Source organism: Ovis aries, unplaced genomic scaffold (assembly GCF_016772045.2).
Source record: "Ovis aries strain OAR_USU_Benz2616 breed Rambouillet unplaced genomic scaffold, ARS-UI_Ramb_v3.0 scaffold_85, whole genome shotgun sequence".
NCBI classification, from domain to species: Eukaryota; Metazoa; Chordata; class Mammalia; order Artiodactyla; family Bovidae; genus Ovis; species Ovis aries.
In genome coordinates this window covers 1,605,575-1,749,753 of record NW_024599827.1, presented here as the reverse complement: position 1 = coordinate 1,749,753, position 144,179 = coordinate 1,605,575, and the positions used below count along the sequence as shown (strand labels likewise).

Here is a 144,179-nt window from a genome sequence, read left to right as displayed (position 1 = left end):
GTTTGCCTATGGAAGCACTGTGTGCTCAGTCCCTTCAGTCGTGTCCCACTCTCTGTGACCCCACGGACGGTAGCCCGCCAGACTCCTCTGTCCATGGGATTCTCCAGGCAAGAATACTTGAGTGGGTTGCTGGGCCCTCCTCCAGGGGGATCTTCCCGACCCAGGGATTGAACCTATGTCTCCTGCATCCCAGATGGACCACTTGGGAAGTCTGGAAGGAAGCATTACTATGAACAAAGCTAGAGGAGGTGATTGTAATCCAGCCGAGCTATTTCAAATCCTAAAAGATGATTCTGTTAAAATGCTGCACTCTCAATATGACAACAAATTTGGAAAACTCAGCAGTGGCCACAGGACTGGAAAAGGTCAGTTTACATTCCAATCCCAAAGAAGGACAATGCCGAAGAATGTTCAAACTACTGTGCAATTGAACTCATTTCCCATGCCAGCAAGGTAATACCCAAAATCATTCAAGCTAAGCTTCAACAGTACATGAGCAAGAAATTATAGATGTACAAGCTGGATTTAGAAAAGGCAGAGGAACCAAAGATCAAATTGCCAATATCCATTGGATCATAGCGTTCTCCAAATTTGCTGTCATATTGAGTGTAGCACTTTAACAGAATTAACTTTGAGGATTTGAAACAGCTCAGCCGGATTTCAATCACCTCCACTAGCTTTGTTCAGTCGCTCAGTCATTCCAACTCTTTGCAACCCCATGGACTGCAGTACACCCGACTTCCCTGTCCTTCACCATCTCCTAGAGGTTGTTCAAACTCCTGTCTATTGAGTCAGTGATGCCATCCAACCATCTTGTCCTCTGTCATCCCTTTTCCTCCTGCCTTCAATCTTATTCTTCAGGGTTGATTTCCTTTAAGATTGACTGGTTTGATTTCCAAGGGACTCTCAAGAGTCTTCTCCAACACCACTGTGGTGTTGCATCAGATCTTTGGTGCTCATCCTTCTTTATGATCCAACGCTCACATCCATACATGACTGCTGGAAAAACCATAGCTTTGACTATATCAGTCAGTCCAGTCGCTCAGTCATGTCTGACTCTATGCGACCCCATGAATCACAGCACACTAGGCCTCCCAGTCCATCACCAACTCTCGGAGTTTACCCAAACTCAGGTCCATCGAGTTGGTGATACCATCCAGCCATCTCATCTTCTGTCGTCCTCTCCTCCTGCCCTCAATCCCTCCCCAGCATCAGGGTCTTTTCCAAAGAGTCAACTCTTCACATGTGCCGGCCAAAGTATTGGAGTTTCAGCTTCAGCATCAGTCCTTCCAATGCACACCCAGGACTGATCTCCTTTATGACGGACTGGTTGGATCTCCTTGCAGTCCAGGAACTCTCAAGAGTCTTCTCCGGCACCATAGTTCGAAAGCATGAATTCTTCAGTGCTCAGCATTCTTCACAGTCCAACTCTCGCATCCATACATGACCACTGGAAAAACCACAGCCTTGACTAGATGGACATTTGTTGGCAAAGTAATGTCTCTGATTTTCAATATGCTATCTAGGTTGGTCATAACTTTCCTTCTAAGGAGTAAGCGTCTTTAATTCCTGCTATTGCAGTCACTATCTGCAGTGATTTTGGAGCCCCAAAATAAAGTCTGACACTGTTTCCACCATTTCCCATCTATTTCCCAAGAAGTGATGGGACCGGATGCCATGATCTTAGCTTCTGAATGTTGAGCTTTAAGCCAACTTTTTCACTCTCTTTTTTCACTTCCATCAAGAGGCTTTTTAGCTCCTCTTCACTTTCTGCCTTAAGGGTGATGTCATCTGCATATCGGAGGTTATTGATATTTCTCCCGGCAATCTTGATTCCAGCTTGTGCTTCTTCCAGCCCAGCGTTTCTCATGATGTACTCTGCATAGAAGTTAATGAAGCAAGGTGACAATATACAGCCTTGACATACTCCTTTTCCTATTTGGAACCAGTCTGTTGTTCCATGTCCAGTTCTAACTGTTGCTTCCAGACCTGCATAGAGGTTTCTCAAGAGGCAGGTCAAGTGGTCTGGTATTCCCATCTCTTTCAGAATTTTCCACAGTTTATTGTGATCCACACAGTCAAAGGCTGTGGTATAGTCAATAAAGCAGAAATAGATGTTTTTTTCTGGAACTCTCTTCTCTTCTTTTTCCATGATCCAGCGGATGTTGGCAATTTGATCTCTGGTTCCTCTGCCTTTTCTAAAACCAGCTGGAGCATCTGGAAGTTCACGGTTCACGTACTGCTGCCTGGCTTGGAGAATTTTGAGCATTACTTTACTAGCATGTGAGATGAGTGCAACTGTGCGGTAGTTTGAGCATTCTTTGGCATTGCCTTTCTTTGGAATTGGAATGAAAACTGGCCTTTTCCAGTCCTGCGGCCACTGCTGAGTTTTCCAAATTTGCTGGCATATTGAGTGCAGCACTTTCACAGCATCATCTTTTAGGATTTGAAATAACTCAACTGGAATTCCATCACCTCCACTAGTTTTGTTTGTAGTGATGCTTCCTAAGGCCCACTTGACTTCACATTCCAGGATGTCTTGGCTCTAGGTGAGTGATCACACGATCATGATTATCTGGATCATGAAGCTCTTTTTGTACAGTTCTGTGTATTTTGCCACGTCTTCCTAATATCTTCTGCTTCTGTTAGGTCCGTACCATTTCTGTCCTTTATTGAGCCCATCTTTGCATGAAATGTTCCCTTGGTATCTCTAACTTTCTTGAAGAGATCTCTAGTCTTCCCATCCTATTGTTCTCTACTAGTTCTTTGCATTGATCGCTGAGGAAGGCTTTCTTATGTCTCTTTGCTATTCTTTGGAACCTTGCATTCAAATAGGAATATCTTTCCTTTTCTCCTTTGCTTTTGCTTCTCTTCTTTTCACAGCTATTGTAAGGCCTCCTCAGGCAGCCATTTTGCTTTTTTGCATTTCTTTTCCTTGGGATGGTCTTGATCCCTGTCCTGTACAATGTCATGAACCTCCATCCATAGTTCATCACGCACTCTGTCTATCAGATCTAGTCCCTTAAATCTATTTCTCATTTCCACTGTATAATCATAAAGGATTTGATTTAGGTCATACCTGAATGGTCTAGTGTTTTTCTACACTTTCTTCAATTTCAGTCTGAATTTGGTAATAAGGAAGAGTTCATGATCTGAGCCACAGTCAGCTCCCAGTCTTGTTTTTGCTGACTATAGAGCTTCTCCATCTTTGGCTGCAAAGAATATAATCAATCTGATTTCAGTGTTGGCCATCTGGTGATGTCCATGTGTAGAGTCTGCTCTGTGTTGTTGGAAGAGGGTGTTTGCTATGACCAGTGTGTTCTCTTGACAGTACTCTATTAGCCTTTGCCCTGCTTCATTCTGTACTCCAAGGCCAAATTTGCCTGTTATTCCAGTTGTTTCTTGACTTCGTACTTTTGCATTCCAGTCCCCTGTAATGAAAAGGACATCTTTGGGTGTTAGTTCTAAAAGGTCTTTGACTTATATGGACCTTATCTATTAGAGACAGAAAGTTCTGTGTATGTTAGAGATACAGGTTTCTGTGTATATGTGGAAGAAAGGAGGGAAAGACAGAGGGAGGGAGATAATCCTTGGGTTTATCTATTGCAGATTCACATTTCTATATTTATGTTACTACAAAATATAGAGGCTGCACTCTCAGGAAGGAGGCTTCAGCTTGGGAGTCTACCCTGTATCCTTGGGGCCGGAGGGTCAGGCCACCATCATTGGGGTGCACTAGGGATTCTGGTCCCAGCCAGAAAAAAACAGATAGTACAGGTTTAAAAGACCCTAACACTATGTAGGGTCTCTGCGAGGGCACCCTGCTGGGCCATCTCACCCTCTGCAGGCCAGCCCCTGGGACTCCAGGGCCTCCTCAGGTCCAGGGATGGGGTAAGAGCCCATGTCTTAGAGGTCAGAGGGAATAAAGTAGGCATTACTTTTCTTTCCTTTCCTTAGTCTCATTCTGATGCTCTGTTGAAGTTTAGTCGATCTGAAGTTTTGTGCTTGTCCTCAGTATACAATGAACTGATTCAGTTATGACAGATACATTCAGCATATGTGTGGTTTTTGTTTTGATTTTTTCCCATGGAGTTTACTGAACAAGGTCCAGTAAAGTTCTCTATTCTGATCATCAGGTCCCTGTGGACTGATATTAGAGATGCAGATTTTTTGTACATGTGCAAGGAATCAAGGAAGGAAACAGTCCTTGTAGATGATCTATTTCAGCAACAGATTTCTACATCTATGTTAGAGATAAATACCGTGTATATGGAAAGGGAAGAAAGAAATCAAGAAAGGAAGGCCCAAGATAAGCCTTGTGGGTTAGCTCATACAGATACAGATTTCTGGATATAGGTTGGATATACAGATTTCAGTGCCTATATGAAAGGAAGGAAGGACGGGAGGAAAGAAGGAAGGGAGGAGGAGATAATCCTTGTGAATTACCTATTACAGACACAGAGTTCTGTGTATACATTAGTACTGACCTCCTAATTCTTCCCTGACTCTTTCCCTTTTATTCCCCCCCTCCCTGCCCCCTTTGGAATTCTGGTTCGTGTTTGCATCTCAGAGTCACTTTTTATGTTGGAAATGACTTCCTCTGTCTCCCCTTTTTGCAGTTTTGCCCTCCAGGGATTTCATCTGCTATTTTCTTCCTCTGTTGCTCATTTCTCTTAATGTATAATCACCCAAGGTCCATCATTGTGGGGACCATTGGCCTAATTTCATAATTTCAGTGACAGTTCTTAAGTCCAAGTAACAGCCCATTGTATATACGCAGCACATTTGTTGAAGATTTAATCTGTCATTGGCACTTGTCTTGGGTTTGTGTCTTGGCAATTGGAGATACCACTGCGGTGAACGTTGCATGTGTCATTTTGGATGACAGTTTTTCGTAATATAGGCCCAGGTGTGGGTATTAGAATCCTAGGTTTAGCTGTCTTGAAATTTTTTCTTCTGGCCTGTGGAGGCTGTCCCTTCAAGGGATTGTTGCCCATGTCTAGTCATTATCTCCTGGCTCTGTTTGCAGACACTTAGGATGCCCATGCTGTCAGATGGGATTTGATTGCTTGTTGTCATTTTGATTGGCATCATTCCTATAATAATTAGCGATGCTGAACATCTTGTCCTGTGGCCATGTGGGTTCTTTGTTTCTTTCTTTCGTTAAAGGATGTGAGGAAAATTGACCTTTGAAACTGGGTTTTTGAAAGTCAGTTGTGTTTGGAATTCATTTCTGCAATACCTTCCCCAGGACCTTTCCTGAGGGCAGCTGTCATTAACTGCCTTTTGAATTGGAGGTGCCAGTCAGCACTGGTGGGCAAGTTGCTATTACAGGATGTTTCCACAAGGTGGCAGCACTTCTTCATGCCCAACTCTGGTTCCACCTGCAACCAGAGCCTTAGGGAAAGTCCAGTGCTGTGCTGTGATTTAGAGTGGAATGTGCAGGAGCAAACGCCCAGGGGCTTATATCTCACTACTTCCTACCCCCTGAAGCTTCACCCCTCCCTCCTCTAGCCTCATGCCTACCTGGGGCACTGCTCCCTGCTAAAGTGCCTAGGAGGCTGCTCTCTCAGGAAGGAGTCTTGAGTTGGGGATCCCAGGAGACCTGGGATCGGAGTGATTTTCTGTGTTCTTCCAAGTAATAGGGTCGGGCCGTTAGGATTTGAATTCACTAGGATTCTGGACTGAGCCAGGGTAAACCAGACAGTACAGATTTAAGAGGGGTATCTATGATGGGCACCCTGCTTGGCTGTCTTGACCCCACCCTGGTCCAGCCCTGGAACTCAAACCTACTAGGTTCCAGAATTCAGATAGCATCCCAAATCCAACAGGTGCAGGGAATAAACTAGGCATGATTTCCTTTCCCTTTTTAAAAAAATCATTTCATGCCCATGCTTTGTTGAAGTCAATTTACGGTTTTGTCCATGTGCACAGTGTCCAGTGGACTGATTCAGCTGTGACACACACACAGGCTTCACTACTTTTTATTGATTCTTATGCCATAGAGGTTGTTGAGCAAGGTCACGTAAGTTCTCTGTGCTGGACGTCAGATGCTTTTAGGGCATTATTAGAGGTGCAGCTTTTTGGTACATGTGCAAGCAATGAAGGAAGGATGTAGGCCTTGTGGATTACATACTACAGCTACTGATTTAATTATGTTTGAGATAAATATTTCTCTGTATATGTGCCTGAGGGAGAGGAAGCAGGCAGGCAGGCAGAGGAGAATCCTCGTGGATTAGCTAATAGAGATGCCTATTCCTGTGGACATATTAGAGATACCGGAGAAGAAAATGGCAACCCACTCCAGTATTCTTTCCTGGGAATCCCATGGGCAGAGAAGCCTGGTGGGCTAGAGTCCATGGGGTTGCAAAGTGTCAGAAAACTTAGCGGCCACAGAACAACAAGCATGTTAGAGATACGGATTGCAGTGCACGTGTGGAAGGAAGGAAGGAGCTAATCCTTGTGGTTTACCTATTACAGGTATAGATTTCTGGGTGCTTAGTAGCAACTTCCTAACTCATCCCTGGCAGTTTCCCTTTTATTTATTTTTGGGGGAATCCTATGTGTTAGAATGTCAGACTCTCTTTTGTGTTGTACATGACTTCCCCTGTACCTCGGTTATTTTTGCCCAGAAGGGACATCATCTGCCTATTTCTTTGTCCGTTGGTGGCTTCACTTAGTGTATGATGCTCCAAAGTCCATTCTGTGGAGACAATTGGCCTGATCTCATAATTTCAGTGGCAGTTCTTCGAGTCTGAGAAATAGCCCATTGTATATATACCACATTTCTTTAAGATTTCATCTGTGGATGGACCTCTTCTCATGTCTGTCTCTTCGCATCTGGAGGTCCCATTGCAAGTGAACGTTGGGGTGCATGAATCATTCTCAGTGATGGTTTTTTGTAACAGAGGCCCAAGAGTGGATATTAAATTCCTAGGCTTAGCTCTCTTGAATTTTTCTTTCTAGGGGCTGTTGTCAATGTCCATTCCCAGGGCACTTGTTGGGGTTCTGTCATTTCCTGCCGTCTCCACCATTTACTGTTTGCAGATAGTCAAGATGGTTGTTCTGTCAGATGGGATTTAACGTCTTGTTGTCACCTTTTTTTTTTTTTTGAGAATAAAACTTTTTTAATTTGGCCTTCACTCAGCTATTGGGAAATTTTGAAATTTCCAGACTTGCCTTTAAAAGGACCCCCGTGGGAAAGACTCAATGTTTCAGTAAGACTTCTGTTTTCCTAACAGAAATTATAAAAGCAGGAGAGAAAATACAGAAATTCTCTTTCACATGGTTTTTAGGCAGTGCTTCTGAGGCAGAAGGCAGATGGGCCTCCAGGGTGAGCAATTTGAGTTCATTCCTGTGGACAGAAACTCCAGGACAATGGAGAGAGGAGGCCAGGCTCTACCCTGATAAAAGATAAAAGACCACATATTTCTCATTCTCGAAGTTAGGGAGACCTTCCTGACTAAGCTTCTTGGAGGTCAAAAGAGGGATGATGTCAAGTCTACCCATAGTCCTTTTTACTGGAATCCATCTTGGCTGTAAATGATTCAACTACCAGAGGGCCTAACTCTGAATCTGCCGTGTGTCTATCCACATGCGCGGTACTTTTCTCCTAATAAATATTTTACGTGTTTCCCTGCTTTCAATGTTTATAGTGGTGGTGGTTTAGTCGCCAAGTCGTGTCCAACTCTTGGGACCCAGTGGACTGCAGCCTGCCAGGCTCCTCTATCCATGGGATTTTCCAGGCGAGAGTACTGGAGTGGGTGCCATGCCTTCTCCAGGTCTTGCTGTCATTTTGACTGCCATTCCTCCTATCATAGTTAGGGTTGCTGAGCATCTTAGTTCTGGCTGATTGGATTTGGGTTTGTTTTTTTTTTTTTCATTAATGGGTGTGAGCAAAATTTACCTGTTCCTATTGGCTTTTTGAAAGTTGGCTGTTTTTGGAATTTATTTCTGCAAAACCTGCTGGGGAGGTGCCTAGGAGGCTACACTCTCAGGAACAAGGCTTCAGCTGGCATTCCCAACCAGGGCCCTGGACACTTGGTGACTTTACTCTGTATCCTTGATACCAGAGGGTCAGGCCACCATCGTTGGGGTGCACTAAGGATTCTGGTCTCAGCCAGAAAAAAAACAGACAGTACAGGTTTAAGAGGCAACTCTATGAAAGGCACCCTGTGGGCCTTCTTGACCCCACCACAGGCTAGCCATGGTACTCAAGTTTCCTCATAGTTCAGGGATGGGATAAGAGCCCAAGTCTCGGAGGTCAGAGGGAATAAAGTAGGCATTACTTTTTTTTTCCTTTTCCTTAGTCTCATCCCTATGCTCTGTTGAAGTCTAGCCGATCTGAAGTTTTGTGCTTGTCCTCAGTATACAACGAACTGACTCAGTTATGACAGATATATTCAGCATATGTGTAGTTGTTTTGATTTTTTTTTCCATGGAGTTTTTTGGACAAGGTCCAGTAAGTTCTCTATTCTGACCATCAGGTCCCTGTGGACTGTTTATTAGAGACAGAGTTTTTGTACATGTGCAAGGAACCAAGGAAGGAAATGGTCCTTGTACATGATCTGTTCCAGCGACAGAGTTTTATGTATATGTTAGAGATAAATACTTCTGTGTCTAGGAAGGAAGGAAGGGCGGAGATAAGCCTTGTGGATTAGCTCATACAGATACAGATTTCTGGATATAGGTTGGATATACAGATTTCAGTGCCTATGTGAAAGGAAGGAAGGAGGAGATAATCTGTGGATTACCTATTTCAGACACAGATTTCCATGGATACATTAGTACTGACATCCTAATTCATCCCTGGCTCTTTCCCTCCCCCCTGCCCACTTCGGAATTCTGGGTTTGTGTTCTCATCTCAGAGTCTCTATGTCGTAAATGACTTTATCTAGTTTTCAGTTTCGCCCTCCAGGACATCTGCTATTTTTTCCTCTGTTGCCGATTTCTCTTAGCATCTTTTCCTCCAAGGTCCATCATTTTGGGGACCATTGGCCTAATTTCATAATATCAGTGTTCATTTTTCAAGTCTGAGTAATAGACTATTTTATATTAGTACCACATTTGTTTAAGATTTCATCTGTCATTGGACCTTATCTTGGGTCTATGTCTTGGCAATTGGAGGTACCACTGCAGTGAACATTGGAGTACATTTTCCTTTTGAATGATGGTTTTTTGTACTATAGGCCCAGATGTGAGTATTAGAATCCTAGGTTTAACTGTCTTGAAATTTTTTCTTCTGGCCTGTGGAGGCTGTCCCTTCAAGGGGTTGTTGCCCATGTCTGTTCCTAGGGAACTTGAAAGGGGTTCCTGCATCTTGGTGCATCAGTTCAGTTCAGTTGCTCAGTTGTGTCTGACTCTTTGCAACCCCATGGACTGCAGCACGCCAGGCCTCCCTGTCCATCACCAACTCCCAGAGTTTACTCAGACTCATGTCCATTGAGTTGATGATGCCATCCAACCATCTCATCCTCTGTCATCCCCTTCTCCTCCCACCTTCAATCTTTCCCAGCATCAGGGTCTTTCAAATGAGTCAGTTCTTCACATGAGGTGGCCAGAGTATTAGAGTTTCAGCTTCAAAATCGGTCCTTCCAGTGATTATTCAGGTCTGATCTCCTTTAGGATGGTTTGGTTGGATCTCCTTGCAGTCCAAGGGACTCTCAAGAGTCTTCTCCAACACCACAGTTCAAAAGCTACAATTCTTCGGCACTCAGCTTTCTTTATAGTCCAACTCTCATATCCATACGTGACTACTGGAAAAAACATAGCCTTGACTAGACGGACCTTTGTTGGCAAAGTCATATCTCTGTTTTTCAATATGCTGTCCAGGTTGGTCATAACTTTTCTTCCAAGGAATAAGTGTCTTTTAATTTCATGGCTGCAGTCAGCATCCTGTTGCATGGAGAAACCAATTCTGACTCCATGTTGAAAACTGTTTTTTTGACTGCTTTTCATCTTTAATTATTATATTTGCACTCAATGACTTGCCTGGAGGTCCCTATCTGCCCCCCACCCCAGCTTGACTGTCAACTAAAGTGCCTTTGTTCAGCTCAGGGAGAGATCATTTGTCCTTGCCTACCTGTAAATAGAAGAGATTAACACACCCTTTCAGAAGGCTTTTCATTCCCTTGGAAATGTTTTGCAAGACTGAGACCCTCAATTTACTTCCCCACTGCATCTCCCTCTCCTTCTGCCTTCTGATTTCAGTTCCTCATTGTTTCTTTCTCTCTGGTCTATAAAACAACCTGGCATCCAGACCCCAATAAGATGGTTAATTTGAGGCGCTAGTCTGCCATCTTCTCAGTCTGCTGGCTCCCCGATTAAAGTCCCTTCCTTGCCTCAACACCTCATCTCTCAGATTCATTGGCCTATTGTGCAGTGAGCAGAGTGAGCTTGGACTCGGGAACAATTTGGCTTAGCCAGCCAGGAGTCTTGCTGCTTGTGGCTAGCCGGCCCCAATCAGAAAATATTAGGGCAAGACCCTAGCAGCTGCTGGGACCATTTGTTGTCCTGAAGTTCTTCCCTTCAGGATTCCCTGAAGTGACACTGGCTACCCCCAGCACTTGGCAGGTGAGCCAAGTAACCGACAACCGACTCTATTCTAGAGTAGAGAGACTCTATTTCATTGTAGGGTGAGTATATGCAATTTGATAGCGGTTCAGCCAGTATGATGTTTTTTGTGTCCTTTTGTGTTAAAGGCTGATTGGTTAGATTTTGTAGGGCAAGTTGTTCCAGTGTGCACATGGAAATTTTAGGTAGTTAGAATAGGAAACAGGAGTCCAAAATGGCGGTGGCTAAAAGACAAGCCACCTTATTGCCAAATTCAGACTTAAACTGAACAAAGTGGGGAAAACCACTAGACCATTCAGGTATGATCTAAATCAAATCCCTTATATTATACAGTGGAAGTGAGAAGTAGATTTAAGGGACTAGATCTGATAGAGTGCCTGATGAACTATGGATGGAGGTTCGTGACATTGTACAGGAGACAGGGATCAAGACCATCCCCATGGAAAAGAAATGCAAGAAAGCAAAATGCCTGCCTGACGAGGCCTTACAATAGCTGTGAAAAGAAGAGAAGCAAAAGCAAAGGAGAAAAGGACAGTCAGTCCAATTTGAATGCAGAGTTCCAAAGAATAGCAAAGAGACCTAAGAAAGCCTTCCTAAGCAATCAGTGCAAAGAAATAGAGGAAAACAATAGGACAGGAAAGACTAGAGATTGCTTCAAGAAAATTAGAGATACCAAGGTAGCATTTCATGCAAAGATGGGCTTGATAAAGGACAGAAATGGTATGGACCTAACAGAAGCAGAAGATATTAAGAAGAGGTGGCAAGAATACACAGAAGAACTGTACAAAAAAGAGCTTCACGACCCAGATAATCATGATGGTATGATCACTCACCTAGAGCCAGACATCCTGGAATGTGAAGTGAAGTGAGCCTTAGAAAGCATCACTACGAACAACGCTAGTGGATGTGACGGAATTCCAGTTGAGTTATTTCAAATCCTAAAAGATGATGCTGTGAAAGTGCTGCACTCAATATGCCAGAAAATTTGAAAACTCAGCAGTGGCCACAGGACTGAGAAAGCAGTTTTCATTCCAATCCCAAAGAAAAGCAATGCAGAAGAATGCTCCAACTACTGCACTATTGCACTCATCTCACACGCTAGCAAAGTATGTGAATATGTGAACCATGAACTTCCTGATGTTCAAGCTGGTTTTAGAAAAGGCAGAGGAACCAGAGGTCAAATTGCCAACATCTGTTGCATCATGGAAAAAGCAAGAGAGTTCCAGAAAAACATCTATTTCTCCTTTATTGACTATGTCAAAGCCTTTGACTGTGTGGATCACAATAAACTGTGGAAAATTCTGAAAGAGATGAGAATACCAGACCACCTTACCTGCCTCTTGAGAAACCTATATGCAGGTCAAGAAGCAACAGTTAGAACTGGACATGGAACAACAGACTGGTTCCAAATAGGAAAAGGAATACGTCAAGGCTGTATATTATCACCCTGCTTATTTACCTTATATGCAGAGTACATCATGAGAAACGCTGGGCTGGAAGAAGCACAAGCTGGAATCAAGATTGCCGGAGAAATATCAATAACCTCAGATATGCAGATGACACCACCCTTAAGGCAGAAAGAGAAGAGGAGCTAAAGAGCCTCTTGATAAAGGTGAAAGAGGAGAGTGTAAAAGTTGGCTTAAAGCTCAACACTCAGAAAACTAAGATCATGGCATCCGGTCCCATCAATTCATGGGAAGTAGACGGGGAAACAGTGGAAACAGTGCCAGACTTTGTTTGGGCTCCAGAGTCACTGCAGATGGTGATTGCAGCCATGAAATTAAAAGACACTTACTCCTTGAAAGTTATGAGCAACCTAGATAGCATATTCAAAAGCAGAGATATTACTTTGCCACCAATGGTCTGTCTAGTCAGGCTATGGTTTTTCCAGTGGTCATGTGTGGATGTGAAAGTTGGACTATGAAGAAAGCTGACTTCCAAAGAATTGATGCGTTTGAACTGTGGTATTGAGAAGACTCTGAGAGTCCCTTGGACTGCAAGGAGATCCAACCAGTTCATCCTAAAGGAGATCAGTCCTGGGTGTTCATTGGAAGGACTGATGCTGAGGATGAAACTCCAATACTTTGGCCACCTCATGCAAAGAGTTGACTCATTTGAAAAGAACCTGATGCTGGGAAAGATTAAAGGCAGGAGGAGAAGGGGAAGGCAGAGGATGTGATGACTGGATGGCATCACCGAGTTGCTGGACATGAGTTTGAGTGAACTCTGGGAGTTGGTGATGGACAGGGAGGCCTGGCATGCTGTGATTCATGGGGTCACAAAGAGTCGGACACGACTGAGCGACTGAGCTGAACTGAAAAGACAAGGAAGGGAAAAGCCTTCAAAAATAGAACAAAGGAAGGTCAAAGGAAGGTGTGAGGACCTCAGGTAGACCACACAGCACTCCTGGCTAGCCCAGTTTACACAGGACAGGCCCGGGGCAAGGAAGAAACACAAAAAGAGGAGCCATAGGGCTGGGGCACCCTCTCTTCTCTTCGTGTCTTTGGGTTGACATGCCCTCATGCCTCGAGGATGTATTTTCCTGCTATTTTCTAAATAAAACTGAGCTGTAACACGGAGCTGTAACGCTGATCTAATAGCTATAACACGGTCTGTTCAGGAACCGAGAGCTATAACACGGTATGTCCAAGAGCTGTGATGTGCCGAGGATTTTAATGTCCATTGCTTCAAATTTTTGGTGAGATGAGACAGAACCAAGATTCCACTTGTCTGACAGAAACATATTTTCCCCTCAATCTGGGCTTTTCGTTGACAGGATAAGCAAATTTGGTTGGGTACCATTTGTTGGGTACCCCTCGCCCAGAGGGGAGGTGGTGTTGGACTCTACCTTGAACATTTTCACTGGGAACTAGTCCTCGTGGGGCATGCCCACCATAGTTGCAAGTAACTCAATTGTAGGGTAAATGTATTTACCTGATTTGGGAGCTGGTCCAGTTGGAACCGGTTCATTTGGGAGGTAAATCTTGTGGGAGTGGGTAACCTAGTTGGAATTACTTCATTTTATAAGGTAAATTTATTACCTGATCTGGGAATAAGTTCATCTGGATGCACTGATGCTAGAATCTGTGCCGGTTTTGTTGGAATCTGTGTCTTCTGTGTTTGGCATTATACAGCTGATGAAAGTGGGAAAACTCTCATCTATCCCAAAGGTAAGATCTATGGGGTGCACATTAGATATGTTAAGATCAGGAGAACAAAGCCCCTGAATGGCTCAAAATTAAATAATCTGGCCTCATAGACACAGACCAGTTTAGCGTCTGCCTGGAGGCCTCATAGCCACCTACAAGCTGAGTGTCAGCATACAGACCTCTAGTTGGACACAAGCTGAGCATCTGCCCAGGTGCCTCATAGACAACATGAGCTGAGCATCAGACTAGAGGCCTCAAACACATGCACGAGATGAGAGTCAGTCTTCAGGTTTGTAGTTAGACAGGAGCTGAGTGTCTGCCTACAGATCTCATAGACATACACGAGATGACAGTCTGCCTGGAGGCCTCAAAGATAAACACAAGCTGAGCATCTGACAAAAGGCCTGTATATAGACAAAGTCTAAGCATCTGCCTAGAGGCTGCATAGACTCACACGAGCTGACCACGTGCCTAGAGAACTCATAGACACACACGAGCTGAGCGTCTGAATAGAGGCCTCATAGAAACACAGGAGGTTTAGCATCTGACTAGAGGCCTCACAGACACACTTGTGCTCAGAGTCTGACCAGAGGCCTCATAGACAAACAACAGGTGAGTGTCAGCATAGAAGTCTCAGAGATACACACGGGTTAAGCATTATTTTCAGATCTCTAGATAAACACGAGCTAAGTGTCAGCCTACAGACTTCATAGACACACACAACCTGAGCATCAGCCTAGAGGCCTCTGTGTAGACACAGGCTGAGCATTAGTTTAGAGATCTAATAGTCATAGTGAAGTTGAGTGTCAGTGAGAGGCCACTGTAGAGACACAGGCTGAGAATCTGCCTAGAGGTTTATAGACACACATGAGCTCAGCATCTGCCTAGAGGCCTGTAGACACCTAAGACCTGAGGGTCTGCTTAGAGGTGTCATAGACACACAAGAGCTGAGCATCTGCCTCTGGGCCTTAAAGACACACACAACTTGAGTGTCTGCCTAGCTACACTGAGTGAGTGTGTGGCCAGAGGCCTCATAGACATGAGCTGAGCATCTGCCTAGACCTCATAGACACATAGGAGTTGAGCATCTGCCTAGAGGCCTCATAGACACACATGAGCTGAGCATCTGCCTAAAGGCCTCACAGGCATCCAGGACATGAGTGTCTGCCTAGAAGACTTCATAGATACACTGAGCTGAGTGCATGGCCAAAGGCCTTATAGATAAGAACTGAGCATCTGCCTGGAGGCTTCATAGAAACACAGGAATTGAGCATCTGACTAGAGGCCTCAGAGACACACAAGCTGAGCACCTGCCTAGACCTCACAGACACACAGGAGCTGAGCATCTGCTGAGAGGCTTCTTAGAGAGGAGCTGAGCATCTGCCCAGAACCCTCACAGACACACAGGAGCTGAGATCTGCCTCGAGGCCTCGGGGACACGCTGAGCTGGACGTAGGGCCAGAGGCCTCAGCAGACACCTGCCCTCAGGAAAGGTCCTGCAGCAGGTATTGCAGAAATTCCAAACACAACCAACTTTTAAGAAGCCAATTTCAAAGGTCAGTTTTCCTCACACCCTTTAAGGAAAGCAAAAAAAAAAACAAAAAACAAAAAACCAGGAAAGAACCCAAATGGCCACAGGACAAGATGCTCAGCATCCTGAATTATTACAGGAGCAGTGCCGATCAAAATGACAACAAGAAATCCAATCCTGTCTGACAGGATGGCCATCCTAACTGTGTGCAAACAGTGCATGGAGGAGAGAGCCGGGAGATGATGGGACCCCTTCATGTTCCCTGTGAACACACACTGGCAACAGCCCCAAGGACAGCCACAGGCCAGAGTGAAACATCTCAGGAGAGCTAAACCTGGGATTCTCATACCCACGCCTCGGCCTATGTCACAAAAAACCGCCATTGAAAGTGACACACGCACCCAACGTTCACTGCGGTGGTTCCTCCCATTGCCGAGACATAGACCCAAGAACAGGCCCTCTGACAGATGAAATCTTATATACATATATGATATATATGGTGTGTATATATATATGGTACATATATATAAAGGGCTATTACTCAGACTTGAAACGCCACTTCTGAAATTATGAAATTAGGCCAACAGTCCCAACAAGGATGGGCCTTGGAGGAAAATACACTTAAGTTAGCAACAGAGAAAGAAAATACCAGATGATGTCCCTTGAGGGCAAAACTGAAAGAATGAGATACGGAGGAAGTAATTTAAAACATAAGAAGAAACTCTCAGTTGCAAACACAAACTAAGAGTTCAAAAAAATAAAAGCAAAACACAGGAAAGGGCCAGGCATGAATTGGGAGGTTGGTATTAACGCATACAAAGAAATCTGCGTCTGTAGTAGATAATCCGCAAGGATTATTGCCTCTTTCCTTCCACCCTTCCTTCCTTTCACATAGGCGCTGAAATCTGTATACCTAACCTCCAGAAATCTGTATGAGCTAATCCACAAGGCTTATCTCCTGCCTTCTTTCCTTGCTTGCTTTCTTCCTGCTGAGAGGGTTACAGGCAGGAAGGCTAGGGTCCCCAAACTGAGGAAATGGGCTGCAAGTGTCTGACATTTTTTTCTCTCTCTTAAGAGGCAGGAGGAAACAAACCACAAGTGTCAGGCTTTGTTTCCCCCTCGGCGCTACAAAATTAAGAGGTTTATTTTAAAATTCTGTGTTGCCATGACGACACCTGGTTCCACCCGAACTTTTCTCAAACCTGGAGCTAACCAATGCCTTTTTCTTATGGAAATGCTTTTCTTAAGCTACGTTAATATACTATGTATTTACGTCAGACTCTGTCTTTCTTCAAGTCAGTTCTGCCTGAGACTCAGAACCAATAATGGCTCAGCAAACCAGGATGTTTTACTCATGGAAATGTTCTCTTAACCTATGTTAACGAAACTAGGTATTTGCTCAGAAAACTGCCTTTCATCAAGATTCACATCAGCTGTTTTATAGCCCTGGATGACTCACCTTGTGCCAATGTTATCTCAGAATGCATGTTGTGGGTGAGGGGCCTGGTGCCACTTTCTGAGTTTTGAGACATTTCCTTTCTTTAATTAGCAGCTAGCTAATAGGTATATAACTTCTTGCTGAAAACTAGCAAGGGGGCGCTCTTTCTGCCCCCTTCTGATGTCTATGTCAGATGCTTTCTATCTCTTTTATACTTTAATAAAACTTGATCACACGAAGGCTCTGCGTGATCAAGCCTCGTCTCTGGCCCTGGATTGCATTCCTCTCCTCCGGAGGCCAAGAATCCTGACGTCGTTCCTGGCTCATAGTGGCAACTTTTCACGTCTGTGCACAGAAGCATCTGTCTCTAACACAGACACAGAAATGTGTCGCTGGAATAGATAGTCTACAAGGACTACTTCCTTGGCTCCTTGCACATGTGCAAAAATCTGTATCTCTAATAAATACGCCACAGGGACCTGAAGATCAGAATAGAGAATTTTACCGAACCTTGTTCAATAAACTCTATGGCAAAAAAAAAAAAAAAACACTACACATATGCTGAATATACCTGTCATAACTGAATCAGCTCACTGTACACCGAGGACAAGCACAAAACTGAAAATGGACTAGACATCAACAGAGCATCAGCATGAGACTAAAGAGCGAAGGAAAGTAATGCCTACTTTATTCCCTGCCTCCTCCAAGACTTGGGCTGTTATCCCATCCCTGGACCCGGAGCAGGCTTGAGTCCTAGGGCGGGGCTGGGGATGGGTAGAGCCAGCACAGCAGGGTGCCCATCATAGACACTCCTTTCTGTTTGGTTTGTCCTGTCTTGGACCAGAATCCCTAGTGAACCCAAATCCTACTGGCCCAACCCTCTGACTTTGAGAAACACGGAAAGTCACCCAGACTCCAGTCTCCTGGTGCTTGGGTCCCCAGCTCAGGACTCCTTCCTGAGAGTGCAGCCTCCTAGGCACTTCAGCAGGGGGCGGTGCCCCAGGTAGGCATGAGGCCAGAGGGGAGGGGTGAAGCTTCAGGGGGAAGAAGTGAGATAGAAGGGCTTGGGCGTTTGCTCAGGCACATTCTACTCTAATTCACAGCCCAGGAAGTCGACTTTCCCTAAGGCTCCGGTTGCAGGTAGAACCAGAGTTGGACGTGAAGAAGTGCTGCCCCCTTGTGGAAGTATCGTGTAACAACAACTTGCCCACCAGTACTGACTGTGGCACCTCCAATTCAAAAGGCCTGTGAGGTTGCTAATGACAGTTACCCTCAGGAAAGGTCCTGGGGCAGGTATTGCAGAAATGAATTCCAAACACAACTGACTTTCAAGAAGCTAATTTCCAACGTCAACTTTCCTTGCACCCTTTTAGGAAAGGAAAAAAAAGAAAAACCCAAATGCCTACACAAGATGAGGACATGAGCTGAGAGCCTTTCTAGATGCCTCATAGTCACAGATGAGGTGAGTGTCTGCCTTGAGGCCTCATAGAGACACAAATTGAGCAAGAGCATTGAGGTCTCTAGATAAACGTGAGCTGAGCATCTGCCTAGAAGCCTTATAGTCAAACATGCGGTCAGCATTTGCTGAGAGGTCCCATAACAAGAGAGATGCTGTTTGTGTATGTCATAATTGAATCAGGTGGCTGTACACTAACCTGAAGCAAAACACTAGAGGTTAAAGAAAAGAGAAAGAAAAGGAATGCCTGTTTTCTTCCCTCCGAACTCCCAACTTGGCCTACCAACCCATCCCTGGAGCCCGAGTAGGCTTGAGTCCCATGGCTGGACTAGATGGGGATGAGACAGCTGGGCAGGGTGTCCTTAACTGACCTCCCTTTTGAACCCATACTATCTGAATTGGTTGGCTGGGAGCACCCAAAAGATGGTGGCTCAGTCCTCTGACCTCCAGGACCGTGGAAAATTCACCTCACTTCTTGGTCTCTTCATGGTGGGGTCCCCAATTCTAGCCTTCTTCCTGAGTTGCAGCCTCCTAGGCACCTCAGCAGGGTGCTGTGGCCCAGGGGGGGAGGTGTCTGGAGGGGAGGGTGGAGCTTTAGGGGGAAGAAGTAGTGAGACACAAGCCCTTGAGTGTTTGCTCACACTTTCCACTATAATCCACAGCCCAGGAGGCCAGTCTTTCCTAAGGATCTCTGTGCTCCAGGAACAACAGTTGGGCATGAAGAAATGCTGCTGTCTTGTGGACATTTCCTGTAAATACAACTTGACCGGCAGTGCTTAACTGCAAGCCCAGTTCACAAGATTGAGGGGCTTTTAATGAGAGCCGCCCTCAGGAAATGTCCTATGGTGGGTACTGCAGAAAAATTTCCAAACACATTCAACTCTCAAGAAGTCAATTGAGACATGTAAATTTCTTCAAATCCTTTATGGAAAAGAAAGAAAAAAAAACAAATAGCCACAGAACAAGATGTTCAGCATCGTAATTATTACAGGAGGAATGACAATCAAAACAATATCAAGAAATCAAATCCCACCAGTCAGAATGGATATCCTCAAAGGTCTACAGACAGCAAAAGCAGGAGAGAGCCAGGACATCATTGAACCCCACTACACAGTTAGTGGGGATGGACATTGCCACCACCCCTAGAGAAGACAGCCTCAGCATGCCAGAAGATAAACCACTGAAGAGAGCAAAGCCTCGTATCTGACATCCACGCCTGGGCCTATATCCCTGAGAAAACCATCGTTCAAAAAGACACGTGCACCCCAACATTCACTGTTGTATTCCTTACAGAAGCCAAGACGCAGAACCACAAGATGTCCTCTGACAGAATAAAGCTTATTGCAGATGTGGTACATAAATGCATTCGCATTAGTCAGACACACACAAGCAGCACTAAGATTATGAAATTATGCACCGCAAGCATGGACCTTGGAGGGTCATACACTAACTGTATTCAGCCAGGCAGGAAGAGAATAGCATATGATGTTCCTTCTAGGCAAATAAAGTGATATATACAAACTAATTTACAACACAAAAGAGACTCTAAAAATTTAAAGAGAAATAAGGAATTACCGAAAAAAAAAGAATAAATAGCCAGGGATGAATTATGAATTAAGGACTAATGTATATACAGAAATCCGTATCTGTAAGACGTATTTTACAAGGATTATCTCCTTCCTTCCCTTCCCTCCTTCCTTCCACATATACACTTAAATCTGTATCTCTAACATATATACCCCAAACCGTATCTGTAATAGATGATTCACAATGAATATCTCCTTCCTTCCTTCCACATATACACAAATCTGTGCCTGATGAGATGGTTGGATGGCATCACCAGTTTAATGGGCATGAGACTGAGCAAGCTCTGGGAGATGGTGAAGGACAGGGAAGCCTGGCATGCTGCGGTCCCTGGTGTCACAGAGTCAGACATGAACTGAGTGACTGAACAACACAACAGATAATTCAAAGGGTTATCTTCTTCCTCCTTTCTTCTACATATACAAAAAAATCTGTATCTCTAATAGATACGAGGGGTTCCTTGGTGGCTCAAAGGTAAATAATATGACGGCAATGTGGGAGCCTGCATTCAACTCCTGGATCCAAAAGCTCTCCAGAAGGGAATGGCTACCCACTCCAGTTTCCAAGCCTGGAGAATCCATGGAAAGAGGATCTCAGAGGGTTACAGTCCTTGGTGTCACATACAGTCAGAATGGATACTTCAGAAGGACATAATTTTCAGCACAGGGAGCTTGCTCAACTTTATTCAATAATCTTTCTGGCAAAAAATTTGAAAAAGAACAGATATTCTGTATGTATATGTCATAACTGAATCAGGAGCCTGTATACTAACAATAAGCACAAAACTGAAAAACAAATATAGGTCAATATTGTATCACCATGAGATTTTAAAAAAGAGAAGACTATTGACTACTTTATCCCCTCTGATCTCCCTGACCTGGGCTGCTTTCCAATCCCTGGAATGCGACCAGGCTTGGGTCCCCAGGATTGGACTGGAGAGGGTTGAGACAGTCAGGGTGGGTGCCCTTAATTGAGCCCCTCTTAACCTGACCATCTGGTTGGCTCTGGCTGGGACCATAGACCCTAATGCACCCAAAGGATGGTGGCCTGATGCTCTGGCCACAAGGATCTTGGAAAGGTCACCTAGCCTCCAGGTCTGCTGGTTCTGGGGTCCCCAGCTGAAATCTCTTTCCAGAGTGCAGCCTCCTAGGCATGTAAGCAGCAAGCAGTGTCTCAGGTCGGGATGAGTCTGAAAGGAAGGGTGAAGCCTTAAGGGGAAGAAGCAGTGAGACTCAAGGCCTTGGTGTTTTTCAGGCACATTCCACTCTTATTCACAGCCCAGGAAGCCGACTTTCCTGAAGTCTCAGTTTGCCTGAAGAACCAGAGTTGGACTGGGGGCTTCCCTGGTAGCTCAGCTGGTAAAGAATCTGCCTGCAATGCAGGAGACCCCTGTTTGATTCCTGGGTCAGGAAGGTCCCCTGGAGAAGGGAAAGGCTACCCACTCCAGTATTCTTGGGCTTCCCTGGTGGCTCGGCTGGTAGATTCCTCCTGCAATGCGAGAGGCCTGGGTTCAGTCCCTGGGTTGAGCTAATCCCCTGGAGGAGGGCATGGCAACCCACTCCAGTATTCTTGCCTGAAGAATCCCCATGGAAAGGGCAGCCGGCGGGCTACAGTCCATGACGTTGCAAAGTGTGGGACAAGACTGAGGGACTAAGCGTCAGGTTGGACATGGAATAGTGCTGCCCCCTCGTGGACATTTCCTGTAACTACAGCTTAAACACCTTGCTTACTGGTACCTTCTTTCACAAGGACTGTGGGGTTGCTAATGACAACTGCCCTCAGGAAAGGTCCTTGGGCAGTTATTGCAGAAATAAAGTCCAAACACAACTGACTTTCAAGAAGCCAACTGCAACAGGTACATTTTCTTCTCACACTTTAAGGAAAAATGAAGAAGATAAACAATCCCCAAAAGGACACAGGATGAGATGCTCAGCATCCCTAATTATTACATGAAGAATACCAATCAAAATAACAACAAGAAATCTAATCACACTAGTCAGAATGGTCATACTAAGAAGGCTACAAATACATGCAGTAGTGGGCTGGCAAGAGATGTAACACCCCTGCTCCCCGCCCTGACTCCTGTTGGTGGGATTGACATTGGCAACAGCCACTGAAAGGATAGCATCCCCATGCGAGGGAAAAACTTGCAAAGGAGTCAAGCCTAGGATCTGACATACCCACACCTGGTCATATATCCCATGAAAAACATGAATCCAAAAGACACATGCTCCCCAACGTTCACTGCAGCACTGCTTACAGCAGCTGAGACCAGACATGAGAAAACGTCCACCGACAGATTAAAGATTAAAGAAAATGTGGCAACATATATAGTGGGCTATTCCTCATCCATGAGAAGCTACCACTGAAACTATGAGATTACGCCATCAGGCACTGAAAGAATGGACCTTGGGGCATCATACACTAAGTGAAGTCAGCTAGAGACAGAGGAAGACAAAATAACATGGTATCTCTTACAGGCAAAATTTTTAAAATATACAAAGGAACTCATTTAAAACACAAAATACTGAGGATTCAGTCATAATCAATCAGTCTCAAAAAAGTAACAATAAATGGGCAGGGATAAAATCAGAGGTCCCGAATAACATACACACAGGAGTCCGTATCTGTAATGATAATCCCCCTTCAAGGATCACTGCCTTGTCGTGGCAAAGGGACTTGCAGAATCACTGAAGCTGTGAGCCGCGCCACCCAACGTGAACGGGTCACACCGGAGAGCTCTGCCAACACGCGATCCACTGGAGGAGAGAACTGCAAACCAGTCCGGTACACTTGCCGTGAGAAACTCAGTACCTGCTGTTAAAACATCTAGAGGATGCAATGGAATTCCAGTAGAGCTATTCAAAACCATAAAGGATGATGCAACAAGGTGTTGCATTCAATATGTCAGCAAATCTGGAAGACCCATCAGTGGCCACGGGACTGGAAAAGGTCAATCCGCATCCCGATTCCCAAGAAGGGTAGTGTTAAAGATGTGCTAACTATCAGACAGTTAGGTTAGGGTCAGGGTAGGAAAAGAAGAGGAACTAGAGATCAAATTGCAACGTTCGTTGGATCACAGAGAAAGCAAGAGAATTCCAGAAAAACATCTACTTCTGGTTCATCAACTTCACTGACTGTGTGGACCATAACAAACTGTGGAAAGCTCTTAAAGAGATACCAGACCACCTTACTTGTCTCCTGAGAAACCTGGATGCAAACCAAGAAACAACAGTTAGAACCCTGTTTGGAACACCTGATGGGTTCAAGATTGAGAAAGGAGGATGACAGGGCTGTCTGCTGTCACCCTGCTTGTTTAACCTATATGCTGAGCACATCATGAGAAAGGCCGGGCTGCTGAGTTACAAGCTGGAATCAAGATAAGCGGGAGAAACATCAACAGTCCCAGATATGCAGATGATACCACTATAATGGCAGAAAGTGAAGAGGAACTAAAGAGCCTCTTGATGAGGGTGAAGGAGCAGAGTGAAAGAGCCAGCTTAAAACTCTGTATTCAAAATACTCAGATCATGGCATCCGGCCCCATTACTTGATGGCAAATAGAAGGGGGAAAGGTGGAAGTAGTGACAGATTTCCTCTCCTTGGGCTCCACAATCACTGTGCGTGGTGACTGCAGTCATGAAGTGAGAAGATGACTGTTTCTTGGCAGGAAAGCTATGACACACCTAGAGAGTGTGTTGAAAAGCAGAGACGTTACTGTTACCGTGCTGACAAAGTTGCAAATAGTCAAGGCTGTGGTCTTCCCAGTGGTCATGTGTGGTTGTAAGAGCTGGACCATGAAGAAGGCAGAATGCCAATGAATTGATACCTTCAAACTATGCTCCTGGAGAATACTCCTGAAAGTCCCTTGGACAGCAAGGAGATCATACCAGTTGGTCTTAAGAGAAATCAACCCTGAATACTTATTGGAAGGAGTGATGCTGAAGCTCCCAAATTTTGGTCATCTTACACAAACAGCTGACTCACTGGAAAAGTCCCTGATGCTGGGAAAGATTGAGAGCAGAAGAGGGTTTCAGAGGATGAGATGGTTGGATGGAATCACCAGTGAAATGGACATGAACTTGGGCAAATCTGGGGAGATGGTCAGGGCCAAGGATGCCTGGTGTGCTGAGGTCCATGGGGTTGCAAAGAGTCTGCCATGAAAGAACTAAAAAGCCATTTCTCCAAAGAAGACATACAGATGGCTAACAAACCCATGAAAAGATGCTCAACATCACTCATTATCAGAGAAATGCAAATCAAAACCACAATGAGGTACCATCTCACACCAGTCAGAATGGCTGCCATCCAGAAGTCTACAAACAGTAAATGCTGGAGAGGGTGTGGGGAAAAGGGAACCCTCTTACACTGTTGATGGGAATGCAAACTAGTACAGCCACTATGGAGAACAGTGTGGAGATTCCTTAAAAAACTGGAAATAGAACTGCCTTATGACCCAGCAATCCCACTGCTGGGCATACACACTAAGGAAACTAGAGTTCAAAGAGACACATGTATCCCAATGTTCATCGTAGCACTGTTTACAATAGCCAGGACATGGAGGCAACCTAGATGCCCACTGGCAGATGAATGGATAAGAAAGCTGTGGTACATACACACAATGGAGTATTACTCAGCCATTAAAAAGGATACATTTGAATCAGTTCTAATGAGGTGGATGAAACTGGAGCTGATTATACAGAGTGAATTAAGCCAGAAAGAAAAACACCAATACAGTATACTAACATATATATACGGAATTTAGAAAGATGGCAATGATGATGCTATATGAGACAGCAAAGGAGACACAGATGTATAGAACAGTCTTCTGGACTCTGTGGGAGAAGGCGAGGGTGGGATGATTTGGGAGAATAGCATTGAAACATGTATATTATCATATGTGAAAGAGATCGTCATTCCAGGTTTGATGCATGAGACAGGGCGCTCAGGGCTGGTACACTGGGACGACCCTGAGGGGTGGGATGGGGAGGGAGGTGGGAGGAGGGTTCAGGATGGGGGATACATGTACACTCATGGCTGATTCATGTGAATATATGGCAAAACCCACCACAATATTGTAAAGTAATTAGCCTCCAATTAAAATAAACACATTTACAAAATAAAAAATAAAAGAATTGTCATCTTCACACACACACACACACAGTTGGCCATGACTGGGCAACTGAACAACAATGATACCACAAGGATTATCCTCTCCTTACTCTCTTTCTTTCAAATATACACAGACATCTGTATCTCTAACATATACAAAGAAATCTATCTCTGTCAGTATTATAACTATCTGCTATAGATAATTCACAAGGATTATCTCTTCCCTTCCTTTGTTCCACAAACACAAAATATCTGTGTTTGCTATGACTGGTGCCAGACCACCTGACCTGCCTCTTGAGAAACCTATATGCAGGTCAGGAAGCAACAGTTAGAACTGGACATGGAACAACAGACTAGTTCCAAATAGGAAAAGGAGTACATCAAGGCTGGATATTGTCACCCTGCTTCTATGCAGAGTACATCATGAGAAACACTGGGCTGGATGAAGCACAGGCTGGAATCAAGATTGTCGGGAGAAATACAAAAAATCTCAGATATGCAGATGACATCACCCTCATGGCAGAAAGTGAAGAAGAACTAAAGAGCCTCTTGATGAAAGTGAAAGAGGAGAGTGAAAAAGTTAACTTAAAACTCAACATTCATAAAACTAAGATCATGGCATCTGGTCCTGTCACTTCATGGCAGATAGATGGGGAAACAGTGGAAACAGTGGCTGACTTTATTTTTCTGGGCTCCAAAATGACAGCAGATGGTGATTGCAGCCATGAAATTAAAAGATGCTTGCTCCTTGGGAGAAAAGTTATGACCAACCTAGATAGCATATTAAAAAGCAGAGGCATTACTTTGCCAACAAAGGTCTGTCTAGTCAAGGCTATGGTTTTTCCAGTGGTCACGTATGGATGTGAGAGTTGGACTGTGAAGAAAGCTGAGCGCCGAAAAATGGATGGTTTTGAACTGTGGTGTTGGGGAAGACTGTTGAGAGTCCCTTGGACTGCAAGGAGATCCAACCAGTCCATCCTAAAGGAGATGAGTCCTGAATATTCATTGGAGGAACTGATGCTGAAGCTGAAACTCCAATACTTTGGCCACCTGATGTGAAGAACTGACTCATTTGAAAAGACACTGATGCTGGGAAAGATTGAAGGCAGGAGGAGAAGGGGACAACAGAGGATGAGATGGTTGGATGGCATCACCGACTCAATGGACATGAGTTTGAGTAAACTCCAGGAGTTGGTGAAGGACAGGGAAGCCTGGCATGCTGCAGTCCCTGGGGTCACAAAGAGTTGGACACGACTGAGTGACTGAACTGAAAAGAAGGAAAAGAAATGTCCATTTGCTCCCTCCAGCCTCCCTGACTTGGGCTCTATCCCATCCCTGGGCCCTGAGCAGGCATGGGTGCCCACACTGGACTGGATGGGGTACAGACAGCAGGCAGGGTGCTGGTAATAGAGCCCCCCCCCAAACCTGTACTGTCTGGTTTGCTTGGCGGGGAACAGAGTCCCAGGCACGTAAAGGATGGTGGCCCAACCCTCTGACCTCCAGGACCTTGGAAAGTCACCTAGACTCTAGGTCTCCTGGTGCTCTGGTGCCCAATTCAAGCCTCCTTCCTGACAGCGGAGCCTCCTTGGCCCCTCGGCAGGATGCTGTGGCTCAGATTGGGAGAAGTCTAGAGGGGAGGGGTGAAGATTTAGGGGGAGAAGTACTGAGGCCAAGCCCTTGGGGGCTTCCTCAGGCACTTTCCACTGTAATTCACAGCCCAGGAGGCTGATTTCCCCTAAGGACCTCCTTGCAAGGGGAGCAAGAGCTGGGCAGGCAGAACTGCTATTGCCTGTGGACATTTCCTGTAACTACAACTTGACCAGCAGCGCACACTTGCACCTCCAATTCACAATTCTTGCGGGGCTGTTAATGACAAGTTGCCCTCAGGAAAGATCTTGGGCAGGTGTTGCAGAAATTTATTCCAAACAGGATCGACATTCAATCAGCCACTATGACAGGTAAAGACCCTAAATTCTTTATGGAAAAAACCCCGAACAACCACAGGACATGATGGTCAGTGAGGGGAATGACAATCACAACAGCAAGAAATCAAATCCCATCAGTCAGGATGGGCATCGTCACATGTCTACAAACAGTAAATGCAGGAGAGAGCCAGGAGATGGTTGAACCCCACTACACGGTTGGTGAGAATGGACATTGCCAGCAGCCCTTAGAACAGACAGTCTTCACATGCCAAAGGAAGAAAAACCTTTCGGACAAGCTAAACCTAGTATTGTCATTCCTCCTGTAATAATTAGATGCTGAAGGGCTTGTCCTGTGGCCATTTTTTTTTCTTTTTTTCCTTTAAGGATTTGAGGAAAGTTACCTGCCGCACTTGGCTTCTTGAGTCAGTTATGTTTGGAATTTATTTCTGCAATACCCACCCAGGACCTTTCCTGAGGGCAGCTGTCATTAGCAGCCCCATAATTAAAAGCCACTTACGCCTTGGAAGGAAAGTTATCACCAACCTGGATAGCATATATCAAAAGCAGAGACATTACCTTGCCAACAAAGGTCTGTCTAGTCAAGGCTATGGTTTTCCAGTGGTCATGTATGGATGTGAGAGTTGGACTGTGAAGAAAGTTGAGCGCTGAAGAATTGATGCTTTTGAACTGTGGTGTTGGGGAAGACTGTTGAGAGTCCCTTGGACTGCAAGGAGATCAAACCAGTCCATTCTAAAGGAGATTAGTCCTGGGTGTTCATTGGAAGGACTGATGCTAAAGGTTAAATTCCAATACTCTGGCCACCTGTGTGAAGAGTTGACTCATTGGAAAAGACTGATGCTGAGAGGGATTGGGGGCAGGAGGAGAAGGGGACCACAGAGGATGAGATGGCTGGATGGTATCACTGACTTGATGGACATGAGTTTGAGTGAACTCCGGGAGATGGTGATGGACAAGGAGGCCTGGTGTGCTGCGATTCATGGGGTCGCAAAGAGTCAGACACGACTGAGCGACTCAACTGAACTGAACTGAACTGAACTGAACTGACTGATGCCTTGTGAATGGAGGTACCAGTAAGCACAGGTGTACAAGTTGTAGTTACAGGAAATGTCCACAAGGTGGCAGAACTTCTTCATGCCCAACTCGTCCTCAAGCAACCAGAGACAAGGAGAGCAGGTCTCCTGGCCTGTGATTTAGAGTGGAATGTGCCTGAGCAACGGCACCCCACTCCAGTACTCTTGCCTGGAAAATCCCATGGACGGAGGAGCCTGTAGGCTGCAGTCCATGGGGTATGAAGAGTCGGACATGACTGCGCGACTTCACTTTCACTTTTCACTTTCATGCACTGGAGAAGGAAATGGCAACCCACTCCAGTATTCTTGCCTGGAGAATCCCAGGGAAGGCAGAGCCTGGTGGGCTGCTGTCTATGGGGTCGCACAGAGTTGGACACGACTGAAGTGACTTAGCAGCAGCAGCAATGCCTGAGCAAACACTCAAAGGCTTGTGTCTCACTACTGCTAAGGTTCTCCCCTCTTCTGCAGACTCTTCCCAAGTTTGGCCACAGCCCCTTGTGAGGGGCCTACAAGGCTGCACTCCCTTCAGAGAACCTTGAATTGGGGACCGCAGCAACTTTGTTCAATAACCTCTTTGGCAAAGAATTGAAAAAAGAACAGATGTGCTGTATGCATATGTCATAACAGAATCAGGAGCCCTTACGCTGACAAGCACAAAACTGCAAATCAAACACAGGTCAGCACTGTGTAGGCATGAGGTTAAAGAAAAGAAAAAAGTAATGTCGATGTTATTCCCTCTAATCTCCCTGACCCGGGCCGCTTGCCATATCTGGAACCTGACCAGATGGCTTGAGTCCATGACTGGGCAGGAGAGGGGTTGAGACAGTCAGACTGGGTGCCCTTAATTGAGCCTGCTCTTAAGTAACTACATCTACAACTACAAGTTGTAGTTACAGGTTTTGCCTTGGCTGGGACCACAGACCCTCATGTACCCAAAGGATGGTGGCTTGAGCCTCTGGCCACAAAGACCTTGGTAAAGTCACCTATCCACCAGGTCCCCTGGTACTGGGGTCCCTAGTTGAAGCCTCCTTCCTGAGAGTGCAGCCCAGGTTGGGATGCATCTGAAAGGCATGGGTGAAGCCTTAAGGGGAAGAAGTAGTGAGACAAGTTCTTGGGTGTTTGCTCAGGCACATTCCACTCTTATTCACAGCCCTGGAAACCACTTTCCCAAAGGCTCAGTTTGCCTGAAGAACCAGAGTTGGACAGGAAACAGTGCTGCCTCCTCGTGGCCATTTCCCATAATAACACCATGAAGAGCTGTGCTGCTGGACATTTAATATTCACGAGGATCTAGGGGCTCTAAAAAATTAAACACATGCCCTCAAGAAATGTCTTATAGGTGGTCAAGAAAAAAGAATTCAAAACAAGGTAGGCATTAAAGAAGCCAATGTCAAGGTGTAAGTTTAACTCATACCCTTCTCAAAAATCACATGAAATGATGTCAGCACCACTGAGCAGTAGAGAGGTGCAAATCTAAACCGCAGCAAGGCATCACAGCACACCAGCCAGAACGGCCATTGCCAGACACGCTGCAAGCAGCAAGTGCTAGGGAGGGTGTGCAGACAAGGGAACCCTCCTCTGCTGAGGAGTGGGATGTAAATTGTAACAGCCACAATGGAGGCCACAGTGAGGGTTCCTTCAGACACGAAAATGAGAATGAAACTAGAAAACTTCCTAAGACCATACACAAAACCAGCTCCAACTAGTATAAATGTCTAAAGGTAATGACGGACACTATGAAATTCCTGAGAAAAATGTAAACAGGACATGATCTGAGATAAAATGCAGCCAGTCTGCTGTGGCTCTTCCTCTCAGAACAATGAAAGTGAACCACAGATCAGAAGATGGGGCCTCATTAACCTGAAGACCATTTGCCTACCAAACGAAACCCTAAATGAGAGACAAGCACAACCCTCAGGACAGGAAGAAACATTTGCAAACAAAGACACCCACAAGGAATTCATCTCCAAAACATACAAACAGCTCATGCAACTCAATATCAAAAATAAATACAACCCAAGAACAAAATGGGCCAAAGATTGAAATGGATATTTCTCCAAGGAAGGCCTACAAATTACAGTTAGGCACATGAAAGATGCTCAGCATCACTAATTATTCTCTCTCTTTAGTCGCTAAATCATGTCCGACTCTTGCGACCACATGGACTGTAGCATGCCAGGCCTCTCTGTCCATGGGATTCTCCAGGCAAGAATACTGGGGTGGGTTGCCGTTTCCTTCCCCAGGGGATCGTCCCCACCCAGGGATCGAACCCAGGTCTCCTGCACCACAGGCAGACCCTTTACCGACTGAGCTACAAGGGAGGCCCTAAAGTGAAAGTCGCTCAGTCGTGTCGCATGGACTACACATCCCATGGAATTCTCCAGGCCAGAACACCCCAACCCAGGGATCAAATCCAGGTCTCCTGCATTGCAGGCGGATTCTTTACCAGCTGAGCCATAAGGGAGGTGCGAGAATGCTGGAGTGGGTAGTCTATCCTTTCTCCAGGGGATCTTCCTGACCCAGGAATCGAACCAGGGTCTCCCGCATTGCAGCTGGATTCTTTACCAACTGAGCTATTATTAGAGAGACGCAAATCAAAAGCCCAATGAGCTAAGCACTCACACTGGTCAGAATGGCCATTTCAAAACATCTTAAAGAATAAATGCTAGGACTTCCCTGGTGGTGTAGTGATTAAGAATCAGCCTGCAAATGCAGGAGACACCGGTTCGATCCCTGGTCTGAGAAGATTCCACATATGTGGGACAACTAAGCCCACGGACCAAAACTGCTGAGCCTGTGCTCTAGGGCCCTGGAACCACAACTGCTGAGCCCTTGCAATGCAGCTCCTGAAGCCCGGCGCTCTAGAGCCCACATTCTGCAACCAGAAGCCACCACAACGAGAAGCTGCACAGTGAAACTAGAGAGTACCCCCCGCTTGCTGCAGATAGAGAAAGTCTACGCTCAGCAGCCAAGACTCAGTGCAACCAAAGGTAAATGAATAAATAAAATTATTTTTAAAAGAATAAATGCTAGAGAGAGTGTGGAGACAAGGGAACCCTCCTGCACCATTGATTGCAATGTACATAGGTTCATCCAGTAGGGAGAACACATGGAGGTTCATTTTAAAAATAACATAGAAGTACTTCAGGACCCAGCAATCCTATGTCTGGGCATAAATCTGGAGAAAATAAAAAAAAATTTAAGTTTTTTAAACTTTTTAAAGTTTTTTAAACAGGAACCCCTGCAATCTTGGCCCCACAAGGTACAACAGCCAAGTCTGGGAAGCAAGCTAATTGATGAAATTCCAGATGAATGGATACACAACGGGGTACATACACACAATGCAATATTTCTCAACCATAAAGAAGTAGGAAATAATTCTAAGTCCAGCCACAGAAAAGAAGGTCAAGGCGATCATTTCAAGTGAAGTAAGGGAGACAGGGACAGACAAGTACCATATAGCACTCCTAGCTGTAATCTAAAAATGGATGCAAATGAACTTCTTTACAAAAGAGAGACAGGTTCACAGACTTAGAATCTAAGAGACTTACGGTTACTAAGAAAGAAATGTGGAGGGGCAGGGAGTAATTACCTGGTTCAGATCGATAGACACACATTAGGACGCGAGCTGCTGTTGTTTAATCACTCAGTCATGTCTGGCTCTGTGTGACCCCGTGGACTGTAGCCCAGCAGGCTCCTCTGTCCATGGGGTTTCCCAGGCAAGAATACTGCAGTGGGTTGCCATTTCCTCCACCAGGGAGCTTTCTGACCCAGGGATTGAACCCATGTCTCCTGCACTGCAGGTGGATTCTTTATCACTGAGCCAGCAGGGAAGCTGTAACACAGGTGCTGAAGGGCTCTTAATAGTCACAAGTCCAGCAGGGCTTTAAATGACTCTTGCCCTCAAGAAATGTCCTGGGAAAATCATTGCAAAAGAATTCCAAACAGGGCCAAGTTTGAAGAAGCCACTTTCAAGAGGTAAACTGTATTCACAAGGTGTAAAATAATAAAAGCACATGGGAAGATGCTCCACTTCAAAATTATTAAATCAATGGCAACCAAAACTTCAATAAGCTATCACCTTACTCTAGTCCCAACGGCCATCATCGACAAGATCTACAGAGAATAAATGCAGTAGAGAACGTACAGAAAATGGAATCTTCCTACGGTCTTGGCGGGAATGTAACTGCTGAGGCCATGATGGAAAACAGCATGGAGGTTCCTTGAAACATTAAACATAGAGGTCTCATAGGACCCTGCAATCCCATTCCTGGGCTTCGATCCAAGGAAAATCATCATTCACAATGACACGTGCACCTCGATTTTCAGGGCAGCACTATTTACAATGGCCCAAACATAAAACCCACCAAAATGTCCACTGACACAAATATGGGGACTACATCGTGCATCTGTACACTAAAATACTACTCGGCCTTAAAACAGAACGAAATAATCCTATTGGCAGCAGCGTGGATGAACCAAGAAATTATAATTCTATGTGAGGCAAGTCAGAGAGAAAAAGAAAACATCCTAAGTTACCCTGTACAGGTGGGATCTATAAATTCATACCATTGAACTAATGAACAAAACAGAAACAGCCTGAGAAAACCAAATTCTGATTATCCAAAGAAAGTTAGGAGGGAGGGATAGATTAAGAGTTCGGGATGAAAGTATACACATGAATATATGTCAAGTTGATAATGAAAAAGGACCTACCGACTAGAACATGGAACTCTCCTGAACATACTGTAATAACCTATGCGAGGAAAAAACAGAAAAAGAATATATATAGATCCACGTATAACATATTGAAAAGCAGAGACATTACTTTGCCAGCAAAGGTCCGTCTAGTCAAGCCTATGGTTTTCCTGTGGTCATGTATGGATGTGAGAGTTGGACTGTGAAGAAGGCTGAGCACCGAAGAATTGATGCTTTTGAACTGTGGTGTTGGAGAAGACTCTTGAGAGTCCCTTGGACTGCAAGGAGGTCCAACCAGTCCATTCTAAAGGAGATTAGTCCTGGGTGTTCTTTGGAAAGAATGATGCTAAAGCTGAAACTCCAGTACTTTGGCCACCTCATGCAAAGAGTTGACTCATTGGAAAAGACTCTGATGCTGGGAGGGATTGGGGGGAGGAGGAGAAGGGGACGATGGAGGATGAGATGGTTGGATGGCATCACCGACTCGATGGACATGAGTCTGAGTGAACTCCGGGAGTTGGTGAGGGACAGGGAGGCCTGGCGTGCTGCAATTCATGGGGTCGCAAAGAGTCGGACATGACTGAGCGACTGAACTGAACTGATGTATAACTGAATCAAGTTCATGTACACCTAAAACTAAACATTGGAAATCAACTCGACTCCAATATAAAATAACAATTCAATTACAAACTAAATTACCCACAGGGATGATCCAGAGAGATGATATGGGGTGGGAGGGGGTTCAGGATTGGGAACTCATGTACACCCGTGGCGGATTCATGTCAATGTATGGCAAAACCAGTACAGTATTGTAAAGTAAAATAAAGTAAAAATAAAAATTAAAAAAAAACAAACAAAATTATCTGAGCTCGGTCTAGGGGAAACCAGACAGTTGTGACCCCATGAATTAGCATGTGATATGCTATGATATTAATATGACACCTCCAAAGGTTTTCACTCAGCAGAACACAGAGCAGCAGCCCACCCAAAGTGCCTGACCTCATGTGAATGCGACAAGATGACAAGAAGAAAAAGGACCGCAGGTTAATCAGGCAGCACCCGCAATTCACACGTTGGGAATCTCTGAGGAGACAGGACACACTGCAGGTGAAGAGCAGACATGTGGTCTCCGTGTGCACAGGATCCTGACCCACGTGGATGGGGTGAGACCCACACAGTCCCCAGAGCCTGCACCTGGGGACACACTTCCACAGTCTCCAAGGTGGCACCACCTCCCCAGACCCTGCACATGGGGTTGCATGACCCTTGGTTAGGACACCAGGTCTCTGCTGGTTAGACCCCTAAAGTGGAAATGAATGGGTTCCTGTAAACTCCTGGTATGGTAGGAAGAAGAGTAGGGTCTGTCTCCTCCCCCTCAATTGTTTTAGAGAAGTCCTCCTCTTTTCCTTTTGGTTCTGTGATTTTTTTTTTTTTTTGCTGGTTTGAAAGCTCACACTAGAGGTGAACACACTACCTTGGTTCTTGCAGGCTCTGTCTTTCTTGACCCGCTGATATGTTGAGAAACAACCGGAGAGCTGGACTGAAAGACGAGAGGCCGCTCTGTTCTCTTCCAAGGAGAGAGTCGACTGGAAGGAGAGCACAGCAGCAACCTCATCTGCTGCCCACTGACTTTATACCCGATCCCTGTGCCCTGGAATCAGTTCACCAGGTGAACCTGCCTCCCTACTCAGCCTGAATGTGCTGGAACATTGGAATGATTACCAGGTAGCCCACCTAATGGAGAAGGAAATGGCAACCCACTCCAGTATTCTTGCCTGGAGAATCCCAGGAACAGGGGAGCCTGGTGGGCTGCCGTCTATGGGTCACACAGAGTTGAACACAACTGAAGCAACTTCGCAGCAGCAGCAGCAGCTGCCCACCTGACGGGTCTCCAGGAGCCCCAGGGAGAGTGAACCCGGCAGGGGAGAGACTAGGAGCCTGACCGCAGCACTGACCCCCTGGAGGGCCAGGGAGGCCCACTCAGAGGAGAGCACGGCTCCCAGAGAAGCCCACCCAGCCCGAGCCCAGACATCTGAGCACTGACGCTCAGACGCAGGCACGGAGTTTCCAGACAGAGGCCAGGCCTGCACCCGAGTCCCCATGTCCCAGTGCCAAGAGTACAAGGTCAGGCCTAAGTGTTCTCACTGCAGAGAGCACACAGTTTCATCCAATCATAAACAGTAGAGACCAGACTTTGTTCAGTTGCTCTATTTTCATATATGAAGTAAAGGAAATCTTACCTCTTTCATATATGAAATATGCACTTCCTTGCTCATATATGAAATACAGAAAATTCTACCACTTTCATAGAAGAAATATGCAGCTCTCCTTTCATATATAAAATATAGAAAGTTCTACTTTTCAATGTGCCTGTTTTCATATATGAAATATAGAAAATTCAACCACTTTCATATATGATATATGGACCTCTATTTTCACATATGAAATATAGAAAATTCCCTTTTCGGAGATAAAATGTGCACACAATTTCATGTATGAAATATAGAAAGTAGTAATATAATGCCATTTTCAGCAACAGGGACCTGTTCTACTAGCAACATGGATTATTCTACTAAGTGAAATCAGAAAGACAATGACAAATACCATGTGATTTCACTAATATGTGGAACCTAATATATGATGTAAATGAATTTATCTATGAAACAGAAACCAGCTCACTGATGTAGAGAACTAACGGTTAGCAGTGCAGAGAGGGAGGTGGGAGGGGCAGGACGGGGCAGGGGAATGAGAGACGCGCTCTGCTGTCTGTGAGGTGAATAAGCTGCCGTGATGCAGCACACAGCAGAGGGAGACGGAGCTGTTACTTTCCGATGCCTTTAAATACGTTCCATAAAAATATTGGATCACTATGCTGTACACCCAAAACAAATATAGGGATGTAAATCAGCTATGCTGCAGTTTAAAAACATTGTTAATGGCCACCTACTAACACAAAAAGTAATCAACAAAAAAGTTAGCAAAATAAAACTGGGGTATTTTTAAAAATAGAAGATTCCATCCATCAGGAAATTAATTTTTATGAGATTTAAAATAACCTATAAAGTAGTTTAGTCTCTTAAAATTTGCTTCACAACAAACTAGTCAAGCCAATTAATCTAACTACAGAATAAATATGGTTTTTTGAAAGTTGCTTTTTTCAGTGTTCTCTAACAAACACTTTGTTTAATGTTATTTTTGATGCCTACATATTGATTTCAGTTCACAATGCCATATAAATAAAAGTCACTTAGCAATCTTCTGGTTTCAAATTAAGACTTTCATATGTATTAAGATGTAAGACAGTATACTTGATGTAGAGCAGTACTCAAAAGGCACAATGATTTTCATTCTGATCCCTGGACTGGTATTTGCAAATCTACTAAATCAAAAGCTCTGGAACTGCCGTCTGACAATTTGAGTTCATAAGCCCTCCAGGTGATTCTGAAGCACTGAAGCACACTGAAGTTTGAGAACTATCGCCCCAGAAATCCAGGCAAAATTCACATTTTACCAAGCCCAAGTTGTCAGACTTAATATCCTTATCAGTTCAGTTCAGTCACTCAGTCGTGTCCGACTCTTTGTGACCCCATGAATTGCAGCGTGCCAGGCCTCCCTGTCCATCCCCATCTCCCGGAGTTCATTCAGACTCACGTCCATCGAGTCGGTGATGCCATCCAGCCATCTCATCCTCTGTCATCCCCTTTTCTTTCTGCCCCCAATCCCTCCCAGCATCAGAGTCTTTTCCAATGAGTCAACTCTTCACATGAGGTGGCCAAAGTACTGGAGTTTCAGCTTTAGCATCATTCCTTCCAACGAACACCCAGGGCTGATTTCCTTTAGAATGGACTGGTTGGATCTCCTTGCAGTCCAAGGGACTCTCAAGAGTCTTCTCCAACATCACAGTTCAAAACCATCAATTATTCGGTGCTCAGCTTTCTTCACAGTCCAACTCTCACATGTATACATGACCACTGGGAAAACCATAGCCTTGACTAGACGGACCTTTGTTGGCAAAAGTAATGTCTCTGCTTTTGAATATGCTGTCCAGGTTGGTCATAACTTTCCTTCCAAGGAGTAAGCGTCTTTTAATTTCATGGCTGCAATCACCATCTGCAGTGATTTTGGAGCCTCAAAAAATAAAGTCTGACACTGTTTCCGCTATTTCCCCATCTATTTGCCATGAAGTGATGGGACCAGATGCCATGATCTTCATTTTCTGAATGTTGAGCTTGAAGCCAACTTTTCACTTTTTTTTTTCACTTCCATCAAGAGGCTTTTTAGTTCCTCTTCACTTTCTGCCATAAAGGTGGTGTCACCTGCATATCTGAGGTTATTGATATTTCTCCTGGCAATCTTGATTCCAGCTTGTGCTTCTTCCAGCCCAGCATTTCTCATGATATACTCTGCATATAAGTTAAATAAGCAGGGTGACAATATACAGCCTTGACCTACTCCTTTCCTATTTGAAACCAGTCTGTTGTTCCACGTCCAGTTCCAACTGTTGCTTCCTGACGTGCATATAGGTTTCTCTAAGAGGCAGGTTGGGTGGTCTGGCACTGGTCATAGCAAACACCGTCTTCCAACAACACAAGAGAAGACTCTACACATGGACATCACCAGATGGTCAACACCGAAATCAAATTGATTATATTATTTGTAGCCAAATATGGAGAAGCTCTATACAGTCAGCAAAAACAAGACTGGGAGCTGACTGTGGCTCAGATCATGTACTGCTCCTTATTGTCAAATTCAGACCGAAATTGAGGACAGTGGAGAAAACCACTAGACCATTCAGGTATGCCCTAAATCAAATCCCTTATGATTATACAGTGGAAGTGAGAAATAGATTTAAGGGACTAGATCTGATAGAGTGCCTGATGAACTATGACATCAGGCTTGTGACATTGTACAGGAGACGGGGAACAAGACCATTCCCGTGGAAAAGAAATGCAAAAGAGCAAAATGGCGGTCTGGGGAGGTCTTACAAACAGCTGGGAAAAGAAGAGAAGCAAAAAGTAAAGGAGGAAAGGAAAGACATAATATCATTATAAATTACTGTATGTTTTTGATCCTTTTGGTTAAAGAATGATAGCAAATGTGTTCACTCTACAAATGTAAATACCTATATTTTCATACATAAAATATAGAAAATTCTATTTTCGTATGTGAAATATGCCATGGTATTTTCATATATGAAATATAGAAAATTCCATTTTCACATGTGAAATATGCACCTATATTTTCTGTATGAAATATAGAAAACTCAATTTTCATACTGAAATACACATTTTCATGTGACATACAGAAAATTCTATTTTCATACATGAAATATGCACCTATATATTCGTATATAAAATACAGAAAATTCTTTCATATGTGAAATATACACCTGTATGTTCATATATGAAATACAGAAATATAGACCTGGGTTTAATCTCTGGGTCAGAAAGTTCTCCTGGAGAAGGGAATGTCTACCCACTCCAGTATTTTTGCCTGGAGAATTTGTTGGACAGAGGAGCCTGGCGGACTACACTTGCTCCTTGTGAGGAGTGCTATGACCAACCTAGACAGTGTTTTCAAAAGCAGAGACATCGCTTTGCCGACAAAGGTCTTCGTAGTCAACGCTGACAGCCAAGACAGGGAAGCGGGCTAATTACAGGAGCAACCTGAATGGAGACGGGGTGGGGTACACGCACACAACGCAGCGACCTCAACCACAGGAAGCAGGACATGATGCACAGTCCAGCCGCAGGGAAGGAAGGGGACGTGGTCACTCCAGGAGAAGGGAGGGAGGCAGGGAGATGCCAGTGTCACATGACGTCACTTCTGGTGTGATCTGAAAATGCATACAAATGAAGGCCTTTCAAAAAGAGACACAGCCTCAGAGACTTAGAAGGGAAACTTCCAGTCACCGAGAACGTAAGATGTGGGGCAGGGAGAAATGAGCTGCTTCAGACTAACATACGCACACAACCATATCTAAAGTAAGACTCCAGGACCCAGTGTGTAACACAAGGAATCTTACACAACACTATGTAATCACCTCTATGGAAAAAGAACCCCCCCCCACCCCCCCCCAAAACAAGTATACATCTATGCGGAAGTGAACCAGGTGCAGCACGTTGAAAAGGAAAAGAAAAAAACAAAATCCCCAAACCAACAAAATTTTAATTCACCTATATATTCTAGTTCAAATAATAGATTAAAAACAGAATAAACGGGGGGAAATGCTGACTCTATTCCCTGCAGGCAGTGGTGACCTGGGCTGGAGTCATATCCCCGGAGCCAGATCGCCTTGCGTCCGGAGGCTGGAGAATCCAGGAGCCGAGGGAAGTGGGAACACGTGGCAGGCACCTCCAAAATGGACCTGGAGTATCTCTTCCTCTCTGCAGAGCCCCCAACCTCCAGATACAGGCAGGAGAAGTTGAGAGCTTGGAGTTAACATATACACATTAATATGTGTCGGATAGATGATCCAGAAGTAACTACCGAAAAGCAGAGGGAAGTTTGTTGAACACATTGTAATCACCTAAATGCGAAAAAGGACCTGAAAGAGAATGGATAAACAGCTATGTATAACTGAATCGAGTTCCTGTACACCTGAAACAAAGACATCAGAAATCAACTATATTCCGACAAAAAATTACAAGGAAATTACAGAATTTTTTTTTTTAAAGGGAAACATTGTAGCTTGGAGAAGTGCTGCCACCCTGTGGTCATTTTCTGTAACAACACCATGCAGAGCTGTGCGGCTGGGTATTTAATATTCATAAGGATCTAGGGGCTGTAAGCGAGAAACACCTGCCCCTGAGAAAGGTCCTAAAAGCGGTCATTGAAAAAGAATTTAAAAGAGGACGGCGTTCAAGAACCCAACTTCAAGAACTACTTCACATCTTTTGAAAAAAAAAATCACGTGAAAAGATGGAAACATGGCTAAATAAAAGAGGGAGGCAAATCCAAGCTGCAGCGAGGTATCACATCACACCGGAAAGAACGGCCCTCGTCAAACACTCTACAATCAACAAGTGCTGGAGGGGGTGTGGAGACAAAGGGAACCCTTCACTGATGCTTGGGATGTAAATTGGTAACAGCCACTATGAAGGACACTCTGAAGATTTCTTCAGCCATGAAAATGAGAATAAGGTTGGAATACACCCTGACACCATACTCAAAAATAAACTCCAAATAGTATATCTAAGTATAAGGACGGATACTATGAAATTCTTGAGAAAAATATAAACAGGACATGATCTGACATGCATTACAGCAAATTCTTTGTGAATCCATCTCTTAGGATAATGAACAATAAGCTACAAACCAGAAAAAGGGGCTGCTGCTGCTGCTAAGTCGCTTCAGTCGAGTCCGACCCTGTGTGACCCCAGAGACGGCAGCCCACCAGGCTCCCCCGTCCCTGGGATTCTCCAGGCAAGAACACTGGAGTGGGTTGCCATTTCCTTCTCCAATGCAGGAAAGTGAAAAGTGAAAGTGAAGTCGCTCAGTCATGTCCAACTCTTAGCAGCCCCATGGACTGCAGCCCACAAGGCTCCTCCGTCCATGTGATTTTCCAAGCAAGAGTACTGGAGTGGGGTGCCATTGCCTTCTCCGAGAAAAGGGGACTGATTAGCTTTAAAAGCACTTGAATACAAAAGGAAATAAAAAAATGAAACATGAACACAAGGAATTCACCTCCAAAATATACAAACAGCCCCTGCCACTCAGTATCAAAAAATTCATACACCGCTAGAAAAGAATGGGACAAAGTTTGAATGAAAACGGAGTGTTCAAATGACAGGATAAAAACAGAATAAACAACAAAAGATGCTGACTCTATTCCATTCCGGCCATAGTGATCTGGGCTGTTATCACAGCCCTGAAGCCTGGGCAGGCTTGTTTCCCAAGGATGGACTGTGATGGGGTTGACGGAGCTGGGAAGGATTTGCCAGCCAATGAGCCCCGCCTCGTGGACCTGGCAAGCCTACTCCCCTCTGCCCGGGCCCACAACTCCAGATCCAGGCGGGTTCTCCTGCAGTGAAACTACGCGTGCTGCGCCCAAAGGATGTGGAGCCTCTGGGCTGAAAGAGCTTTGAAAAGCCCCGTGGGCTCCATGTCTCCTGGTGGTGGGGTTCCAGCCTCCTTCCTTTGGGTCGTCCCACCTGTGGATGAAAGCACCGTCCCCAGAGTGGTGTTGCAGGAACTGGGATTTGGCCAGGGAACAGGAGTAAGGAAGGAAGAAGGAATGGGACACAAGCCTTAAGTGCTAATCGTCAATCCAGGAACAGGACTTTCCCCAAGGCACTGGTTCCTCCAGTAAACGGAGTTCGGCATAAAGACATGCTGCCACCTTGTGGCCATTTCCCAAAACAACAACTTATGAAACCGTTGCGCGCGGGCACTTAATACTCCCAAGGCCTGCAGGGCTGTGAGTGAAAAACACCAGCCCTCAAGAAATGTCCTCCGGGAGGTCATCAGAAAAATATTCAAAACAGGGAAGATGTTTTGAATATTTATTCAAGAAGCCAACTTGAATAAGTAAGTTTAACTCATACTGTTTAAAAAAACACACATGAAAAGATGTCAACATCACTAAATATGAGAGAAAGGCCAATCAAACCTTCAATGAGGTATCACCTCACTGATCAGAATGGCCACAGGCAGAAATTCTATAAGCAGTAAATGCTGGCGCGTGTAGAGCACAGGGACCCTCCTACACTGGTGCTGGGAATGGAAACTGGGAGCAGGCCTGTGGAGAACGCGGGGCAGGCTCCTTAGCGTGAGAATGAGAACGAAGTTAGACTACTCCCTGACACCATGCACAAAATAGACTGCAAATAGATTAAAGATCTCAATGAAAGGACAGATACTATGAAACTAAAGACAAAATCAGAACACACTTTGACATAAAATGCAGCATTTGTGATCCATCTCTCAGAATCATGAAAAATAAAACAATAATAAACAAATGGGACCTAATAAATGTTAAAAATTGCACAGCAAAGGAAATCACAAGTGAAGGAAAAAAGACAACCCTCAGAATGGAAAAAAATTCTTGCAAACAAAGATACCCACAAGGAGTTTATATCCAACACATACAAACAGCATGTACAGTGCAGTATCAAAAACCAAACAATCCAATTAAAAAAATCAACCAAAGGTCCAAATGCACATTTCTCCAAAGAAGGCGTAGAGATGGCTATAAAGCACATAAAAAGATGCTCAGCCTCACGAGTTCTTAGAGAAAAACAAATCAAATGTACAATGAGGTATCACCTCACATTGATCAAAATGGCCTCATCAAAAATCCTACAACAGTAAATTCTGCAGAGGCTGTGGAGAGAAGGGAGCCCTCCTGCACTGTTGGTGGGAGTGTAAATCAGTACACCCACTAGGGAGAGCATTATGGTTCTTAGGAAGGTAAGCATAGAAGTACCAAGTGATCCAGCAACACCACACCTAGGCGTAGATCCAGAGGAAACCAAAACTGAAAGACACCTGCATCCCAAAGATCATGGCAGCACTAGGTACAGTAGCAAAGAAGCAGGAGCGACTGAAGTGCACGAAGACAGAGGAGTGGACACAGAAGGCGGGGCACATACACCCAGTGCAGTATAACTCGGAAATAAAGGAGGAAACAACGGCGTTTCCAGTTACAGGGAAAACCAGAGGTGAGCATACTAAGTGAAGTGAGACAGGGAAAGACAAGAGTCATAGGACATCACTGCTGGCAGAACCTAGAAACGGATACAAATGGACTTCATTACAAAAGAGAAGCAGGTTCACAGACCAGGAAAAGAAATTGATGTTTACCAAAAAAGACATGTGGTCAGGGGCAGGGAGTAATTAGCTGGTTCAGATCACTACAGACACATTAAAACAGGTGCTGCTGTTTAGTCACTCAACTGTGACTCTACAACTCCATGGACTGTGGCCTGCCAGGCTCCTCTGTTCATGGGATTTTCCAGGCAGGAATACTGGAGTCTGTTGCCATTTCCTCCTCCAGGGGATCTTCCCCACCCAGGGATCAAACCCACGTCTCCTGCAAGCGTCCTGCATTGTAGGCGGATCCCTTACCGCTGAGCCAACAGGGAAGCCGTAAAGCAGGTGGCGCAGGCTCTTAAAGGCTCCACAGGGCTTCAAATGACACCTGCCCTCAAGAGATGTCCTGGGGTAAGTCATCGCAAAAGAATTCCAAACAGGGTCAGGTTTCTAGAGGCCAGTTTCAGGAGGTAAACTGTACTCACAATGCGTAAAATAATAAAAACACATGGAAAAATACTCATCAATAATTATTAAATCAATGCCAATCAAAACTTCAATAAGGCACCACCTTACACTAGTCACAATGGCCATCATTGAGAAGATTTACAAAGAATAACTACCGTCGAGAACGTACGGAAAAAGGAATCCTCCTACCATCTTGGTGGGAATGTAAATGGCGAAGCTACTGTGAAAAACGGCATGGAGGTTCCTTGAAACACTAAACCTGGAGGTATCATATGATCCTGCAATCTCATTCCTGGACTTGGGTTCAGAAAAAAGTCTTCATTCAGAATGACACGTGCGCCTTGATATTCAGGGCAGCACTATTTACAATAGCCAGGACAGAATCCACCAGTGTCCACTGACAGAAGCATGAAGACCACGTGGTACGTTACACACTGGAATGCTGCTCAGCCATAGAGCAAAATGAAATAATGGTATTGGCAGCGGCATGGATGAACCAAGAAATTACAATTCTACGTGAGGAAAGTCAGAGAGACAAATATGTGATATGTGCAGGTGGGATATATAAATTCATACCAGTGAACTAATGTACCGAACAGACTCACAGCCTGAGAAAACCAAATTCCAATTATCAAAAGAAAGTTAGAAGAGAGTTTGGGATGAAAATATACACACTAATATAATTCAAGTTGATAATGTATTAGAACAAGAAACTGTACTGAAAAAATTGTAATAATATATATGAGGGGGAGAAAAGTAAAAGAATAGCTATATGTCTAACTGATTCAAGTTCATGTATATCCAATACAAACAAAAACATCAGAAAGCAACTCGCTACACAGCATAACAATTACATTACCTGAGCCTGGTGTAGGGGGAACCAGACAGTGGTGACCCTATGAATTGGATATGCTATAATATTAATATGATGCCTCCAAAGGTTTTCACTCAGCAGAACACAGAGCAGCAAGCCACTCACAGGTGCCTGATCTCTTATGAATGCGACAAGATGAAGAAAAAGGACCACCGGTTAATCAATGCAACACCCACAATTCAGATGTTGAGAATCTCAGAGGGGACAAGACACACTGCAGGCAAAGAGCAGATATGTGGTCTCCGTGTACACAGGATCCTGTCCCACGTGGATGGGGTGAGACCCACACAATCCCCAGACCATGCACCTGGGCCCACAACCCTTGGTTAGGACCCCAGGTCTCTACTGGTTGGGCCCCTAAGGTGGAAATGAGTGGGCTCCTGTAACCCCCTGGGATGGCAGAAAGAGGGAGGGTCGGTCTCCTCTCCCCGCACTGTCCCAGAGAAGTCCTCCTCTTTTCCCTTTGGTTCTGTGTGATATTAACTGTTTTTACAGCTGTCATGATAATGTCGAACACATTACCTTGGTTCTGGCAGGCTCGGTCCTTTCTTGTTCCACTGAAGTGTTGAGAAAACACACCAGGTGCAGGGCTGGGAGACGAGGGGCAGGTCTGGTCTCTGCTGAGGAGGGACTGTCGACTGGAAGGAGATCCCAGCAGCAACGTCACCTGCTGCCCATTGGCTTTTTGCCTGATCCGTGTGCCCTGCAATCAATTCACCAGGTGAAACTGCCTCCCTCCCGCCACGCTCATGCTGGAAAATTGAAATAATTACCAGGTAGACACCCACCTGAGGAGTCTCCAGGAGCACCAGGAAGGGTGGACCTCGCGGGGGTAAAGAGGCAGACAGGCACAGGCCTGTATAAAGTGAATACCGGGAAGCATTAATTCCTAAACACAAGTGAAGCGCTCATGTATTCTTCCCTTTTTCTCAACTTTGTTTGTGGTCTCCCCGTACATGTGATCCTGACCCGTGCAGACGGGGTGAGATTCACACAGTGCTCAGACCCCCTACCTGGGGTCACATGTCCCCTCGGTCAGGACACCATGGCTGTGGTCAGCCGGCCCCCAATGTGTGAACAAGCCAGGACACTGGGACCCTAGAAAGAAGTGCATGGACCATCTCCTCTCCCCTCAGTCGTCCCTGAGAAGTCAGGCCCCTCCTGTTTTCACTTTGGATCTGTGTGATTTTTGCGGCTTTGAAAGCTCATGCTAGAGGTGAACACACTACCTTGGTTCTGGCAGGCTCTGTCTTTCTTGTCCTGCTGAGGTGCTGAGAAAACAGGAGAGCTGGGCTGAGAGACGAGGGGCAGCTCTGTTCTCTTCAGAGGAGAGAGTCGACGGGAAGGAGAGCACAGCAGCAGCCTCACCTGCTGCCCATTGACTTTTTGCCCGATCCCTGTGCCCTGGAACCAATTAGCCAGGTGAACCTGCCTCCCTACTCAACCTGAATGTGCTGGAACATTGGAATGATTACCACGTAGCCCACCTGAGGGGTCTCCAGGAGCCCCAGGAAGATGAATCTGGCAGGGGAGAGACTAGGAGCCCGACCGCAACACTGACCCCCGGGAGGGCCAGGGAAGCCCACTCAGAGGAGAGCACGGTTCCCAGAGAAGCCCACCCACTCCAGAGCCCAGACATCTGAGCGCTGACGCTCAGACGCAGGTGCGGAGTTTTCCATGCCCAGCGCACACAGAACAGTCAGGTTATGTCCTCACTGCAGAAAGCACATGGTCTCGTCTAAACATCATCGGTGTAGATAGGACTTGGAGAAGTCTAAATCTACCATGTAGACAGAACTTGGTCAGGTTCAAACTTCCAGCAGGCGCACGTCACTCGTATGCAGGGTCTGTTATCATTGGACAGGGGGCTCACCCTCCTGTGGGAGTTAGGATGTACATTTCTTGAAGAAATCATCGCTGGGCTCCACACTTCACCCACATCAGGAAACTGAAAGGATCTATGTCATTAAACATCTCAACAGGCAAAACAACAATGTTAGCAATTTCTCTGGTCACATGATGGTCAGGATCCATGGGAGAGCCAGGAACTCCTGAGTGCAGCCCAGTGTCCTATAAAGACAGACAGGAAGTGGCCAGATTCCAGCATCCCAGGCTCCCAGCAGGAGGTGACCACACTGGAAGTCTTTTGGAAAATACTTTATCAGTATAAAAATATATTGTTGAATTTTCAAGCATACTACTTATTACTTGCAAACCTAAAATATTCTTCAAATCTTGGCACCCTCATCTTTGCGATTTCCTTTGTTTCCTTTGTTTCAGATTTTCTAGGTAGCAGCAGGCCATCATTTCAAACTACTTTCATCTAATTCTGTTATTTGTTATATTATGAATGAAGAGTCACACTTAAAAAGAAAGTCCCTGCCAACAGTTAGCGATTCAAGGAGCACATGAGCTGCAGGTACTTTTTCTTCTAACAGTTTCATTTTTCTCCATGAAGAAAACAGAAAACATAGGCCCTCTGATTTTTTGCTTCTCTGTTCAAAGTGAGCTAGAATGAAATTGATTTTCATATCAACAGGTAACATTTTTGAGGGTTGAAATGTCATACCAAGGAAACAGGGCCTGGAGAAGAGGGAATGCTCCTATGCTGTTAGAGGGAAAGCACATCCTAAAAATAAAGCTAAAATTCAAATAGATTTAATCATGACAGTATGTGATTACATAGAGTACGAACCAAGGGTCTACATATAGCAGGCAACATGTGAAGACAAATTTGACATTTCAGATGTGAGAGTAAAGGTTCAATTCAGTTCAGTCATTCAGTTGTGTCCAACTCTCTGCAACCCCATGAATTGCAGCACGCCAGGCCTCCCTGTCCATCACCAACTCCCGGAGTTCACTCAGACTCACGTCCATTGAGTCGGTGATGCCATCCAGCCATCTCATCCTCTGTTGTCCCCTTTTCCTCCTGCCCCCAATCCCTCCCAGCATCAGAGTCTTTTCCAATGAGTCAACTCCTCACACGAGGTGGCCAAAGTATTGGAGTTTCAGCTTTAGCATCATTCCTTCCAAAGGACACCCAGGGCTGATCTCCTTTAGAATGGACTAGTTGGATCTCCTTGCAGTCCAAGGGACTCTCAAGAGTCTTCTCCAACACCACAGTTCAAAAGCATCAATTCTTTGGCGCTCAGCTTTCTTCATAGTCCAACTCTCACATCCATACATGACTACTGGAAAAACCATAGTCTTGACTAGATGGACCTTTGTTGGCAAAGTAATGTCTCTGCTTTTCAATATACTATCCAGGTTGGTCATAACTTTCCTTCCAAGGAGTAAGCGTCTTTTAATTTCATGGCTACGGTCACCATCTGCAGTGATTTTGGAGCCCAACCTGTCAGATATGCAGCTGGTATGCACACATTCTTTTAGAATATTGCATGTATCTCTTCAAATCATAGCTTTGCCTGTATGTATGGCTAGGAGTGAGATTGCTGGATCATATGGTGACTGCAGCCAAGAAATTAAGAGATGCTTGATCCTTGGAAGAAAAGCTATGACCAACTTAGCATATTCAAAAGCAGAGACATTACTTTGCCGACAAAGGTCCATCTAGTCAGAGCTATGGTTTTTCCGGTAGTCATGTATGGATGTGAGAGTTGGACTATAAAGAAAGCTGAGTGCTGAAGAATGGATGCTTTTCAACTGTGGTACTAGAGAAGACCCTTGGACTGCAAGGAGATCCAACCAGTCAATCCTAAAGGAAATCAGTCCTTAATGTTCATTGGAAGGACTAAAGCTGAAACTAATAGTTTGGCCACCTGATGTGAAGAACTGACTTGTTAGAAAAGACCCTGATGCTGGAAAAGATTGAGAGCAGGAGGAGAAGGGGACAACAGAGGATGAGATGGTTGGATGGCATCACTGACTCAGTGGACATGAGTTTAAGTAAGCTCTAGGAGTTGGTGATGGACTGGGAAGCCTGGTGTGCTGCAGTCCATGGGGTTGCAAACAGTCGGACATGACTAAGCGACTGAACTGAACTGATCCTGTAATTAGATTCATTGGCTACACTTGACTGATAAATTCTTTGTAAAGAAAACATTAAGAGGAAAACTACTTTATGTGATTTTTAAAAATTCTCATAAAAATTAGTTTCCTAATGGAATCTTCTATTTTAAAAAATCTTCTTTTATTTTGCTATTTTGCTGGGTAATCTATATATATATTTCAAAAATGGCAATATAGATATGTATATCATATGAAAGTGTTGGTATATATTTTATGACAATATATGCAAATATATCATACATGAAATAGAAGTATATATTTTTATATAATAAAATATAAAACTTTCATAAAATTTAAAACTTTCATAAGTTAAACATTTTCAAACAATTAAAGCCTTTCATTGTGTGACTCACAAGAAACTGTGGAAAATTCTTAAAGAGATGGTAATACTAGACCGCCTTTCCTGTCTCCTGAGAAACCTGGGTACAAGTCAAGAAGCAACAGTTAGAATGGGACATGGAACAATGGACTGGTTCCAACAGGGACAGGAGTACGTCAAGGCTGTATATTGTTACCCTGCTCATTTAACTTACATGCAGTATTGTTGTTCAGCTGCCCAGTCGTGTCTGACTCTGTGACCCCATGGACTGCAGCACGCCAGGCCTCCCTGTCCCTCACCATCTCCCAGAGTTTGCCCAAGTTCATGTTCTTTGCATCAGTGATGCCATCCAGCAACCTCATCCTCTGACACCCTCTTCTCTTTCTACCCTCAATCTTTCCCAGCATCAGGGACTTTTCCATTGAGTTATCTGTATCAAATAATCAAAATCCTGGAGCTTCAGCATCAGTCCTTCCAGTGAATATTCAGGGTTGATCTCCTTTAAAATTGACTGGTTTGATCTCCTTGCCATCCAAGGGACTTTCAAGAGTCTTCTCAAAGACCACAGTTTGAAGGCATCAATTCTTTGGCATTTTGCCTTCTTTACAGTCTAGCTGTTGCAACCGCACGCGACCACTGGGAAGACCATAGCCTTGACTATATGGACCTTTGTCGGCAGAGTTAATGTGTCTGCTTTCCAACACACTGTCTAGGTTAGTCATTGCTCTCCTGCCAAAACAATCGTCTTCTGATTTCATGGCTGCAGTCACCGACTGCAGATTTTGGAGCCCAAGAAGGGGAAATCAGTCACGACTTCCACATTTTCCCTTCTATTTGCCATGCAGTTATGAGGCTGGAAGCCATGATCTTAGTTTTTTAAATATTTAGTCTTAAGCTGGCTCATTCACTCTCGTCCTTCACTCTCAGCAAGAAGCTCTCTAGTTCCTCTTCACATTCTGCCGTTAGAGTGCTATCATCCACATATCTGAGGCTGTTGATGTTTCTCCCGCCTATCTTGATTCCGGCTTGTAACTCATCCAGCCCGGCCTTTCTCATGATGTGCTCAGAGTATAGGTTAAACAAACAGGGTGACAACAGAGAGCTCTGTCGTATTCCTTTCTTGATCTTGAACCAATCAGTTGTTCCATACAGGGTTCTAACTGTTGCCTCTTGACCTGCACACAGGTTTCTCAGGAGACAGATAAGATGGTCTGGTATTCCCATCTCTTTAAGAACTTTCCACAGTTTGTCACGATCCAAGTCAAAGGCTTTAGTGTTGTCAGTGAGATAGAGATAGATGTTTTCCTAAAATTCCCTTGCTTTCTCTATAATCCAGCGAATGTTGGCAATTTGATTTCTAGTTTCTCTTCCATTTCTAAACCCAGCTTGGGCATCTGGAAGTTCTTGATTCACTTAATACTGAAGCCTAGCATGCAAGATTTTAAGCATGACCTTACTAGCGTGGGAGATGAGTTATCTGATGGTTAGCACGTTCTTTGGTACTACCCTCCTTGGGAACTGGGATGAGGACTGACCTTTTCCAGTCCTGTGGCCGCTGCTGGGTTTCCAGAGTTGCTGACATAATGAATGCAAAATCTTGATGGCGTCATCCTTTAGGGGTTTGAATGATTCTGCTGGAATTTCATTGCATCCACTTGCTTCCTTAACAGCAGTGCTTCTTAAGGCCCACTTGACTTCACACTCCCAAATGTCTGGCTCTGGGTGACTGACCACACCATCGTAGTAATGCGGCTCATCAAGGCCTTTCTTACGCAGTGCTTCCACGTGTTCATCCTTCTTGACCTCTTCACTGTCTGCTAGGTCTCTACCATGTTTACCCTTTATTATGCCATCTTTGGGTGGAATGCTCCCTCGATGTTTCCAGTTTTCCTGAAGAGATCTCTAGTCTCCCCCCTTCTGTTGTTTTCTTCTAGCTTTATGCACTGTTCATTAAAGAAGGCCTTTTCTCTTCTAGCTGCTCTTTGGAACTCTGCATTTAGTTGGATGTACCTTTCCGTCTCTCCCTTGCTTTTCGATTCTCTTCATTCTTCCACTATTTGTAGAGCCTCATCAGATAACCACTTTGCCTTCTTGCTTTTCTTTTTCTTCGGGATGGTTTTGTTTGTCACCTCCTGTACAATATTACAGACCTTTGTTCATAGTTTTTCACGAACACTCTTAACTAGATCCAGTCCCTTGAATCTATTCATTACTTCTACTGTGAATCCATATGGCATTTGATTTCAGTCATACCTGGCTGGCCTAGTGTTTTTCCCAGGTTTTCTTTAGTTTAAGGCTGAATTTTTCTGTGATAATCTGATGATATGAGCCACAGTCACCTCCAGGTCTTGTTTTTGCTGACTGATTATAGTTCCTCCATCTTCAGCTACAAAGAATGTAACAATTTGATTTCAGTAATGACCATTTGGTGAGGTCCATGTGTAAAGTCATCCCTTGTGTTGTTGGAAAGGGTCAACAACATGAAGGATCCCCTTCATGGATCACTGCCTTGTCACGACGAAGGGGCTTGCATAACTCAATGAAGCTATGAGCCATGCCATGCAGGGCCACCCAAGATGGATGGGCCATAGCAGAGAGTTCTGACAAAACGTGATCCACTAGAGGAGGGAGTGGCAAACCACCCCAGTACACTTGCCTTGAGAACCTCATGAACTGTATAAAGGCCATATGCAGAGTACATCATGCTAAATGCCTGGGTGGGTGAATCACAAGCTGGAATCAAGACAGCTGGGAGAAATATTAACAGCCTCAGATATGCAGATGATACCACCCTAATGGCAGAAAACTAAGACGAAGTAAAGAGCCCCTTGATGAGGGTGGAAGAGGAGAGTGAAAAACTGGCTTCAAACTCAGCTTAAAATCATGGCATCCAGGCCTATCACATCATGGCAAATAGAGGGGAAAAAATGCAAGCAGTGGCAGATTTTCTTTTCTTGGGCTCCAAAATCACTGTGCTTCAAATTTCATGGTGACTGCAACATGAAATTTAAAGACATTTGCTCTTTTGAAGAAAAGCAATGACAAACCTAGACAGCATGTTAAAAAGCAGACACATCACTTTGCTGAAAAAGGTCTGTATAATCAAAGCTATATTTTTTCCAGTAGTCATGTATGGATATGAGAGTTGGACCATAAAGAAGGCTGAGCACTGCAGAACTGATGCTTTTGAACTGTGGTGCTAGAGAAGACTCTTGAGAGTTCCTTGGACAGCATGGAGATCAAACCAGTCAATCCTAAAGGAAATCAACCCTGAGTATTCACTGGAAGGACTGATGCTAAAGTTGAAGCTCCAATACTTCGGCCACCTGACGTGAAACACGGACTCATTTGAAAAGACCCTGATTCTGGGAAAGATTGAGAGCAAGAGGAGAAGAGGGCGGCAGAGGATGTGGTGGCTGGATGGCATCACTGACTCAATGGACATGAATCTGAGCAAACTCCAGGAGAGTGAAGGACAGAGAACGCTGGCGTGCCGCGGTCCGTGGGGCCACAAGGAGTTGCACACAACTTAGCAACTGAACAGCAACAAAGAATTAAAAAGGTTCATAAGATGAAGACGTTTCTGAAAATTTAAACTTCATGAGATTAAAACCTGCTTCATCAAATTAAAAACTTCCTCATAATATTGAAATTATAAAATTATTCATAAAATTAAAAATTTCTATTCTGGGAGACAGCTTATTCAGAAAACCCAAAGATGAACCATATCCTGGAAGAAGTCATTTCCAAAATACATATCAAATAAAGGATCTGTACTCAAACTAGACCAAACAGCCCCATTTACATTTGGTAAAGGCTGAAAAACACACCTAGCCAAAGAATATAAACAGACATGTACATAGATATTTTTATCAAGATATAATTTTTATATCTCTGTAGATTTGAACATCTCTGGGTAAATAGATATTTATATCTCTTGGTAGATAAATATATATATATTCCATAAAATTAAAACTTCCATAAAAATAACTTTCATAAATTGAAAAACTGGCATAAAATTAATAACTTTCATAAAATTAATAACATTCATATTACTCAGTTCAGCTCAGTCACTCAGTTGTGTCTGACTCTTCATGACCCCATGGACTGTATGTAGCACGTCAGACTTCCCTGTCCATCACCAGCTCCCAGAGTTTACTCAGACTTATGTCCATCGAGTCGGTGATGCCATCCAACCATCTCATCCTCTGTTGTCCCCTTCTCCTCCCACCTTCAATCTTTCCCAGAATCAGAGTCTTTTCAAATGAGTCAGCTCTTCGCCTCAGGTGGCGAAAATATTGGAGCTTCAACTTCAGCATCAGTCCTTCCAATGAACACCCAGGACTGATCCCCTTTAGGATGGACTGGTTGGATCTCCTTGCAGTCCAAGGGACTCTCAAGAGTCTTCTCCAACACTGCAGTTCAAAAGCATCAATTCTTCAGCGCTCAGCTTTTTTTTATAGTCCAAGTCTCGTATCCATACCTGACTACTGAAAAAACCTTAGCTTTGACTAGACAGACCTTTGTTGGCAAAGTAATGTCTCTGCTTTTTAATATGCTGTCTAGGTTGATCATAGCTTTACTTCCAAGGAGCAAGCATCTTTCAATTTCATGACTGCAGTCACCATCTGCAGTGATTTTGGAGGCCCCCTGCCCCCGCCCCCGGCAAATAAAGTCTCTCATTGTTTCCACTGTTACCCAGTGTATTTGCCATGAAGTGATGGGACTGGATGCCGTGATCTTAGTTTTCATATTACTCACTTCCATACAATTACTCACTTTCACGTGACCAAAATCTTTCCCAGAAAATTAAAAACTTCCTCAGAAAAAGAAAACTTATAAAATTATTTATAAAATTAAAAACTTTCACTCTATGAAACATCTTATTCAGAAAATTAAATAATGAACCACAAACTGAAAGAGGCCATTTCCAAAACACGTATCAGATAAAGACTCTATACTCAAATCATACCAAACAGCTCCATTAGAATTTGGTAAGGATCGAAATACAAACCTGGGGCAAAAAAAGCTAAATAGATAATAAAAAAGGAAGGACTAGGGTGGGGTAGAGACAGCCCCTTGAGGCAGCTAACCCTAGGGTCTGACATTCCCACACCTGGTCAATGTCCTGAGAAAACCACCATTCAAACAGGCATGTGCCCCCCGCCTTCACTGGACCACTACTTACAATAGACAGATTAAATCTTAAAAGAAATGTGGTGTCTATATTCAGTGGGCCATTACTCAGACATGAAAACTGCCACTGAAATTATGAAACTATGCCACTGGTCACCACAAGGCTGAACCCTGGAGGATCAAACACTATGTGGAGTCAGCAACAGAGAAAGAAAATAGCAGATGATGTCCCTGGAGGGAAAAATGGAAAAAAAAGACATACAGAGGAAGTAATTTACAACATAAAAAGAGACTCAGATCAAACACGAAGAATTGTAAAAAAAAAAAAAAAAAAGGAAAGAAAGTGCTAGGTACATATTAGGAGGTTACCACTACCTTATACACAGAACTCTGTATCTGTAATAGATAATCCACAAGGGCCTGATTTTTAGCACAATAATTCTATTCAACCTTGTTCAATAACCTTTATGGCAAAAGAATGGATAAAAAGAACAGATATGCTGTGTGTATATATATATATATGTGTGTGTGTGTGTGTGTGAACTGAATCAGTGGACTGTACACTGAGAATCACAAAACTGCAAATTGACTATACTTCGACATAGCATTGGCATGAGATTAAAGAAAAGAAAAGTAATGCCTATTATATCCCCCACCTCCCGACCTTGCTAACTTGCGGTGCTATTCCCTCCCTGGACCCTGAGTAGACTAGAGTCCCAGGGCTGCACTGGGGTGGGGTTGAGACAGCCAGGTAGGGTCCCCTTCATAGAGATGCCTCTTAAACCTGTTCTGTCTGTTTTTTTCCGGCTGGGACAAGCATCCCTATCGCACCCAAAGATGGTGGCGAGGTCCACTGGCCTCGAGGATACAGGGTAAAGCTACCAAGTATCCAGGGCCCTGGTGCTGGGTCCCCTGCTGAAGCCTCCTTCCTGAGAGTGCAGCCTTCTAGGCACTTGGAGCGGTGCCCCAGGTAGGCATGAATCTTGAGGGGAGGGGTAAAGCTTTAGGGGGAAGGAGTAGTGAGACTCAAGCACTTGGGTGTTTGCTCAGACATATGCCACTCTAATTCACTGGGCCAGGAAGCCGGCCTTCCCTAAGGCTCTGGTCGCAGAGGGAACCAGAGTTGGGCATGCGAAAGTGCTGCCGCCTTGTGGCCATTTCCTATAACTACAACTCAATCTTTTGTGCTCACTGGCACCTTCAGCTCACAAGGTCTGTGGGGCCGATAATGACAGCTGCCCTCAGGAAAGGTCCTGGGACGGCTACTGAAGAAATAAATTCCAAACACAATGAACTTTCAAGAAGCCAACTGCAGCAGGTAAATTTTCCTCACATCCCCCCAATCCCCAAACGGCCACAGGACAAGATGCTCAACACCCCAATTATTGCAGAAGGAATGCCAATCTAAAAGACACCAAGACATCAGTCCCCACCTGTCAGGATGGCCGTCCTCACAAGTCTACAAACAGTAAACAAGGGCGAGAGCCAGGCGGAGGGGAGACCCCCCAGGCGGTCAGTGTGAATGGACACTGGAAACAGCCCCTAGAAAGGACAGTCTCCTCAGGGCAGAAACTAAAGCTTCAAAAGGGCTCAGCCCATGGCCTGACATACCCACACCTGGGCCTGTATCCTGAGAAAACCACCAGTGAAAAAGACAGAGGCACCCCATCATTCGCTACAGAGACAGGACACAGAACCAGCCAGATGTCACCCGGCAGATTAAAGGTTAAAGAAGATGTGTACATACATACAATGGACTATTACTCAGTCATGAAAAATGGCCACTGAAATTATGCCACTGATTGTCACAAGGATCGACCGTGGAGGATCATAGACTAAGTGAAATCAGTTGGATGGAGAAAGACAATTTTGCCTTATAGGCAAAATACAAAAAGAGATACAACGGAACAAATTTACAACAAAAATAGTGACTCTGAGAATTTAAACACAACCAGAAGTTCCCATGAAAAAGTGAAAGAACAAGGATGAATTAGGACGTCAGGGCTAAGATATACACAGAAATCTGTGTCTATAATAGATAACCCAGAAGGTTATCTCTTTCCTTCCCTCCTACTATACACAGAAATATCTCTCTCTCCAGACACTCAGGAAGGCCTGACGGTCAGCACAGGGTACTCTACTCGACCTTCTGCACTAACCTCTACGGCAACAGGATCCAGAAAAGAGCAGATATGCTGTCTGTATGTGTCATAAGTGAATCAGGTGGCTGCAATCTGAAGGCAAGCACGAAACTGCAAAGTGACCCTACTCCAAGACAGCACAGGCACGAGACTAAAGAAAAGGAACAGAAGAGCAGTGCCTAGTTTATTCCCCACGACCTCCCTGAGTTGGGCTGCTCTCCCATTCCTGGAGCCTGAGCAGGCTTGAGTCTCATGTCTGGACTGGGCTAGAGTCGAGGCAGCTGGGTCGAGACGACCAAAATTTTAATAGAGACACGTAACCTGCAATTTTGCCCCAGTAGGTTCAACAGCCAAGACAGGAAAGCAAGCTAGCTGTAGAAGCACAGACGAATGGATTCAGACAAGTCCATGTACACAGCGGACTATTTCTCAACCATAAAGAGGTAGGAAATAATGCCAAGTCCAGCCTCAGGAAAGACAGTGGAGATGATCATTCCAAGTGAAGTGAGGGAGACGAGGAAAGACAAGTATCAGATGATATCACTTCTAGCTATAAACTAAAGAGGGATACAAATGAGCTTATTGCCTGGAGACACAGGCCCCCAGACTTAGAAAAGAAACTTCCGGTCACCAGATATAAAGATATGGGGCATGGAGAAATGAGCTGCTTCAGACTAAGATATGCACACTACTATTGATAAAGTAAGTGATCAGGACCCACCATGTAACACAAGGAAACTTATTCCACATGCTGTATTAATCTATGAGGGAAAAATCCCCAACAAATCATATATACATCTACGCAAAAGCGAAACAATTTGTGGTAGAAGGAAAAGCAAAAAACAAAACACCCACAAGACTGTAATTCGCTGCATTATGCTATGCTTAGTCGCTCAGTCGTGTCTGACTCTGTGTGACCCCATGGACTGTAGCCCGCCAGGCTCCTCTGTCCATGGGGTTCTCCAGGCAGGAATACTGGAGTGGGTTGCCATGCTCTCCTTCAGGGGATGTTTCCAACCCACAGTTCAAATGATGGGATGAAAACAGAAAAAATGAAAAAGAAATTCTGACTCTATTTCCCTCAGGAAATACTGAGCTGGGCTGGTGTCATATCCCTGGAGCCTGACCGGTTTGGGTCCCAAGGATGGAGTGTCCTGGGGCTGAGGGAGCTGGGAGCATGTAGCAGGCAGTGTGTCTCCAAAATGGACCTGGAGTGCCTGTTGCCCTCTGGAGAGCCCCCAGCCTCCAGAGACAGGCAGGATAAATTAAGAGATTGGAATCAACATATTCATATTAATATATATCAAACAGATAATTTAAAGTACTCACTGAATAGCACAGGAAAGTTTATTGAACACACTATAATCACCTATATGCGAAGAAGAACCAGAAAGGGAATAGATAAATGTCTATGTGTAACTGAATCGAGTTCCTGTAACCTGACACAAGCACATCAGAAATCCACTGTATTCCAATAGAAAACAACAAGGAATTTACAGACCACCCCTCCCCCCCCCGACAAAAAGACTGAGAGAGACAATGCGGCGTGAAGTACTGCTGCCGCCTTGTGGCCAGTTTCTGTAATAACACCATGCCGAGCCGTGCTGCTGGGAATTGAATATTCACAGGATTCAGGGGCTGTAAGTAAGTAAAAAACACGTGCCCTCCAGAAATGTCCTTTGTCATCGAAAGAGAATCCAAAACAAGACAGGCGTTAAAGAAGCCAATTTCAAGATGTAAGTTTAAATCACACGTGTTTTAAAAAAATCACACGAAAAGATGTCAACATCACTAAACATTAGAGAAATGCAATTCTAAACTACACTGAGGTATCACATCACACCAGGAGGAATGGCCGTTGCCAAACACTCTGCAAACAATGAGTGCTGAGAGGGTGTGCAGACAAGGGAACCCTCCTCCACGGAGCCTGGGATACAAATGGGGAACACCCACTCGGGAGGACACCGTGAGGATTCCCTCAACCATGAAAATGAGAATGAAATTAGAAAACATCCTAACACCAAACACAAAATAAACACCAGAGAGCATAAATATCTAGATGTAATGATGGACACTATGAAATCCTTGAGAAAAATATAAACAGGACACAATCTGACATAAAAGGCAGCAAGTTCTTTATGGGTCCATCTCCTAGAATAATGAAAAATAAACCACAAATCAGAAAGTGGAACTGAATTAACCTTAAAAGCATTTGCATACCTAAAGGAAATCCTCAAGGAAAGGCAAGGATAATCCTCAAAATCAGTTCAGTTCAGTTGCTCAGTCATGTCTGACTCTTTGCGACCCCATGGACTGCAGCATGCCAGGCCTCCCCATCCATCACCAACTCCTGGAGCTTACTCAAACTCATGTCCATCAAGTTGGTGATGCCATCCAACCATCTCATCCTCTGTTGTCCCCTTCTCTTCCCACCTTCAATCTTTCCCAGCATCAGGGTCTTTTCAAATGAGTCAGTTCTTTGCATCAGGTGGCCAAAGTATTGGAGTTTTAGCTTCAGCATCAGCCCTTCCAATGAATATTCAGGACAGATCTCCTTTAGGATGGATTGGTTGGATCTCCTTGCAGTCCAAAGGACTTTCAAGAGTCTTCTCCAACACCACAGTTCTAAAGCATCAATTCTTTAGTGCTAAGCTTTCTTTATAGTCCAACTCTCACATCCATACATGACCACTGAAAAACCATAGCTTTGATTAGACGGACCTTTGTTGGCAAAGTAATGTCTCTGCTTTTTAATATGCTGTCTTGGTTGGTCATAGCTTTACTTCCAAGGAGCAAGCATCTTTTAATTTCATGGCTGCAGTCACATCACATCTGCAGTGATTTTGGAGCCCCCCAAAATAAAATCTCTGTTTCCATTGTTTCCCCAAGTATTTGCCATGAAGTGATGGGACCAGATGCCATGATCTTAGTATTCTGAATGTTGAGTTTTAAGCCAACTTTTTCACTCTCTTCTTTCACTTTCATCAAGAGGCTCTTTAGTTCTTCTTCACTTTCTGCCATAAGGGTGGTATCATCTGCATATCTGAGGTGATATTTCTCCCAGGAATCTTGATTCCAGCCTATGCTTCATCCAGCCCAGCGTTTCTCATGGTGTACTCTGCATATAAGAAGCAGGGTGATGTACTCTTTTCCTAATTTGGAACCAGTCTGTTGTTCCATGTCCAGTTCTAACTGTTGTTTCTTGACCTGCATACAGATTTCTCAGGAGCCAGGTCAGATGGTCTGGTATTCCCTTCTCTTTAAGGATTTTCCACAGTTTATTGTGATCCACACAGTCAAAGGCTTTGGGTTTTGTAGTCAATAAAGCAGAAGTAGATGTTTTTGTGGAACTCTCTTGCTTTTTCGATGATCCAGCGGATGTTGGCAATTTAATCTCTGGTTCCTCTGCCTTTTCTAAATCCAGCTGAAACATCTGGAAGTTCACGGTTCATGTACTGTTGAAGCCTCATGTGGAGAATTTTGAGCATTACTTTGCTAGCGTGTGAGATGAGTGCAATTGTGCAGTAGTTTGAGCATTCTTTGGCATTGCCTTTCTTTGGGATTGGAATGAAAACTGACCTTTTCCAGTCCTGTGGCCATTGCTGAGTTTTCCAAATGTGCTGGCAACTTGAGTGCAGCACTTTCACAGCATCGCCTTTTAGGATTTGAAATAGTTCAACTGGAATTCCATCACCTCCACTAGCTTTGTTCATAGCGATGCTTCCTAAGGCCCACCTGACTTCGCATTCTGGGATGTCTGACTCTGGGTAAGTGATCACACCATCGTGATTGTCTGGGTCATGAAGATCTTTTTTGTATAGTTCTTCTGTGTATTCTTGCCACCTCTTCTTAATATCTTCTGCTTCTGTTAGGTCCATACAATTTCTGTCCTTTATTGTGCCCATCTTTGCATGAAATATTCCCTTGGTATCTCTAATTTTCTTAAAGAGATCTCTAGTCTTTCCCATCCTATTGTTTTCCTCTATTTCTTTGCATTGATCACTGAGGAATACTTTCTTCTCTCTCCTTGCTATTCTCTGGATCTCTGCATTCAAATGGGTATATCTTTCCTTTTCTCCTTTGCCTTTCACTTCTCTCCTTTTCTCAGCTATTTATAAGGCCCCCTCAGGCAACCATTTGGCCTTTTTTGCAAAGGTTTCTTTTTCTTGGCAATGGTCTTGATCACTGCCTCCTGTACAGTGTCATGAACCTCCGTCCATAGTTCATCAGGCACTCTGTCGATCAGATCTAGTCTCTTGAATCTATTTCTCACTTCCACTGTATAATCATAAGGGATTTGATTTAGGTCATACCTGAATGGTCTAGTGGTTTTCCCTACTTTCTTCAATTTCAGTCTGAATGTAGCGCTAAGGAGTTCATGATCTGAGCCACAGTCAGCTCCCAGTCTTGTTTTTGCTGACTGTATGGAGCTTCTCCATCTTTGGCTGCAAAGAATATAATCAATCTGATTTCGGTGTTGACCATCTGGTGATGTCCATGTGTAGAGTCTTCTCTTGTGTTGTTGGAAGAGGGTGTTTGTTATGACCTGGGTGTTCTCTTGGCAAAACTCTGTTAGCTTTTTACCTGTTTCATTTTGTACTCCAAGCCCAAACTTGCCTGTTACTCCTGGTATCTGTGGACTTCCTACTTTTTCATTCCAGTCCCCTATAATGAAAAGGACATCTTTTGGGGGTGTTAGTTCTAGAAGGTCTTGTAGGTCTTCATAGAAACATTCAACCTCAGCTTCTTCAGCATTACTGGTTGGAGCATAGACTTGGATTACTGTGATATTGAATGATTTGTCTTGGAAACAAACAGAGATTATTCTGCTATTTTTGAGATCAGGAATAAATTTTTGAAATAGGAAAAAATATTTGCCAAGGAAGATACCCAGAAGGGATTCATCTCCAAAACCTAGGAACAGCTTGTGCATCTTAACATCAACAATACATACAACCAAGAACAAAATGGGGCAAAGATCGAAATGGTTATTTATCTCAGGAAGACCTACAGATTGCACTTAGGCACATGAAACTATTCTCAGCATCACTAATTATTAGAAAAACACAACTCCAAGTTCAAGGAGCTAAGCACTCACATTGGTCAGAATGGTCATCTTAAAACATCTCAAAGAATAAATGCTAGGACGTCCCTGGCGGTGCAGTGTGAAGGATGTGCCTGGCAATGCAGGAGGCGCGGATTGGAACCGTGGTCTCAGGAGATTCCACATCAGTGGGGCCACTAAGCCCCGGTGTGCCACAACTGCTGAGCCTGTGCTCTAGAGCCCCTGGACTACAACTGCTGAGGCCTCCCGCCGCGACTCCTGAAGCCTGGTGCTCCAGAGCCCGCGTTCTGCAGCCAGAAGCCTCCACAGTGAGGAGCCTCATTCTACAGTGAAACTAGAGAGTAGCCCCGCTCACTGCAGATAGAGCTGGATTTCTGCAACTGAGGCCCAGTGCAACCAAAGACAAATGAATAAGTAAAATTATTTAGAAAAGAATAAATGCTGGAGAGGGTGTAGAGACAAGGAAACCCTCCTGAACTGTTGATCACAATGTACATAGGTCCCTTCAGTAGGGAGAACAGTATGGAGGGTCATTTGAAAAATAACATAGAAGTACTTTTAGGACCCAGGAATCTAAATCCAGAGAAAATTTAAAAATGTAAAGGACACTCCTGCAATCATAGCCCAAAGATGCAACAGCCAAGTCTGGGAAGCAAGCTAATTGTAGAAATTTCAGATGAATGGATACAGATGATAGGGTACCTATACACAATGCAATATTTCTCAGCTATAAAGAGGTAGGAAATAATGCCAAGTGCAGTCACATAAAAAGAAATTAGAGATGATCATTCAAAGTGAAGTAAGGGAGACAGGGACAGACAAGCAGCATATGATATCACTTCTAGGTGTAATCTAAAAATGGATGAAAATGAACTTCTTTTTTAAATAGACACAACCTCATAGACTTAGAAAAGAAACAACTGCTCACCAACATAGAAGGCTATCGGTGAGGGAGAAAGGAGCTGCTTGAGACTAATATATGCACTTATTTATTTATGTGCTATTTATAAAGTCACCAGGACCTACTATGCAACACAAGGAAACATATGCAACACTATGTGATTACCTACACATAAAAAACTGAAAAATAATGTATATACATCTGTGTAGAAGTGAATCAAGTTATCCTAGATAACAACCCACATGATTGTAATTCACCTATTTACTCCAGTTCAAATTATAGGATAAAAACATTAAAAAGAAAAATAAGAAGAAATGCTGACTCTATTTCCCTCAGGCCATAGTGACCTAGGCTGCTGTCACATCCCTGGAGCCTGACTGGCTTGGGTCCCAAGGCTGAGTGTCCTGGGGCTGAGGGAACTGGGAGCATGTGGCAGGCAGTGTGCCTCCAGAAAGAACCTAGAGTGCCTTTGCCCTCTGCAGAGCCTCCAGATACAGGCATGAGAAATTAGGAGTTTGGAGTTAACATATATATATTAATATATAATCAAAATATGATCAAAATTAATTGCTGAAAAGCAGAGGGAAGTTTATTGAACATACTGTAATCACTTATATGCAAAAAAGAACCTGAAAGAGAATGAATAAATATCCATATATGACTAAATTGAATTCCTGTACATCGGAAACAAATAAGACATCAGAAAACAACTCTATTCCAATATAAAATAGCAAAGAAATTATAGGTTTAAAAAAAAAAAAATGTGGCATGAGGAAGTGCTGCCACCTTGTGGCCATTTTCTGTGATTACATGATGAAAAGTTAGGCCGTTAGGCCTTTAAACATTCACAAGGATTCAAGCTCTGTAAGGAAAAAACACATACATTTGAGGTCTTAGGATTGGACATCCAAAAATAATTCAAAACAAAGCAGGTGTTCAAGTGGCCAATTTCAGGTGGTAAGTTTAACTCACACCCTTAAAAAAATCACATTTAAATATGTCACTGTCACTAAATATTAGAGAAATGCAAATCAGAACTCCAATGAGGTATTTCCTCATATGATTCACAATTGCCATTGTCCAAAAGTCGACAAACAATAAATGCTAGAAAAAGTGTGGAAAAAAGCAAACCCTCCTACACTGTTTGTGAAAATATAATTAAATTAGTAATAGACTGTGGAGAATGGTGTGCAGGTTTTTAAAGAGATGATAATGAGAGTGTAATTAGAATACCCCCTGGTGCATGCATAAAAATAAACTCCAAATAGATTAAAGACCTAAATGAAAGGACGGATATAATGAAACTCTTGAGGAAAGGAGCAGAACACACTTTGACATAAAATGCAGCAAGTCCTTTTCCAACCCACGTCTTAAAATCCTGAAGAATAAAACAAAAATAAATTAATGGGACCTGCTGCTGCTGCTAAGTCGCTTCAGTCGTGTCCGACTCTGTGCGACCCCAGAGATGGCAGCCCACCAGGCTCCGCCGTCCCTGGAATTCTCCAGGCAAGAACACTGGAGTGGGTTGCCATTTCCTTCTCCAATGCATGAAAGTGAAATGTAAAAGTCGCTCAGCTGTGTCAGACTCTTTGCGACCCCATGGACTGCAGCCCACCAGGCTCCTCCGCCCATGGGATTTTCCAGGGAAGAGTACTGGAGTGGGGTGCCATTGCCTTCTGTGTGTGTGTGTGTATGTGTTATAAACACTAATATTTATCAAACTGATAATCAAATAGGCCCTACTGAATAGAACAGGGAACTCTACTGAAAAACTGTAATAACCTATATAAGGAAAAAACTGGATAAAGAATATACTTCTATGTAGAATCAAATCAAGTTCCTGTACCAACAAGACAGTGGAAATCAACTCTACTCCCCTGTAAAATAAATAAAAATTAAATTACCTGAGATTGGTGAAGAGGAAACCAGACAGTGGTGACCTATGAATTAGCATGGGATATGCTATGATATTAATATGACACCTCCAAACGTTTTCACTCAGCAGAACACACAGCAGCAACCCACTCAAAGGTGCCTGACCTCAAGTGAATGCGACAAGGTGCAGAGAAGGAAAAGGACCACAGGTTAATCAGGGCAACACCCTCAGTTCAGAAACTGGGGATCTCTGAGGAGACAGGACACACTGGAGGTAAAGAGCAGATATGGGGTCTCCGGGTACAGGAACCTGACCCATGTGGATGGGGGTGAGCCCACACAATCCCCAGACCTGCGGTGCCATGACCCTTGGTTAGGTCACCAGGTCTCTGCCAATTGGGCCCCTAAAGTGGAAGCAAGTGTGTTCCTATAGCCCCCTGGGATGGTAGGAGGAAGTGTAGGGTCAGTCTGCTCTCCCCACACTGTCCCAGTGAAGTCTTCCTCTTTTCCCTTTGGTTCTGTGTGATAGTAACTGTTTCTACAGCTGTCATGATAATGTTGAACACACTACCTTGGTTCTGGCAGGCTCGGTCCTTTCTTGTTCCACTGAGGTGTTGAGAAAACATGCCAGACGCAGGGCTGGGAGACGAGGGGCAGGTCTGGTCTGTCCTGAGTAGGGACAGTTGCCTGGAAGGAGATCACAGCAGCAACCTCACCTGCTACCCATTGGCCTTTTGTCTGATCTGTGTGCCCTGCCATCAATTCACCAGGTGAACCTGCCTCCCTCCTGCCATGCTTGTGCTGGTGAATTGGAATAATTACCAGGTAGCCACCTGAGGAGTCTCCAGGAGCCCCAGGGAGGGTGAACCTCTTGGGGGTAAAGGGGCAGACAGGCACAGGCCTGTATAAAGTGAACACCGTAAAGCATGAATTCCTAAACACAAGTGAAGCGCCCCTGTATTCTTCCCTTTTTCCTAGTTGTCTGTGTGTGGTCTCTCTCTACACATGATCCTGACCCATGCAGATGAGGTGAGACTCACACAGTACCCAGACCCCTCACTTGGGGGGGTCACACATCCCCTCTGTCAGGACAAGGACACCGTGGCTGTGGTTGGCGGGTTCCCAATGTATAAACAAGCCAGGTTCCTGCGACCTCCAGGGACCCTAGAAAGAAGCCTAGGGTCAGTCTTTTCTCCCCTCAATTGTCTATGAGAAGTCAGGCCCCTCCTGTTTTCACTTTGGATCTGTGTGATTTTTGCTGCTTTGAAAGCTCATGCCAGAGGTGAACACACTACCTTGGTTCTGGCAGTCTCTGTCTTTCTTGTCCCGCTGAGGTGCTGAGAAAACCGGAGAGCTGGGCTGAGAGACGAGGGGCAGCTCTGTTCTCTTCGGAGGAGTGGACTGGAAGGAGAGAACACCCGCAACCTCACCTGCTGCCCATTGACTTTATGCCCGATCCCTGTGCCCTGGAACCAACTCACCAGGTGAACCTGCCTCCCTACTCAACCTGAATGTGCTGGAACATTGGAATGATTACCAGGTGGCCCACCTGAGGGGTCTCCAGGAGCCCCAGGAAGGTGAATCTGGCAGGGGAGAGACTAGGAGCCCGACCGCAGCACTGACCCCCGGGAGGGCCAGGGAAGCCCACTCAGAGGGAGAGCACGGTCACCCAGAGAAGCCTACCCAGCCCCAGAGCCCAGACACCTGAGCACTGACGCTCAGACACAGGCACGGAGTTTCCAGACAGAGGCCAGGCCAGGCCTGCACCCGGGTCTCCATGTCCCAGTGCACAGAGCACAAGGTCAGGGCTAAATCCCACTGCAGAAAGCGCACAGTCTCATCTAAACATAATCAGTGTGGACAGGACTTGGAGAGGTCTAAACCTACAGTGTAGATGGAACTTGGTCAGGTTCAAACTAGTTTAAGGCTGGTCTCCCAGCAGGCACAGGTCACACACATGCAGGGTCTCTCATCGTTGGACGGGGGGCTCACCCTCGTGTGGGAACTAGGATGTACATTTCTTGAAGAAGAAAGCATCACCGGGCTCCACACTTCACCCACACCAGGAAACTGAAACGATCTGTGTCATTACACATTTCAGCAGGCAAAACAACAGTGTTATCAATTTCTCTGGCCGCATGATCATCAGGATGGAAGGGAGACCCAGGAATTTTTTAAAGAGTGCAGCCCAGTGTCCTATAAAGATACACCGGAAGTGGCCTGATCCCAGCATTCCAGGCCTCCAGCAGGAGGCGGCCACACTGGAAGTCTTCTGGAAAAGTACCTTCTTTATCAGAATAGAAATATGTTGTTGAAATTGCAAGCATTCTAGTTATTATTTGCAAACATAAAATATTCTTAAAATCTTGGCACTCTGATCATTGTGTTTCCCACTGGTTCCTTTGTATTCAGATTTTCTGGGTAGAAATAAGCCATCATTTCAAATTAGTTTCTTCTAATTCTGTTTTGTTGTTATATGAATGGAAGATCATATTTGAAAAAAATATAAAAATTTTCCCGCAAACAATAGTGACTCAAAGAGCCCATAAGGGCCATGTACTTTGTTTTCTAAGAGTTTCATTTTTCTCCTTGAAGATACCGAACAAATAGGCCTCCTGGTTTCTTTTGCTTCTCTGTTCCAACTGAGCTGAAAAAAATTAATATTTCAAGATATAACAGTTTTTGAGTTTTGAAATATCATACCAGGGTAACAGGGGTTCGAGGAAGTGGAATGCTCCTATGCTATTGGCAGGCAAACCACATCCTTAAAATAAAGCTTTTGGATGTTGGTTCAAGTACGTGCCAGAATATTGTGTGAAGTGTTAGTTGTGTCTCTTTGCAACCCCATGGACTGTATCCTGCCAGGGTCCTCTGTCCATGGGATTCTCCAGGCAAGGATACTGGAGTGGGTAGCCATTCCCTTCTCCAGGGGATCGTCCCAACCCAAGGATCGAGCCCAGGTCTCCTATATTGCAGGCAGATTCTTTACCATCTGAGCCACCAAGGAAGCCCAGAATATTGTACAGACCCAAATTAAAACTATCTAAAATCACTGGCAGGGTCACCACCTTTGGGCATGAGGATGCCTTGTGGCAAATTCCCCACAACAGCAGCCTTAAAGGTTTTGCTTTTGAGTACTTAATATTCACAAAAATTGCTGGGCTCTAAATGACAATCTCAAGAAATCTCCAGAGTTAAAGAATAAAAAATGCAGGGAAGATCCCACATTCCACGGAACAACTAAGCCTGTGTGCCACAACTACTGAGCTTGTACTCTACAGCCTGCAAGACACAAGCACACAGCCCAGGCCCTGCAACTCCTGAAGCTCATGTGCGCTAGAGCCTGAGCTCCACAGCAACAGAAGCCACTGCATGAGAAGCCCACCCGCTGCAGTGAAGGCCCTGCACAGCCCAAAATAAACAAATAAAACATTTCTTGTGAATTATTCATCAGGCTTGTTCCAATTCCACAAGGACTCCACCACAGTCACTAGGAGGAGAAATATCACTGGTTTTCCATGTGCTCCTATTTTGGCCTCTTCACTCAGAATATGAATCTTTTCTTTCAAATCCATCACAGCTGCATTTATATTATCTACCTTGAGAAAAGGAAATAAGCAAGAACACATCTAAGATCATAAAAATACCATAAAATACCATAAAATGGTTCTTTGTGCAGAACCATTCTTTAACCACCACAAAAATCAGCTTAATATTTCTAGAGACCAAAAAGGAGGTTGCTAAATTTTCCTAGGTGAAGAACGACATGCTTCAGAATTTTCTCCATTAGTCAACATTTCTCCTTATGACCTAAATGATGTCTGCTCCACTTCCTAGCATGTTCTTGTGGCAGCACTATTGATGATTCTTCACAAATTCTTCTTCTTAAGAGCCTTGGGTTCCTCCTTTATTAGAGGGAGAGGAGGTCTGCCATATAAATGGCCAAGAGATCAAAACGAGATAAAAGATAAGAAGCTCTTAGCACAGTTGATAGAAGGTACTCGACAAATATGAGTGGTTCCCTGATCTCCAAACCTCCCTTCTGCTAAACTCTCTGGTTATTACTCTTATTTTGGCCATTCAGTGCGGCATGTGGGATCTTAGTTCTCCAACCAGGGAACTGTGAGCATTTCTAGGGAGTTACTGGGCATGAGGGTGGGTTTGTGCTTTGCTGTGCTTAGTCACTGAGTCGTGTCTGACTCTTTGTGACCCTATGGGCTGCAGCATGCCGCTTCCCTGTCCTTCACTATCTCCCAGAGTTTGCTCAAACTCATGTCCATTGGGTCGATAATTTCATCCAACCATCCCATCCTCTGTTGTCCCCTTCTCCTCCCACCTTCAGTCTTTCCCAGCATCAGGGTCTTTTCTAATGAGCTGGTTCTTCACATCAGGTGGTCAAAGTATTGGAGCTTTACCTCCAGCATCAGTCCTTCCAGTGAATATTCAGAGTTGATTTCCTTTAAGATTGACTGGTTTGATCTCATTTCAGCCCAACCGAATCTCACGAGTCTTCCCTAGCACCGCAATTTGAAAGCATCAATTCTTCGGTGATGACTGGCTCTAAACTTTGCAGTCTGACTGACAGGTATATCGGTTAAAGTTCATATATAAATATATGCATGCATGTTAAGACACTTCAGGTGTGTCTGACTCTTTGTGACCCTAGGGACCATAGCCTGCAAGGCTCCTCAGTCCATGGGATTCTCCAGGCAAGAGTTATTGTAGGTGTGAATAGGTGCACGTGATGTCTGCTGTATGCATTATTTGCTTTTTAAGATGTCTTAGCAATTTTTCCATGTCAGTAAATAGAAGTCAACTTTTAACCTAGTACATAGTACCCTAAATAATTATTTCATAGAAATAAACAAGGTGACCTAATCATTCCCGTAGTAATAAACATTTGGATTATAAGAAGGGAAGTGTGCTCTTCTCAATGGTTCAGTGATAAACTATGCTTCCCTAGGGTTGCCTGTTGAACAAGAGTTTAGTGTGAGTTTGTAGAAAACACTCCACTGGCATCTGAGGCCACATGCACACAGCAGGGATTGGCGGAGACAGATGTAAATATACTAGAGTGAAAAGAGACCAGTGGGAGTAACAGTAGAAATATTTGAAGAGATATCTGATAATCTTACATAACTGAAGAGAAATATGAGTTCTCAAATTAAAAGTACACTTGAGAATGAAGCAGGATTAAGATAAACCAATACTGATACATGTAATAGAAAAACTGAGTAACATCAAAGATACAAAGACTTAACTTAAGAGCTTTGCAGGGCAGGAACAGAGACCCAGACATAGAGAATGGGCTTGTGGACACAGTTGGGGGAGGGGAGGGTGGGACGAACTGAGAGAGTAGCATTGACATATATACACTACCATGTGTCAAATAAATAGCCAGTGCAAAGCCTCTGTATGATGCAAGGAACTCAGCTCAGTGCTCTGTGATGATCTAGAGGGGTGGGGTGGGTGTGGAGGGTGAGAGGGAGGCTCAAGAGGGAGGGGATATATGTGTGCATACAGTTGATTCGCATTGTTGTAGAGCAGAGATTAATACAGCACTGTAAAGCAATTATATTCCAATAAAAAAAGAAAAAACTATAAAGCAAACATTTTCCCAGTTGCTGATGATAAAATATAGCGTGAACTTGTGGTTCTGTCGCTCAGTCATGTCTGACTCTTTGCGACTCCACAGACTACAGCATGCCAGGCTTCCCTGTCCTTCACTATCTCCTGGAATTTGCTCAAACTCATGTCCGTTGAATTGATGACACCATCCAACCATCTCATCCTCTGTGGCCCCCTTCTCCTCCCGCCCTCAATGTTTCCCAGCATCAGGGTCTTTGCCAATGAGTTGGCTCTCTGCATCAGGTGGCCAAAGTAGTGGAGCTCCAGCTTTGGCATCAGTCCTTCCAATGAATATTCAGGACTGATGTCCTTTAGGATTGACTGGTTTGATCTCCTTGTAGTACAATTCAAAAGCATCTGTTCTTTGGTGCTCAGCCTTCTTTACAGTCCAACTCTCACATCCATACGTGACTACTGGATAGCCTGAGCTGGCCCAGCTGAATCTTTGTGTATCACTTCATGTTGTTCATATGTGTACCAGATCTCAAGGCCATCTTCAATATGCTTAATCGTATGCTCTGTATAATAGTAAAATGCCTTTAAAACTTTAATTTAAAAAATATTTAAATAATGTCATTGTTCTTATGGGGACATAATACATGATTACTAATTGGATTGGTGTCTAATTATTCTCATTTTAAAGATGTAGAGTCTGATGCACAGAGTGATTAATTTTCTTGAGGTCATATGGAATCCATGAGTATAATTGGTGAGATATTTTGAGTTTCTCAGATAAGTAATACCATGGAAAAAAAGACCCCTGCTTATACTCCTCCCCCCCAAAACATAACTAAATGACAACAAAATACTCAAAGGAGATATAGCAACCAATGGCAATATGTGCCTACTATTGGGATTTTAATTCAAAGACACTATAACAAACTTTACTATTAGATATTTCATGATATTAGAGGATTACCATTAATTTTGTCTTAGGAGCCATTATGATTTTGTATAAATATGTAAAAAATGCAATAAACACAAACATACAACTAAACTATAGATGAAATTACATAAGGTCTAGAAATGGCTTCACAGTAACATGAGGAGTAAATGTGATGTGATGGAGCGAGTGTATATCAAAAGCAATAACCATAGTATAATCATGAGAAAAATCGCAGACAAATCTCAGCTAAGGGACATTCTACAAAAAAACCAACTAGTAATCCTGAAACATATCAAGGCCATTCCAAACAAGCAATGCCAAGAAATCATCACAGTCAAGAACAGCCTCCGGAGACAAGGTAACTAAACCTAATGTGGCAGCTGGATGGGATCCAGGGCAGAAACTCAGAAAACCAGAATAAAGTATGTTTTAGTTGATAATAGAGTATCAATTTGGCTCATTTACTGTGACATAGGTACCATACTATTAATAGTAAAACATTAATATCAATAACATATATTTTTAAAAGAACCTAAAGAGATTAACAACCATTTGTAATAAGTGAACCTTGTTTGGGTCTTGATTAGAACACATCACCTATAAGGACATTTGTGAATCAATCTAGTAAACTTGATAAATCTGTGTATGATGCTGAAGCTCCAATACTTGGGCCATCTGATGTGAAGAGCTGACTCACTGGAAAAGACCCTGATTCAGGGAAATACCAAAGACAAAAGGAGAAAGGGGCAATGGAGGATGAGATGGTTAGAGAGCATTACTGACTCAGTAGACACGAATCTAAGCAAACCCTGGGAGATAGCAGAGGACGGGGCAGCCTGGTGTGCTGCAATCCATGGGGACACAATTTTTCGACTGAAGAACAGTGGGCTCTAGCAAGTTTCTGTTGAATGCACTTCCACTTTCCTATGAACAAGAGTTTTAAAGTGGTCATCAGAGCATCCCTTAATCTTCTTCCATTTTACCTTATCTTCTAGAAACTTCTTAAAGCATTTAGTGTGTGGAAGGCTCTCTTTCTCAGTTCCCAGTGCTCCTGTAGATTTCCCCTAATTAAAAAAAAAAAAAAAATTTATCTGCTTCTACTGGGTGGAATTCCTGCTTTCTTCCTTCAAATCTTTATTCAAAAGTTAGAAGCTTATGAGAGAATTGTCAACATTAACAGTCACTGATTATCCTTGAGCCTTTCTTTTCTTAGCTGCAAAGTGGAAATCACCCTGTAAAGCTGTCGTCAAGGTGAAAGGGGGTGTGGCATGCATCGGGATATTAAGATTGACATGTATACATAAGTATGTATACAATAGACAACTAATGAGAACCTACTGCATGGCACAAGGAACTCTACTCAAGGCTCTCTGATGACCTAAATGGGAAGGAATTCCAAAAAAGAGGGGATATATGTATACATGTAGCTGATTCACATTGCCGTACAGCAGAAACTAACGCAACTCTGTAGAAGCAACTATACTTTAATAAAAAGTAAAAAAAAAAGATTTAGTAATGGCATGTATGTTGAGTGCAGCACAGAGCCTGGAGCATGTTAGTCGCTCAGTCGTGTCTGACTCTTTGTCTCTATGGACTATAGCACGCCAGGCTCCTCTGTCCATGGAATTCTCCAGGCAAGAATACTGGTGTGTTGCCATTTCCTTCTCCAGGGGGTCTTCCTGATCCAGGGATAAAACACTAGTCTCCGTCACTGCAGGCAGTCTTCACCATCTGAGCCACCGGGGAAGCCCACCTGGAGCATAGTGGAAACCTAAAAAACTACAACGGTTTTATTGTTGTATCTCTAAGGTATTATTTAAACCACCATGGAAGCATGGCTAGAAAGGTAGGAGTTTAGCAATTATTTGTAAAAAAAAGTATATTGCAAATCTGCTTACTATATAACAGAATTATATAACAGATATGCAACATGTGCTCTAACTACAAATACAAATAAAATTGTGAAAATGCCTCCTCTTTCTAAAAAGCATACGAATCTAATTAACATGCCACAGTACTCAATCAACAGTGTAGAATTTAACTCTGGGTGTTTGCATTTATTGCAGTTGGCCATGGATGAGGTAAGCAGCCTGCAAGGTCCAGAAACATCAGGAAGCAATATACTTTCTTTTTTTATTTTTATTTTTTTTTGTTTTTTATTTTTTAAATTTTAAAATCTTTAATTCTTACATGCGTTCCCAAACATGAACCCCCCTCCCATCTCCCTCCCCATAACATCTCTCTGGGTCATCCCCATGCACCAGCCCCAAGCATGCTACATCCTGCGTCAGACATAGACTGGCGATTCAATTCTTACATGATAGTATACATGTTAGAATGTCATTCTCCCAAATCATCCCACCCTCTCCCTCTCCCTCTGAGTCCAAAAGTCCGTTATACTTTCTTTACAGATTCTCTACATGAATCAGGTCAAGTCTTGAAAAATAATTTCAAAACCATTCTAATCAAGCTTTCAGGCTGAAGTTGAAATAATGTTAGTAATGGTGATGATGGCCATAACAATAGTTCATATATAACTGCTAAACTCCAAACTTTCTAGCCATGTGTCCATGATGAGGTTTTAATAATAATACCATTACAGACACAATAAAACACAGTTGCCGTTTTCAGGTTTCCACAATGCTCCAGGCACTGTGTAAACTCAACATACACAGCCACTAATTCTTTTGTTTCCATTTTTACTGGAGCTCCCTGGGAAGCAGGCTGACTGCTGAGGGAGACCACTCTGTATGATTGGAATTCATGATCCCAGCCTGATCACAGGAAGGATTAAATGTTAGCACTATCTTTCCTGAGATTCAACAAGACAAACTAGAGCTAATTATGATCAGTCTTATTAAATTCCTACCTTGCCAATTTGGAAACTGTGATAAATGCAGACCTGGTATATGTGAAAGACAATTAAGATATATGATCCAGTGCTGTCAAGTGGAAATTTTCTATTAATGGTGCACCATTGGATGATACAGACCAATCATTCACGTATTTAGTTGCTAAGTTGTATCTGACTCTTTTGCAACCCCATGGACTGTAATCCGCCAGGCTTCTCTGTCCACGGGATTTCCCAGGCAAGGATTCTTTACCACTATGCTACCAGGAAAGCCCCTTATGTGAATTTATCATCTCTCAATTTTGTGCACTTATTTTTTACAGATTTTCTTTTGTTTGGTATGGTTCATAGGTAAAGAATCCATGTGCCAATGCAGGAGACTTGGGTTCAATCCCTGGGTTGGGAAGAACCCCTGGAGAAGAGAATGGCAACCCACTCCAGTATTCTTGGCTGGGAAATTCCATGGACAGAGGAGCCTGGCAGGCTACAGATCGAGGGGTCCAAGAGTCAGGACACAACTTATCAACTACCTTCATTAGATTTGTTACAATATTGCTTCTGCTTTGTGTTTTGACTTTTTGGCCATGAGACATGTGGGATCTTAACTCCCTGAACAGGGATCGAGCCTGAACTTCCTGCAGTGGAAGCTTAAGTCTTAGCCACTAGACCACCAGGGAAGTCCCTGTGCACTTATTTTTGACTCCTAAGTGCTGTGTGCTTCAGTGTTATAAAGGTTCACCTCAGGGTGAAGGAATAATACTCATGTGCCACAAAGCATGGGTGGTTTTAAGATGGAGAGAGGTTCATGAGGGCACCAGCAAGGATGCAGCAGGGTGGCTTACAGAAGGGGTGTCAGTCTGTGCTGCACACATCTTGGGAAGATGACCAAAATTCCAGAGCAGAGAGCTGAGCTGGTGAAACTCAGAGTCCCTCTGCAGGGATGACGTGGAAGCAACTCTCAGAAGTATGGCTCTAGGGCACATCTGGATGGCCAGGGTTTAAGTACATACACACTGCTGATACTGTGTATAAAACAGAGGGTGGCTCAGCTGGTAAAGAATCTGCCTGCAATGCAGGAGACCCAGGTTCCATCTCTGGGTCAAGAAAATCCCCTGGAGAAGGAAATGGCAATCCACTCCGTATTCTTGCCTGGGAAACCCCATGAACAGAGGAGCCTGGTGGGCTATAGTACACTGGGTTGCAAGAGTTGGACACAACTACAACGACTGAACACCATATAAAATAGATAACAAATGAGATAACCTGCTGTACAGCTCAGGGAACTCTACTCAATGTTCTGCAGTGAACTAAATGTTAAGGAAAATTTTATAAAGGGCATATATATATATATATATATATATATACACACACACACACACACACACACATATACACATACATATAAATATATGGGCTTCCCTGGTGGCTCAGACAGTAAAGAGTCTGCCTGCAATCCAGGAGACTGGGGTTCGATCCCTGGATTGGGAAGATGTCCTGGAGAAGGGAATGGCAACTCACTCAAGTATTCTTGCCTGGAGAATCACATGAACGAAGGAGCCTGACGTCCATGGGGTCGCAGAGTCAGACACAAATGAGCCACTAACACTTTCACATATGTATAGGTATAGGTGATTCATTTTGTTGTACAACAGAAACTAGCCCAACACTGTAAAACAACTGTGCTCCAATAAAAATTAATTTTAAAAACTGTGAAGAAAACAAAAATTAAAAAAAAAAAAAAAACAAAACAGAGCACCTGTTGAGCTTACTGAGGCCCTGAGTATCTGTGGGCCTGTGACCTCGCAGAGCAGTGGTTTCAGTGCAGCATAGAGAAAGCCTCTGTTCTCCTTGTTGGTTTAACCATACAATACACAATCCTGTAAACAAATTAATTTCCCTGGGGACTTTTGAAAGCATCCTAACTGTATTATCATTTTTTTGCATAAAGGAAGGTTAGCAAGAAAACAATTACAGAATGGACTTGAAATGATCTCCAAATGGCCATCAAATAGATGGCAGTCCACAGACATGCTGGGGGAAAAAAAAAGTTTCTCTTGTTAAATCCAGATCTGTTTATTCTGAAAGCTCGGTTGACCCTCTCCTGTTCTTTTTTCCCTTTGGGCAGAAATTCTTTGGCACCAGCGTTTAAAAAAATTTAAATGTCCACAGCCTTTGTGCTCTGTCCCCTCACTCCAACCTATTATCAAGGCCAAGGAATTCTCAAATGTGGCCTATTCTGCAATGAGCTGACCAGGCTGGGGTGGGGAGGATGAGTGGACAAGCCACTCCAGTATTCTTGCCTGGAAAATCCCGTGGACACAGGAGCCTGGTGGGCTACAGTCTATGGGTCTGCAAGGAGTCAGATGCTGACTGAGCAATTGAGCGCATGTACACACACATAAACAAAAATAATGCTAAACCTCAATTAACTAGAACTTTGATTCAAAAACAGTGCCTCTGGCAACCCATTCCAGTATTCTTGCCTGGAGAATCTCTTGGACAGAGCAGCCTGGTGGGCCACAGTCCATGGGGTCACAAAGAGTCAGACACAACTGACCAGCAAACACTTTTAGAAAAAAAGACAAGTAACAAAAAATAAAAGGATAATAGATATTTATTTATAATTCCAGGGGATGTCCCATATCAGTAAACTGTTCCATTTCTTGTCCCTTCTATGACTACTTTCAGTTACAATCGTTCAGTGTAACACACTGGAGGCAACTGAAATACCTCAAGCGTCAAACAACATTAACTTACCTCTGGCATACTGTACTTTTTAAGGCAGAAGTATTTTCTGCAGTTGTATTTTCCAGCAAAACTGAAGAGTTTTTGCCGGTTAATCTTCAGTTTACCAGACCACACATTTCAGAGTTATTCCAGTTAACTGAGGTTTACAGTCTTACGATCATATTACCAGATAGGGAAAAATTTCCCTTTTCCTCAAGCCATTTTAAGAGACCTCTGCTGCCAACACACCTCCCTATCTTCATGAAAATATCAAGTGATATACTACTTTGGATGGAAATTTTATCCTAATTACCATTTAGAAAAAATTCTTTTTAAGTTGATACTAAAAAGAATTATGATTTTCTGCACATCTTCTACAACTATTTGATAGAGCTTAATTATACATACATTTGTAATGAGATAATCATTTTCAAGGCAAAGAAAAAGTTATTTATATAAAAATTTTGCTTTATAAAAGTGTATAAATGTCATCCTGCCAATATACTTCCCATCCCCTCCTAAGGCAGCTGCACCTGTGACAGTGAGGTCATAAATATTAAATCTTATTTCTTGGATAGAACTATGTAGGTGTTCAGAAAGTATATTTTCCAGCAGGTGTGATTTTGTTGGATATCAAAGCAGTTGTTAGAGATGTTAGTATTTCATTCCATTCCTCCTTTTGTAAGATTATCACCAAATGTCGAATTGATGATGTCTGTTTAGCCAGGCACCACCACCATCACCATCATCATTTCAATTTTGGGAATTCTCAACAGCATGCCTCATTCAGAGAGATGGGTATAGTTTATATATACTATAAACTTTAAGTGATAAAGATTAAGTGATAAAGAATCCAGCCTTAAAGTACATCTTTAGATCCTCTGTTCATAACAGATTACTGTGAATTTGTACAAATTCAATTTTATTGATTAAAACTGTACTATGTAATATATTACTAGACTATTATGAAATATTTTTTCTATAAATGCACTCAAAATTTTCTGAGGCATTTGTTAAGCCTATTTCTAGCACTATGCCAAATACTAACAACCAGATATTTCAAAACTCCAAGGATGAAGTCAGCTTTCTTCATTTTCTGAAAATTAACTTTAGTAGGAATTCTGTGGAAATACTGACCTACCTCATCTTATGTAACCTTCAAAATAGTTCAAATAAAAACAAACAAAAAACACAAACAAGCTACATAAAACAAGAATCTTTCAATTATAAAACTGCTGAAATATCATGAGTCAGCTGATCTAAGAAATTATACAAGATAAAGCTGAAATAGCTGTTTTTTTTTAAACAATTAAACCCATTCTTTTTTCCCTTAAGGTTATAAGAAAATGGAAATCACCCGTTAAATCATGCAGAGATTTAAGTCACATTTATTTACCTAAGAAACCAAAATGTCTCTTATCTTACAGTTATAAATATTCATAACACTCAATCTCTTTTTTGTGACCAGTTCTTTATGCCATTGAGACTAGACTGCATGGTACTGTTTAGCCAGGATGTATTGTAACGCTGAATTAGGTATTGTTCAGCTGGATGTTATAAAGCTGAATTATGTATAAAATATTATTTCTGGTATTTGCCCATCTTCTATTGAAGTGCCATTATTATTGCCAGGAGAACTAAAAAAGAAAAAGACAGTCTTGCTAGCAGTAGGTGTTTCATGCACCACTTTCTTCAGTCCTTTTGTGCCATAGTGGGAATCTGGACCCTAAATGAGAGCAAACGGTTCATTAGTAATTTTATTTAATAAGCACTCAACTGGACGTGGCATTTCAATTAGATTAACGATCTACTTTATTTCTTTATAGCTCTTGGATAAAAATGCATGCCAAGTCATTTACTGAAAAATGTTGTTTCTGCTACAAGCTAATTAATGACTAAAAATACTGAACGCAGAGCTCGGGTATTAGAGAACAGTGAAATGGTTTTAAGAAAAACTGTTTTATCTTCTATTAAACTTGCAATCTCCTGCTCAAAGGGGCTACTAGATTCTTGTGGAGAACTAACCATTTCTTCCCAAGCAGAGCTGTGCTGAGAGGCACTGCTTTTCTCAAAGCCGTGGTACAATTTAGCTCCCAGCTTCCTGCCTTCCCTGCTTCCGCCAAGGATGTATTTTGAATGACTCTCAGCTGCTACTGAAACATGTACTCTGCAGCAAGAAGGATGAAACCCCAGGCCCCGCAGCTCACCAGGTAGAACATTCAGGAAGACTCTTACTTTGAGTGTTGCGCATGCCATGTAGCACAAGTTGGGCAGGATCTCTATGGGTTCTTTGAACATGACCCTGAATGTGTTAGCAGTTCCATCACAACTGAATCCAGTATCGTTTTGTCCCAGTGTTTGTTTTTTTTCATATTCAATGATCTGTAATTTTTAAAAGAAAAGTTAAATTTGAGTTACATCAACTGAAAAAAGTTTCCTAGAAAATATGAAGCCCTTAGGAACAGCACAGCAGGCTTCTACTTCTTTCTGTTGTCATTTTTCTCTGCCATCTCTAACCACCAAACATGGCTTGAAACACGTGGTCAGAAAATGCATTCACCACAGTGAGGATGGGAGGATGTCAGATAACTGGGCCTTGGCTGTAGAAGAGCTTCTAAAAAGGACACATGGCTTGGGAACTGGTGTTAAAGAATGTGTGGATTTTAGAAACTTGAGGGGAATGAGCCTTTACTCCTTGCTAGCCTCTGTCTTGTTGCTGGGAAATTCCTGTAACGTCTTATGTGGATATTTAAAATATGATAATTCTGTCTGTCCCATAATCTGTGCCAGGCACTGAGATACCCTCAAGGAGCTTCTAGTTATGAGAAGACAAGTAAACAGGGATGATTCAGAACAGCACCTGCAGTAGGAGAGTTGTGCTTGAGATGAAGTGGAGGAGGACAGGAAACACTGATTTTGTCAGGAAGTGGTGAGGCTACATACACAGAAGAGTTTTAAAAGCTCAAGTCAGAGGTCCAGGTTATAAGAGAAAAGTCTTCATGCAAAGGCAGTATGTGTGGAAGCCAAGGCTCACAAAGCCATCTTTTTGCATACTTCAGATAAAAAGAGTAATAGGAACACAGGCTGAACCAGGACAAGCAGTGGAAGATCAGGACAGTGGCCACCTTGGGGGGAAAGAGAACAGAAAAGATCACGCCGGATGTCTGGGGTGCTGTAATGCACTAATCCTTCATCGGGCTGCTGGTTACACAACCGAGTCCACAGTATATGAAAAGGAAGTCATACACTTATAACTATGTGTACTTTTCTGTATATACAATTGGCCCCTGTGGACGTGGAGGGCTGACTGTATGACACCATTTTATATAAGGGGCTTGAGTATCTATGGATTCTTGTAACCACGTGGGGTCCTGGAACCAACCCCTCGAGGATACGAAGGGACCACACTGTATCACAGCTCAGTAAAAAATTTAAAAGAAACAAAAGACATGCTGGCACCCAGGAATGAAGTAGTGGAGACACAAGATTTGGTTGTGGCAATGTAACCTAGAGCAAGCCACTTCACTTCTCTGAACCTCAGTTTTATCTTTTAATTTGGGAAAAAATTTGTTTGCCTTCTTCCTAAGGCTACTGTGAGAATCAAATTGTAAAACTAGAGCGACAATCATAGCAACAGACTCTGTTTCAAACACTTTACAGGCATCGGCTCAACTGGTCCTCAGAACATTATAATGTAAGTACTATGCCTATCAAAGTAAACAAGGAAACTGAGGCTTACAGGGGTCACATAATCTGCCCACAGTCACACCGTGGAGATAGCAGAGTTGAAATTCAAACCCAGGGAGATCTATCTGGTAATGTATCTAGAGGGTGCATAAGACCAGTCACTCAGTGGAAGAACATAAAGAGAAGTCCTATTTCTATTCATTTTCTATTTTATCAGCTAAGTACACCCATAACCCTGATGCCCTCCTTCAGTTTGTAAACAAGGGCTCTGGAGTCTCATGTAACAAGTGACAGGCACTGAAGGAAGAGAGGGCTCTTCAGCCATAGAGAATGATCATGGGACCCTCGCTCTCCCAGGCCTGCAGATTACACAGCCTGCCTAAGTGGGTTTACAGATCCTATTAGATAGGATCTCAACAATATATAGAGTAAAACCGGGAGTGACCATGAAAATCTTTATATCCCTCAGAGGTCTTCTGTGATTTTTTATTTTCTAACCTTTAAAATCTCTCAGATAAACAAATTTCAGTGGCTTTTGAACCTATTTGTTAAAAATATTAAAACTGTAACTTTCTGATTTATAAGAGCGATGAATTGATATGAATGATATAAATTTATAGCTGAATTTCACTAGATTTTAGTGGACAGGATTTAAAAATGAGCATGATTTCATTAGCCCAGCCAATAAAACAATTCTTCCATTTGGAATGAGGTGTCTTTTTGAGGGGGCTTCCCTGATAGCTTAGTTGGTAAAGAATCCACCTGCAATGCAGGAGATCCTGGATTGATTCCTGGGTGGGGAAGATCCACTGGAGAAGGGATAGGCTACCCATTCCAGTATTCTTGGGCTTCCCTTGTGGCCCAGCTGGTAAAGGATCCATCTGCAATGTGGGAGACCTGGGTTTGATCCCTGGGTTGGGAAGATCCCCTGAAGAAGAGAAAGGCTACCCATTCCAGTATTCTGGCCTGGAGAATTCCATGGACTGTATAGTCCATAGGTTCACAAAGAGCTGGACATGACTGAGCTACTTTGTGAGTCTTTGTGAAGAAGTATCTTTTCTGGATGTCATCAGACAAGGTCTTTGAATTATTGTGTGGTCCTGAAGACTAATGATGTATTTTGATCACAAAGTTCACTCATGTTTTCAGTATTAAAAATAGAATGTTAACATTTTGGAGAGGGCAGTTTTTTCTGTTGATGGAAGTCTGAAATATTGTTTACTTCCTTTTTTCCTTTGTGTTTTTATTTACGTATAAAATTAGTATAGTACTGCATAGGTGTATGTATATAGTAGATAAAAGTGCAATGTGGATGTGTTTCAAAAATAATTTTACTAACTAGGGCATGCAATGGAAAGTGTGGAGAACACTGGTGGACTGGGAGGGAAGCAGAGAGGTGCTTCACTTTCCTCAAGGGTAAGTGACCATGCCTTATCTGAAAAAAACTGAGGTGGATCAGACCTAAGAATGGGGCAGGGCATAGTCAGACCATCAGAGACCAGCGATGTCACCAGGAGTTACAGGCAGTTTCAAGCTCTAGAGTTCAAGTATCATGAAGAAAGCAGGTGGGTGTTTGCAGATAGCCACTGCAGATAGGAAGGGCTAACAGAAGGGGTTCCTGGACAAAGGAGAGCTCCTTATAGTGAATGGTTCTGTTAAGAGCCACAGGACCCCAATTTTCTGAAACCACAAACTTTAGATCAATTGTAAAAAGGAATCCTCTACATTTAAAATGCTACTAGCAGGCTTTCTGATGCCTTTGATAATTATACTGAAACTTGGATTTCATCAAAACAATACCTTACTGCAAAATTACATTTGTTATATACTTCAGATGGTACAGAGTGGGTGAGAAAAGTGTACCTGTATATTCACTTGATAATCCGTGGGGCCATGAATAGAGCCATATAAACCAAATCCAACTATAGAGATTCTTCTGTTAACTGTGAACCTGAGGAAATGAGAACAAATATCAAATAATATACAAAACTCAATAAGCATTCATGTTCTAAATGCTTATACATTTTTTAAGTATTACTCAGCACATCTAACTTTGCTCATAATAAAGAAAACTATTAAAAATTAAACATCCTTGGAAATGTCTTCTGCTTACCAAAAACCTCTAGCTAGAGTAACTTAATGGGAACTTAACTAGAATCTGTTGCCTGCACTGTACACCTTTGAGTCAAGCATTTCAGCCTACACGCCTACTTCTGTTGTGATAATTTTAGTCCACATCTGCCTGCACATTTCCTTCATGAACACAGAAGTGTTAACCAGCAGCAGCCCAAACTCTGACAATTCCTCAGCTAGATGACTACTTCAGTTCAGTTCAGTTGCTCAGTTGTGTCCAACTCTTTGTGACCCCATGAACTGCAGCATGCCAGGCCTCCCTGTCCATCACCAACTCCCAGAGTTCACTCAAACTCACGTCCATCGAGTCAGTGATGCCATCCAGCCATCTCATCCTCTGTCGTCCCCTTCTCCTCCTGTCCCCAAACCCTCCCAGCATCAGAGACTTTTCCAATGAGTCAACTCTTCGCATCAGATGGCCAAAGTATTGGAGTTTCAGCTTTAGCATCAGTCCTTCCAAAGAACACCCAGGACTGATCTTTAGAATGGACTGGTTGGATGTCCTTGCAGTCCAAGGGAGTCTCAAGAGTCTTCTCCAACACCACAGTGCAAAAGCATCAATTCTTCGGCACTCAGCTTTCTTCATAGTCCAACTCTCACATCCATACATGACCACTGGAAAACCATAGCCTTGACTAGACGGACCTTTGTTGGCAAAGTAATATCTCTGCTTTTGAATATGCTATCTAGGTTGGTCTACTGAGGGCATATTAGATGGAGGCACTGTGCCTGGCCCTGCAGAAATAATGGTCAACAAGGCAGTTTCCAGCCTTACTGCACTTATGTGGAGGACACTGATTATAGATAAGTAAACAAAGAGTTAAATCATTAATTATAAATTGTGCTAAGAACTGTGAAGGAAGCAGACTGCTGTAACAGCATAGGTGGTAGAGGACTTGGGCATAGGACCTGAGTTACACCAGCAGATCAGAATGGGATTCCACACTAGAACAACGAGCAGGTCCAGTCTGGTCACTATAGTTAGGAAACAGACCCACCTTACTCCATTTATAAACGTATGAAAATTAGCATCAAGCACAAATGGCACAAATGACTGTATAATAAGAAAGAATCTATAACATAAAGGAGTTATCCTCAACATTTCATGTTTCAAGAACTGAAGTCACAAGTTTAATTTTACTATTACTACTACCACAGCATTACCACTTTATGAGCACTTCCTGTGTTAGGCACTGAGCCCAGTTCTTTATATGAATTATTTCCTTTAGTCATAATAGTTCTATAAACTAAGTAACAGTATTATTTTCATCACTGTCAGTTTTTATAGTTGAAGAAACTGAGGTTTAGAGAAATCAACCTGCCTGGATCAAAACTGCATACCTGAGCTGGGACACAACCCCAGTGCTGCATGAATCAAAAGGTCACACTCTTAAACATCATGCTAAAACTCCCAGTATGAGACTCTCCTTAAAATTTTAAAAATTTATAATATAGCTTTTATTATAAAAAAGCAATATACTATTTTAAAGAGTTAGAAAATGTAGCTAAACAAATAAGAGGAAAAATTTAAAGCAACTCTAAATATACTAAATAGAGATAACTTCATTTTTAATTTGGTGCATTTCCCTTTCAGACTTTTACTTCTATTTTTAAAGAACAGAAAAATAGACTTTTTTCTGTGAATATACATGTGCTATTTTAAAAACCATGTCAATATATATTTTTATAACTTCATATAAAAAGGTGAAAGATTATTACCGATTCATTTAACTAATTCCTATATGTTAGATAATCAAGGTTGTTTGCAATTTTTGTTGTTATATAACAATGCCATGATGAACAATCTTATAGCTAAATCATTTAACAGTGCCTTGGCTATTTCCTAGAATAAATTCCTGTAAGATTTTCTGGGGAAAAGAAAAGGTATATTCTTAAGGCATTAGATGAACTTTATCAAACTGCTTTCTGGGCAGATTATAAAACTTTACACCCAAGAAGGAATCAAAATCACTGCTATCTCACTCTCAACTACAAGTATCATCTTTTTACTGTTGAGAAACTGATGACTGACAAATTCTATTTATATTTGATTATTAATGAGTTTGGGCTTCCCTCTTAGCTCAGTCAGCAGAGAATCTGTCTGCAATGCAGGAGACCTGGGTTTGATTCCTGGATCAGGAAGATCCCCTGGAGAAGGAAATGGCTACCCACTCTAGTACTCTTTCCTAGAGAATCCCATGGACAGAGGAACCTGGTAGGCTACAGTCCATGGTGTCGCAACAGTTGGACACGACTTAGTGACTAAACCACCACCACCACCATTAATGCGTCAGCACATTTGCTTATATGCATACGGTCTACTGGATTTTCTCTTTTAATGAAAATCCCACTCATGTTCTTTCCCATTTTTCTTGGCTGAGGAGTGTCTTTTTCATGTGGATTTGAAAGTTCATGCTTTGTCAGTAATATTCATTTCAGAAAGTTTCATTTGTCATTTATCTTTCAATTTTATGGTGGTTTTGGATATAAACATTCTGACTTATTTGTAGTCTAATTATGATCTATGCCAAGTTTAGAAAGGCCTATCTCATCCTTATAATAAATATTCTGTTCCAACACTTTCTCAGTTTCATTTTTTTAATGTTAAAATTTTCATTTATGCAAATGCTGGAAGACGGCATCAGTAAAGACAGAACTTTATTTTTCCAGTGGTTAATTCTTACCTCACATTCTGAATGTTCATTTTACATTAGATTGGTTTCTGAACTCTTTATATACACTATCTTATTATAGCTTTACAATATTTTTCATATTAATACCACTCTCTTAAAAGAAGTATTTATTTTTGCAGATTAATTTTGGGATAGTTTTGCCAACCCACCCCTCCCTACCCAAAACATGTGACCTCTATAAGGAATTGCATAACACAGAGTTAGTCTGGAAAGACACTGTCTGATTCTGACAAAGTTCAGTGTCAAAGTTCTCCAGTTCTTCAGGTGGTATACCACACTGTACATTTCCTATAGGATTTAATTCTGCTACTTTGTTATTTGTTACTATTGCAGGTGGGTCTGTTTTTACTATTAAAAATGAAAATTCAAACATTAAATTTTGGGGGGAGGGCTGTGCTGTGTGGCTGGCAGGATCTTAGTTTCCCTGACCGAGGATTGAACCTGGGCCTCTGCATTGAAGTGCTAAGTTCTAACCACTGGACTGCCAGGCAATTCCCTAAAAATTTTTACTGTGGCAAAATATATAACAAAATGTACAATCTTAAGTATTTTAAAGTCCCTAGTTCAGTGGTACAAGCACATTCACACTGCTGCTAACCACCAGCACCATCCATCCCTGTAATGGAATTTTAATGACATGAGAACATCACTGGCTTTTGCAAATACATTTTGTAACTGACCACTATTTTTTTTTATTGATTCTAACAGATTTTTACTGATCCCGAAGCTGTCTGGGTTGAATACTTGTTCTCAAAAGGCTTTCCACCCCAAGGAGGTATGTTCTGTTTTCATGAAGATTATGAAGCACTACTAGCAGGCAGCCAGGGCCACCAGGTTTACTGCAATGCTTAGGACAGGCTTCCAAAAAAAAGAACCCCAATTAGTTCAAGTGTCCGGTCAGAATTCATGCAGATAAAACACCTGTTTTTAACTATGAGCTTTGAACCTAATTAAAACTTATTTATAGACCAAAGATTTTTACGGTAATTTTAATATTCACGGACTTTTACAAGAGGTGATTACAATTCAAATCAAGCAAGTAGAATTTTGGTCAATTCTCATTGTTTGTGGCAGTTATATTTTATAGTTTTCACAAACAAAGAATCAGCAAATACTAAACCACTGCTCTTGGGGGAATATGTATACACACCCTGGGCTTTCCTGGAGGCTCCTGCCAATGCAGGAAATGAGGGTTCAATGCCTGGTTGAGAACATCCTCTGGAGAAGGAAACGGCAACCCACTCCAGTATTCTTGTCTGGGAAATCCCATGGACAAAGGAACATGGAGGGCCACAGTCCATGGGGTCGCAAAAGAGTCAGACATGACTTCGCGACTAAACAACACCACACACACCCGACTTATGTGGAGTATAATCTTAAATTCTATGAATGATTCAAATCTTTCCTGGGAATGACTGAGAACACACTACCGGTGTTGACTTGGGGGTCACAAATAAATTCTAGCGAGTAGATGAGTTCTCAAATATGGAAAAATAGGATGGACTGTAATGTGCTTTGCTTGAAAACCTTTAAAGAAAATGACAAAACTAGCAGCACTCCACATCCTGTTCTCTGCACCTGCAGCTGTCTCAGCGTGCTGGTGTGCACAGGTACTATGTCTGATTGCTTCTTGTCTTTTGTTGCTGCCCAAGTGCCTACACGTTGAGGTATGCATTTTATTTTACTATCAGTTACATTTATTTTCCTTTACATTATATCTAAGCCATTATACCACTTAAAAAAAAAGAACTACAGGCTTCCCTGGTGGCTCAGTGATAAAGAATCCATAGGGAACATGCGTTCAATCACTGATCCGGGAGGATTTCACATGTGCAGAGCAACTAAGGCTGTGCACCACAACTACTGAGCCAGTGCTCCAGAGCCTGTGCTCTGCAACAAGAGAAGCCACCGCAGTAAGCCCAGGCACTGCAGCTAGAGAATAGCTCCGGCTCGCTGCAATGAGAAAAAGCTAAAACTAAATAATTATACAAGAAAAAGTTACTCTTAAAAGAAAAAAAAGAAACACATTATAAATTTCATTTCAGGTTACTAAAGGGGGAATACCAATTATAAAAGGAGAAACAGATCTGATGGATATAACACAGATGTTATCTGCAAAAAATGAAAAAGACTCTTCCTTTCCAATAGTTATTTATTTATATTGAAGTATACTTGATTCACAATGCTGCGCTAATTACTATGTTTCTTTATCCTTTATGCCTACATCAATCAAGCGTTAAAACAATATTGCTGAAATCAGCAACGTTACCAGGCACCCCTATCTTGAGGGTTCGATAATCTATTGTGTTAAAATAAGTATTCCTTTAGACCCAGCCTATTAATAGTTATACCTGGACTGAAGGTGAAATTTTATCAAAAGTTTTGACATCTATCCAAATACACTGTTTATTTTTCTTTGATCTGCTACCATGGTGAGTTAAAGTAACACGTTTCCTAGTATTGAGCTATTCTTTCAAACTCCAAACAAACTTTCCCTTTTATGGTTTCTTTGCACTCCTTTTCCATTGATGGACTTTTTTAGGAATAGCCCTACAAAACTCACTGTTGGATGGATGTTACTTTAAAAGATGTTCAATGTATCGCTCAGTGTCCTCTTTCTAAGAAACCACAGGAGGAACTTAAGTCTCTGTATCTGAAATGGCCACCCTTCTCCTGAGCAATATGTGTGCCTTTCTTGTTATAAACACTTCAATTTCTATAACTTTACAGCTTCAGAACCAAACTTAAGATGGCAGAACTTGGATCTTGCATATTTATCTCCACTGGATGTATTTTTCCAACTCTGATTTATCTTTTTTTAAAACTGGAGTATAGTTGATGTACACCTATTTCTGATTTACATCTACTTGCTTTTATAGTATTATCCTTGTGAGGTACTGCTAGATTCAATAAGCTATTTTAGGTAGGATGTCTTTTCTATATCAGTGAGCTTGTTAGATTCCTGTATAAGGGTTAGGCTTCCTTCAATAATTAACCAAGAAGTATTTTCCTCTTTGAATGTTCAAGGAAACAATTTGTTCCCTGAAGGTCTGATCAAACTCACCTGTCAAAACCACCTTGTGAAGGGACAGTTCTTTGATAACTTTTAATTTCTTCCATGGTAACTGGTCTAGTCAGGCTTTCTTCTTCAGTCAATTTTGATTATTTATATTTGCCTATAAAATGATCCATTCCATGAAGATGTTCAATTTATTAGCACAGAGTAAACCCAGAATTAAAATAAAAACATCCTCAGTATATGATTATATTCCATTATTTGTAGATGTAGTTTCTTTATTACCTTTGCTAGAGGTTTATTTTATTGGTCTTTTTCAGGAACCAGCTTATGGATTTAGCAATTTACTATTTTTAATTCATTAATTTCTATGTTTATCTATTTCTTTTCTCTTTTCATATGGTTTTTTGCTATTCATTTTCTACCTTCATGGGTGAAATGGTTAAATCATTTATTTCTACTCTATTTAGTAAAGGCAGTTAATTATTGCTAATTCTCTCTGTGATGCTTTGGCCTCATCCCCTAAGTTTTCATACATAGTATTCTCATTGTGTGAATTACTACTAAATAGGCCACAAATGCATTTTTATTTCTATTTTAACCCAATATTTACAGGCGTCCTCTCCCCCTTGGGAGTTCTAGTTTTAAATAGACTTGGTGTTAGTTTCTAGTTTTATACCAAAGTGCTATTAACATTCAATATGAAAACAGATACATATCCTATTTTCACAGTTAGCCTAAGAAACACGGTAGGGCAAATATAAATTCCGAAAGGATTACATGCATACATCTTTTAAGATTAAAAATGTTTTTCCCATTCAAAATTGTTATAAATGTATACTGAGATATTTTCCATGTAACATCTATGCAAAGAAAAAACTTACACTAAACTGAGTTAATGTTCAATGTATTAAACTGTAGCCTTAAGACTCTTAAAACAGTGTTTGATCAATTAAGGTCTAGACTTCAGCTCCCCATCAGAGACAAGCCTTACAAAACTCATAGACCCATTCAATCCTTCCTTCCTTGTTTCCTAAAAGGTTCCCTCGCTCATAATTCAGTAAGGAGACCAGTAAGCCTCCCTTATTGCTGTATCAAGTTAGACATGTATTAAACAAAGTATAAAATAAAATGTGGTTAATCATCTCCCAGGATATGAACAGAGAGTCAAAGGCTAACCACTGCCCTGCCCACTCCTGAGACTCCAATATGGCTAATACCTGATCCGGTCACTCGTGCCACTGTAGCCCCACCGGCTCTCTACTTGCTGGAACCTATTGATGCAGCACTCCTTTCCTCTGAGGCAGCATCTCGGTCGATCAATGTATTCAACACGGGGTTTAGGATTGACAGTGAAATGAAGGAAGAGATTGACCACCTCCCGATCTGACAGAATTCCAGACTGAGCAGGACCTGTAGAAATAAAAGCATAAACCTCAGTAAAACTAACTTCACTACAATTCCTAACTGTGTAGTATTCCACATAAGGTGAATTCAAATGGGAAAGATGTAAAGTAAAAATGAGGTAAAAAAAATCTTAGCATATGTTCAGTTCAGTTGCTCAGTCGTGCCCAGCTCTTTGCAACCCCATGGACTGCAGCACGCCAAGCTTCCCTGTCCATCACCAACTCCCGGAACTTGCTCAATATGTAATTTTGTAATTACATATTACATTGCCTGGAGAATCCCAGGGACTGGGGAGCCTGGTGGGCTGCCGTCTATGGGGTCGCAGAGTCAGACACGACTGAAGCGACTTAGCAGCATTATAATATGTAATTTTAGCATATATTTAAAACTTTTACTAAATTCATCTGAGGTTAACCTAGTATGTAAGTGTGCAAATCACTGATAAATCCAAGCTTAGGTGAAACCTTGAGATCAGAGAAAGATCTCTGGACTTTGCTATCCATTCACCCTCTCTGAGGATTCTGTTTACCAGAAAGGAGAAGTGAAGAAATGCTTATGGTCGTAGACAAGAGTTATCCTGACCTTTCCAATCCTCACCTGTCTGAGGCTATAATTGAACAATGGAATATGTACAGGTGGAAATAGATGGCACAGTGCTCTTTCACTGTGGGATTTTGAAATTAGCAGAGGGCAGGAGTTAAGACTTGGAAGAGTTGTGAAAGCAACATATCACATGCTATACTTCTCTCACTCACTGCTTCTGAGAAAACTCCAAACTGCTTAAATTTATCCAGGAATAAATGCTATTCCTCATAAAAGATGCCAGGAGATCTCTTCCAAGGCTGGAAAAACAATTTAGATAAGAGACTGCAATATACTAGAAATATGGTTTCAGTTCAGCTCAGTTGCGTCCGACTCTTTGAGACCCCATGAATCACAGCACGCCAGGCCTCCCTGTCCATCACCAACTCTTGGAGTTTACCCAAACTCATGTCCAGTGAGTTGTTGATGCCATCCAGCCATCTCATCCTTTATCGTCCCCTCCTCCTGCCCCCAATCCCTCCCAGCATCAGGGTCTTTTCCAATGAGTCAACTCTTCACATGAGATGGCCAAAGTATTGGAGTTTCAGCTTCAGCATCAGTCCTTCCAATGAACACCCAGGACTGATCTCCTTTAGGATGGACTGGCTGGATCTCCCTGCAGTCCAAGGGACTCTCAAGAGTCTTCTCCAACATCACAGTTCAAAAGCATCAGCTCTTCGGCACTCAGCTTTCTTCACAGTCCAACTCTCACATCCATACATGACCACTGGAAAGATCATAGCCTTGACTAGATGGACCTTTGTTGGCAAAGTAGTGTCTCTGCTTTTTAATATGCTATCTAGGTCGGTCATAACTTTCCTTCCAAGGAGTAAGCGTCTTTTAATTTCATGGCTGCAATCATCATCTGCAGTGAAATTTGGTTTAGGAAGCTATATATCAGATTTTAACAGAAAACACCCTAATTTTTAATAAAAAATTTTAAAATATCACACACAAAATATATCAACCTGCCAGATCTAGCACTATGGTTCACTTGGAATCTCTGGATAGAGAATAGTATGAATAGAGACTGTAAAGAAGAAAAAATACAATTACAAACTTAAAAACATGCATTTTAGAGGGGGGAAAAAAACAACAGAACTAGAACTGTATAAGATCAGAAGAGAGACGGAGGTGAAAACTCATGTAACTTTCTGAGAATAACAAGAGGTAAGACAAAAGAATTAAAATGTTAAAGGTTATTAAAATGGATGATAAAAAGCAGAGATTAACATACAGTAACTAGCATTCCTGAGAACTAACAAAAATAGGATGATGCAATAATTCAAGGTACTGGCACATCTCGCTTGTTTCGCAGATACATTTTCATTTTTTTCCACAAATTAAAGGTTTGTGGCACCAAACAAGTCTATTGCCATCATTTTTCCAACAGCATTTGCTCACTTTGTGCCTCTGTGTCACATTTTGGTAATTCTTACAACAGTTCAAACTTTTTCATTGTATTTGTTATGATGATCTGTGATCAGTTACCTTTGATATTACTACTGTAATAGTTTTGAACCACATCCATAATAATACTGTGAACTTGATGGATAAATGTGTGTGTTCTGAATGCTCCACTGATCAGCCATTCCCATCTCCTCCTGAGATACCACAATAATGAAATAAGGCAAATTAACAACCATACAGTGTCCTCCTAAGTGTTTCAAGAAAAAGCAACAGTCACACATGCCTCCTTTAAATCAAAAGCTAGAAATGATTAAGTTGAATGAGGAAGGCATGTCAAAAGCTAGATCTCTAGCACCAAACATTAGCCAGGCTATGGATGCAAAGGAAAAATTCTTGAAGAAAATTAAGTGCTTCTCCACCAAACATATAAATAATAAGAAAGTGATATAGCCTTATAGCTGATACGGAAGAAGTCTGAGTGGTTTGGATAGAAGATCAAACCAGCCACAACAGTCCCTTAAGCCAGAGTCTAATCCAGGGCAAGGCCTAACTCTCTTCAATTTTGTGAAGGCTGAGAGGAATAAGGAGGCTGCAGAAGAAACATCTAAAGCCAGCAGAGATTAGTTCAGGAGGTGTGAGGAAAGAAGTTGCCTCCTGACACAGAAGGGCAAGGTGAAGTACCTGACACAGAAGATGAAATGAGTTATTTAGAAGATCTAATTAAGATAATTAATGAAGGTGATTACACAAAACAACAGATTTTCAATGTAGACAAACAGCCTTCCATTGAAAGAAGATGTCATCTAGGACTTTGACAGCTAGAGAGGAGAAGTCAATGCTTGCCTTCAAAGGACAGGTTGACTCTCTTGCTAGGGATTAATACAGCTGGTGACATTCAGCTGAAGTTAAGGCTCATTCACCATTCTGAAAATCCTAGGGTCCCAAATTTATGCTAAATTTGGATCAAAGAATGTAGAGTTTCAAGCCTTATTATTTAAGAAGTACATTTTGTAAAGCTACAGACAGTGATTCCTTTGATGCATCTGGACAAAGTAAATTGAAAATCTGGAAAGGAGTCACCATCTTAAATGCTACTAAGAACATTTATGATTCATGGGAAGAGGTCAAAATACCAAAACCAAACAAAGTTTGGAGGAAGTAAATTGCAACCCTCATGCATAACATTGAGAGGTTCAAAGACTTCAGTGGAGAAAGTAACTGCAGATGTGGCACAAACAGGAAGACAACTAGAATTAGAAGTGGAGCCTGAAAATGTGACTAAACTGCTGCACTTTCATGGTAAAACCTGAACACATAAGGAGCTGCTTCTACAGATGAGAAACGAGGTTTCTTGAGAAGGAATCTCCTCCTGGTGAAGATGCTGTGAAGACTGTTGACATGACAACAAAAGATTTACAGTATTACATAAATGTGGTTGATAAAGCAATGGCAGAGTGTGAGAGGGTTGTCTCCAATTTTGAAAGAAGTTCTACTGTGGGTAAAATGCTATCCAACAGCATTGCCTACTACAGAGAAATCATTTGTGAAAGGAAACAATCTGTGAAAGGAATCAATGTGGCAGATTTCACTGTTGTCTTATTTTAAGAAATTGCCAAGACCACCTTGATCTTCAGCAACCACCACCCTGCTTAGTAAGCATCCATTAACATCAAGGTAAGATCCTCCACCAGCAAAAAATTACTTGCTAAATGCTCTAGTGTTCTTTAGCAATAGTCTTTTTAAATGTAGTTATGCATTTGTTTTTTTAAGACATAATACTACTGCACACTTAATAGACAACCATATAGTGTAACTATAACTTTTATATGCACTTGGAAACCAAACAATTTGTGTGACTCCCTCTATTGTGATATTCAGTTTATTGCAGTGGTCTGAAATCTAACCCACACTATCTCCAAGGAATGCCTGTATAATAAAATTTCCTTAGTTGAAAAAAGAAGTCTTCAGATCATGAAAAACACACTCAGATACATACCATATACCTATCTAAAGAAAGTAATCAGGAATACACTGGGATGAGCACTAAAACCAATACAACCTATAGTTAAGTCTAAGAGAGTTGTATTTTTGTAGCATGTTGTGTGGGTGTACAATCTACCTATAATAGTCAAAGGGTGAAAGGATGGCACATCATAACTAACATTCATATCTGAAATAGAGAAGGCAAATAAATATTTTTATTATGAAATGAAGAATTAAGAAAATTGAAGGGGAAAAAATTAAATGCACAATTTATTACTTCCTAATCTCTAGAAGGAAAAAAAAGTGTTAAACACACAATAGCAAAATAGAGAATATAAAGGGGATTCTCCCCAAAACATTTTTGAAAAATATAATACAGAATAATATGCACAACAGAAAATAGCATGCATAACAGCAAAAGAAGAAATGTTATTTGACTACATAAAAATATTAAGAAGTCTGCAGGACGGAATAATCTATGTTTGAGAACAACTATGGGTTTCGCTGGTGGCTCAGGTGGTAAAGAATCCGACTGCAATGCAGGAGACCCAGTTTCGATTCCTGGGTCGGGAAGATCCCCTGGAGAAGGGAATGGCTACCCACTCCAGTATTCTAGCCTGGAGAAATTACAGATGAAACAGTACATAAAACAGTTATTTCACATTAACAGTGAACAACTGAGACAGTAAACTGAGATTATGCCCTATATTTGTCATCACTTTCCCCCTTGGAATATTTGCTGATCTGCTTCACAGAGCTTTAATGTCACACAGAAACGGGCAATCTAGAAACTATAGTAGTCCTCACTCAACTGAAGAGACAAAAAGCTACCAAGGCAGCCAGACAATGATCTGGAAGAGAATACTTAATAGAAAAACAAGATCAACATCTTGTGCATCACTTCTCCTTGAAGTATTGGTCAATTCCTAAGCTACGCGCAAGCAAGAGAAAACCATGACACCAAGAAACCAAGTAGAATGGAGCTGCTAAGGGATAAACACTTAAACAGAAATTTCTGTCTTAATGTTGGGAAGAAAAATGCCCAAATATTTGAAAATTAAGCTATGTATTTATAGCCCTTGGATCAAGAAAAAAATTACCATGAAAATAATTTGTACTGAATGGTAATGAAAATACAATATATCAAAATTTCTGGGGGAAAAAATGGATGTTTAGACAGAAAACTAGACACGAAAAGAATAAAGTTGAAAGCCACTGTTTTGAGTATATCTCAAAAAGTCATAATGACTAAGTAAATAATCCCCAGAAAATTAAAATTAAAGGAAATAATAAATAGCAGAAATTAGTGAAATGGAAAACATATATACAATAAAGAAAATTAATAAAGCCAGACGTCAGTTCTTGGAAAAAATTAACAAAATAGATAAAACTCCTAGGCAAGGCTGATTAAAGGTACAATAAATCAGTATCAGAAATGAAATAGGGGACATAATTTAGATTTCACAGAGATAATAAAAGGATATTATGAAATTCACATTAATAACTTAAAGGTCTAGATGAAACTGTTACAAAAATAGGAAACCTGAAAAGTCCTACTCTATTCAAGAAATTGAATCTCTAATTAAAATACTTCCACAAAGAAAACACTAGATCCAGATAGCTTCACTGATGAGTTCCTCTACACAATTAAGGAAAAATAGCACCAATTTTACATAAACTCTTAAATAATGAAAAAAAAAATATTCCTAAGTTTTGCATGAGTCCAGCGTAAACTTGATAATAAAAAATCTGATCATTTCATTACAAGAAAAGAAAATTATAGACTAATTTCTCTCATGAAGCAGTCCTAAAAATATTTTTTAAATTTGGTAAAGAGCATCTAGTGATATATAAAAAGAATAATGCATGACAACCAAGTCTGTTCTATGTAAGGAATCCAAAGGTTTACCTTGGAAAATCAAACAATGCATATTAAGAAAATTAAAGGGGAAAACTGCATCACTATCTCAACAGAGGAGAAACATTTGATAAAATTCATGAATAAAACTCTTAGTAGAGTAGTAATAGCAGGAAACTTTCTTAATCCAATAAAGGCTATCTGCAAAAAATTTACAGCAAGCATAAATTCCTCTGTTGGGAAATACTGAAAACTTTCTGCCTAAGATGAAATAATACAAGATATTCACTTATCTGTACCTCTTAGCATGCTCAAGCTTCTAAGTCATACAGTAAGGCAAGAAAAAGAAATGTCTAAGGATTAGAAGGGAAGAACAGAATTATCATTGTTTGCAGATCACATAACTGTACATGTAGACTATGCACAATGAACTACAAATGAACTATTAGAATTTGTGAATTTAGCAGGTCAGTATAGGATACAAAGTCAATACAGGAAAACCAACTGCACTTCTACTGAAAAACAATTAATTAGGACATGAAAACTAAAAAAACCAATCACTGTAATAACATTTAGCAAGTCAAATATGTACAGAATAAACCTACCAAAAAAAAATATGCAAGACCGCTACCAGAAAACTCAAAATATTAATACTACTAAGAGAAATTTTTAAAGACTTAAAGTTTATGGAATAGAAAACAGAGTATCATAAAAATATCAATTATCCCCACACCAATTAATGGATTCTATGCAACTCCAATCAGAAACCCATGACTGTTTTTGGGTGAAAACTAACAAGCTGCTTAAAATGTTTATATGAAAATACTTAAGACCAAGAATAGCCAAGATAATCCAGAAGAACAAAGCTAGAGGATTTTCACTATCAGATTTCAAGATTCACTTTAAAACTACAGAAATGAAAACTCCACAGATTTGGTTCAAGTATAAACAATACAACAGCAGAGTAAACATTACAGAAATAGATTCATTCATATATAGTGAGATGATTTACAAAAGTTAGCACTGCCGTAGCTCAGTTGGTAAAGAATCCGCCTGAAATGCAGGGGACCCTGGACTGATTCTTGGGTCGGGAATATCCGCTGGAGAAGGGATAGGCTACCCACTCCAATATTCTTGGGCTTCCTTTGTGGCTCAGCTGGTAAAGAATCCACCTGCAATGCAGGAGACTTGGGTTTGATCTCTGGGTTGGGAAGATCCCCTGGAGAAGGGAAAGGCTACCCCAGTCCAGTATTCTGGCCTGGAGAATTAGTCCATGGGGTCACAAAGAGTTGGATACTGAGCAAGTTTCACTTTCACTATCATTGTTGCTGGCTCAGACGGTGAAGAATCAGCCTGCAATGTGGGAGACGTAGGTTAGATCCCTGGGTCAGGAAGATCCTCTGGAGGAGGAAATGGCAGCCCACTCCAGCATTCTTGCCTGGAAAATTCCATTGACAGCGGAACCTGGAGGGCTAAAGTCCATGGGGTTGCAAAGAGTCAGACATAACTGAGCAACTAATACTTTCACTTTAGCACTGCTGGGCATGGGGGCAAGGATAGTTTTTAATATACAGACACATGGGGAAAAAATGAATCTTGACCCCTAACCTCACACCACACACATGTGGGGGGAAAAAACACAAAAAAACAAAAACCCAACTGGATTACAGACTGAAAAGTTAAATGAAAAACAATAAACTTCCTAGAAGAAAACCTAAGAGAATATCTTTTATCACCTTGAGGCAGGTAAAATTTCTTAAGGAAGACATAAAAAGCCTTGACCTTAAACAAAAAGACTGATAAATTCATTCATTAAAATTAAGATCTTCTATTTATAAAAAGACAACATTAAGATAATGAAAAGACAATTCATAGACTGGGGGATATTAGCTGTATACACACACATTATATATGTGTCTAACATATTCTGGATACAAGTATTCTGTCAGATTATATACATCGAACAAAGCTAGTGGAGGTGATGGAATTCCAGTTGAGCTATTTCAAATCCTGAAAGATGATGCTGTGAAAGTGCTGCACTCAATATGCCAGCAAATTTGGAAAACTCAGCAGTGGCCACAGGACTGGAAAAGGTCAGTTTTCATTCCAATCCCAAAGAAAGGCAATGCCAAAAAATGCTCAAACTACCACACAATTGCACTCATCTCACATGCTAGTAAAGTAATCGTCAAAATTCTCCAAGCCAGGCTTCAACAATACGTGAACCGTGAACTTCCAGATGTTCAATCTGGTTTTAGAAAAGGCAGAGGAACCAGAGATCAAATTGCCAACATCCACTGGATCATGGAAAAAGCAAGAGAGTTCCAGAAAAACATCTCTTTCTGCTTTATTGACTATGCCAAAGACTTTGACTGAGTGGATCACAAGGAACTGTGGAAAATTCTAAAAGAGATGGGAATACCAGACCACCTGACCTGCCTCCTGAGAAACCTATATGCAGGTCAGGAAGCAACAGTTAGAACTGGACATGGAACAACAGACTGGTTCCAAATAGGAAAAGGAGTATGTCAAGGCTGTATATTGTCACCCTGCTTATTTAACTTCTATGCAGAGTATATCCTGAGAAATGCTAGGCTGGAAGAAGCACAGGCTGGAATCAAGATTGCCAGGAGAAATATCAATAACCTCAGATATGCAGATGACACCACCCTTATGGCAAAAAGTAAAGAGGAACTAAAAAGCCTCTTGATGAAAGTGAAAGAGGAGAGCGAAAAAGTTGGCTTAAAGCTCAACATTCAGAAAATGAAGATCATGGCTTCTGGTCCCATCACTTCATGGGAAATAGATGGGGAAACAGTGGAAACAGTGTCAGACTATTTTTGGGGGCTCCAAAATCACTGCTTATGGTGACTGCAGCCATGAAATTAAAAGACACTTACTCCTTGGAAGGAAAGTTATGACCAACCTAGACAGCATATTAAAAAGCAGAGACATTACTTTGCCAACAAAGGTCTAGTCAAGGCTATAGTTTTTCCAGTGTTCACGTATGGATGTGAGAGTTGGACTGTGAAGAAAGCTGAGCGCTGAAGAATTGATGCTTTTGAACTGTGGTGCTGGAGAAGACTCTTGAGAGTCCCTTGGACTGCAAGGACATCCAACCAGTCCATTCTGAAGGGAGATCAGTCCTGGGTGTTCATTGGAAGGACTGATGCTGAGGCTGAAACTCCAATACTTTGGCCACCTCATGTGAAGAGTTGACTCACTGGAAAAGACCCTGATGCTGGGACGGATTGGAGGCAGGAGGAGAAGGGGAAGACAGAGGATGAGATGGCATCACTGACTCGATGCACATGAGTCTGGGTGAACTCCAGGAGTTGGTGATAGACAGGGAGGCCTGGCGTGCTGTGATTCATGGGGTCGCAAAGAGTCGGACAGGACTGAGTGACTGAACTGAACTGAACTGAATGGAGAGGATATGAGGCAACTGGAATGAACTCTTGACTAAGTTTGGTATTTGGCTGTGAACTGTTACAACTACTTTGGGCCACTGTTTGGTAGGATCTACCAATGCTAACATATGTACACTCTGCAACTTTGCAACTGTACTGCTCCCACTCAATAGAAATGTTCACATATAGACACCAAGCCACAGGTATAAGAATGTTCTCAATGGTGCCATACAGAAACAACACAAATGTCCAACAGTAAAGTGGATAAATAAACCATGGTTCATCCATACAGAGGATGCAGCAATGAAACAGTGTGTGGCTTTGCCATACACAGCCACGGAGATGAATCCAACAGACATAGTGTCAGGATAAAGAGGCCACACACAAAGAATACATGCTGAATGCATGGCTTCCTTTACAGTAAGTTTAAAAACAGACAAAACTCATTTATAGAAGCCAGAAAGAGTCATCTTTGGGAGGGAGATAAAAGACTAGGAGAGACATGCATGATGGAGACTGGAGGGATATGATAATGTATTATAAAGAGGTATGTGTGGTCACATAGGTGTGTTCACAGTATTTATCCACTTTACTATGTAGATGTTATAAACAATTTACAGGAAGAAAAAACAAATTATTCCAACCAGCAAAAACAACTTGGGAGAACACTGGAACATAATAAGAAAAATTTGAATACCTCAATAGAATTAAAGTCATGAATGTTAAGAAAAAAATACAAATGGCCAATGAATATAAAGAAGTATAACTGTAAACAATTACGAGTTTTTTTCTTCTAAATCAATCTGGCCATGACTTAGAAGCAGAATATACTCAGTGTTGATGTGGGAAATAAGAACTGGTGACAGAACTAAGAAGCATCAACCCTACGAGTCAGAAAGATCTGTCACTGTAACTCTGGGTAAGGTGCTTAACCCCTCCCAATCTTAAACCTATAAGATACCGTTTAACTTCTATGTATTTATAATATTTTTTAAAGATATAAAAAACATAATTTAAAAAATACAAATATATAACCTACAATATTACCTTCAAGGGCTATCAGGAGAACTGGAGGAAATTACACACACAAATGTATATACACATAAACAGCTTCTTTTTCTCTCTCACACAGGTAGACTGACTGCCCGCTGCAATAGTTTCAAGTAGATTTTGGACAAGTTATAGCCTTACCTGCCGCAAACTCCTCAATGGTCATCAGTGGGAAGCGGATCAAGGACAGTGCTTTCCCCAGAACTTTCTGCTTGTTTCCAAAGGTCATAGGCAATTGTTGTCTTTGACATTCTGCTTCTGCCCATCGTACAACAGCGCCAAAAAGTCGACATTCTCTAATACTAAGAGTGTCTCTTTCTAGAACTGCACAGAGTGTGTCTACAAGTAATTTACAAAAATAAGTCAAATTAGGAATATTTTGCTATTTAACAAAATACTGACAAATATACTTATAGTAAAATTTCAACTCTCAATAAAAAATAGGTTACTTAAAAGCTATAGATTCTATATTTAAAAATATTAAAGAATTAAAGTAACTGCAAAGAATTCTTTAAAAAATTACAATAAGGTTAATACTGAACTTATTGTCATATATGAAAGCCTACATACAGTATCTCCTTATATATTTCATGCCATTTATAAGCGAACTCAAATATCCAGGATAAGAATAATAAGTCAGAGAAAAAGGCTCCCAATCAGTAATGAACAAATTCATAGATTTGAATTCATAGTTGAACAAATGCAACTACAGATTACAGTTAATTAAATCATTCAGCAAATATTTCTGATTAATCACTCACAATGTGTCAGGTACTATTTTAGACTCCAAGGATACATCATTAAACAAAAAGGTTTAAAAATTCTTTCCTTCATGGAGCTTACGTTCTAATGGGGGAAACATTAAATAAACATAAGTAACTTATAATGTGTCACATAATAAATGCAGGAAAAAATAGCAGGGTAAGTGGAATAATCAGAAATGTAGCTTAAAACAGGATAGTTTGGATCGGCCTCATTTGAGCTAAGATCTGAAGGAGGCTTTGGGTCAGGGTTGGTAAGCCAGATAGACATCTCGAGAGGAGCAGCACTCCAGGACCAGCCAGTGTGAAGGGTCTCTTATGAGGGTGTGCCTGGCGTGTCTGAGGAAGAACCAGGAAGCCAGTGTGGTGGGAAGTGAGTGACTGAGCAAGAAGGGAAAGTAGGAGGTGAGGAAGCTGTAACACGGGGGAAGCACGATGCATTCATAAGGCATCCTGCAGATCATTTGGCTTTTGAATGAAAAAGGGAACCTCTGGAGGGTACTGGGCTGTGACATTTTATGCTCTACAAGGACCACCCTGGAAGCTGTGATAAGAAGAGATGGTAACAGAGGCAAGAGTGGAAACACTATCAGTAGGGAGGTTCTTTTGGGGTTCCAGGTGAGAGGTGATGGTGGCTTGGACCAGGCAGAAGTGGTGAAAAATGATAGGATTCAGGGTATATTCTGACAGGAGACAGGAGACATCCTAACAGATTGGATAAAGGGGTGACAGGAAGCCTAAGTCCAGGGTAACTCTCAGGTTAATGGTAAGCAATGGTGGGCTGACAGTGGCACCAACTGAGATGAGAGCAACTATGCAGAAGTGGGGTGGGGAGAGGAAGTGGTGAGAGGCTGAAGTTTAATTTTGGACTTCAGTTTGAAGCCCTATTTGACATCTGAGTATAAATGTCATGACCGTAACTCAGGCCCTCACTCAGAATCCTTTTCCTCTTATCATGGGCAAAATTAAAATACGCTGAGTTATTTTTAAGCTACAGTAGACCAGAAGCGGTAAGTTCAGAGAAAAGGGCTTTAGAGGTTAACTTATTAACATGAGATGACATGCTGCAATCTAACAGGGACAAGAAGAGAGGAAAACTCTGAAAAGTAGACAGAAGTACGTGAAAAGGACAGTGCGGAGTCTTTTACACAAAGAGAAAGAGATGTTAAAAAAACTTCAGAGACCTGGCGGTTTCAGTTTACAGTAACTGATACTGATCATAATGAGTACAAATAACCACAAGAATCCTAAATTATAGTCAATATGTATTGTTTAACAAGAACAAGCAAAATAAAACATTTTTTTAGGTATCTTTCTCAAATGGCCAAAATGAAAGTCTTATTTCTTTAAAAAAAAAAAATTGTTCAAGATATACAGAAAAATTTCTTAGAGAACCTTATTTTCTAAAGACCCTCAATATAGTAGGCACTATTATAAAATATCTAACAACTGTATTTTAAGTTTAAATAAAAACAAGGATACTATATTGCAGAAATCAATGAAAACATTAAAATACAATTAAATTGCCCAGAAACACACACCTCAGAAAAATTTGTTAAAAACAAAATTTTATTCTGCAGTGGCCTATACATTCATACCAGAACCAAATATTGATTTAACAACAAACACAGGTATCATTCCAGCAAAGACGTCACAGTCCCTAGAACAGAGAAGGGGCTCAACAGTATGTTAAAAATGAAAAGGTTAAGCATAACCCTTTGATTTTTAAAAACTCAAGCGTTTTTCTTCTCTAACAGCTGAGCAGATGTGTATAAACTAAGGCCCCAGGAAAACCCAGAAAATGAATGTAAATCAATTAAATCAATATACCTCAACAGTTGTAGAATTAGGAAAACATCATTACCATAATATTTAATCATTCGATAGAAAAACAGACAACTTTCAACATACATGTTTCTACCTTGTATGCTAGTAACTGCAGTAAAGATAAACACAGAAACTTAAAGACTTGGGGAAAAAAAGACACATTATACTGCCCCTGGCATAATGTAAACTGATTCTGTTCAACCAAAGGAGGTATTATCTTTTTCCTTTGACAGAATGCTGCGAGAGAAACAGTATCTCACTACTTGTAAAAAGGTAAGCATATTCCTCTAGAGCACATATTCAAATGCCAAAGGAGAAAAAGCACCCCCAGAATGTAAAACAGCTGTTGAAAAAAAGCTCCTGAAGCCAGGGCTTGCTTCCTCTCAGCTCCTAGACTGCTCTTTCATTCCCAAGTCTTAACAAGTACACGTGAGACAAACTAGACTATGAGGTGAGAACGCATAGGTTTTCTATTGACAGATGTGTTATAATAAGAAATGACAGCTGAGAGCCTAATAAAGATCATGAAAGCACATAAGATTATATTTATATACATAATACAATACTGGGTTTAATATAAACCACTGCAAGTCAAATTCAATCAACAAATATTTATGGGGTTTTCATCCTGTGCAAGGAGCCTACTTCAAGACTTTTAGGACCCAATGGCATGACTAATGTAGAAGCTATTTACAAAACAGCTTCTTGGAGTGAGTCACCCTGACGCTGGCAGCATCATTTCACGTGAGAGTGGACTGAAGTGGAGCACCTGACGCCCCTTCAAAGGAAAGAAACTGGGATTGAGTCATGCTTCCTTGCCAATGGGTGGAGTGCTCAGGGCTCTCAAACATCCAGTAACTCAACAAAAACTCAAGAGCACACAATGTGCAGGTGCTGGGGAGGAACCTAATGTAGTGCCTCCCCGTCAGGATAATGTAGAAGAGTATAAATCCCTCCCATGATAATATGCAAGAGACAGGGAAACCAAGACAGAGATGTTACTGTAAACAGGAATATATTAAATTTCATGGAAGGGGGAGGGTAGCAGCTTTTAAGAAAGGAGTCTCTGCAGAGTTATAATCTGAGCCAAGACATGAAGACTGAGTAAGAACCAGCCAAGATGGGAAGGAACGGCAACATTCTAGACGCAGCCAATCAGTCTAACAAATATTAACTGAACACGTATTATGTTCTACTGCTTTCAGTGTTGGAGGTACAGTGGTAAACAAGACAAAGGAGTTTAGAGTTTAAGAAGTTTACAATCTAGAAGGGGAAGGTCGACAATCAACATATACATAAACAAAGCCCCAGACAAGATAGTCAGAGAGTGATACATATTAAGAGAAAAAGAAATCTGAGTAATGGAACAGGGATTGTTTAGGGGAATGTGGTATCTACTTTAAGTAGGTGCGAGATGGCACATCTCAGGTCTCCTTTAACCTAAGATCTGAATGATTAGAAAGAGCGAGCCATATAAAGAAGCTCCAATACTCAGTCATCTGCTGTGAAGAGCCAACTCATTGGAAAGACCCTAATGCTGGGAAAAATTGAGGGCATGAGGAGAAGGGGGCAACAGAGGATGAGATGGTTGGATGGCATCACTTACTGAATGGACAAGAGTCTGAACAAACTTTGGGAAATAGTGAAGGACAGGGAAGCCCGGCATGCTGCAGTCCATGGGGTTGCAGAGTAAGACACGACTGAGTGACTGAACAACAATAATACAAAGATTTAGCGTGGGGAAAAGGATTCCAATCAAAAGGAACAGCAAATACAAAGGCTCAAAAAATAAAAATAACTGGCCAGTGTATATGGAACACAGCGAATGAGAAACAGAATGGCAGGGGACAGGTGAGAGAGAGAGAGTTAAGTAGTGACTGCCAGCTCTTCACAAAACTTCTGTTTTCTCTTCTTCCTGGGATGTGGATCATCTGCATCTCCTCGCTTCCCCGAAGTGAGGAGGGGTCTGGTGACTGAATTCTGTCCAGTGAAGTAAGAGCCAAAACAAGGGTGCCATTTCAAGGCCAAAGCTCATAAAACGTTGGTGTTTTCCCATCTGTCAGCAAGGTACAGATAATAACTCAGCCATAGGAAGTAGCAGAAAGCTAATCACCAGCCAGGGATACTGCCTCGGACTGCTGTCTGAGTGTGAAATCAATTTCTTTGTGTTGGAGTTTATCTGTGCAAATATGTTGAGCTTGCATTTTGGGGTATATCTGTTATCAACACCATGGCCAAGCGTAGCCTACCCTAATAAAAGGCCTAATCATGTAGGATCTTGTAAGCTTTGTAAGCGATTTGAATCTTACTCTAATGGCAATGGGAAGACACTGGAAGCCAAGGAGGTGATACAATTTGCTGCTATGTAGAAAATGGAGAGGATGAAAGCAGGAGTGAGTGGAAAGATGAGAAGACAACCCTCAGAATGGGAGAAAATAACTGCAAATGAAGCAACAGACAGAGGATTAATCCCCAAAACTTAAGCAGCTCTTGCAGCTCATTATCAGAAACACAAACAACTCAATCAAAAAATGGGCAGAAGACCTCAACAGACATTTCCCCAAAGACATACAGATGGCCAACAAACACACAAAAAGATGCTCAAAATTGCTCATTATTAGACAAATGCAAATCAAAACCACAATGAGGTATCATCTCACACCAGTCAAAATGACCATCATCAAAAAATCTACAAACAATAAATGCTGGAGAGGGTGTGGAGAAAAGGGAACACTCTTGCCTTGTTGGTGGGAATGTAAATTGATACAGCCACTATGGAGAACAGTGTGGAGATTCCTTTAAAAACTAGGAATAAAACTACCCTATGACCCAGCTGGAGAAGGCTCTAAAAAGTTCCTTGACTAGCAAGGAGATCAAACCAGTCAATCCTAAAGAAAATCAACCCTGAATATTCAATCCTGGAAGAACTGATGCTGAAGCTCCAATACTTTGGCCACTTGATGTGAAGAGCCAACTCACTGGAAAAGACCCTGATGCTGGGAGAGACAGGGCAGGAGGAGAAGTGGGTGACAGAGGATGAGATGGTTGGATGGCATCACTGACTCAATGGACATGAGTCTGAGCAAACTCCAGGAGACAGTGAAGGACAGGAAGCCTAGTGTGCTGCAGTTCATGGGGTCACAGTTGGACACAACTGAGCGACTGAACAACATGACCCAGCAATCCCACTACTGGACATATACCATAAGAAAACCATAATTCAGAAATACTCCTGTACCCCAATGTTCACTGCAGCACTATTTATAACAGCCAGGACACGGATGCAACCTAGATGTCCAGTGACAGATGAATGGATAAAGAAGTTGCAGTATACATATACAATGGAATACTGCTCAGCTATAAAAAGGAAGAAACTTGAGTCAGCTGATCTGAGGTAGATGAACCTAGAGCCTGTTATACAGAGTGAAATGTCAGAAGGAGAAAAATAAATATTCACACATTAATGTATATATATGGACTGTAGAAAAATGGTATTGATGAACCTATCTTCAGGGCGGGAATCAGACAGATGTAGAGACTGGAATTGTGGACACAATAGGGGAAGGAGAGGGTGGGATGGATACAAAAAGTAGCATTGAAACATACACCTTATCATACGCAAAACAGATAGCCAGTGGGAAGATGCTGTATCGCACAGGGAGCACAGCTAGGTGCTCTGTGATGACCTAAAGGGGTGGGATGGAGGAGTGGGGGGTGGGAGAGAGGCACAAGAGGGAAGACACACACACACACACACACTGATAGCTGATTCACAATGTCATATGGTAGAAACCAATACAACATTGTAAAGCAATCATACTCCAATAAAAAATAAAAATAAAGTAAAAAAAAAAAGAGTGAGTGGCAGCAGGGAGACAACAGGAGAGCACAGAGCTTATCCAGGTGAATGAGAACAGTGATTTAGACCAGATGGGAGCAACAGACAAAGTAAGACATGGTCAGAACTAGGGATACTATTTTTTAGGGGGGTGGTGTGGTGGGGTGTGAGCTGCACCATACAGCTTGTCATATTTTAGTTCTCCGACCAGGGACCGAACATGGGCCCAGCAATGAAAACACCAACTCCTAGCCACTGGATCACCAGGAATTTCTCCAGCATACATTTTGACTGGAGAGCAGAGAACATATGCTGATAAACTGAATGTGGAGTATGAAAGGGAGTAGTTAAAAATGACTTCTAGGTTTTTAGTTACGCATGGTGGCGCCATTAAGGAAGAGCAAAAAAAAAAAAAAAAAAAACTGGAGAGGAACAAAAAAGATAATGGGGAGTATGGGACAACCAGTGGCTTTCTTTCAGCTGTGCTATTGGAAATGCCTATAAAATCTCCAAACGAAGATGTCAAGTAAATAGTTGGCTGCACAAAATTTGGAGCCCAGAATAAGATAAAAGATATTTTGGGCTTATTAGATGATGATGATATTTAGAGTTATAGGCTGGATCCGCTCTTTCTGCTACCCTACATGACAAAATTCAAACTCCTGAGCCTATGACTGCATGGCCCCCACACCCTGGATTTCACTTGCCCTGCACTGCCCATCCTCTACACACGCTTTCTTCATGTGGTTCTACCTGCCTCTAATGCCCTCCCCTCTTCATTACCCAAATACTATCCATTCCCTAAGGCCCATGTCAGAACTTCCTGTGCCAAGATTCTCCTAACATCCCATTATGAGGAGCTCTCTCCACATTTTGGATTTGTGTAGTAATTATTTTCTATGTATCTAGTTCCGAAAAGGCGAAAAGACATTCTGCCATATGTCATCTTTTCTATGTAATGTCTTAATATTAATTTTCACATATTTCTTCCCTGATTCTCCAAATAGATGACAGTTTCCTAAAGAAAAAAAGAATCAAATCTTACCCTTCTTTGTATTTCTTATAGGGCCCTGATATAATACTATGCATATGGTGAGCATTTGTTTGATCTGATCTCTTTTAAAAGGCAATGAGGTAGTTACGACTTTTAGGACTATTTCAGCAAAATAAAGAAAGCAAAACTCTTAAAGAGGCAAACTTAAAATCACTTGGAAAAACCACTGATTTAAAAACAGCTCCTCTGCCAACAAGGCTCACTAGTAACGCATTACCGTACTCAAAAGGTTAACATTTTAATTCACAGTGAACTTACCTATGTCAATATCAGTAAACCCTTCTGCACTTATTGCATCCATTGTGTTTTTGTCTATTGTGTCTAGACAAAGACTAGCAAGCTGAGGTTCATCAAATAAACGAGCCTGAACATATAAAAAGATAGTTATTTTCACAGTTATTCCAACTTCAGGCTGTCCATATTCAAAGGTAATACTGTAAACAGTTATAACTGACAACTATATAAAAACTCATACTTAAAATACAATTATAATATGCTTAACTTTTCAATCCACAATCAGAAATAAAAGAGAAAAGCACAAATGTCCAAAAGATAACAATTAATTCAATTACCATTAACAATTGTTATTTTTATATGCATATATATTACATATTTTGATCCTTAATGAAGCACTCTAGGGTAGATAAGGCAGACATCTTCCCATTATACACATGAGAAAAAAAGAGGCTCAGAGAGGTGCACTGACTCTAGCCAGGTATGTTCCAAAGTGAAAGTAAAAATCGCTCAGCTGTGCCTGACTCTTTGCAACCCCATGGACTATACAGTCCATGGAATTCTCCAGGCCAGAATACTGCAGTGGGTAGCCTTCCCTTCTCCAGGGGATCTTCCCAACCCAGGGATCGAATCCAGGTCACCCGCATTGCAGGCGGATTCTTAACCAGGTGAGCCACAGGAGAAGCCAGCCCTTAAATCCAAGTCTTAGGATCTTTTCACTAAATGATAACATCAATTGTCAAGCATACCAGTACAAACAGATTTTCCCCCCATTTCCTGTTTGACTGGGGGGAAGAAAATAAAGCACAAAAATTTTAGAGCATTAAAGTTCTGGGAACCTAAGCAAAAACCTAACAACAGAAAAGCAAATTAGCAAATTCACATGATAGAATATTATACAATGAGAACGAACAATCTACAACTACACACAGCAAGAGGAATGAATCCCTAATGGTAAGCATAAGGAAGTACTGTATATGTTGAGCAAAAGAGTATACAGCTGACCCCTGAACAACTTGCAGGTTGGGGGCACTGACCTCTGTGCAGTTGAAATGCACACAGAACTTACAGTTGGACCTTTGCATCTGAGGTCCTTCCATATCCGCGGATTTAATCAACCACAAATCATCTATTTACTACTGAAAAAATTACATGTATAAGTGGACCCACTAAGTTCAAAGCCATGTTGGTTGAGAGTCAACTGCTATATGATTTCAGCAAAGCTGAGCTTTAAAAAGTCAGAAGTCAAACTTATAATATGCGTTTTATCAGGCTGTACATTATAATTCAAAAAACAAGTTTAAAAGTAAGTAAAATTCTAATGTTAGCAGATATTCTAGCTGGCCAACTCAGTGTTTATAGTTGAGTTAGTATTTAAGCAGAAAAATGAATTTTTACTTTTAGGAAAAATAATTTTTGGTAAAAGTTACTTTATTCAGAGTAGGAATATTTTCAGTCATTCAATACGATATCATATTTGCCTAGGAATCTACCGCTGCTACTTAGGAGTAAAATTAATTTTCTCTAAATTTGAGTGCGGCACTATTTTTAATGACTGTATTGCCCCAGAGTGTTTTCCCTCTGTAATCCACGCTGGGACAGCACACTGGTTCTTTTAGAGGGATGCTGGCATAGGTCCTGTCAAGTAAATGAACATTCTCAGTTCAAATGATTCACTTGGCAGGAACAAGACATTCACATGACAATTCATGGGCTAATTCACATGACCCCACCAAAGAAAAATCTGGAGTAATGTTGAGTTCTAAGACCAACAAAGCACTGGAAAGTTCCTTTTTTTCCTCAGTGACATATGTTAAGCCTTGCTACTCAAAATGTGGTTTAGAAGCACCAGCATCATCTGAAAGTCTGTTAGAAATGCAGATTTTCAGGCCCATTTTGCTGTGTGTAGATCTAGAACAACAGGAATGAATCCCAGAAACTTAATGGTAAGCAGAAGAAAGTAAGATACATGTTGAGCAAAAGTACACAGCTGACTTTGGCTTACTGAACTAGAAAGTGGATTTTCATTGTCAACGTTTAATTTATTGGCTTCTAATTTTTCTTTTTTTGGCCACATCGTGTAGCACGTGGGATCCTAGTTTCCCAACCAGAGATCTATCTGACCCAAGCCCCCTGCAGTGGAAGCTCAGAGTCTTAACCACTGGAGAGCTAGGAAAGTCCTACTGGTTTCTAAATTTTATGACTGAATTTAAAAAAATAATGTAGTTAAGTGACCCTCTTCACACACAATAAAATTCTTCAGACAACAAAGAATCATGAGTATCAACTTCTTTATTAGATTTTCATCACAAGTTCAAGTGGTAAAGAATCCACCTGCCAATGCAGGAGATGCAGGTTTGATTCCCCGGTCAGGAAGATACTCTGGAGAAGGAAATGGCAACCCACTCCAGTATTTTTGCCTGGGAAATCCCATGGACAGAGGAGCCTGGAGGGCTTCACTCCATGGGGTTGTAAAAGAGTTGGACATGACTTAGCAACTGAACAACAAATATCACTTGTTAGTTATATAATCTTTATTGAGTTATTTCACCTCTCTGTGCTTCTATATAAAAATTGGATAAGAAAATCTTCACTGAGGATAGCTACAACTCCTAAAGTTATTGTAAAGATTAAATGAATTAATGCATACAAAGTATTTAGAATGGGATCTGGCATATACTGAGTCACTCAATACATTTTGCAGTTATTATCAATATCACCATACTCTATTGGTTTGAGACCTTTTACCACTTGCTATCTTACATTACGTTAGATATTTACCTCTTTAAGCTTCTATTTCATCTTTGAAAGGGGGATGATAATAACAATAAATAACATCACAGCTTAAAGAAGGAGTAAATGTGATAATATATACAAATGGATTAGCCTGTGTCTGGTGTACAATACACACAGACATGGAGTTCTGTGATTACGTCCAAGAAGAGGTGACATCAGCATGTTCTTTCTTCTGTAACTATAAATACTCAATGACCAAAGATTTACAAAAAGACCTATCATCAATCACTTGTGACGTGACAGAGCGCACGCACAATGGCAAACAAGTCTGACTCCACCCAGCCTGCTGTGAGACTTTGGGCAGGGAGTTAACTAGTCAGGTTTTAGTTTTTTCATCTGGAAAATGAGAGGGTTAAGCTAAGGAATATCCATGATTATTTCCACTACTAGTATTCAGCAGGATTACATATTATCAGCTTAGACATTTCCCCCCCTCTCATTTTACTCTCTCACCTTTGTAAAGACCCTATCTCCAAGTAAGGTCACATTTTGAGGGTCCTGGGGATTAAAATTTCAACACGTAAGAATTCACTCCCTGGCACTGAGTTACAGACTAGCTTAGGATTTTTTTAAACAATTCGTAAAAGGGTATCATTACATTGTCTAAGAAGAAAAAAATCAATTTACTTATATCTCAAGTATGAAGCTCAGATTATAGGCATTTAACAAGTGCTAAATAGTGTATGTTGAGGACTGGTTAATTGTTCCATAAATGTGTTCAGTATGTAAACATTCAGGCTATACATATTACGACATGTGCACTTTTCTGTATTTATAGTATACACGTTGAAAACTTTCGTTAAGTATCAAAGAAAGAAAATTCTTAAATTTTAACTCCTCCAAAATATCATATGACATCCCTTACATGCAGAATCAAAAAAGAAATGATACAAAAAAAAAAAAAGAAATTATACAAATGAACTTACTTTCAAAACAGAAAGAGACTCACAGAAAGATTTAGAAAATGAACTCATGGTTGCCTGGGGGAAGGTACAATTAAGGACTCTGGAAAAGTCATGTACACACTGCTATAAATGGATAACCAACAAAAACCTATTATATAGCACATGGAACTCTGCTTAATGTTATGTGCCAGTGTGGATGGGAGGGGAGTTTGAGGGAGGATGCATACATGTATATCTACAGCTGAGCCCCTTCACTGCTCACCTGAAAGTATCACAACACTGTTAACTGGCTATACCCCAATACAAAATGTTTTTGATGTTCAAAAATAAAAATAAATTCTAAACCCTTCAGAAGTGGGTCACCAAGCTGACAGAATACAGTAAATCTTACAACTGCTCTGGACTTGAAATAATCAATGTTAATTTCGGACCCAACAAAAACAGAGCACTAAGGTCCAGAAAGCTTCATACTCTCAATCACAGCATAAACAACGCTGGACACAACTCTCAACTCCAATCCTAAACAGCTATGTAACTTTACAGAGATGAAACACCTTATTTACATAAGGTTTGGCTCAGACGGTAAAGAACCTGCCTGTGATGCCTGCAATGCAGGAAACCTGTGTTTGATCCTTGGGGTCAGGAAGATCCCCTGCAGAAGGGAATGGCAACGCACTCCAGTATCCTTGCCTGGAGTCCTTGCCTGGAGAATTCCACGGACAGAGGAGCCCAATGGGCTACAGTCTGTGGGGTCTCAAAGAGTCGGACACAACTGAGTGACTAACACTTTCTTTAGTTTCTTCACCTACAAAGATACATTAACTCTAATTTGTTTTTCTATTCTAAAATCACATGAACCTGATATATTTCTCTCAATGAAATCAGAAGATTTCATACGCTTTAAAAATAATGATCTTGGACTAATTCTCCAGGAAATATTAAATATTCATATACAGTTAAACCCAATTTTTAAAGTTAAAAGATACATACCTTAGCTATATCAACTTACCTGCGTAAGTAACATAAAGGCATTATCTGCCCTGAGATGTTTGGTGAGAAATTCCACACAATGCGCTTCCAAGGCTGGGACTGCATACTTCTTAGCCGTATAAAGAGTTGTCATAACTGTTTCTGGGCCGATTTGAACTTCATCTGAATACAGAAATCTGGGAAGCAAGTGGAAATTGCAGAGACCGTCAGGAGGGTTTTAGACAAGCAATCCATTGGAATTAAGTCTCTGAGGAATATTTGAAAAGATAATTAGCAAAGTGAAAAATAACTTGAAAAGCACATCAGACTTTCCAGGATTATTTGCACATACATCACCTCATTTTATTCTGACTCAATCCTGAGAGGTAGGCAGTCTCCATTTATAGAGGAGACTAAAGTTAAGTCTTCAAGCCAAATTTTTAAAGGCCTTTTAGCACTCCATAGCAGCTTTCTCTCTTCTTCATCAAAAAATTTTCACTTAAGCAAACTTACAGACAGCTTAAGTTCACATCTCTGAATGTCAAAACATCCATTTATTTCCTGATGATGGTATCTTCTTATTCTGGGCATCTTTTAACCTTTCCTTATTATCCCAGAATTAGTATTATGACCAAAGACTAGAGTACGGGGGTTCAGAAGAATAAAACAGTTTAATGATATCTTAAATGGCCCCATATTGCTATGCACTTTTGAGTATATAAGTCCAATTTTCTCTCGAAATACTACCAAACGAATACCACCTTACCTATCGCCTCAGGAGCTGATTCTACCTGTTACTAGATAAGTCAGATTCCTACAAGTGCACGTAGAGGATAAGAATCTCAGACAGGGCCTGGGCAGTTCCTGCTGAATTATACTGAAGCTACTGCATATTCATTTTAGTTCCTCTGCGGTTCCTCAGAAACCCTTGAGCTTACTGCCCAATGCTCAGTTACACTCAGAGCAGCTGGGGGTGCTAAAGAAATGAGGCATTGAGAACAAGTATTTTATTTTAGCAATACGAATTAAGACTTAGAACACTGGAAAGCCCACGAATATCTTTCAGAACACTATACAGTAGAGTGAGTGAGAAAGGAGGTTCTAGTTCACGTCCCTTCCCTCTGCTTTTCAATTGCTATATTCTGGTGGCCAGAATCACCGTCCAAGATCAAATTCTAGCTGGTTATATCCCCCAAGTTCCCACTTTAACCAAATGCTGGCATCCCTCTAATAAGATCATTATCCTTACAACTACTTCCACTGGAAGCTGTTCACCTCCATCCTTCCCTGGTGGCTCAGATGGTAAAGAATCTGCCTGCAATGCAGGACACCAGGGTTTGATCCCTGGGTCGGGAAGATCCCCTGGAGAAGGGAATGGCTACCCACTCCAGTATTCTTGCCTGGAGAATCCCATGGACAGAGAAGCCTGGTGGGCTACAGTCCATCGGCTCACAAAAAGTCAGACATGACTGAGCGACTCCCTTACAACTCAGGTACAAAAGTGAAGGTTGCTGTTTTTCAGGATTACACTGTTTTCAAACATTTTTCCAAAACCTTTCAAGCCAACCATCTGTATCACCCTCGTAATACTCACTTAACGATACGTGCCATTTAGTGATGAGTGCACGGAATTAAGAAAAACCTTAAGTCTCTTATAGTCAGGGGTAGGGGGATGAATAAAAAGAGGAGGGAAAATTAGCATTTGTTGAGTCTCTATCATGTGACAGACGCCAATTCATTTAATCCTCTCACAAGGAAGGGAGGTGCTGCTACCTGCGTTTTAAAGATGGGAAAACAAGCTGAAGAAACACAAGAGCTGTCTACCATAACACACCATTTCTGGGCTTCTGACTGCTTTCAGTGTTAGACTCTCAGACCAGTCAGGTGGGAGCCCTCTTAATTTGTCTGGACTCAAGAAGAGATCCCTTGAGTTTGAATCTGTTCTATCACTTGCTAGCTACATGACTTTAAACAAGTTATCATTGTGCTCCTCTCTGTTAAGAGATGTGAACAACAGTATCTTTTTCATAATGCTCTGGTGAGGATTAGTATCAGTTAAAATACACACAAATAGTAAACATTAGCTATTTATTTTTTATACCACTTCATTTTTTATCTCTGCTATTTTCCTCTGTATTTCACAAGATTTCAAGTGTTCCAGCCCTTCTATTTTTCCCCCAGCAATCATACAGTTAAATTTCTAAGAATTCTTGCTTCTTGAGTATTATTTTTTTTAACTTCACAGTACCATGTCTCATTTTTAAGGATGCGAAAAATGTTCTCAGTCTCCAAGTTTTAAAAGTTCCTTTCTGTTCCCTGAACTACCTACTTCCTCGAAGACCAGCTGTTCTTGGTCTTTATCATTCATATTCTGACTTTCCTTATACGTCAAAAGTTTAATGATTATCTCCAGTGACCATTCCAGTAGCTGGTGTGTTTTCTTTGCTGTTGTGTAAGTAGGACTGCTTTCCAGCTAAAACCTTCTCCAAAATGGAGAGGTGGGTGGGGAGCTGTGTATGTGGGAGGCTCGTTGACTGACACCTTACCTGAGAGTGGGAAAGCAGCCTTTAGGTCAGATACCACACCTCCTCCACCCCCTTTCAATGCCATTACCCTGAATTCCCTAAGATAAGCCAGCATCCTAGTTCTCCCCAGGTGGTTTGTCTAGTTTATGTAAAGAGGAGTCTATCAGCTATTGCGGAGGCGGGCAGGGGCGGGGGGGTGGTGGTGGTGTACAATGGTCAGCATACAAGAGCTAGTTGAGGGGATGACCTTCTCATTTCACCTTGCTCACCACCACCTCTCAACCTAGAGCCATGCTGGGGCTCAGCCAGGAAGGACAGCCCCCATCTCCATCACAGCTCCTCCTCCTCTGGATTCTGGGCTCCAGTCACTTCACTTCATTATCAACACACTTCCAACTGCCTTGTCCCTTTTCTACACTGGCTTCCAACCTCTCTCCCTTTTTTGTCTTCACTGTAATGGGTTTATTTCTTCTGTATTTCTCTATATAGTCATTTTAACTGGAACAGACAGAAGGCTAACAGCATGCTCAATTCCCTTCTTAAATGAGAAACCGATTAAGTTTTTAAGGAAGAGATAGGAAGAAGTCTTCATATACGTCTTAGTTTGTTTTCAGGCAAAAATTACTAGTTATAAACTATAGAGCTGAGATGCGGGGCCTTTATTACCACTGTTTGAATAGATTCAAGCATATGGTTCTGTAACAATCTATAATTGGTGTCCTTGACAAAAAGAGCTGGAAAAGATTCCCACAAGAACTTCTACTTGAGATCCAAAACATGAAAAGAGGGTAGGAAGAACATTCCAGGAACCAAAGAATTGTGTTTTTAGACTATACTATATGGCCCACGGGGCTTCATTGGTGGCTCAGTGGTAAAGAACCTGCCTGCAATGCAGGAGACCTGGGTTTGATCCAGAGGTCGGGAAGATTCCCTGGAGAAGGAAATGGCAAGGCACTTCAGTATTCTTGCCTGGAAAATCCCATAGACAGAGGAGCCTGGTGGGCTGCAGTCCACGGGGTCGCACAGAGTTGGACACAACTGAGTCACTAACATACGGTCCACAACTCCATTCAAGTTGCCTTTCATGACCCAGATAACCACAATGGTGTGATCAATCACCTAGAGCCAGACATCCTGGAATGCAAAGTCAAGTGGGCCTTAGAAAGCATCACTATGAACAAAGCTAGTGAAGGTGATGGAATTTCAGTTGAGCTATTTCAAATCCTATAAGATGATGCTGTTAAAGTGCTGCACTCAATATGCCAAATTTGGAAAACTAAGCAGTGGCCACAGGACTAGAAAAGGTCCGTTTTCATTCCAATTCCAAAGAAAGGCAACGCCAAAGAATGCTCAAACTACCGCACAATTGCACTCATTTCATACGCTAGCAAAGTACTGCTCAAAATTCTCCAAGCCAGGCTTCAGCAGTACGTGAACCGTGAACTGAACTTCCAGATGTTCAAGCTGGATTTAGAAAAGGCAGAGGAACCAGAGATCAAATTGCCAACATCCACTGGATCATTGAAAAAGCAAGAGAGTTCCAGAAAAACAACTTCTGCTTTATTGACTCTGCCAAGGCCTCTGACTGTGTGGATCACAACAAAGTACGGAAAATTCTGAAAGAGATGGGAATACCAGACCACCTTACTTGCCTCCTGAGAAATCTGTATGCAGGTCAAGAAGCAACGGTTAGAACTGGACATGAACAACAGACTGGTTCCAAATCGGGAAAGGAGTACATCAAGGCTGTATACTGTCACTCTGTTTATTTCACTTATATGCAGAGTACATCATGCAAAATGCCGGGCTGGATGAAGCACAAGCTGGAATCAAGATTGCAGGGAGGAATATCAATAACCTCAGATAAGCAGATGACACCACCCTTATGGCAGAAAGCAAAGAACTAAAGAGCCTGATGAAAGTGAAAGAGCAGAGTAGAAATGCTGGCTTAAAATTCAACATCCGGTCCCATCACTTCATGGGAAATAGACAGGGAAATAGTGAGAGACTTTTATTTTGGGGGGCTTCAAAATCACGGCAGATGGTGACTGTAGCCATGAAATTAAAAGATGCTTGCTCCTTAAAAGAAAAGCTATGACCAACCTAGAGAGCATATTAAAAAGCAGAGACATTACTTCGCCAACAAAGGTCCATCTAGTCAAAGCTATGGTTTTTCCAGTAGTCATGTATGGATGTGAGAGTTGGGACTATAAAGAAAGCTGAGTGCCAAAGAATTGATGCTTTTGAACTGTGATGTTGAAGAAGACTCTTGAGAGTCCCTTGAACTGCAAGGACATCCAACCAGTCCATCCTAAAGGAAATCAGTCCTGAATATTCACTGGAAGGACTGATGCTGAAGCTCCAATACTTTGGCCACCTGATGCAAAGAACTGACTCATTGGAAAAGACCCTGATGCTGGGGAAAGACTGAGGGCAGGAGAAGAAGGGGATGACAGGATGAGATGGTTGGATGGCATCACCGACTCACTGGACATGAATTTGGGTAAACTCCAGGAATTGTGATGGACAGGGAAGCCTGGCGTGATGCAGTCCATGGGGTCACAAAGAGTCGGATGTGACTGAGCGACTGAACTGAACTGAAACTATACCTTGGTAATACACCTTTGGCTTGAATATATTTAAGAAACATCTATATTTATACCTAAAGATGTAGATTAAGGACACTATTCATCTCAGTAATGCCTTCTTTATGATGGGACGGCATCAGGAATTTTTTTTAACTGATCTTAGTATCAGATACGAGCTGTGCATCTCTTAAGCAGTTGGCCTGTTTTTAATCTGACAAACACTATGAACTGTAACTGACTGGCCAGCTTTCCCTTTTAGTAACAGTTGCTAAAATGATCAAAATTAAGTCTGTAGAGTATGCATAGCATGCATTTTTATATTAGCTTCATCTTGACTGCTTTATTTCTTACCTCTGTGTTTCTTGTTAGACATTTTAAATTGTTTTTGGAGCAATGAAAGTTATAAATAAATACCAGACTATAAACTGTAAGAAAGGGAACTCTGTGTTTTTTATATTTTTTCCCATATCTTTCCTACAGCACCAGGCTCAGTTTGGGCACCTGGCAAAGATTTAATAAATACACGTTAGCCAACTACACAGCTCAGTACAAGTTTCTAGCTATTGATAGGGAAACCATTTTCATTTCTAGTAAGAAAAAAGGCTACTTAAAAATCCAAGAATCACCTTGATTCATATTTTACATACATGTTTTCCCCACATTTTATTTAATTACTAACACTTCTGCAATTCAAAAAACTCTGTAAGCCAATATTTACAAATTATAACTTAAACATAATATTACCACAGTACTTTGCATTTTAAAATTAATGTTTCTAATACACTATCTCTAAGAACCAGAGCACAGAGAAATAATTACAGGTCATCAAACTATTTCTGATTTTTTCCTGAAGATGAACAGCTTTCCAAAATATAAAACTCAGGTTACATTTAATCCAATTTAAAAATTAAACGACTAAGGTACAAACTTCATTGTAAATTAGAAAAATCATAAGATTATGTACAGGAAACTGTGTCACTACTGATTCATTCATTTTACTCAAAAACATTTACTGAGGGCTATATAATAATAGACAGGTCCTAGAAATACAAACACAGACAACACTGCCCATAAAAAGCTCATGGTTTGGTAATAGAATGATTAAAAAGTAATGTCATAATTATAACAGCATTATACATTATATATGATTTGATAACTATCTCTAAAGATGGCCCTAATAAATCATGCTTTCTATGATCCAGACCTTTACACAGAGCTGTCCCATAATGAATCTGGGCTCGTCCTGTTTGATTCCCTTTAATCAACAGAACGTGGCAGAAGTAACACTATGCCAGCCTGGGGCCTAAACTCTGAGGATGCAGAAGCTCCTACCTTTGTGCTTTCAGGATCCATGGCCTGCTGCTTGCCAGGAAGTCAGGCTAACCTTGCAAAGATCAGCTGGAGGAGCTTTGGAGAGAGAGAGGCTCAGCCAAACCATAATCTGAATCAAACCCCCCGATGACACTTGCCCCAACTGCTATCAGACTGACTGCATGGGAGACCTGAAGAATATGCTAGAAGAACCTCTCACACAGCTGTGAGAGATAATAAGACTATGTTTAAGCCACTAAGTGTTGGAGTTGCTTGTTCTACAGCAACAGATAAAAAACCTGATATAAGACATTACATGAGGCAGCAAATCTGCTGGCAGCGATGTTTCATAAAGAGATAAAGCCTCAAGTATATCTGAAGGGTAATTATTAAGTCTGTAAACCTTCTAGGCAGACAAAGACGTATAAAGGCAAGGAGGCACTAGAAGGCAAGTATTAAAATAAGAAAAAGACCATCAGCAGAACTGGGGTACTCATTAGATGAAGAGGAAGAGGAAGAGATATCAAATCATAAAGGTCTTGCATATCGGTTAAAATGTTTAAATGCATCCCATACGCAAAAAGAAGTCATTAAGAGATTCAGGGGAGTCCTGTAATAATGTCTAGATATCAGAGAGATAACTTTGTTAACAGCGTGAAGAATGAAACGAGCTGAGTCTAAAGGCAGTGTGATCTGTTTGGAGCAATACAAAAAAAAAAATTGAGAGAATTGAGCAGAACCTTTAAGATTGGTCCAAACAGGATGAGAAACAAATGGAACATAATGGAACCAAACTACAGCCTGGAGCCAAGCCCACCTGAGTCATCCCCAACTGACCCACATAACAAGAATATTCAGAGGAAGAATACACGATTGCTTTTCTAAGCCCCTGATTTTTGGGGTGCTTTATAGCATTGTTATGACAAAAGCTGCCTGAGACAGGACATATGAAGTATGCCTGCCTCAAAGACTGTTCTGAAATTTGGGTTCACACAAGGTGCTCAGGAACATCAGTAAGGAGAACATGGCAAGCACTCAGTAAGTGTTAAGATATTTTTATTGTTGACAGTCCATCTGCATGTGTACTAAATAGACACTCATTTGTGATTGTCCAGTTGGAAACGGGGTTTGGGTTGAGCACAAGTTTCATGGTACTGCTGGGGCAGTATGTAGCGCCTCAGGTTAATGGGAGAAAGGAAGACAACAGTTGTCGCCTGCTCCTTTTACTCCTTCCACAGTCTAATCTCCAAACAACTGCCAGGAGTTTTTAAACCAGATCATAGCAACCCCTGATTCCATGGAGAGACAAACTTGGCGGGCTATGCAGTCCTGGTGGGGCCACAAAGAATTGGACACTACTGGGTGACTAACACTCACTTTTCCTATCAACTCCCTGTTCAAAACCCTTCAAAGGATTCCCACTATAGACAGGGGAATCCAAGTCTTTCCATGGGCTCTACAGCTGTGCACAATCCTGGCCAGCCTATCTTGTTGACCTCATCTTCTACCACTTTCCCCCTTATTCTATCTGTTCAGATCACACTGGTTTACTCTTGCAGTTTGTCTAACAGGAGAAATTTTGGGCCTTAAACACGTTTTTCTTGAGATGAATGGTCCTTCTCCCACAAGTTGATCATCTTTCCTTAAAACACTTATTTGTACTTGACATTTTGTCTTTGTTTCTCCCTACTAGATGATTAACTCTGTGAGGGTAGGGACTTCCTCTTGTTCACTGCTATATCCGATATCTGAAACAGTACAAGGAAGGCAGTGTTTCTCAAATGAACAACTAAGAACATCACTTAAAGGTCTGGCAGATCAAAATGAGCAGTTTCTTAAAGTGCTTCAAACTCAAGTTCAAAAGCCTTTAAGTAATGTTTAATTCAAGTTGTAAACATAAAAGTATGCCCAGGCTAACCTGCTTTTCAACCTCAGTAAGTACCATGACACATCTTTTTGTCACACAATAATAGGTAAATATAGCATCTTTGCTTCACAACCAGCCAATAACCTAAGTTTAAAAATCAGTCCAGAGATCACTTTCAGAATAAAACAATGACTAGAGCCTGAAGAAGTATAAATACCATGACCACACTGAAACTAGAAAAATTTCAAGGACTCAGATGAATCCACTTATTTTCTATTCGTGGGAAACAACAAACTGATTAACAGTTTCAGTGAAAACATGAAACCAGCATTTTCTCTCTACATTCTTATCCTAGCAATCTCTGTATTTTTTAAGAGAAAAAGTTACCCAACAATATTTAGATCAGTGGCTCTCAAACGTAGCCAATATCAGATTCAGGGAAAGAATTAAATACACTCTCAAGGTCCCACTGGCAAACATTACAATACTGTGAGGAGGAAGGAAGAGAATTAAAAATGTAACAGGTGATTACAATGAAGGTGAACCAACAATTCATTAAAAAGTACTTCCAATTTAGAAAACCCAAAGAAGTAAAACCAATGCTCCCAGTCAACTTCAAACCAAATCCCAAAATGATCTAGATATTAGCTTTTGAGTTGTTTTTCCTTTTATAAATGTAATTGAACTAAATTACAAAACAGATGAGAAACAAATGAAAAACAAGTCAACACCATCTTGCCACTCCAACACAACTTTGGTTAGCATTTAGGTATATTTCCTCTCTCCCTTTCTCTAAGTATATCTTTGCTGTTTCTTTTCTGAGTTTTTAACTACTGTGAGCAATGTTTCAAATGCTAATTATACACATTTTTTTTCATAATAATGTTATTATCTAGTCTTCATGACTATCATACTTAGCAGCTGCACTCCTGCTAAGCCACTTTAGTCAACTCTCTGCAACCCTATGGACCGCAGCCCACCAAACTCCTCTGTCCATGGGATTCTCCAGGCAAGAACACTGGAGTGGGTTTCAGTGCCCTGCTTAGCAGCTGCACCACGTGCCATCAGATGGACCTATCACTGGTAAAACCATTCCCTCTGCTACACTACTTCCTCACTACTATAAATAGTCCCCCTTAAATATTTTTGTGTGGAACATTTTCAGTACTTGACTACTTCCTACCTGTGGGGAAAATAATCTACAATGCCCAACTGTTTTCCTACCACCTTTGTTGGAAAGGTCTTGCCAGATGTTACCTTCACCAAAACACACACACACACACACACACACACACACACAAAACCTGGAGGGTTTGTAAGAAGAGGAAAAGTACTATACTTTTAATTTGCACTTCTTTAATTGTTAATGAGGTTAAACACTGGCTGCTAATTATACTTTTTCTTCCCTAAATGATCTATCCTGTCCTTTATTCATTTTTTAATGGGATTTTGGTATTACTTTCTACCTGTGTTAACTTTGTATTCCATTTCCTACTGATCTCACTGAGCTGTGAGCCTTTGTGGAGAACTTATCTGTTCCCTGACCTACCTGTTATGCCTCAGTACCATCCAAGCCTGTTGTTTTAACAATACATTCTATTCAGGCAGCTAAAACCATCTCATAATGGAACACACATGGTCTCTGGTATGGGCTGGCTCTATTACCTCCATCAAGTTACTTGACTTCTCTGGGCCTCAGTCTCATTATCAAAACTGTATAAAATAATACTTCAGTTCAGTTCAGTTCAGTTGCTCAGTCGTGTCCGAGTCTTTGCGACCCCGTGAATGGCAGCACGCCAGACCTCCCTGTCCATCACCAACTCCTGGAGTTCACTCAAACACGTCCATCGAGTCGGCGATGCCATCCAGCCATCTCATCCTCTGTCGTCCCCTTCTCCTCCTGCCCCCAATCCCTCCCAGCATCAGGGTCTTTTCCAATGAGTCAACTCTTCGCATGAGGTGGCCAAGGTACTGGAGTTTCACTTTAGCATCATTCCTTCCAAAGAATACCCAGGACTGATCTCCTTTAGAATGGACTGGATGGATGTCCTTGCAGTCCAAGGGACTCTCAAGAGTCTTCTCCAACACCACAGTTCAAAAGCATCAATTCTTCGGCCCTCAGCTTTCTTCACAATACTTACACCTTCCTAAATGGACTTTTGTGAATAACCAGGTAATAATGCCAGACTATTAGCTCCCTCCATTAAATAATATTAATCAGAAGTCAATCTTCTATCCTCACATAATCAAAAAGCCAATTCTAACACTGATAGGAAGATTTTTTTTTTAGCAAACATAATCTTGTCTGCTGGAATGCAAGCTAGCTAGAACCAAACTTACTTGTTTAGGTGTTTACTTTCCTGGGTCATGACAACTAATATTAATGGAAAAGGAGTAACAATTTACAAAATAATGAAATTAAAAGGTCATCGGTCTTCCAAGACTCCGCAACTACCCCTCTCCCCCAACAAAAACCTAAAACGTCGCAAATAGGCCATCAGGGCGATCTGACCCAAACTCTGTTCTCATCACGTCCCTAATTCCCTAAAATCCCTGCTACTGGAAACGGGAAAACGCAGGGTCCTGGGCCCCAGACACTAGTGTTTACCCTAACGACAGGCAGGCAGCCGTCCCGGCTGACGAATGTCGGTTTCGACCTCCCCGAGCATCACCGACGCGGGAAGAAACTGAGGCCGGGGGGTAAAGCAGGGCCTCGCCCAAAGTCACGGCTGGGCGGCCGCGCTCACCTCAGCAGCGCCAGGAAGGCGGCGGGCTCCACGTCGGGCAGCTCGATCTCGGCCGACGTCGTGGCCATGCCGCCGTTGAACATGGCGTCGAAGACGGCGCTGCCGGCCGCCAGTACGAAGCGGTGGGCCGGGATGCGCTGCGGGCCCCCGGCAGCGCCGCCGCCGCGGCCCTTGCCCAGCACGAAGCGCACATCGCTCAGGAGCTCCGAGTTGAAGAGGAAGGCGAAACGCTCTTTCAGCGACGCCTTGGTCGCCTGCCAGTTGTACAGCGGCTCCCGCTTCAGGGGGAGCAAGGGCCCTAGCGAGGAAGTCGACGGCGCCGGCGGCCCCGCGGCGCCCGGCTCCGCTTCAGCCCCCGGGACCTGCTCGCCTGTAACTGCTGGTCCGAGCGAGGCCATCCTCCAGCGGCGCGGCTCCGCGGGCTAGAAAGAGCGGTGCTGCCGCCCAACCGCCATCGCCGAGGCTGGCACCGCCTCCCTACCTTCCGGGAAAGGCGCTTCCGGAAGCCGCGCGCCTCCGCCGGCCCCTCCCCGAGCTGTCCGGCGCGCGTCCCCGCGCGGAGGCGCGTCCCCGCCGCGGGGCCGGAGGTGGGAGTTGTACCGGGCCTGAAACGCTGGCCCCTTCCTTCCTTTAGGCCCCTCCTCACCAACTGCAGCGCCTCCCACTTGTATCCAGGGCGAGTGCCTAGGTTCTCCTTCTGGGAGTTTCAGGTCTGGAAGAAGAGGGGGCGGAGGGCATGGCCAGGAAAGGTCGTGAGAGGGCAGAAGGTGATTTCACGTGGCCCCCTCCTCAGGAATCCTCAAAGTCACCCCTCCAGAGGGGCACTGTTCCTGTGGTAATACTGGGAGCAAGCGTGGAGCCCTTCTACGTCTAACAGCCTCCCCCTATCCTCCTCCCTCTTTTGCCTCTATTTTTGGTATCTATATAGATCAGGGATTCTTTTTTCTTTCCTTTTCTTCTTCTTTTAAAAATGTGTTTGAATTACCCAAAATTGACCGTATTCTAAATCTCAAAAAACAAAACTCCTCAAAGTTACCTAAGTAAATTAGGGCTCCCCTGGTGGCTCGTGGTAAAGAATCTGTCTGCAATGCAGGAGACCCAGGTTCGATCCCTGGGTCGGGAAGATCCCTTGCAGAAGGGAATGCAAGTATTCTTACCTGGGAAATGCCATGGACAGAGGAGTCTGGCAGGGCTACAGTCCACAGGGTCGCAAAGAGTCAGGACTGAGCAACTGACACTTGTATCTGGTAAAGGACAATAAAATCATAATAGAAAAAATAAAGACACTGCACTATTAAAGCTTGTGGAATGTGGTGGAAAATTGAGTGCAAAGAATAGCCAAAAGCACTTCTTGGCCAAACTGAAAATAAAAATAAGTGAATTTGAGGATTCTGGGAAGATAGCAGAGTTTGGATCACCAGGAGTCTGTCTTCCTACGTAAACAATTTCACTAGTAGAATCTGTTTGCTGTACTTATTTTAGAGCTCTGGACTCTGTTGAAGGCTGGTAACTTCTAGGGGAAGACTTGGAAAGCAAATTGCTGTTGATTTTGATCAGCTTCAGCTCTTTGCACAGTAGCAGCTACATGTCCTCCACCACCAGCCACATGGTAGTACACACCTCTGCCGCCTACAAATGGCACTTGCCATCTACCTCTGCAAGGATCAAATCATGAGCCACTGCAGCTGCTGATGTTCAACACCCCCTGAAAGGAGTTCAGGGTGGAGATCAGGAATGAGGCCTTCTGTGCTCTGGGAGAAACTGGCCAAACAGGTCTTCACATAGATATTTTCAGGAGATGATTTTATGACCCCAATCCTTGCCTCTCCTTTTATCTAGAAAAGCACTAAAATCCTTCATGGTGACGTCTGCTCCTCGTGACTATCAGTAACCTTCTGCAAAATATATGTCCTTGATTGCATGTATTCCTCCCTTCACCAAAATCACATCTATATTGACTGTCCCTCCACTGCCCCCCCACCCCCCACCATGCCTCTTTGGAGCAGTTTCTCAAAGCTCTCTGAAATGCTGTCTCCCAGGCTGTAGCTCTCATTTTGCCCCAAATAAAACAATTCACAACTCTCACACTGTGGATTTTTTTTTCAGTCGACAGCTTGTAGGAGCCAAGGAGGGCAAAAAGGCACCTATCCTCCAAATATTGGGGATCTGTACTCAAGAGGATTTCTGCTTCTGAACACAAAGGCACAGACAAAGAGGGTGAGCTATTGTTGTTGGGGTACCTCTCTCCACTGCTGCAGGATGCTTAAGCTGAAGTGACTTCCAGGGGTTTTAAAGGACCAGCACCCTTCCCTACCCCTCCTTCATTTTCCCTTTTTCCCTTTTGTGGAACCAGATAGTAAAGACTAGTGTATTAAAAAGCAACTATACACATGGGAAAAATTAGAGTGACCATACATGCCCAGGGAACGGCAGAGAAAATGCCTGAGAAGACCTTACGTTTACGTCTCAGGCAGGTCCTTGGCAAAGAGATAGATTTTAAAACAATCAATGCAGGAGACACAGGTTTGATCCCTGCTCCGGGAAGGTTCCACATGCCACAGGGAAGTTAGGCCCAGGTGTGACAACTGCTGAAGCCCAAGTATCTAGAGCCCACGCTCCACAACAATAGAAACCACAGCAATGAGAAGCTTGCACACCGCAACTAGAGAGTATCCCCCACTTGTCTCAGCTAGAGAAAGACTGCTTGCAGCAACAAAGACCCAGTGCAGGCAAAAATAAAATCAATCAATAAAATTAATAAAAAATTACTTAAAAAAATAGAAAACCCTGGGGGAAAGGAGAATCTGATTTCCAAAGTCACCATATTACTAGACTCGAACGTCCAATGTTCAACAACAACAAAATCACAAGTCATACAAAGAAATAAATGTTTGTTTGACCCATGCAAACAAAAAAATAAATCAGTAGAAAGAAACCACTTCTACAAAAGACCTAATGGCAAATATACTAGACTGACTTTAAAACAACTATTTTAAAGATGGTCAAAGAACTTAAGAAAATATGGATAAAATCAAGAAAATGATGTGTGAACAAAATGCAAGTATCAATAAAGAGATAGGAAACCTGGAAAGAAACCAAAAGAAATTCCAGAGCAGAAAAGTACAACTCAAATAAAAAATTCACTAAAAGAATTTAAAGGTACATTTGAGCAAGCAGAAAAAAAAAAGAATCAGCAAACTTTAAGATAAGACAACAGAAATTATCAAGCAGAGAACAGAAATCAAAAAGCTTGAAGAAAAGCAGAGAAAAGAAAAGCAAACACCCTAAGGGAACTAGGGACTTGTCTGGCAGCTCAGATGGTAAAGAATCTGCCTGCAATGCAGGGCACCTTGGTTTGATCTCTGGGTTGGGAAGATTCCCTGGAGAAGGAAATGGCAACCCACTCCAGTATCCTTGCCTGGAGAGACCCATGGACAGAGGAGCCTGGAAGGCTACAGTCCATGGGGTCGCAAAAAGTCAGACACTACTGAGCGACTAACACTTTCACTTTAAGAGAACTATGGCGCCTCATTGACTTCTCTGGTGGCTCAGACGGTAAAGCATCTGCCTGCAGTACAGGAGACCTAGGTTCGATCCCTGGGTTGGGAAGATCCCCTGGAGAAGGAAATGGCAACTGACTCCAGTACTCTTGCCTGGAAAATTCCATGGACTGAGGAGCCTGGTAGGCTACAGTCCATGGGATCTCAAAAAGAGTCGGACATGACTGAGCGACTTCACTTTCACTTTCACTTTCATGGCCCCTCATTAAACAGACAATGTTGTGGGATTCCTAAAGGGAGAAAAGAGAGCAAAAGGGGCAGAGAGAACACTTGAAGAAATAATAGCTGAAAACTTAGGAAGCAAAAACTGAAAGAATTGAAGGGAGAAATAGATGGCTTTCCAGTAATAGTTGGAGCCATCAATATCCCACTCACAGTAACGGACAGAGCAACCAGACAGAAGATAAGTAAGGAAATAGAGGACTTAACATAATAAACCAACTAGATCTGACAGACATATACAGAACACTTCATTCGACAATAGCAGCATGCACATTCTTCCCAGGTGCATGTGGACTATGTCTTCTCTGACCACAGAGAGATGCAGTTAGAAGTTAATAACAAAGGGAAAACTGGGAAATTCATAAAATTGTGGAAACTAAGCAACATACTTTTAAAATATTTATTTTTATTTTTTAAATTTACTTGGCTGCACAGGGTCTTAGTTGCAAAATTCGGGATCTAGTTTCCTGACTAGGAATCAAACCCAGGCCCCTTGCATTGGGAGTTCAGAGTCTTGGCCACTGGACCACCAGGGAAGACCCAGATATTCTCACTAAATTATTTATAACAGAGAATTCTTGCTAAGACTGAGTTAGGCAGGCCAAAGACAGGCCTGGGACCACAGCTGAGGCACAGTTGAGAAGCAGGCTCAGAGGAGCCTGACTGAGTTTGGTCAAAAAGACTTTGTCAGCAGTAAATAATAAATATTGCAGATAAGACTTGAGGAACTAGGGTCCTAAAGAGAAGGGAAGCACATGAGATTTACTCCTGCTTTTTCCCTGAGGGTATTTTCTAATTTATTGCTTGTTTCTTAAGCAGAAACATCTTTCCCAGTGACTCAGACGATAAAGAATCTGCCTGCAATGTTGGAGACCCAGGTTCAATCCCTGGATCCAGAAGATTTCCTGGAGAAGGAAATGGCAACCCACTCCAGTATTCTTGCCTGGAGAATTCCATGGACAGAGGAACCTGGAGGGCTATAGTCCATGGCGTTGCAAAGAGTTAGACACAACTGGGAGACTAACACTTTCACTTTCTTAAGCAGAAAGAATTCAAGAGACAGACTATGAAACTGCCAAAGTTGGAGCAGAGTCCTCGAAAAGAGGGAACTGTGAAGATTTTCCCTTCCTAACAGGGAACCCCAAAATTGTCATATAAATTAACTTCATGCTATTGGATAATTTCTAAGTTGTGCATGTACAAGGAGAAACAATAGCAGCTGAGAGAATAGAGATAAGTAGAGGCTTCACATGTGCTACAGTGTTAGGGAGACAGAAGTTTTAGTTCAAGCTCCACTAAAATGAAAGAGTCTTAGTAATTAGATTGAGATCTCATAAGGACATGCCCTAGAAGAAAGGGTTACATGCTAGCAATATGAAAAAAATTAGCTAGTGTAAAATCAGTCTTTTGACAGGGTCAAGGTGATATGTAGGAGCTGCTGCAAGGAAATTCAATTCTATTTGAAGAAGGATATGCCTGGAGAATCCCAGGGACAGGGGAGCCTGGTGGGCTGCCATCTATGGGGTCACACAGAGTTGGACACGGCTGAAGCAACTTAGCAGCAGCAGCAGCAGCGGCAGCATACCATCCAGTCAACATTTTTTTCCTACAATGTTGTCAGGAAAAAAATGAAAATTATGAGGCATGTTAAAAAACAGAGAGAGAGAAGGAGAAAGAAGAGACAACAGAAATCAGTTTTATGGATGATCAAGTTCTATGGACAACAGAATCAGTTCTATGGATAAATCCAATCAGTTCTATTGGATTTATCAGACAAGGACTGTGAAATAGCTATGATTACTATGTTGAGGAAAACAGAAGATGGAGAAGAATTTCACCAGAAAGTTAGAATCCATGAAAAAAGAGTCAGAGATTCTTGATCGGAAAGGCACTATAACAAATTGTGTTTAACAGCAAAACAGATGACTAGTATAACTAGAAAGCAAGTCAGTAGAAGATGTACAAATTGAAACAGAGAGGAAAAAGGACAGAAAATACAGAAAAGAGTATGTGTCTATTAATCATCTGAGACAGAATGAAAAAATGGACTATTACAAGGAGAATGAGAATGAGGCAGAACAGTATTTAGAGAAATTCTGGCTGGAAATTTCCCAGAGGTACTGTCCCAAGAAAACCAGGTGGAGATGCATAATTTTTTTAGACCTAGCCTCAAAAGTCATGCAAATGAAGGGCCATATCCATTATATTCAACCGATTACAAATGATTCGCTAAGACCAGTCCAAATTCAAGGAGGGGGCACACATACTCTTCCTTTATGGAGTAGTATCAAAGAATTCATGGGCATATTTTAAAACCACCACCCTACTAATGGACCTATTTGTAGGGCGGGAATAGTGATGCAAATATAGGGAATGGACATGTGGGCACAGCGGCTGAAGGAGAGGGTGGGACAAACAGAGAGAGTAGCATTGATGTATACACACAACTGTGTGTACCAGGGCTTCCCAGGCGACTCAATGGCTAACAATCTGTCTGCCAACACAGGAGACGCAAGAGATGTGAGTCCGATCCCCTGGAGTAGGAAGCGGCACCCTACTCCACTATTCTTGCCTAGAAAATTTCATGGACAGAGGAGCCTGCCAGGCTACAGTCGCTGGAGCTGCAAAGAGTCAGACGTAACTGAGTGACTGACCACACTAGGAAGCTGCTGCATAGCACAGGAGCTCAGCTTGGTGCTCTGTGATGATCTAGAGGGGTGGGATGGGGGGGAGGGGGACGCAAGAGAGAGCGGATATATGTATACTTAAAGCTCATTCACATTGCTGTACAGCAGAAACTATCACCAAGTTGTAAAGCAATTACACTTCAATTAAAAAGAAAACAAACCACCACCCTACTAAAACTAAACATACCTATATCCTATGACTTAGCCATTCCACTCCTAGGTATATATCCAACAGAAACTAGTACTTATGCCTACCAAAAGAAGTACATGAATGTGCATAGCTGCTTTATTCATAATAAATGAAAAAATGATGACCAGTACTAGAATGGATAAATGGTGGTATATTTCTACAATGGATGAAAAAGAACAAACCCAAATACTGAAATAATACGAATTTCATGTTGAGCAGAAGAAGCCAGACACAAACAATATATCATGATTCTAATTATATCAAACTTCACCATAGCAAAACTAATGTGGTGCTAGTGGTCAGAATAGCACTTAAGCTTTGGGAGGGTTGTTGAACGGAAGGGTGCATGAGGGAACCTTGTAGGGTAACAGAAATGTTATGTATACAGTGGTAGTTACATGGGTGTTGTTCTGGCTCTTTATTACTGTGTAACAAACCTGTCCAAAACCTAGTGGCTTAAAACAACAATTATTGGGGTCTTCCCTGGTGACTCAGTAATAAAGAATCTACCTGCCAATGCAGGAGACAAGGGTTTGATACCTTGTTTGGGAAGATCCCACATGCGGTGGAGCAACTAAGCCCACGTGTCACAACTATGAAGCCTGTGCTCTAGAGCCTGGAAGCCACAACTACTGAGCTCATATGGTGCAACTACTGAAGCCTGTGTGCCCTAAAGCCCATGCTCTGCAACAAGAGAAGCCATGGCAATGAGAAGCCTGTGTACCTCAACCAGAGAAAAGCCTGAGCAGCAGTGAAGACCCAGCACAGCCCCCATTTTAAAAACAAATAGCATTTTTTGAAAAATGAGTTATGAAGCTGAAATAATACAAAATCTAGTAGGCACTATAGTATATAGCAAAAGACAATGTGACAGTGTATTGTCCAATGTTGGCCTTGATCTCTCTCTACTTTAGTCTCCTTTCAATTCAGTTCAGTTCAGTCGCTCAGTCGTGTCTGACTCTTTGTGACACCATAAATTGCAGCACCCCAGGCCTCCCTGTCCATCACCAGCTCCTGGAATTTACTCAGACTCATGTCTATCAAGTTGGTGATGCCATCCAGCTATCTCATCCTCTGTCATCCCCTTCTCCTCATGCCCCCAATCCCTCCCAGCATCAGAGACTTTTCCAATGAGTCAACTCTTTGCATCAGGTGGCCAAAGTATTGGAGTTTCAGCCTCAGCATCAGTCCTTCCAATGAACACCCAGGACTGATCTCCTTTAGGATGGACTGGTTGGATCTCCTTGCAGTCCAAGGGACTCTCAAGAGTCTTCTCCAACATCATAGTTCAAAAGCATCAATTCTTTGGTGCTCAGCTTTCTTTATTGTCCAACTCTCACATCCATACATGACTACTGGAAAAACCATAGCCTTGACTAGATGGACGTTTGTTGGCAAAGTAATGTCTCTGCTTTTTAATATGCTCTCTAGGTTGGTCATAACTTTTCTTCCAAGGAATAAGCGTCTTTTAATTTCATGGCTGCAATCACCATCTGCAGTGATTGTGGAGCCCAGACAAATAAAGTCAGCCACTGTTTCCACTGTTTCCCCATCTATTTGCCATGAAGTGATGGGACCAGATGCCATGATCTAAGTTTTCTGAATGTTGAACTTTAGGCCAACTTTTTCACTCTCCTCTTTCACTTTCATCAAGAGGCTTTTTAGTTTCTCTTCACTTTCTGCCATAAGGGTGGTGTCATTTGCATATCTGAGGTTATTGATATTTCTCCCAGAAATCTTGATTCTAGCTTGTGCTTCCTCCAGCCAGCATTTCTCATGATGTACTCTGCATAGAAGTTAAATAAGCAGGGTGACAATATACAGCCTTGACGTACTCCTTTTCCTATTTGGAACCAGTCTGTTGTTCCATGTCCAGTTCTAACTGTTGCTTCCTGACCTGCATATAGGTTTCTCAAGAGGCAGGTCAGGTGGTCTGATATGCCCATCTCTTTCAGATTTTTTTCACAGTTTCTTGTGATCCACACAGTCAAAGGCTTTGGCATAGTCAATAAAGCAGAAAGAGATGTTTTTCTGGAACTCTCTTGCTTTTTCCATGATCCAGCGGATGTTGGGAATTCGATCTCTGGTTCCTCTGCCTTTTCTAAATCCAGCTTGAACATCTGGAAGTTCATGGTTCACGTATTGCTGAAGCCTGGCTTGGAGAATTTTGAGCATTACTTTACTAGCGTGTGAGATGAGTGCAATTGTGCAGTAGTTTGAGCATTCTTTGGCATTGCCTTTCTTTGGAATTGGAATGAAAACTGACCTTTTCCAGTCCTATGGCCACTGCTGAGGTTTCCAAATGTGCTGGCATATTGAGTGCAGCACTTTCACACCATCATCTTTCAGGATTTGAAACAGCTCAACTGGAATTCCATCACCTCCACTAGCTTTGTTCGTAGTGATGCTTCCTAAGGCCCACTTGACTTCACATTCCAGGATGTCTGGCTCTAGGTGAGTGATCATACCATCATGATTATCTGGGTCGTGAAGATCTTTTTGTATAGTTCTTCTGTGTGTTCTTGCCACCTCTTCTTAATATCTTCTGATTCTGTTAGGTCTGTACCATTTCTGTCCTTTATTGAGCCCATCTTTGCATGAAATGTTCCCTTGGTATCTCTGATTTTCTTGAAGAGATCTCTAGTTTTTCCCATTCTGTTGTTTTCCTCTATTTCTTTGCATTGATTCCTGAGGAAGGCTTTCTTATCTCTCCTTGCTATTATTTGAAACTCTGCATTCAGATTCTTATATCTTTCTTTTTCTCCTTTGCTTTTTGCTTCTCTTCTTTTCACAGCCATTTGTAAGGCCTCCTTAGACAGCCATTTTGCTTTTCTGCCTTTCTTTTTCTTGGGGATGGTCTTGATCCCTGTCTCCCATACAATGTCACGAACCTCTGTCCATAGTTCATCAGGCACTTTGTCTATTAGATCTAGTTCCTTAAATCTATTTCTCACTTCCACTCTAGTCCCTTAAATCTATTTCTCACTTCTACTGTATAATCATAAGGGATTTGATTTAGGTCATACCTGAATGGTCTAGTGGTTTTCCTACTTTCTTCAATTTCAGTCTGAATTTGGCAATAAGGAGTTTATCATCCAAGCCACAGTCAGCTCCTGGTCTTGTTTTTGCTGACTGTATAGAGCTTCTCCATCTTTGGCTGCAAAGAATATAATCAGTCTGATTTTGGTGTTGACCATCTCATGATGTCCATGTTTAGAGTCTTCTCTTGTGTTGTTGGAAGAGGGTGTTTGCTATGACCGGTGCGTTCTCTTGGCAAAACTCGATTAGTCTTTGCCCTGCTTCATTCCGCATTCCAAGGCCAAATTTGCCTGTTACTCCAGGTGTTTCTTGACTTCCTACTTTTGCATTCCAGTCCTCTATAATGAAAAGGACATCTTTTTGGGGTGTTAGTTCTAAAAGGTCTATGTAGGTCTTCATAGAACCATTCAACTTCAGCTTCTTCAGCATTACTGGTTGGGGCATAGGCTTGGATTACCGTGATATTGAATGGTTTGTCTTGGAAATGAACAGAGATCATTCTGTCGTTTTTGAGATTGCATCCAAGTACTGCATTTCAGACTCTTTTGTTGACCATGATGGCTACTCCATTTCTTCTGAGGGATTCCTGCCCACAGTAGTAGATAAAATGGTCATCTGAGTTAAATTCACCCATTCCAGTCCATTTTAGTTTGCTGATTCCTAGAATGTCAAAGTTCAGTCTTGCCATCTCCTGTTTGACCACTTCCAATTTGCCTTGATTCATGGACCTGACATTCCAGGTTCCTATGCAATATTCCTCTTTACAGCGTTGGACCTTGCTTCTATCACCAGTCACATCTACAACTGGGTATTGTTTTTGCTTTGCCTACATCCCTTAATTCTTTCTGGAGTTATTTCTCCACTGATCTCCAGTAGCCAGGCCCTTCTGTCCATCACGAACTCCTGGGGTGCACCCAAACCCTTGTTCATCGAGTCAGTGATGCCATACAACCATCTCATCCTCTGTCGTCCCCTTCTCCTCATGCCCTCAATCTTTCCCAGCATCAGGGTCTTTTCAAATGAGTCAACTCTTTGCATCAGGTGGCCAAAGTATTGGAGTTTCAGCTTCAACATCAGTCCTTCCAATGAACACCCAGGACTGATCTCCTTTAGGATGGACTGGTTGGATCTCTTTGCAGTCCAAGGGACTCTCAAGAGTCTTCTCCAACATCACAGCTCAAAAGCATCAATTCTTTGGTGCTCAGCTTTCTTTTAGTCTGACTCTCACATCCATACATGACTACTGGAAAAACCATAGCCTTGACTAGATGGACCTTTGTTGGCAAAGTAATGTCTCTGCTTTTTAATATGCTCTCTAGGTTGCTCATAACTTTCCTTCCAAGGAATAAGCGTCTTTTAATTTCATGGTTGCAATCACCATCTGCAGTGATTGTGGAGCCCAGACAAATAAAGTCAGCCACTGTTTCCACTGTTTCCCTATCTATTTCTCATGAAGTGATGGGATCGGATGTCATGATCTTAGTTTTCTGAATGTTGAACTTGAAGCCAACTTTTTCACTCTCTTCTTTCACTTTCATCAAGAGGCTTTTAGTTCCTCTTCACTTTCTGCCATAAGGGTGGTGTCATCTGCATATCTGAGGTTATTGATATTTCTCCTGGCAATCTTGATTCCAGCTTGTGCTTCCTCCAGCCCAGCATTTCTCATGATGTACTCTGCATAGAAGTTAAATAAGCAGGTTGACAATATACAGCCTTGACGTACTCCTTTTCCTATTTGGAACCAGTCTGTTGTTCCATGTCCAGTTCTAACTGTTGCTTCCTGACCTGCATACAGGTTTCTCAAGAGGCCTATTTAGACAAGATTTTGCATTTTCAGAACTTGTTGAAAATAACATGCATATTTTAAGCATTATTTTGAAACCTTGGAACCTATCTCTAATGTTTCCCTTCTGTCTGAGGTGTAATAGACATTTACAGTACTGCTAGAGGTCTGTGCCCTGCTGCTGCTGCTGCTAACCCGCTTTAGTCGTGTCCGACTCTGTGCGATCCCATAGACAGCAGCCCACCAGGATTCTCCAGGCAAGGACATTGGAGTGGGTGAGGTCTGTGCCCAACAAATGGGAATTCTGATAAACTCTATTTTGTGTGATTCCTGTCACAAAAGGCTATGATTAGCTATCTTTGTAACCAATGAATTATCAAGAATATTCCCCCTACCAAAGAAAGGACTTCTTTTTTGACCAGATGTTGATAACAAAACAAACCCTCCTCAATTCGCAATTTTACATTTTGATATGTTGGAACAATTTCCCAAAGAAATCTGTTGTTATTTATTTTTAACCTTGTTTTTTTCCACTGCCCACATACTGCTGGGGCTGGGTCCCAGAGGATCCATTTATGTTGTAATAAGAGTGCTGGCTTGTACCTTTGTGTCATGATGCCAGGTAAGTTGCCACAAAGGCAGTACAAGTAGTCCTGGAAGCTGTTCCTACATGAGGCATCCAGCAAAAGTGACTGATGACCACATAAGTCTATCCTGCTAAACCTAACCAAATGTATCCCTGACTCAGCTTCTTCTTAAGGCCAGAGGCCATTCCAGTGCCTCCCAGTGACATAGGAAATTGTGATGGAAGATTCATCAGAACCTCTAGTCTTAACCAACCATCATTAAAATACTTTGTTTTGCAAATTTTATAAAAACATGACATAATGTGAATAACTAAGGCCCCTCCCAGACTCTTGGATGAAGTCTGTGCAAGTGAGGGGCCTTGAAGCTTTAACTTCATTAGTTTCATGATAAATTTGCCACTGCATAGAGTTGCTGTAAGGTTTAACTAAATTAATATGTGGAAGCATTTAGAATAGCCCCATTAAGTGCTCAATAAATATATTTATTATACATTACTGATATGGAAATAGATAAATATAGCAGACTAGCCAATCTAGAAAGAGACTCAATTACATATATACATTTATTTATTGGAGGTAGATTATATTGTACTCTCCAAAATATATACCTGAAAGAATAAATCTATGTAGTAAAGAAGGCAATGATAACAAAGAAGAAAAGAAGAACAATAAGAAGACAAAGGAACCAAAATAAAGCGCAAGTGAAATGATCTAGTTTTGAGGTGGGGAATTTCTTTCTAAGCATAACACCAGGATTAAATCCATAAAATAAAAATAGGAGCAGATTTGACTACAAAAAATGTTAACTTCTATCCATCTACAAATAAAGCATATTAATATTAAAAGTAAAGAGACAGGGACTTCTCTGGTCCAGGGATTAAAACTCTGTGCTCCCATTTCCAGGGGCCTGGGCTTGATTCCTGGTCAGGGAACTAGGTCCTGCACACTGCAACTAAAGATCCCACATGCCACCATGAAGACGGAAGTTCCCATGTGTTGCAACTAAGACCTATTGCCGGCAAATGAATAAGTAAATAAAATAAATGTTTTTTAAAAAGTAAAGATACAAATTAGAAAAAAATGTTTGTGTATCTTTTATGACAAAAGAACAACATCTTTAATATGCAAAGAGCCCTTGTAAATCAGTAAGATAAATATCCACTTACACCCTTTTAAAATGGACACAGGACATGAACAGGGAACCCCTAGAAGCATAACCTTTCTGAAGAGTGACTCAGAAACGTGTGTTCCATAGTTAAAAATGTATGTATCTTTTGTCCCAGCAATTCAACCTATGGTAATTTATCCCGAGGAAAGAAGATCAAAGTATAGAATAAAATCGGAGAAGGAAATGCAATCCACTCCAGTATTCTTGCTTGGGAAATCCCATGGACAGAGGAGCCTGCTGGCTAAGGCCATAGGGTTGCAAAGAGTTGGACACGACTGAAGCGATTAAGCATGCATAGAATAAAACCAGCACCACCATGGATGTCAAAGTATGATAATAAGTTTAAAAAATGGAAACAGCCTAGACAGATGATTGGTTAGGTAAATTATGGTACAACCAATCATATGCCAGACTAATAAATACCTACTGAGGAATGTTTATTGGTATAAGAATGTGTTCTCAACTCATAAAGCTGAATGAAAGAGGAGGCTACAGAACAAAATACAGAGGATACCATTTTTTCCTATGGGCTCAAGAGGACATCATTTTGTTTTAAATGTCTATATTATATGTATAAAAAGATGAAGTTTATAACCACTGTTGCTAATTTGCTATATTGCAGGATGATGGGATTGTGAGTGATTCCACTCAATTTATATTACTCTTCTCATTTGAGGTTAAGAGGTAGGGGACTTCCCTGGTGGTTAAGACTTAGCTTCCAATGCAGGGAGTGCAGGTTTGATCCCTGGTTGGGCAGCTAAGATCCCACATGCATCACAGCCATAACGCCAAAATGTAAAAAAAAAGATGAAGAAATATTGTAACAAATTCAACAAAGACTTTAAAAATGGTCCACATCAAAACAACCTTTTAAAAAATTATATTAAAAAATAAAAAGGTAAAAATATTGTGAGATTTGACTACAATACAATAATTGAATTGGCTAACTGGTAAGTAAGCAAGGACACCTGCATGTCTGTCATAAGATGTGGTTTATTTCTTTGTCTTCCCCTGAAATGCTGTGAGGTATCACCTCTCATTTGACAAAATAAAATTTAATTCCGTTCAACACTCATTTCCTACTCCTAGTGCAAGGCACTGGAGATGACATTACAAAGATGACTAGAACATACTACTTTCCTCAAAGAAGCTAATAATTTAGCAGGGGGGGAAACCCGCTGGGACCTGCTTCAGCTAGAAATAAAATTTCTTTTGGGATTAAAAAAAAAAAAACAGCAGCAAAGGCAATTTGCCATCCTCTAAATTCAGCTTACTTATGGAGCTCTTCTTTCTCTGCTTGTCATCGCTTTCTGGAATTCAGCCTAGGAAAGTAATATATGTCACCATGTGTGCTAGTTTATAATTAGAACAAATGTGAGGATTTATAAGAAAAAGACCTACTGGCAGAAAAAACATCTAGTGAAATTCTAGAAAAGGCAGTCAGGAGAATGAGGAAAACATCTATTTTGGAAATTAATGCTATAGAAAGAAAAAACATTTGAAAAATATAAAATGCACTTACTATGTCCTTATGATTTTTTCTCTTTTTTTTTAACTTAATGCAAGTTTGTACTTAGATTTAAAAAAAAAAAACAATAAACCTATAATTCATTTACAGCAAAATTAAACTTTTACAGAAAGATAATATAACAATACAGTTAAGTTGGGCAACAGCATCATGAATATATCCATAATTTCACCACATTAATAACTTATGTTTTCCATTATGATGTTTTCCTGTGTATTTTAACAAGGTTGTATTTATATTTTGTAATCTATGTGCAATTTTTGTATCCTTTTTTAACATTTAACATTATATACTAAAATTTTTCCGAGGTCACTGCACAGTTTCGTAATTGTCATTCTCATGACTGCATTCTCACACTGCATCAAGGGTGCAAAACCTTAATGTATTTCTTTGTTGCTGGAAGTTTCCACTGCTTCCAGCTTTGGTGATTACAATATTGCTGCAGTGAAAAGCTGACTGCTTCTGTCTTTAGGATTTTTATGTTTCAGGAGCGTGTGAAAAAGTAGCTGCTATTGGATTACCCTCTATTCGAAAGGATGAGTATTGTGGGTATAAATAGAAGCTAAGGTCAAGAAGCTAAAGGCAGAAAAAGACTCACGTGTCCAGCAGAAACTGATAAGCATGTGAAATAATATCCTTGACTCATAAGGCTGCAATTATGCCTGTGACCTGAGTGTGAGCTCCAGGGAAGAGGGGAGGGGTGAAAGTCAGAATGGCCCAAGATTGCCCTTATAAATCTTTTAAACCACTCCAAGTCTTCACCAGACTTCACTACGATAATATTAACACACAGCAGAGGCTTATTCCTAAGACCTCTGAGCCTATAGAGTAATTTTCTCCCCACACTTTACCTGTTTACAATGAGCATAAACACTTTTTGGAAATATGCGACAGACGTTAGCCCTAAAAACCATCATCTCCTCTCTCTTTAGGGTCAAGAGTTTCTGAGAAGACTTTCCTAGAGGCATAGCCCCAGGAATTTAAAAGCAAGCAGGTGAAGGGTCACGCTAGTCTGAAGCAGCTTGATTTCCCACCATCTCTCCATCTTCCTACTGACCTCCTTGATCTCAGAATTCCACCTTCTGCTTTGCTGCTCCAGACAGAACAGCTCAGCTTCCATCCTTCTCTAGTGTTCTGTCAGCTTTCATGTCTGCTCGGGCTCTTGTAGGGCATGTTTCCCTGAACACTTCCCCACCTCCTCCTGCCTTGACTGTCCCCTCCCTTTTCTTGGGCTCTTGTCCCAGCTGCCCAGGCTGGACTCATTCACCAAGGGCTCTACCACCGTGCTCCACCGTGAATGGTTGCCAGGGTCTCTGCTGAGTGGTGGTGGATTACCTGGATGTTCAGTCAATCAGCTGCCTCTTCTTGGTCCTTCTCTGAGAGGTCTCCTCTCTTCACTTGACTCCCATCCCTTGAGGCTCTTCAAGAGCAGGGGAGACAACCTCTAGTTTCATCCATTATGCTGCAAATACCATTACTTCATTCTTTTCAATGGCTGAGAAATATTCCACTGTATGTATGCACCACATCTTCTTTATCCATTCCCCTGTGAATGGACATTTAGGTTGCTTCCACGTCCTGGCTATTGTCAGTACTGCTGCAATGAACACTGGGGTGCGTGCATCCTTTTGGGCCATGTCTTACTGAGTGAAGTAAGTCAGACAGAGAAAGAGAAATATCCTATGACATCCTTAATATGCAGAATCTAAACAGAAATGATATAAATAAGCTTATTTATAAAACAGATACAGACTCACAGACTTAGAGAAGGAACTTATGGTTGCCAGGGGGAAGGATGGGGGAATGGGATAGTTAGGGAGTTTGGGATGGACAGGTACACACTTCTATATTTAAAATGGATAACCAACAAGGACCTACTGTCTAGCACAGGTAACTCTGCTCAATATTATGTGGCAGCCTGGATGGGAGGGGAGTTTGGGGGAGAATGGATACATGTGTATGTATGGCTGGGTGCTCTCCTGTCCACCTGAAACTACCAAAACATTGTTAATTGGCTATATCCCAATACAAAATAAAAAGTTAAAAAAAAAAAAACAAGGGAGAGGATGACTTTTTATTTCACCAAGTCAACGCAAGCTCTCTAGGTCCCCAGCTCTGAGAGAGATGGACATGCCTCATCTCCATGAGGAATATTTCTCTTCTGCTTCCACCTGGGAGCCACTCTTACTGACTTTAATGAGAATGTAATGGCTGAAACACAATTTTAGTCTGCGACCCACCTGAGGGATAGGCGGGACATGTCTACCCATCCCAAAGAGATTTGTGGCATCTTTTTGCTGAGGTGCTGGAACTTGTGCGTGGGAAGAGGAGGTATTTATTGTCTGTGTCCTTTATCTTTTGAGCTCTATTTCTTAAGTTCCCTCAGGCAATAACATTCCTTCTGATCTAGCTTTCTGGGAGATGAATTAGGGAAAGTCGAGGTTTGTAATTTCAAATAGCCCTGGTTTCTTAACCCAAACATTTGTCCACTGGCAGGCCCTGGGGCCCTATGTGTGGTTTATTGCCTTCTCACTATTTTTCTTCCAAATACCAGATACCATAAAATTCTCATGGATTCCCAGAATTTGTCATCTTCTGTCAAAATTTCACCTCCTGGGATTTCCCTGTTGATCCAGTGGCTAAGACTCCACACTCTCAGTACAGGGAACCCAGGCTCTATTCCTGGTCAGCGAACTAGATCCCACATGCTGCAACTAAGACCTAGCTCAGCCAAATAAATAATTTTTTAAATTCACCTCCTTTCTCTGATCCCATAAGAGCACACATTATCATGGGCCAGGACAACTGACACAAATGTTGGGTTTTTAGTTAATTAAATTTACATAAAGACGAGTGTGTAGAGAAACTAGACTTGTCAATCAAGTAGAAGTCAGGGCACTCTGAGGATAGTTTACTTAGATGCCACAACAATACCAATAAGCACATTCACATAAGTGTATGTTATTAGTTTTGGTAATTACTTTTCTCCTTCCTCCCTCCCTCTCCTTCTTCTGACACTGAGATATAGGTCTGGGACATGAGATCTGCTGCAGTGCTTGCACCTGGACACACCTCTCCATGAGCAATAAAATATGAAGAAACCATATGGGACTAAAAATAAGTGCATGCATGCAGTAGTTGGGGCAAACTCTGGACCCAAAAGATAAAAAGAGACCCAAGAATCCAACTGCCACTTCTGAAGAGCCTGGAGCAAAAACAGGGGTTTGAGAGGCAATTGTGCGTGTCCTCTGCACACAGCACCACCTAAGGGTGGGCAAACCACCTAAGCCATCCCTCCAGCCTGACCCCTGGCCACATTCGTTCAGTTCAGTTCTGCCGCTCAGTCATGTCCGACGTTTTGCGACCCCACGGACTACAGCACGCCAAGCTTCTCTGTCCATCACCAACTCCCAGAGCTTATTGAAACTCATGTCCATTGAGTCGGTGATGCCATCCAACCATCTCATTCTCTGTCAGTCCCTTCTCCTCTCGCCTTCAATCTTTCCCAGCATCAGGGTCTTTTTTAGTGAGTCAGTTCTTTACATCAGGTGGCCAAAGTACTGGAGTTTCAGCTTCAGCATCAGTCCTTCCAATGAATATTCAGGACTGATTTCCTTTAGGATAGACTGGTTGGATCTCCTTGCAATCCAAGGGACTCCCAAGAGTCTTCTCCAACACCACAGTTCAAAAACATCAACTCTTTGGCACTCAGCTTTCTTTATAGTCCATCTCTCACATTCATACATGACTACTGGAAAAACCATAGCTTTGACTAGAGATAACTTTGTTGGCAAAGTAATGAATCTGCACACCCATAACCCCACCCCAAATAAGGAGCAAGCTTGCCCCCCTCCCTGCGGAGCAAGCAAGGGAACCTGTTTTTGTTCTTGCTCCCTGATACTGCAGCAGGGACCCCAATAAAGCCTTGCCTGAATCTCTTGTCTGGCCTCTGATCAACTTCTGTTGATTGGGGAAGGCCAAGAATCCTGGTCAGTACACACACTGTCTCATCACTTATTTTTAACAATTTTCTTGTTCAAAAGTTCCATTTCTAATTCACTCTGGTTGCACCCAATAATTTGAAGTTGAATAGCACAAAGTATCAGAGAAGGCAGTGGCAGCCCACTCCAGTACTCTTGCCTAGGAAATCCCATGGATGGAGAGCCTGGTAGGCTGCAGTCCATGGGATTGCTAAGAGTGGGACATGACTGAGCGTGTTCACTTTCATTTTCCACTTTCATCCATTGGAGAAGGAAATGGCAACCCATTCCACTGTTCTTGCCTGGAGAATCCCAGGGACGGTAGAGTCTCGTGGGCTGCTGTCTATGGGGTTGCACAGAGTTGGACACGACTGAAGCAACTTAGCAGCAGCAGCAGCAGCACAAAGTATCATATGGTAAAGAATCTGCCTGCAATGTGTGAGACCCAGGTTTGATCCTTGGGTCAGGAAGATCCCCTGGAGAAGGGAATGGCAACCCACTCCAATATTCTTGCCTGGAGAACCCCATGTATGAAGGAGCCTGGGGGGCTATAGTCCATAGCGTCACAAAGAGTCAGACACAACTGACTGACCAACACTACACTAGCACAAAGTGTAGAGCACACAGTCTAGAGCCACACTGCCTGGGTTTGAACGCTGGTTCTGCCCCTCAGTGACTGTTCAACCTGTGGTAAGTTGCTTACCGTCTATATGCCTCAGTCTCCTTATCTATAAACTGGGGATCATGACGTCTACAGAGTTGCCATGAAGATAATGTAATAAAGCCTGACATGATAGAATATTGCCTGACATGTGGTAAGAGCTATATTTAAGTGTTTTAAAACAAATATATGTCTTTGAGCAAATTAGGCAGTATAAGCATTTGATTACTAAGATTTTTTTTTTAATTTTTAGTTTTACTTTATTTTGCTTTACAATACTGTATTGGTTTTGTCATACATTGACATGAATCAGCCACGGGTGTACATGAGTTCCCAATCCTGAACCCCCCTCCCACCACATATCATCTCTCTGCATAATCCCCGAGCACCAGCCCCAAGCATCCTGTATCCTGTATTGATTACTAAGATTTTTAAAAGCAGAGATACCACTTTGCTGATGAAGGTCTGTATAGTCAAAGCTATAGTTTTTCCAGTAGTCATGCATGGATGTGAGAGTTGGACCATAAAGAAGGCTGAGTGCCAAAGAACTGATGCTTTTGAACTGTGGTGTTAGAGAATATTCTTGAGAGCGCCTTGGACTGCAAAGAGACCAAACTAGTCACTTCTATCAGAAATCAACCCTGAATATTCATTAGAAGGATATATGCTGAAGCTCCAATAATTTGGCCACCTGATGTGAAGAGCCAACTCACTGGAAAAGACCTTGATGCTTGGAACGATTGAGGGCAGGAGGAGAAGAGGGAGGCAGAGGATGAGATGGTTGGATGGCATCATCGACTCAATGGAAATGAGTTTGCGCAAACTCCAGGAGATGGTGAAAGACAAGGAAGGCTGTTATGCTGCAGTCCATGGGGTCACAAAGAGTTGGGCTCGACTTAGCGACTGAACAATAACAACAACAGAAAGTACCCAAGTGTTGATCTTTAACAGATAGAGATGTAAATTGTCTCATATTATCACAATGGAAATCTACACAAAATGAACTGATATAATAGCATAGATGAATCATTCTCCAACCTAACATTGAATAAAAGGAGTCTGACCCGAAAGAGTACGTGATTCTGCTTATGTAAAGTTCAAAAACAAGAAACCGATCTGCGGTGCTGTGTCAACACTTGGAAATGACAGGAGGCATGCTTCTGGGTGCCATTAATGTTCTGTTTCTAGATCTCGGTGCTGTAGAAGTGTAGACTGACTTCTGAAAATTCACTGAAGGCATAAGAAAGCCTTCCTCAGAAATCAATGCAAAGAAATAGAGGAAAACAACAGAATGGGAAAGACTAGAGATCTCTTCAAGAAAATCAGAGATACCAAGGGAACATTTCATGCAAAGATGGGCTCAATAAAGGACAGAAATGGTACAGACTTAACAGAAGCAGAAGATATTAAGAAGAGGTGGCAAGAACATACATAACTGTACAAAAAAGATCTTCACGACCCAGATAATCACGATGGTGTGATCACTCACCTAGAGCCAGACATCCTGGAATGTGAAGTCAAGTGGGCCTTAGGAAGCATCACTACGAACAAAGCTAGTGGAGATGATGGAATTCCAGTTGAGCTGTTTCAAATCCTGAAAGATGATGCTGTGAAAGTGCTGCACTCAATATGCCAGCACATTTGGAAAACTCAGCAGTGGCCATAGGACTGGAAAAGGTCAGTTTTCATTCCAATCCCAAAGAAAGGCAATGCCAAAGAATGCTCAAACTACTGCACAATTGCACTCATCTCACACGCTAGTAAAGTAATGCTCAAAATTCTCCAAGCCAGGCTTCAGCAATACGTGAACTGTGAATTTCCAGATGTTCAAGCTGGTTTTAGAAAAGGCAGAGGAACCAGAGATCAAATTGCCAACATCCACTGGATCATGGAAAAAGCAAGAGAGTTCCAGAAAAACATCTCTTTCTGCTTTATTGACTATGCCAAAGCCTTTGACTGTGTGGATCACAAGAAACTGTGAAAAAAATCTGAAAGAGATGGGCATATCAGACCACCTGACCTGCCTCTTGAGAAACCTATATGCAGGTCAGGAAGCAACAGTTAGAACTGGACATGGAACAACAGACTGGTTCCAAATAGGAAAAGGAGTACGTCAAGGCTGTATATTGTCACCCTGCTTATTTAACTTCTATGCACAGTACATCATGAGAAACGCTGGGCTGGAGGAAGCACAAGCTGCAATCAAGATTGTCAGGAGAAATATCAATAACCTCAGATATGCAGATGACACCACCCTTATGGCAGAAAATGAAGAGAAACTAAAGAGCCTCTTGATGAAAGTGAAAGAGGAGAGTGAAAAAATTGGCTTAAAGCTCAACATTCAGAAAACTTAGATCATGACATCTGGTCCTATCACTTCATGGTAAATAGATGGGGAAACAGTGGAAACAGTGGCTGACTTTATTTTTCTGGGCTCCAAAATCATTGCAGATGGTGACTGCAGCCATGAAATTAAAAGACGCTTACTCCTTGGAAGGAAAGTTATGAGCAACCTAGACAGCATATTAAAAAGCAGAGACATTACTTTGCCAACAAAGGTCCATCTAGTCAAGGCTATGGTTTTTCCAGTAGTCATGTATGGATGTGAGAGTCAGACTAAAAGAAAGCTGAGCACCAAAGAATTGATGCTTTTGAGCTGTGATGTTGGAGAAGACTCTTGAGAGTCCCTTGGACTGCAAGGAGATCCAGCCAGTCCATCCTAAAGGAGATCAGTCCTGGCTGTTCATTGGAAGGACTGATGCTAAAGCTGAAACTCCAATACTTTGGCCACCTGATGCAAAGAACTGACTCATTGGAAAAGACCCTGATGCTGGGAGGGATTGGAGGCAGGAGGAGAAGGGGACGACAAAGAATGAGATGGTTGGATGGCATCACCGACTCGATGGACATGGGT

The 144,179-nt window shown here is 42.1% G+C and overlaps 1 protein-coding gene across 7 annotated transcripts; it reads right to left on the bottom strand.

The window, feature by feature from the left end:
• Window positions 1-75,078: 75,078 nt before the first annotated feature.
• Window positions 75,079-122,339, bottom strand: BTBD1 (BTB domain containing 1). Of its 7 annotated transcripts, none has more exons than XM_060408765.1 (9): window positions 121,861-122,339; window positions 110,863-111,019; window positions 109,402-109,446; window positions 106,177-106,282; window positions 98,580-98,777; window positions 87,959-88,151; window positions 80,760-80,847; window positions 77,417-77,591; window positions 75,079-76,935 (listed from the first exon to the last, which is right to left on the bottom strand). In XM_060408765.1, exons 1-9 carry the CDS (start codon window positions 122,256-122,258, stop codon window positions 76,886-76,888), a joined length of 1,410 nt encoding a protein of 469 aa, XP_060264748.1. In that variant the 5' UTR covers window positions 122,259-122,339; the 3' UTR covers window positions 75,079-76,885. The 7 variants fall into 7 exon arrangements, with proteins under 7 accessions (XP_060264748.1, XP_042098579.1, XP_060264746.1 ...); XM_042242645.1 differs by having other exon boundaries at window positions 77,445-77,591; XM_060408763.1 differs by having other exon boundaries at window positions 75,079-77,591.
• Between the last annotated feature and the right edge of the window lie 21,840 nt (window positions 122,340-144,179).

What these genes read in the sequence shown, in the direction of transcription:
- BTBD1 (XM_060408763.1), bottom strand. Translation starts at nt 122,258, where the DNA reads ATGGCCTCGCTCGGACCAGCAGTTACAGGCGAGCAGGTCCCGGGGGCT. An exon ending in CCTTTATGTTACTTACGCAG is followed by an intron (nt 109,447 to 110,862) that starts GTAAGTTGATAT and finishes TTTAATCCCCAG; the next exon opens with GACCCTCAAAATGTGACCTT. An exon ending in GAGATAGGGTCTTTACAAAG is followed by an intron (nt 106,283 to 109,401) that starts GTGAGAGAGTAA and finishes TTATATGTTCAG; the next exon opens with GCTCGTTTATTTGATGAACC.